This window comes from Trachinotus anak, unplaced genomic scaffold (assembly GCF_046630095.1).
Source record: "Trachinotus anak isolate AG129_WGS33_773 ecotype Australia unplaced genomic scaffold, CSIRO_AGI_Tana_v1 ptg000031l, whole genome shotgun sequence".
In the NCBI taxonomy this organism is placed as follows: domain Eukaryota; kingdom Metazoa; phylum Chordata; class Actinopteri; order Carangiformes; family Carangidae; genus Trachinotus; species Trachinotus anak.
Window position 1 is genome coordinate 7,777,698 of NW_027273882.1, and position 118,179 is coordinate 7,895,876.

Genomic DNA, 118,179 nt, shown 5'->3' on the forward strand with positions numbered 1-118,179 from the left:
TGAGTTAAATTCTGTCAATCAACAAATCAAAGAAATCAACTTCTCGTTTCAGCACCCGTCCTGATCAATGTGCATCACGGTCGATAGCTTCAGGACCAACTTTTCAAAACCACAGATTGGACAGTCCCATCCACTGCATGTTGGGACTGGTCAGCTGTGTGTCGTCAGGGTTTGAACCTGACTACAGCATAACCTGACCCTGAGCCTGTTTTATACAGAAGAGCATTGCACTCACCTGAAGGAAGAATTTGAGATGTTTCCTCCTAATGACATTTGTGTCTCATTATCTCATAATGTGTTTTGGTACAAATCAGTTCAGTCAGCTGTTGAGGCAAAAACATCAAACTAAGCACAGCAGTGTGGAGTGATACTTTCAGCTCATCTCTTCGCCCCAGCAAAGTCAGCTGATGCAGCCTTAAATGGCACGCACCATATCCAGCTGAATTCAAGCTAAGCTACGGTACAGTTTACAGATCGCAGGCTGGTACCAAACCTCATGCTACTTGTGCTGACTTGTGCTCTGAGAAAAGATGACCTCTACGGGTGGAGGCCAGCTGTAACGAGGCAGAAGTCTGAGGCCGTAAAAAGCCAGAGGGCAGGTAAACGCAGGCCTCACCTACGTCTCACGTCCACATGTGGGTCACATATCCTCAGCTCCACTCGCCGTGTCTCTTAACTGGACCGTTCCATCTGTCCATCATCTCAGGATCTTTGAAGTTATGTCGCTGCATCGTTAATGTTTACGCCTCCATCACTTTGATTGTCGCAGAGATTTATTGTGCTCCTGCACCAGTCAGCAGTATACCTGCTTTAGTGTCTGGATTTATGGGAAGCCTTCAAGTGCTGCTCATGCTCCTGCTTGTGTTTGGATGCTTTTCTTGTCACAGTCCATTTAGAGCAACTTTGCCAACCGAGGTTAACGTCCACAGAGTAAATCTTCCAAATTTATTGTTCGGTGCTGTTTTACCTTCTGCCATTAATCTGACAAAGGCAGGAAAAGCTGTGAGACTGTCACATCTGGTTCTCCACCTGGGGCTCGGGACCCCTCTGGGGAAATTACATGATATGTACAAAAATAATGATTTTTTTCTTTCACTGTCCATCAGTTCATCAAGCTTTGTGTCCTGTTTGTTGAAGGATATCAACGGATTTCAGCCGAATAGAGCTGAGGTGGTGCTGGTGAACAGCAGCCACCACATTCAAATGTAATATTCTGAGGTACCTCCAAAAAACAGTTTACCTTGAGCCTGAATTGGGACCCAGTCAATGGGTGCTTTCAATTTGGCTAACCGGACCCTCACATTAAAACAAACACACACGTCCAGCACAACCGCATCTGGAACAAAGCCAGAGCCCATCACAGTTTCAAAAATGGTTATTTGTCATTGTAAGATTTTTTGTTAATGATGTCCATGGCAAATTTCAGCCATTAGGTGATGGAAAGAAATTAAACAGACTAACAGACAGGATTGATGTTCTTTAAACTCATAAAGTTTTGACTAACGTGTTATCAAACAGTTGAACATTTCCACATCCAGCAGTTATTAACATTAACATTCATTTCGACTTGTGTCTCTCTGATGATTGTTAGTTCATATTCACTCTCCTTTTATCTCTGTTGTGGTCTCCTCCAGCTCCTGAGAACAACCTCTGGCTAACTGTCTCTCTGCTGCTGTCTGCCGGGGTTTATCAGAGCTTTGTTGCTAAAAAAAAACAAAACAGCTGCTTTGGCTAGAAGGAAGTTGATTAAGACTGAATGCAGTAAATGTGCTGTAAAACCAGCAGCATGAGCAAAATGAGGCTAAAAAGCTTCGTAGAGCTGCAGAGTTGGCGTTGATTCTCAGTGAGTTTAGCACTACAAGCAAAGTCTTTACATTTGGTTTAGTCAGTAATTTTATTTCATTATAACATCAAAAATATGCAGAGCTCTGTGTTTTTTAAGAGGCGACAACCTGGCTCCAGTTTTTAGGTAGTTGGGTCTCTGCTAACATAAACACCCAACTCTTTTAGTTTTGTTTTTTTCTGTCAAGCTCCAAACATAAAAATGAACATGTATGTTTCCCTCTGAATGTAAAGTTGTCAGTTTACAGAAATAAGATGCCATTAAAACTGTACATTTCATAGTCGCTCCAAAATAGTTGCGATGCCAGAAATCTAGTAGGTACATCCACATATTAATCTGAAAGTCCAGTTTAAGCTCAAACATGACAGTGGAGTCCAACAATCAAAACACATTTTTGAGAGGAAACATGTGACACTGTAAACGCAGCCACTGCTTTCACATCTAAAGCTGAACTGGGATCTGTGTCATTTTATTTACACGCTGAAGACGATGATGAGGAGAAGGAGCAGAGCAGGTGGTAAAATGGTCAGCAGGAAGTTTCGGCCGCTCTGTGACGCAGCGCTGTGTTCAAAGTGTGTGTCCATTCTGCACTCGCTGCAGTCTTCACCACAGAAGGAGCAGGTGGGCATGTCCCCCCTCCAGTCTGATTTATACGTCCTCACCGTCCTCCGTCCTGTAAGGTCAAGTGAAAGGTCAGAGGTCAAACATGAACACAGCTGAACATATGTTTCTTCGGTGTCTGTAATTCATTTGAAAGATCTTGAGATACGAGAAATATTTTACATAGTGGCTTCTGTACTTAAAAGTTGGAAATAAAGATTTTTGAGGCAAATTTACTATTTTGTGAATGATGATGATGATGATGATGATGATGATGATGATGATGATGATGATGAAGAATCAAACTGACTTGAATTGAGGTGTATAATTGGTCAGGAACAGGAAGCGCGAAGCATGAGTTACTTTTAGACACATAAAGCAACAAACTACAGTGAAAGTGAAAATATGAGGAATGAAACAAAGTTCTCAATAACTTCTTCTGTTCCTCTTAGACATGATCCTCCACCTGCCACTGGTAGTGTGTCTGACTTGTTTGACTCTGTCCAGGTGTCCATCCAATATATCACAACTTTTCACTGAATTCCAAGAAAATCAGACAAAGAAAATGCTAATTGACCTGCATTTCTATGCTAATATTAGGAGTTGGTTCAACGCGATGAACAAACAGTGGAGATAAGTCTCCTGTCGGTGCCATTAAAAAATATAATTACAACAGCATCAAACCTCAAACTGTGAAAATAATGAAGAAGAGGCTGATGAACATCTGGAGTTTCTGTTTCATTAAAGTGAAGAAGACTCCGGTCTCCTCAACGCTCCACACAGAAGTTATGGAAGTTTGAGTGATGTAAGGTTTAAATGCTCACCATGATTCAAGCCTGTTTCTATTACACTTTGTTACTTTTGGTTTTCACACCAGCACCTCAGCCAAGCCTAACAATAGTTTTACAACATTTTGAGAGTTTTTAAAAATTTTTATTTTTATTTTCTGCATTTCCACTCTGCACCTCCAGTATTCTTTCGGCATCCCACTGCCAACCATTAACTTTAGTCACTGGTCAGCTGAGCATTTACAACCTCTGGTAATAATTGGTGATAATAATTATCAGTCTGCAATCAAATGACCTGTTTTACTGTCTTAATATGATTAGTGCTGGCTGTTTGATAAGATAATGATCTCATAATTACAAGACAGAGGCTCCAGTTTGTTTCTTTGGTGAATGTAGTGTGATCCTGTGGCTGAACACTCATACCAGTACTAACATTGGGAGAAGCAACTACACAAAAAGCTGTGGACTTACTTGGTTCATAATAATCATAGATGAGAACAGTTGCCTCCTGGACTTTGGCGACTTTATACTCCATGACCAGAGGAATCAGTAGGCACAGCTCATCTGTCGTCACCTGGAAACACATTTACCTCTTAGATTCTGGTCTTTCACTTCAGACGGAGGAACACCAGTCAGACACACACATTGTGTCTGTGGTACAGTATGTTTCCGTGACACCTACAGAGTCCAGGTACAGGATGACTTTCCCCGGCTGCGTCTCCACTTTCTTCACGACGCCGTCGGTCTCGATGGCGTCCGGTGGCAGACTGAAGCCACTCAGCAGGCCGACCTCCAGGATGGCCATGCCGGTGGTGTTCAGACCCAGGCCCACTGTCAGGCTGCAGAGGGCGACGCGACAATGTGAAGACAGTAGAAAGTCACATCACTGAATAAATGAACTGGCCTTTATCTCTGTCTCACTGCAGGCTTTACAGACTAGAATATCAGGTTATCATTGTCTGAATATAAACTAATAATAATAATAATGATAATAATAAACTTTTTGTATAGCAGCTTTTATATATATTTTTTAAATGTACAATTACAAATTTGACCTGTGTTGCTCATATTTAGCAGCAGACTCATTTCACAGAGCAACGAGCAAATAAACAACAGTTTTGAAGTCAATTCTTTTATATCAGAAAATTGATTTAGCAACTTTTCAAAGGTGAATGGATATTTACATACTACTGTTTCCAGAAGTTTATTTTTAAATGTTTCATTTTGTTTCTATGCAACCCTTGTCTCAAACTGACATCTGGTATTTTATGATCTTATTGACTTACATCTTTACTGATTATGTTTTATTGTTTGTAAAAAGACAATAAAAGTTTGACAGATTTCACACACATGTTGTTGATTGTTAAGCTGCATCATACAGTCGGTATGTGAACAAACAGGAACAACTGTCAATTCAATTAAATTTTATTTATGCTGCGCCAAATCAGGACACACATTATCTCCAGGCACAGTGCGGAGCGAAGTGGGGACTGTTCAATATCACAGAGAGAAACCCAACAGTTGCCACCATCGGCAAGCACTTGGCAACAGAACCAGACTCGCGGTGGGCGGTCGTCTGCCTCCAGTGGTCGGGTTGAGAGGAGAGAAATTGGGTGAGAGAGGAGACAGAGGAGGGACGAGGATGGGGGGGGGGGACGACAGCTGCTTACCTGCTGCAGATATACAGATGTGCTGTGTTTATTTCTGAGTCAAACAGCTCAATGGAGAGATGAAACGCCTCGTGTTCGTCGACCTCTCGTCTCCTCCTCACCAGCTCCTCATTCCTGATGTTGTAAAACACGTTCAGCTGCGGGAGGAGGACGAGAGGGAGGAGAAGGATCAGGCACCGAGCAGCTCGGTTCCTTCAGGAGGTGCTGTTGTCACGGACTCAAGAGTTTTGAACAATTTCTACGACTCCATGTTTGGTGCAGTTTCAATAACACCTTCACACTGTTCTCAACAGGAAAAAAAAAACACCCAAACGAATCTGACAGATTTTTTTAAAGAAAAATGAAACCAGATTTTAGAAAAACATTGGTGAGTTGATTTGCATTGGAAACTCTTTTCTTTACTGGCTGGTTATTTCACTTGTGTTTTTTCTGAAGACTCCAACCAAGCAGGATCAGTAGCAAGTCCAGCATCAGACCCACAGACTTCATGTCAGTGGACACAGAAGCTGTTTTGAATTACTCAGCAAACTCGAGATGTGCAGGATGATTCAGACGTTTGGAACCACGATACATTTTTACACTGGTAGGAAATTCCTGCTGATCCACTGAGAAACAGCAGTTTCCATTATAGCAAACAGATTTCTGTCCTGGTACCTGAACCAGAGCGAGTCCACGACCCTCTGCGGTCACCTGGAGGCGCAGCTCCTCCTCTGGCTCCATCTGAAACAAAGAACAGCCTCCAAATTCTTGTGTCCAAACTCCACTTCAGTCAGTTCACCCAGAGCGTTAAACTCAGTTTTTAACAGCAGAATTTAAAACAGTCGTCTGATAAATGTAGATTTTAGATTCAGAAGTTTTCAGGTAAGAATCTGAACCTTAAGTGATGACCACGCATACTGACAGGTGTACGGTGGCTCACTGCCATCAGAGATGAGTGAATGTGTGAAAAGGGAGCAGCACTTTGTGTAAAAGAGCTGCTGTATATAAATGTAGTGCACTTATAATCCTGTGGCTACTTCTTTTTAAGGGGTCAGAAGCCAGGAGCTATAATCTACATCATCATGCTCCAAGAGGATGAACCCTGTAGATTTTAATGACCCCTCAGGAGAAACTTTATATTTTAGCTGCAGCGCTGCTCAGGCTCATTAACACCTGCCTCACCTCCGTCTGACCGGACTCTGCACTTAACCCCAAGAATCCAGAGATATGCTTTTAGGATCCGGATCATATCTGGAGTTGTTTTTTATATGAAATGTTATAATGCTGTGATCGGTGCATGTCCAGTCCAGATTTCATCATGGGTCAGAGTTTGAAATATCTCACACTGCCAGATAATTTTTCAGCTCGTGTTTAAATGATTTAAACTGTGTGATCTCTGGTGTCGGTGTACCTGCTGACTCTGCTGGAGCAGGTAGTTGCCCTGGTGGATGTGGAAGGAGGCGACGGGGGCTGAAGCGTCAGCGTTCACCCCGATGGTGAGATCGACGTCGTGAGAAACGCCAAGAGCCGCGAACGTGGACAAAGCCTGCAGAGCCACGACTGTGTCCTGAGAGACGAGAGTAAGGTTCAGCCCCACACATCTGTTGCAGGATATTTTGTTACAGTAAAGTCACTCGGACTCCTGCACATCAGCGTGTGTGACTGTAGCTGCATTTCTGACATTTCACATGTGTCTGTGCATCTGTGGAAGAATTGAGGAATTTCTGCCTTCCTGGGAAAACCTCTCCGTGTTGCATTCGTGATGCTGTATCTGGAGGCTCTGACACAATATTTAGATGTTTTTGTTTCTTTGTAGCATCTGTCATGCATGTTTGTGCATGAGTGAGCGTCCATGTGTGCTGAGGGATTCATTCTCCTTTAGTCACCACATGCCCAGACGGCCAGTCTCCCTCTGATGTGACACAAACCACAGTTTAAAGCTCAAATGACAAAGATGTCAATTTCTCTTTTTGCAGAAATCCAGATGTTTTAAATAAAGTTTGCTTGCACCTGCACATTTAAGACAGAGGCGATGTGAACAGGAAACACAGGAACTCACAGATGATGATGAGATGATTTTCTTGTCCATCAACTTGAGCTTAACACTCTTTAACCTTCTGGACTGAAATACTTTCAATCCACTAAACGCCACCAAATAACTGAAAACTGCTAAAGCTGATCAATGAGACCTTGTTGATTTATTTGCGTTACTGAACCTGAGTGCTTCCAAATCCTCCCCTGTGGTTCCGCTGCCGACTGAGCCACTTCATGAGGCTCAGACCGTCCGCGACGTGACCCAGTTTGTGCTGAGTGAGCAGAACGTAGGACACCATCTCCACATCTGCAGAGCGCGGCTGCCACGACGACGACAGGCCGGCGTCTGGGGAAGACCACATTGGCACGCCATCTAGATCACAGAGGACAGTCACACGAGATGCAGCCATTAGTAAAATCTGAGGTCGTTTAGTTAAACTCCAAATAAAAGACAAAGAGATCCAGAAACAAAGATGGAGCTTGAAGAAAGGGACAAGATTTTCCCACCAGAACGAACGAGGGTGTTGATTTTTTTTGTCAGAAAGTTTGATTGGTGGTTGATGTGTTTATTGCTGCATATTTAGTCATGAATATTGAATATCACTGAGATTACTCAGATTTCAAACAGTGTTTTTGTGAACTGAATAAACCAAACACAGCTACAAAGACAAATGTAAGAGTAAACATTTGGTGCGACCTGCTGTGTGTTTACCAAGAAAACCACAAATGGTTTGTTTCTACATTTTAAATGTGTGTGTGCAGAACAAACAAATGAGATACAAATTGTTCCTCAGAGAGCTTTAGAGGTGTTGGTGGGTGTAACTTTTGAGCCAGGCTAGCTGTTTCCCTCTGCTTCCAGTCTTTATGCTAAGCTAGGCTAACTGCTTCCTGCCTCCAGCTCGGTGCTTAATGCACAGATGTGATACTGATATTAACGCTCGCTCACAAAAACGTAAGTAAATTATGGTAATTACCAAAACGTAGAACTCCTTTAAATTTTGGAGTTAATCTCACCTCGTATCTCAGCTCGTCCAATCAGTTCGCTGAGAGCTGTGTTGGCGCTGGAGCTGCCGGACAGAGCCAGAGCGTAGATGAGCAGGCTGAGGCTGTAGTTACTGGGCACCCCCAGCGCCAGCCGAGTCTCCAGGAACAGCAGGGCCGCAGACACCTGGCTCCCATACTGAGCCTGACAGACAGAGAACAGGGCAGCAGTTCAGCTCAGTGGCGTTTATGAGTCTTGTTAGGAAGTCGTGTTTTTTTAAACACATCTGTAGCCACATTAGTTGGTCCAGTTTCACTGCTCATGAAGATTAAACAGGGATCTTTATTGATCCCTGTGGGGTAAACAGACATGAACCAGAGAGCTGTCTTATCATCAGCTTGTCAGTCTTCTGTCCAGCACCTGTACTGAAGGTGCTACACAAACAGTGATGACCCTCACCCTGATGTCACTGTCCTCCAGCAGGGCGATGAGGACGTAGGCTGTGAGGGAGACGGGGCCGTCCTGGCCTCCTTGGAGCTCGGTGTGGATGACCCGGCCTGGCTCCTCGAACCTCCCATCAGCCCCCTGCTGGAACGCCAACCAGGCCACCGCTTTGTGCAGCACGTTGGCGTCGATGCTGATGAAGGGCCGCGCCTGCAGGAAACACCTCAGCACGAAAGCAGTCAGCCTGTGGAGATGGAGTTTCTTTCATCAGAGTTTCTGAAAAGCTGGAACACATTTAAAGGTAAATGTGTGAACTACTTTATCACACACCAGGTACTTCCAGATGGGTCCTGGTCTCCGAACGCACTGAAGGAGCCGTCCACTCTCTGATAGGACAGCTCTCGCTCATAACCTGAGGACAAACAGCAGAGATGATACAGCGTTCACATTAATGTCTGGGATCATAAAACATTTTTTATTTGTATGTGTTAGGAAGTCAAATCAGTCAAAGGCAAAAAACTGTGTCAGTAAATCAAGCTGTGAAAAGAATTTTGTATGTTCCAGGGATGAACCAAACTTTGGTCCTGTAAACAGGTGAGTTCTATAAAATTCAGCCGTACAGTTGTCATGAAGGAGGAAATTATCTCTAGAGACCAGAACAGTTTCTGTACCAGGCTGTAAACATGTTTCTTTCTGCTGTAAAGTTGGACATTTGAACATGGGAGTCTCTGGGGACTGACTCACTGTTGGAGCCAGACTCCAGTGGTCGTTACAGGAACTGCAGCTTTTGGCTCTTAACATTTTCATATAAATACAATTAAAATGAAAATAACGTAATGATTTGTTCCCAGTTCCTTGATTCACTGATGACCTGGGCACCGCTCTCTGCCACAGTGTCTTTTTTTGATACAACCACCAGGGGGCAAGTTTGAGTTTGTAAATTTCTTACTTTGGCACCATCTGCTGGTACTAAGAACGACACCGTGTGAACAGCATGAGCCTTTTCCACAGCTGTTTGTGTCAAAAACCCTGAATCATAAACACACAGTTGTAGCTTCAGTGTAACTTTCAGAGGAGACAAATGTGACTGTATCGGGATATAAGAAATATTTTGACTATATATTACCAGTGATTCATGACAAGACATAATACATAATATTTACTATTTACTGTCAAATAGGTAGTGATAATTAATAAACCTTTTGATGTTATTACATTGTATATTATGGGTTTTTCTGTATCCAGTACCTTTCCCACTGAGGGTTGGTGGATGTGCATCTTCTCAGAGCTGGTTATGACTTATGAGCATGTTACTGTGACCTTTTCTACCTTTCATCATGTAGTCTGTGGCTCTGTCTGTGGCGTCCTGTCTCGTCTGTCCCGTGGCGCTCAGGTACTGGAGGACGTAGATGTTTGGCGCAAAGTTGATCATGTTCTGTTCGCCGCAGCCATGAGGCATCTGGATCAGAGAGTCCAGGCCGCTGATGGACGGGCCGAGGATGTCGCCTTCGTCACCGCGTAAACCAGACAAATTAGAACATGGTGAAAAACAGTGAGAAGAGCAATGTTGACAGTTTACTGAGCCAAACTATACCATCACATCATATCCTCAGGCTGAGAATAAAAAAAGATGTTTTACTGCCGCAGAAGATCAGTGATGCAAATATTATGTTGATCTGGGAGCAGAAGGATTCTCACTGGTTGTATTAAACCTCAGTGGACTGAGTTAACCAATCACAGATAATCTTTAAACTAAAATACTTGTGCATGTGGTGATCTTAAAGTGCCTCCAATTATTTATCTAATTATCAATGCACACTGAACCCTGTCTTACTGATGCACATTCAAGTCTTTATATATTCAAAGTGGCAGTGCATAATAAACGCTGGAGAGAGCAGAGCTTATTTCACATTAGTATTGTATTGTATTGTTGTATCATCTGATTGGATGTGTTTTGAAATGTCAGCTGCAAACTTTGTCGAACACTTTCAGAAAACTCAGGTTCACGGAGTGTGAAGTCATCTTTCCACTGATCCCACCAGCAACCAGCTGCTTCATCACAAGGCTCCTCCTCGTCACTGCCGATGTGACAATTAACCTTTAACATCACAAAATCTCTGAATCTGACTGTTGCCATAAATATCTTCCATGTTCGACGCAGGACAGTACAGGAAAGTATGACCTCAGCCTGCTGCTGCATGTTGTGTTGCACATGTGTTTTTGTGTAGAACGTCTGCACCTTGTTATATGGAAAAGTACCACTGCACAGCTAGCTGTTTGAACGTGTGTGTTTCATGTTTTCATCGCCCTAAAACATAAAGAAAGGCCCTCTGGTTATTATGATCCATGTTGTTTAGTACACGTGTGTCTGATGTTCCAAACCTGCTGGAGTCCATATGTGTGTCAAACTGTAGGTTTGTGTTGTTTGTCCAGATTCATGCCCATTAGAAGTTAAACATCAAAGTCATGTCAGGAGAGTGAATTATGTCTGTATCTATTAATTACACATGGTTTCATTTCATTTTTCATATTGTGGATTCATCCATCGGCTTCCTGCAGCTTATCCAGGTTCAGGTTATTGTCACAGCTGTGTACTACTGATAAAAATGTGATACATTAAAATGAATCCACAGCTACTTCTAGGTCTTAAAGTCCCAAATGGTTTTCATTGCTAATTTTCATATGTGTGACAGGTGTTAAATTGCATCAAGTGTGTTATTTTGTCTTGTTTTTTTAAGCTATTTACTCTACAGATTCCTGATGGTTTCTATGCAGATGATATATATATTTATTCACACATTTATTCATTTATTTGGTAGTCACTGTATCAGATTCATATGTCCACAGTTTAGGGCCAGTAGTTTTATGGCCCTGTGGAAAACTAAGCTGAACCTTGGATCATATGTTGTGTTTTTGGAAAAACTTTAAATCCTGTCATTAGCTTGTCATTGTTTTCTTTTGGAATCAGCCTGAGACCTCAGGTGGTCTGAGCCTGAATCTGTTTCAGCAGGTTTTGACTCAAGGTTCGTCCTCGGTGTGTTTACATACCGACAGCCGTCAATGAAGCTCGCTCGCTGCCCTCCACAACATCTGCAGGGAAGGTGAAGGTGACGTGTCTGGAAAGGCTCGGCTGCGATGCAGAAACCTCCAGCAGCAGCGAGGTGGAGAACGACTGCTCGAGTCCTTCAGCCTGCAGAATCCGCAGCCGTGAGAAATGGACACACAATGCACAAACAAACACGGTGAGTAATATTTCTGGGAAAAGCAGAGCTGTGACACAAGATCAAGACAGGTTTCAGTGGAACAGCAGATGAGGTTTGATTTCTTAAGAAGAGTTTTCTTTCTGTTTGTTTTGGAGCTGCAGCAGTTTGATGGACACTCTGATAAACACAATGCGACAGGTCTGACTCGCACTGGCAGTGATGTTTTGTTGAGCAAGACGCTGAACCTCTGATTCTAACTTCACAGGCTGTTTCACGTTCAGTTAAAAGCTAAATATTCTAACACAAATTCAGCAAAACTGTGCCTTAAAGAAAAATTCGGCATCTAGGGAAATCTTATTTGCTTTTTCTGCTGAGAGTTATGTGCCATAACTATTACTTGATAACTTTTCATTTAACACATCATGTTGTTTTAACAAGGTTTTCACATGGATAAAAAAAAAGAAAAGAAAAAAGGCACCACTTTGATTTTGGAGCTGCTGAAATGTGGATATTTGAATGATGACAAAACCAGGCTAGCTGTTTACCTCTGTTTCCAGTCTTTGTGCTAAGCTAAGCTAACCTGCTTCTAGCTACAGCTTCATATTTAGCACAAAGACATAGGAGTGGTATCAATCTTCTCATTTAACTCTCAGCAACAAAACAGAGACGTGTGTTTCCCAAATTGTTGAATGATTCCTACAACTGCATTATGATGTTATTAATCACACTTAGATACTGCTTATTAAAGTAAAGTATTACTATATTTCTATGTATTGTGTTATACCTACACATATAAACAATTGCTCTCATTTTTTACTGTGTGATTTTCTCACAGCACCTTGACGAGCACCGTCGTGCGGACCAGGTCAGACGCTGCAGACGACACAGCTTTCACAGAGATGGGGATCTCTCCGAGGACCAGCGGCCTGATGGGAATGAGGACGGACGTCCCGCTCTCGCGCCCCACAGACACCCGACGAACACTGGGCATGGAGAGCTCCTCATTGTCCGGGAAGACGAACTCAAAGGCGTCGCTCTCTGCTATAATCACCATGACCTGTCAACAAAGACCAGGAGAAGACACCCAGATCATGTTAAACCAGACACAAAGAGTGTGGGAGAAACAAAAGAAGCATGTTGTTGTAACCAAATATCAACTTAAAAAATCATTATGAGAACAACAGCTCTCTGAGGGTTTGATGTGATCTTTTATTAAGCTTTTATGTGTTGAAGGATTTAAAGATTAAAGAGAGCCTGGATCTGTCTGTATCATGTCCTCAGAGGAAGCAGCAGACGCCGTAAAACCACTGATGCTGTGTTAGATTTTAGCAACTTGACGCCGAAAACAACCCCACTAACCCCACTGAACCAGATTTATTTCACAAAAGTCACCTGTATTCAAACAACTACTGTGTTCCACTGTCGGTACACATTGACATATATCATACTGTTACAATAAACAGCAGATAAAACATGACTTTCATTCTGCCTCTTGTGTTCACAGTGACCTACATTAACATCACCAGCACAACAGCACAAGACCTGCAACAGCTCAACGATTCAAATTAAAGTGAAATCATGTGAGTAAACACAACTGAATTTGGCACGAGATAATCCAGTAAAGAGATTAGGATTGTTAATGATTTGATACAAGGAAATAGTTTAATGTCTTTTCATCAGATTCAGACAATATATAGAATGCAAATTAGTGTAGTGGAGAGACTTGGAAATCTGAATGAGGATGATTGGAGTAAAGAGATTTATCTGTCTCTATCTTGGTTACATGAAACACAGTTTTAAACAAATTCAATACCCAGGTATTTCCAAGGTGTCAAGTTTAATGCCACCTACTGTACAGGACACGTTGTTGGGAGGGTACCTCAATAGGGATCAATTCAGTTTTCAAAGGCTCATCCATTTTACTGAAATGGGTTGAGTCTGAGTGTAAACGTATTTAGGATTGTTCCTTTAGAGGAGTTGTCTACAGTCCTTTTATAAACCAGGTAACACAGGGGACTGGAAAAGCTTTGTTTGCAGGAACAACTAAATAAGATCAGTTGCTCAATAGAAAATCAAAGGAATAGTGTTTTCTCGTCTTGCACTGGCTTGACATTTGTCTTTGTTGCAGAGCATTGAACTGGCCCTGTGTTGTTGCTGGGGCTGTGCAGAAGTGGGAGGTGTTATTGTCAATGATTTTGTTTTGTCTTGTATGTATAATGTCTATATATTTGTTATGGAAATAATAAAATATAGTTCCACTAATTAAACTTACCAAACATTCAGTCAGGAGGACTGTCCAGACTCCATCTGGGGAATATTCCTCTATGACTCATGGCGTGACTACCCCCAATAGAAATGATGATGTCACAATGGAGTCCAGTCCCCAAAGACTCCTCACATGTATGTTCAACTCTTTCTACTCTCCTTTTATAGCCAGCCTCTATCCCTTCACCATCCGACATCTCTATCTCAATTGGGCCTCTGAGACATGGCAATGAAGAACTATGCGTGGGAATAATCTTCTCTCTTATTCCCTTAAACTAAAGCAGTGAAGCAGCTGCAGTGTGGGCGTTGATCCCTCAGTCCTTTAAATGAGGAGACAGACTCAAGAAACTACATCTGAGGGAAAATTTTGGATATCCACCTTAAAAACATCATTATAATCAGGGCTTAATGGGTCCACTGGTCCTTGGTTGAAAACTTTGTGTTTTGGGAGCTGTCTTTTTTAAATTCTACTTTTTTATAAAGGAGTTTGGTTTATATTGTCTAGGGCCATCCATATCACTTCTGTTTGCTTTTTGTATCCTTGCGTAGATATGATGTGGTCTATATACACCATCATCATCATATCACCACACTTATGAATCATCATCATCTTTCATCATCACTTATAGCTGTAGAGTCACACAACAGCAAATTAGGTCATTTTTCCAACTCTGATATGACCCATCGGAGTCTCTCCTTCGGTGGCAGGCATACCTGACCTTGGTTGTCGTGGTAACTATAATAACAGTCATGGCTTTGTTAAGTTCAGGAAAAGATGGTGGTTTGGGTTAAAATAAGTAATTCCTCAACATTAGATGATCTTTGTTGCCATGGTTACAATAACAATAATGAATGGGCAGGGATAATAGAAACAACAAGAACTGCGACTTTCACATGGGAATCAAACACCGCTGTCCTGCGTCATATTCCTGTGTTTTGTTGACCCATCCATCCACCCCAACCTCCTCCTGACGTGGACTTTGTCGTTCTATAAACTACGTCACCGCACTTTTCCCTTTGCTCCTGTCATCATTTCTACAACCACTAGATGTCGCCTAGCAACAAAAGAGCAGAGTATGAGGAGCAACAGACTGACCTCCAGGTCCTGTGGGAGGTAGTTGAACAGAATGATCTCCAGCAGCAGCTCCTCTCCTCGGATGATGAAGGCCGGCAGATTCAAGGACAGGAAGAAATCCTGGAATACTGTGAGCTGCAGGAACGTTACACAGAAGCTGCCTCAGGTGTAAACACTAACAAGGCTATATGAAACACTAATACCAACAGTACATTGAATGAAGTACTACCACCAATATAAGTCTTTCAAAGCCATAAAATCACTGAAGTCACTGAATTGAAATAAATACCTCTGCAGGCTTCTCTACAATGCCCAGACCCAGGTTCTCGGATATGACAAAGGCGGTGGCGGTCCAGGTTGTGATGCTGTCTGGTACAGTTACTGTTACCTCTGCTGTGTCTGAATTACTGCAATAAAGATAGTAAACAGGTTTTTTAAATAGAAACCAATGATTAAAAAACAAAGGATACAACATCTACTGTATATACCTCATATGAAATGTCAGTTAGGGTATTTGTTGTATTTATAATGTCAAAATGCCAACCATGAAGAAGCTCTGTAACTAAATTTCATGCCCACAAAGAGTACAGTTTTGTCTCTCACCCCCACTGAATAATTCCAGAGTTAGACACTGCTATTGTTCAAATTTGCCTGAAAGTCAAAATAAATCAATATAAATGTTATGAGTGGCAAAGAAACATCATTGTTTGCTTGTTAATCTTATTAATATAAACAGTGGTGTCATCTGCATACAGATGCATTTTGCAGTTCGTCTAATCCCATTTAATGAAAAAAGCGACCAATTCTAATTCAGCAACAGGCAGAACACTGTACTCTTTTATAGTTTCTGAAGCTTCACCTTGTATTGGTATCCACCCATATCCAGGTCTCTGGAAAGTTCCAGCGCTCTCGTGGCTCCTGTTGTTGCTGTATATGTGGAACGTCTGTCTGTTCCATGGCATATATTCCCTCCCCTGCTGTTAAGAAGATGAGCGTCTGTTATACTAGCTTTGTACTGTCACAATAGTCATTATATTTAAGTGAGTGTGAAGGGTAAGCTATTGAGTGATGTTGATTTTTAAAACTTACGAAATACAGGCTTCAGTATATGTTCCATCATGTGTAAACGGGCATCAGTCAGCGCCACAAGATCACATGTCTGTGCAAACACAAGGAAGACGTGGAACACATTTCACTCCAGATACAGCTTCTACAGCCACAGGCTGCATTTACATGAAAAAAGTTTTACACTCTGAGCTGAGGTATGCCATAAAGAAAAATGTGAAGTAAATAAATTAAGAGCACACTGAGCACTAGTTGGAAATTTCAAAATGTAAGAGTTCCAATAAGGGTACTGAAGTATCTCTACCAAATAGAAGCACTGGTATTGATATCAGTATTTATATAGTTTAGCTGGTCATCCTTATCTATTATTCTTTTTTTTAAATTAAAACTCTACAGCAAGATTATGTTCTGAAACTAACTAAAGCTCACCTGGAAGACAGAGTATGGATCTCCCATTGTCACCATGTCAGAGTAGGCGTCGGCCATGGAATCGCCATTCTCTTTAATCTCATCCAACACCTGTGAAAGCAACACCACCAACATCCTCAGAGCTGCTATTGTTACAACCTACAAAGACCAACAACACTACGCAGGACACAAAAAGAGCACTTATTGTTTGAAACCAGTTTGAACGAGCTGGGATGAAACAGTCTGTGGTGCTTTCGTTCACACAGAACCGATACCGGGGTGGGGGGCAGCAGATTGGGTTTCATAGGTGTACCTGCAGGGGATGTTATACCAGCAAAAATGTGGGTGTGAGGGTGATGAACATATAGCTGGAGAACTGCTGCTGTTGGAAAATATTTAAGTGGAGAAGACCCTGGTGAGTTATAGCAGCTTCTGGCAGTCACAGATCACAGCATGGACACTTGCATGGATGGACAAAGCATGTTATATGACCAACAAATGTCTTCACATTCTTGTAGGCTTGTAGATTTATCTCTTTGACTGAGGGTCAGATTGAGGACACAGTGAGCTGCTTAACTTTTAGTGTTTTTGAGAAAAAACACATCACAAAGTCAGTCATGAGGTTTATGAATCCTGTTACAAATAGCAGCCACAGGATCACTAATGATTAACATCATGGCATGCTAACACGCTACTATGTTATTTACTATGTTCATGATCTTAGTTTAGCAAGTTAGCATGCTAATATTTTCTAATTAGATAAAACACAAAGAACAGAAGAGGTCAGTGGTGATGTCATTAGTTTGGCAGGGACCTGGTCATAAACCAAAGTACTGGACAAAAAAATCTTTGACCTGATGATGATGTTGGATGGAAAGTAAAGGAGTCACCAGTTAATTAGTGCAATTCATCCAGAGGAGCATGTGGATGTCAACTTCATGATGGTGATTAAGGTAAAGTTAGCAAATTGCCAGTGATTAGCAGTCATTATATGGGAACCATGAACGTCTGTACTAAACGTTGTTCCAATCTATCCAGTACACATCAAGATATTTCACTGAATGAGTAGAAATTTTGACCAGTTGGTGGTAAGACTTAATATCTGCAGCCTATATTCACAACATATCTGTTCTCAACAGAAGGCTATGTATAATTACCCCAGCCTTTCCCCTCAAATTAACTGTAAGTGGTTATAAAGTTAGAAGATTCTTCTGACTGTATCAGCAGTCTCTTCCAAAACTTAATATGTGGCGCTAACGAAACTCTGATGCATCAAGTGGAAATATTGTTGACGTTTTCACCATAGTTGTGCTCACAAATAATCATCCTTGCAAACAGGGTTTTGGCTAAAATTTTAAACTCAGCTTTATGGTTTTGAATCATTTTTGGCTGTGCTCACTGAGTTTGTAATGATGCACTGGGTGTGTGTGTGTGTGTGCAAGGGTTGAAGAGTTCAGTTAAAGGCAGAAAAGGTTTCAGTCATGTTAAAAATATTTTTAACTATGACTATCTCTGTCAGTCAATAAACAGTATACAGACAGCAATTATAAACTAAACAATATGGATGCATTTCACCGTTTTAGGATAATTACATATGCATTCATACATACACTAAAGCTAGCTTTAGTCGATATGTGCAGAATCAGAATAAACTAACACAATAAAGCTGTGCCTCAGCAGAGAGTTCGCAGGTATTCTCACCCTCTCCTCGGTGATGTCGTTGTGTGATCCCATCCTCTGCGTCGCCTTGTCGACCACCAGGATCCCAATCAGAGAGCCAGGCTCTGCCACCGCGACCCTCAGCGTGACCTCTTCACCTGGCCTCTTCATAGTCTTGCTCCAGCTTAGAGAAACCTGCCAATCACAGTTCACTCAGCCATATACCATCATTATACATTCACACATCACACAAATTCATATATCAGTTTTTACACTGTTACACCAGGTAACATAGAGATCAGATCAGTTTTGGATTATGATATGATCAGACTTCAAGACTGTAAAACCCCATAACCATTTTATTTAGAGACTACGTAGGGGTTAACTTCAAAAGATGAGTCAAGTGTGTTCAAATGTATGTTCCAATTAATTTGTGAGCTGAGGACCTCTATGAAAACCACCTTAAAGTAAGTGTTCCCCTTCTGACTGTATAAGAGTTGTCATTAGCTGAGCTCAGTCTCTGCATGGCATCTTTTGTTACAGTTAGATGATGGTTTAAGTAATACATATCTATTTTTATTTCTGAAGGTGCGTAATATAGTCGAGGTGGTCCAATCCCTGCTCGGTCCATGTAGCTGATTGTTGTAATTGAAGAAAGTCAAACTTACCCACTAAATTCCCCCTTTTCCAAACATTGCAAAAGTTTCTCATTCACTCGGTCTCAGCAAATCAGCAAGGCTGCTCCTGTGATGCTAGTTAACATTAGCTAACTCTGCTTTTCTGTTCACTGTTTTCTCATCATACTCACAATAATCACACTCACAATACCAGGCCAACTAAAATATTACTTTATCTTAATTCACTGTGCAAAACCTTATTTTAAAAGCAGCTGACAGGATGGATTACCTTGTTTTGTAAAGTTTGGGTGATAGGCAGCTGGAGCACGTCATTGACGATCTCTCCATTAGAATTCACACAGTAGACAATGATGCAGGCCAGAGGAGCCCAGGAGATTTCTGGGACCAGCATTAGATCACCAGAGCTTTTCCCAGCAGAAACCACCTGACCTCTGCACTTCACCTTCACACACAGAAATAAATGTAAGGTATTATTTAAAGTGTATGGTTTAATATGTTAGAATATTTGAGGTCTAAAATGGTTTACAGTAAGGAACAAGTTGACAGATAGACTGTGACTTTCTAATGTTGTATGATAATACATTTTCTCGATGTGGCATTAATTATAAAAAATTATGTTGACAAAGTGTTGCGCAAGATGGTGAGAATATGCAGTGTAAAAACAAACACAAAAATTAGAAAAAAAGCAGAAAGCATTATGAGCAAAATGAAAGATTAAATAAAATGAAATAAAATAAAATAAAAAGTGAAAATAAGGCAATAATTTATAAAATAAAAAATATACAATTCTAGTCTAGATAATGTGATCAATTCATTTGTGTTCCATAGTTGCACTGTAATGTAAGTATATGGAAGCCCTGAAAAAAGGTATATGAAATAATTGAGGCATGCTCTTTGAGAATTATTAAGTTCCTTACTATGTAGTGAATCTCAGTTATTGGAAAATTCCCCTCAATGTGCAGCAGAAGTGGTGACCCAACCTGAAGAAGGAGAAGATGGTGATATTTTATCCCACTCAAGACAAAATATGTCTAACTTTTTAATTGTGTGTACCTCTGGAGTTTTGGTGGGTTTCTGAATCTGCAGGTAGGACTGACTGGGTGATGTGTAGCTTTTATAGAGCTGAAGAGTGCTTTGACTGTCCTCAAAAGAAGCCTGAAAACATAAAAAAACATACAAATATGTGAAAAGTTTATGTCCTGGTGCTAAATAATCTTACAGAAAATCATGGTCATGGACTTGGTGTAGTCTCAAAACTTTTTTAAAATTCCAATAGTTCAGTTTCAGGCCCTCTAATATCTTTTGTATATTGATCAAACACAAAACATTTACCATTAGATTGTCCTTTTGCCCCTATGTGCTGTAATATTGAGTATCTGTTGCTGTCTTGTCTGATCCAGTAGTTATGTTTTCCAAAATAAAAGCAGCTTTATAGTGCACATTTAGTTGACCTTAGAATGGGTTACAACAAACAAATCTTAAAATCTGTCAATGTGGCTTTTTGTTTCCCGTCTATGCAGATGATACACCACTTCACATTTCAGTTAAGCCCCTCAAGGTGAACATTGTGTTCATTAATTGTATAAAATTATCGCTGTTTTAATGTTAATAGTGCCCTATAGCACAAGACTATGACGCACTTAACGCCATTTTGTACTGATAGGAAAAAATACAGAAAATGTAAAACCAAATGTCAGTCAAACTGTGACATTGTAATGCTCCTGCCAATTTAAAATTTGAGACTGTTTGCCTCATACTTTGTACCAAATTACATAGTTCTTTATAGAAAGCATCACAGGAAATTAAAAAATGACAGACCTGTAACATAAACTCACCAGTGGTGAAAAAAATCACACATAATCTTGTAATTTTACGCTGCATGTCATTATTTTAAGGTTTTACAGTGTGAAGGTTCTGTTTTCTGTTTTGTTACTTACATCAATGGTGAGTGTTTCAGTTTCATTCATGACCTAGATGTGGAGGGGTATGACTCCATCTGCAGGGACAGGAAACGCCATTTCTTTAGGCGGGATCTCCTCTGGGTGAGGATCTGATATGTGTGATGTACGAGGTATAATTTCTTCCATCTCGTCCATTTTCCAACTCCACGGACTTTGGTTTCTCTGCATCACTGACACTTGAACAATCTTTTGCTGATCCTCCAATGACAGTGGTTGACCGTTGTATGTACATATTTTCAGCTACAAAATCAAGAAGTTATTAACTATTGGCAACATGCTATTTAAATTAGATGCTTTATTTAGAAACATAGAGCATTCTGTAAAGTCTATTGTGCATGCTGGTCCTGGTGATCTTAAATAGATTAACAATGAAGTCAAATACAGTTGAGGTGTAGCTATAAAAAGTTTTTCTTTCCTTACCCTGGCAGCAAAGTTTAATGAGGGCCTCAATATTTTGGGATAGCCATCAAAGGAAAGTTTATATTTGTGTTTTGCTAAAGACACCTTTGCCATACTGTTATATGTGAGACCTGAAAGATGAAAAGCATTTGCAATTATCAATAATACACAGCATCAGTAATATTTGATTAACATTCAAACCTGAAGACTAATTAACTGAAATCATGATGCAAAACATGACAGAAGAAAACACCCACACACCCACTACACTGCTAACTGCTAACTAACTAGCTAACTCTCAGCGCCGCTCAACAGCCTCACCTGTCTCTCTCTCTCTTTTTCTCTCCCACCACGCACACAACCTCTGTACTAATCTATTCCTGAAAGGAGCTGCTCTACTCCTTTAACAATATTCTGTCCCAAACTTCTCAAACATACTACAGATCTGACACGGAGATGATAAGTCAGTGTTACTTGTTTTGTTTTCTTGCTACTGCTGCCTCTTAACACTTGATGTGTGCAACAAAAAGTCCTGTAATTAACCAGTGTGTTTTCTGTTATAGAACATAAATATGGCCACCATATAAGAAACTGAAGTCATGCCCTCAGTATTTTTCTGAGGGCATGACTTCAGTTTCTTATATGGTGGCCACAGCTCTGGATAAAGCCATACTGTGAATTACTCTTACTGAGTCTTACCTGTTGTCTATAAATCAACTTTTAAAAATGACAATGTACAGGAAGTCATATAAATAGGTGTAGCCTGGAGGTGAAGTTGTGAGGTAAAAACTGATTAGTACCTGTGAGGTGTTCAGTCACATTAACCAGAATCGTCAGAAACTCGTCATTCATGTATTTGTCATACAAGACCATTTCTAGAGCTCTTTCATTCATTGTCTTGTACGTGGGAACATCAAATGTCAAGTCTCCGGTACCATCAATCTAAATCAAAAATAATATTGATGTAAATTAAAGATATTTTTCATTATTCATTATATTTTTTTACTTCAATGATTAATTGGTTAGTCAAGATAACGTGCAAAATTATGGATACATATTTGAAGTATGGTAGGTAACATAATGTAAATACAGTTATTATTAAATAAGGAAACTATGTGTATGTTGGGTTTATTCAGAGAGTCTTAAACTCAAGATTATATAGTCAGATAATAATCAATATATTCATCAATCTGCCTTCAAATCACACATGAAAATAGAATTACATACCCTTCTATCTTCACCATAAACCTCTACAATACCATGGAAGTGATGAAGGAATGTTATATTCATGCGTCCCTGGACAGGTTTCCCGTACAAGTACCTGATGATGAAAACACAATGATTTTTAATAATCATCAAGCCTCATTCACAAACAAGATTATATACAAACACGCAAATGAAAGTATCAACACTTCAGTGAATAAAAAAAAAAGGTCTCACTTTGCTGTGACGGAGCCCCGCAGGGTGTCCTTATGATAAATGACATCCGGAACATCTATCACAACCTCAAACTTTGGCAACACTGCAACAAGACACAAACATAGACTGATGATAAACATGTGGATATAAAGGTTCTGCAAACAAGATTAAATGAGATTTTAGACAATAATATAGCAGCAAACAGCTACTTTCTATGTGAACATATACTGGAGTAATGCTGTTCTGAGCATAGACCGATGTCACACTTCCTCTGTGTGTGTTGTGATTTGAGTTTCTCTGTTTTCGGTTTTGGTAACTGGTCTGACAAAGTGGGATGTTCATGATTTTGAGACCGTCTTGTTAAACTGTTGGCCACATTTAAACACACAGGCACTGCCCACATGCAAGTTGACACAGTGCAGTATGCAGTGTTCAGGTAAGAATGACCATCCTTCACTGAAGAAACCACTTTTTCATCTAAAGAGAGGTGAGAAAAGAGCTCAGGCCGACCAGCCATGGGGAGTACTGGTTTGAGTCTCAGTTGGGTGGTGGACTGTCAAAACATCCAGATTGTTTGTTTGTGCCACAGCAGATAAATCCAAGGCTCAATTCAGGCTTTCCCAGTCAGACTACTGTCAGAGAACGTTCGGCCAGTGGACTGTCAAAACCAGATTATTTAAGTTTTTGTTTGCTCCATCTGTGTCTTTACCGGCTCCATCAGCGTCATTTATGCGACCGTGGATAAAGTCCAAGGCCTAGCATTGCTGTGATATGGAGCATATCACCGCATTGATAGTGGATGTAGGGGTGGTTGAACAGGGGCCTGAGGTGTGGCTAACGAAGAACCTTTAACTTTTTATGCACTTAAAAGGTACTTAAAATGTTTAATCACTCAGCTTTCATGGTACAACAAAAAGACAACGTCCTCATTGGGCAGAGAAAATGTACAAACCATAATGAGCCACGTTGAAATGCTTCTCACTTGAAACATCCTGTAAAACAAACAGAAGATAAACCCTTTAGATTTAAGTAACAACGTGACCTTTGCTCTGGTGCCACCTGCAGGACAAACTGCCTTCCCTGGTTTTATCATGAGCATTAAGGCCCCATGGGGACACGAGTGTCTTGTTAAGGGATTATATGGAAATTTTTAGAAATCTAACATTTCATTTTGTGGAAAACTAATGCTCTCCCAAGCATTATTAATAATTGTTTGGGCTGCTCTTTTTGACTCAGACCCTCCCCCCTAATAACTCACAATAAGTCCTCCTAATTACAAAAGAAAATATGTGACTTGTAAATCCAGAACAATACCTAAAAGCATTTTCAGCAGGATGAAATCAATTGTCTATTCTTTCCAAAAACTACTAAATCACAGCTGCAAAATAAAATAAGGTTTGGTTAGGTTTAGGCACAAACACAATTGGGTTGATGTAAGGGCGCATTCATTGTCATTCTTACAATAACACGTAGTTAGGATCAGGGAACAATTGGAGTCTTGGTTTACAGAAAATAATATTGACAGTCACTAGGAAATTTGAGATGAACAGCATAAGGTCAGAATAAGTAGAGCAGATACTGACCTGAACAGGTGTTTACCTTTTAAAACTTACCGCCCCCTGTGGGAGGCTTTGGTCACAAGCAGGACCAAACACTTTGTGTGGTTTGGTCTGCACCTGACCCAGTCTTCCCAAAACTTTGACTAATTATACATTGTTTGAAAGCTCTAAGTCTCCTAATTCTATCTGAGCATTAAGATCCTCCATATCAAAATAACACAGCTGTTGTCTTGACCCGAATATGCTCAGACTTGTGGCTACAAAGTGCGTCCCACACTGAAGCTCCTATTACAGGTCTTAGATTCCCTTTTTGTATGTCATAAAAATAGGTGAGGCAAAAAAGAAAAGCTTTCTACTATGTTTGTGTCTTTTCTACTCATTCTAATCATATGGTTGTAAAATCTAAAGCGTTACATTTCAAAGGAGACCAGATTTATGACTTGATTCAAATGGGTTTAAGAACAATAACCTTTTATTTTGGGTACAAAAATGGGGGTGTCAGGTCGCAGGTTAATGTAACAGGTATTTGTCCATCTGTGGACTGAATAAAAACCTTCTAAATAAACAGCAATTGCTGCCAAGCACAGGCTCCTTGGGTCCTGATGGACTGGAGCAGCACAATGTTTTAGCCGACTTCCATGAAACTACTAAAATTAGTTTGTAAGAGAATCAGTCTAAAGTCTCAGATCAAGATACAGCCCACCAACTCACCACCCACTCTACTGGATTACAGTGTTGTACAGTGGGCTCCTCCTGCTCTACCCTTTAGTGTGTAATTTGCTTTTAAAGACACTGAAAATGTCTTAAAATCCTCACAAGTGAAAGAATCTGCCAATAAGGCAAGACAATCATAACATACTCTGCATATCTCCGTCCCCTTGAAAGAGTTCATACATGTTTCATCCAGATGGGTTCACATAGTCCTTGCAAAAACCTAGTAGATACACTTGTCACAGACTTACATTGAGCATAGTGACAATGGTCCATTGACCCAGAGGAGGGTTTTCAGACAGCTGAAACTCTTTGGACACAACCCCGAGGACGCTGTCCACAGACAGCCACTGCCTGAGCTGGTTTCCCCTCGGATCCTGGATCAGGGAGAACACAGACAGAGAAAACAGAAATGATTATCCACTAGGAGTATATCTGCAGATGAATCTATAATGACAATCAGTGTTTGCTGCAGCCTGAAAGAGGAAACTACAGCTGTGATTCTGATGGTGATGACTGAATGAACGATTGCAGTGATGGATTTGTCACTTTTTTTGACAGATTTTGTTTGTTGTGTCAATCGCACTGGACATCAAGTTGAATTTTGTGATGATTTATGTCATGAACACATGTAAACTCTGAAGTCAGACTCACTGTGATGATGATGTCCACTGGGCTGATGAAGGGCTTCCCGTTGTGGTGAATGGACACCGCTCTGATCTTCACCACCTGCCCCGGCAGATAGTTCAGTTTGTCTGTTTGAATGAAGGTGGAGAGGCCTTTGGGGTCAAAGTGCAGCTCTGTTGAGTTGGAGAAAACTTGGGTGCCACCCACGTGACCTTTGACCTCCAGGCTGTAGGGGTGCCAGTAGCTGGACTTGCTGTTGTGGATCTACAGGGACACAACAATGAGGATTTTAATCAGGAAATGAATTTGGTCTTTTCACTGACACGTAACACCCTTCAGAGATAAGAATCCTGCAAAAGCCAGAGGAAGAGAGTTGACTGAAGTATTTATTCTCCTAAAAATGCAAATCTGAGAGAATGAAAAACCCAACTGATCTGGTTGTTTGTGAAAGTGTGTTTTTGAAGCTGCTCCAATCTGGACCCAAAGCTTCTCAGGTGTCTGAAGGAGGGCAGACTGAGATCTGAGCTGTGGACCAGAAAAGAGGCTTCAGCCTCGGATCAGAATCAGAATCAGAATCAGAATCAGAATCAGTTTTATTGCCAAGTATGTTTTCACATACAAGGAATTTTTTCTGGTGATTGGTGCAATCTGCTCAACATCTGCCTGAATTTCACTTGTTTATGTCAGTTTGTGTTCAAAAGCATCAGTTCACACTTCAAAGAAAAGCCACTCCTCCCAGCTGTGAAAACACACAAGCCGTGATTGGTCTGGACTCATTTAGCAAGAAATTTGTCACCGAGAGAAGAAAATAGAACCAACAGTATCCAGAGACAGTTGGTGATCAGAGAAGGAAGCAGCGGCTCGGTGGTTCATATTTTTTTATTTCTATTCTTATTTTAACTTTATATTCTTGCAAGTTTTTATTATTTTACATATCTGTACTTATTTCTGTCCTGTGCTGCTACAAAACCTGAATTTCCCCCCTGGAACATAAATAAACACTGATCTTAGTTCCCCCAAAGACCAAAAAACCAAAAAATCAGATAGATAGATAGATTAAAGGTGACGTGTTATACTTACAGGTGGCAGAGTCAGCAGCTTGGTTGAGCCTTTAAACAGAGAAACAATTGACATCAGTGTTAAATCATTTGAGAGAATGTGAATCAGAAAAACATTTTTTTCTTCATGGGAAACAAATGATTCACCTCCTTCAACTGTAGCTGATTCTGAGGCCACCGTCTGGTTGCCATGAACAATGTGAGCAGAGACAACGACCGACGAGGAGGTGAGGATGGTGACCGACACCGATGGAGGGACTCCAGGACGGAGGAATCTGGGGGCCAGCAGCAGGTAGGAGGGCCGGGGGCCAGGGCTGTAAAACCAAATTATTCTGAGTTACAAGTCAAACACTGTGGAGAGGGAGGTCTCAGGGAGAATACATGTGATTAAAACATTTTCATGAAACAAAAAGCTGTGAAATAACTATTAAAACTCCACTCACTGTTTTTATTGTTTCATTACTTAATTGTTCTTATTACTGGAGTTCATTTTTAATTAATTATAGAGAATTTTCTTTCAAAATGTATTTTTTTATTTTATTACACTGTGGCATTTGCCCCAGTGACACTATTAGTTCATGTTACTTTTTATTTCATAATGTCAGTTTTCATGACAGTGAGATTTTCATTGACCCTGTAATTGTCCCACATCTCTGTGAAATTACCAATGATTTATGTTACATTTCAAAATAAACTATGTAATAATTAATTTGAAATTATAAAAAGTATTATTAAAAGTAATTATGAGATTAGCATAAAAAATATATCTGGCAAAGGTGTTACTGACATGATCTTTTAGTGCATATTTAACACCACAATCCTTCTTTTGTCAATATTGACCCGATCATTTGCTTAATTTCAATAATATCTGGGTGAAATCTGTATTTAATGTTATGTTAATGAGACATGCACCATTTAGACATAAGATACCTCCGCTTTGATATTAAAGACCCTGTAATTGGCCTGGTCCCCGGCTCCACCTGGACCTGCTCCTTTACCTGTGTGTGGCGTTCTGGGCGGCCGTGAGAACGATGAGGCTGAAGAATCCCCACACTTGGAGACACGCCATTTGCATGGATGAACCTCGCTCCTCGAAGTCTCGCTCTGTGCTGGAAGCAGGTGATGTCAGTGGCAACCTTCATACCGGCAAACAGAGGCCACACCTTCCCACCTGATGAACTGAACCAGTGTCAGTTTACCTGAATCCCCTCAGGAAGGCTTTGTTTAAATGCTGAGACTGGGTGTTTCCACACAGGGGATATTTACACTGATCCCACAGAGAAAATGTTCCAGTGATTTTATTTGTGATGAGTCCTAATAAAGACTTATGATGTCTGTATCTCCAGCAGGCACTGGATCAGTCAAACAGTCACAGGGATCTTCATCCTGCTGCCCAGCAGCTCCTACATGGAGCTGGAAAAAGATGAGAGAGTCTCATGAAAAGTAGATGGTCTCCCAAGAGACCCTGACACCTAAGGGCCCAAAGTCTCAGTCAGCTAGACTAAGTTTTCACTGGAACCCAGAGTCCCTACAAAACCTATTCACAGCAGGCATTGAGGTTGAAGGACGTTATTTTTTCAATGCTATAAGAACCACATATGAAATTTCAATCACCTCCACCTCCAGGCAGAAGTCCCAGAAAACCAATGTCTCAAGAACCAAACATTTGACAAATTAAACATTTGAGTCAGAGAATCACAAAAGTGATTACAGTTCATCCTGATGGGTCTTGAATGTGTGTAGCAAATGTCACATCAATCCATCCAACACTCGTGGTGTTGTGTTCAGTGAAAAGTCCGAGGATCGCCCAAACACCAGGACTCGTTATCTGGGAACCACAAATGTCTACAGAGAATTTCATGGCAACCATCTGATGTAGCTGTTGAGTCACTGAGTTGATAAGTTGCAAATCTGAAAGTTCACATGATCGTCCATTGAATAGGATGTGTCCTTTTTTTCTAGTGAATTAATTCTTTATTTAAGTGGTCACAACTAGCAGACATTAAACATACAAAACTAGAAGGGCACTCGAAGACCACAGACCTTTAGCAAGGCCACACACACCAGACCTCAGAGAAAAAAAAATCTAATTTACAGTAAAATATCTGCATGTTCTCCAAAATGAAATGGCTTCTTCTCTGGCCCATGAACCATCATTCCACCAAGTTCGGTGTAAATCGGTTCAGTGCCTTTGGCGTAATCCTGCTGAACGTACACGGGTGAAAACACAACCTCCTTAGTGGAGGCAACTAGAGGCTGCTTTTATTTACGGGACCATATGTCCAAAGGTTGGGAAACACTGCCATACAGAAACATAAGACGTTTTTTTTTAGCATCTTTCATCTCATTTACTGTAAATTATGTCAACTTTAAATGACGGTCTACCATTTTACAAAGCATGCCATCAATTTTTAGACTGAAACTCTATATTCAGTTGCAGCCTCTGGTTTCAGTTAATTTCATAAATAAATCACAGTGGTCATTTGTTTAAAAACTAAAAATATTTTAAACACAGTCGTCACTATGTGCAGAACTTACTCTGTTTTCCACCTGCTGCCGGGCTGTGAGTCACTCTCTGTGCTGGTGTTGTTCATTATTTCAACAGCAGATGGTCAAAGTCCTTTAATTATAAAATAAAGTCAAATTATAACAAAATGCACGTATGATATGATATAACAAATATTTAGTTCACTAGAAAAAAATAACTGTGCTTTGTAGAAAAGCAAAAAACACAGGCCATAAAAATATAAATATCCTGCACATCTCTGCACATGCAGCACGCCCCCCTCCCCCCCAGCAGGGGGCGCTGCTCTTTTTCTTTTTGCCTTTTAAACTAAGCCGAGGTCTCGTTGGTCCTGTGAGGTGAAAGGACACAGAGCAGCAGCCGAGATGACAACATTGCGACCGTTTACCTGCGACGATTTGTTTAAATTCAACAATATGTGAGTGGAGTCTGGTCAGTTCTCCGACTTAAGATGTATTGAGCGTAATTACCCAGATGTGTGGTGTTGTGTGGCAGGGGCGACCTCGCAGCCGGGGCTGCTGTGCGCAGCTGCGTTAGCAGGCTGGACCGTGTGACCACACACCGACTGCCGGGCTCGTTGTCTGCTGATGGAAAGACCCGCTGTGAAACTCCATACAAAAAACATGTGATTTAGCGATTTTGTATTATTGGCGAAAATAAACACCTTTAAGTACACGATTTAAAACGGATGTGAATCGCAGTGATTTATGTAAAAAAAATCGGCATAAATATAATCTGTCAAAAAGCTGTTGTTTCCGTTAAAGTTCGTCACTGTTGCCTCGCTAGTCGGCTAGCAGCGGGCTGGATCAGCTGTTTGTGGGTCATTTCATAGGAAATGAATGGGCTCTGGTCGGGCACAGATAACCCGAATTTACCGGTAATCCCTAACGAATGTAAATGAAGTTATGTCACCTATTTAAGATTCATCCTCATAGGTAGCATTAACATTAAACGAAAAAAAATACAATTATTGGATTGAGTTTGGTGTGTTTATCTATTATTACTATTATCGTACATGTCCAGACTAATGTTTGTCTCCTGTCTGTCCAACAGTAACCTGGATCCTCTGACAGAAACCGTATCCTTCCTCTTCACGTGAATGTCACCTGGACTCATTAACTTTGTTTGTCGGTACAAATGTGTGTTGTTGTCATGTTTAAATCAAACACACATTTCACACGGGTTATGATTATTTCAGATAATGACATGTGATCTGTCCTCTCACTTCCGGGAGAGTAGGTCCACTTCGCTGAAGCTAATCCAGTCTACACTAAAGTCCACCTTCATGCAGCTTGTCATGCTCAGTTTCTTTAACCTTTGACCCTCAGTATGGGATCCCGTTTTACCTCCAGTACCTGGCTCACTGGCCAGAGTACTTCATCGTTGCAGAGGCTCCTGGTGGTGAACTGATGGGCTACAGTGAGTCCCTCTGCTCCCTCAGGGTTTATACTCAATAAGATCAGTTTGTAAAAACACAGTTCCACTCTTTTTATAAAGTGTTTTAAAACCATGACTATCCCTGCTTTTTAAAAACAATATGGTTTAAACTACATGTAGTTTTTTGCATAAGTTTGAGTCAAATTTGTTAATTTTTGAAGTGAAAAGAAATAGATCCAAACCCTGCAGCAAACATATGGACACCATAAACAAGACCAAGACTACACATGATTTAACAATGAATTAGTATAGTAACAAGAATAAAATGGATCTAAACGGAGGAACAACGCAGCATTAACCTTGTATTTCTGACATTTCTCCGTCGATGTGGTGGCACTTTAACCATCTCAGTGAAAACACTCCGTCCTCCAGACAATCAGTTAAACACTTTTAAACATTTCATGTACATAAATACATCATTCCCAAAGACATTTAAACGTGTAATAATCAAATTAATAAGGCTGAATTCCATTTAGCTGCTTCAGTGTCAGAGTTTTAGTGTAGCACAGGTGTAATGGATAATACTAAGGATGGCTAATGGTGTTAGCAGGCTAACACCTGTGCCTTTTCTGCTATGACGAGTCAAACTAGCTGCTGTGAAAAAGGCCTCCTGTATTTTGTGTTTTACATTCAACAACCTGGCCCTTGAAATAGATTAATTGCTATTAAAATCTTGTAATAATTGCAGATTAAATGCTCCATTAACACTTATTAAAACTAACTGAACCCAGGATTTCAAATTAAAAGTATGCTGTGCTTCGTTAATGAATCGTGTATCACTGCTGTGGTAATAAAATAGACCCTCTGTAACTCTTGCTTGACGCGGATTGATTGTTGTCTTGCAGTCATGGGGAAGGCGGAGGGATCTGTGGCCCGTGAGGAGTGGCACGGCCACGTCACCGCTCTCTCCGTGGCTCCAGAGTTCAGAAGACTGGGACTGGCAGCTAAACTCATGGAGATGCTGGAGGAGATCTCAGAGAGGTTTGTGGATGAATATGTTTTATCATCAGCTCATATTGAGACAAGAAAGAAAAATCTCATGTAATTTTATTCCTAATGTCAGAATTTTCTCCTCTAGCTGTAATGAAGTTGTTTTTTATTTGACCTCTCACTTGCTTCTGCTGTTTGAATGTTAGTTGATCATGTCACATATGACCCTCACTCCCTTGTTCCCCTGGTGTCTCCTCGTCATGGAGGTTTTCCTGTGACTGTTAACGTGGTGTTGTCCTGCAGGAAAGGTGGCTTCTTTGTGGATCTCTTTGTGCGAGTCTCCAACCAGGTGGCAGTGAACATGTACAAACGTCTGGGCTACAGCGTCTACAGGACGGTGATAGAGTATTACTCAGCCAGCAACGGAGAGCCTGACGAAGACGCTTATGGTGAGATGAGTCATAAAATCTGATGTGTTCTAGTCGATTTGTGACTGTTGAGACAGCTTCAACATCCTGAGACTGAACCGCTGCAGCTTCAGTCTTCTGTTTTGAAGTCAGCTGCTGCTTGGACTCAGGACAACACATCACAGCTTTTGACTGTACAGTTGTATAATAAGGTTTTTTTGTCCTGTCTGCTCCGCTGCTGCTCATCTGTCTCCATCCCCAGTAAAAATGGATGTGAAAGGAATTTTATTAATTTATTGTTCTGTTGATTTACACCACTCTCCCACAATGCACTGCACAAAGCTCACAGCTGGAGAAAAAACTACCTGTGGATGGTGGTAAAACAGCTTCAGGAGCAGTATCAGTATTATCAGTATATTTGCTGTGTATTTATAAAGCTGTTTGGTTGTGACAGGACATAACCAGGACATTGTTTCTATTGCTGTGGAGTTCTGTTTTTTTTTTTTTTTTAATGTATAAAACTTTGAGCATCACAAACCAAATTCTGTTCACCTCCATCGTACTGTAGATGGAGGCGGATGATATTTTGGTTGGAGTTACCCTTTAATGACATTTTATTGTGTCGTAAACAAAGTCTCTGCGCTGCCTGTGTCCCTGTGATCCAACAGGTTGAATTTAGAGTGAAATCTGTTGTTTGGCTTTATCACACACAGCCTGTTGTTCACACAGAGCTGCAGAAGAAAAATGATGGATTTTATGTTTTCTTTTTGCAGATATGAGGAAAGCTCTGTCCAGAGACACAGAGAAGAAGTCCATCATCCCGCTGCCACATCCTGTCAGACCAGAGGACATTGAATAACAGTAGACGGTGGCTCTCTGACGCTCTGCTCACTGTACCCTGATGGTCAGATGTGGAATGTGTGTGATAATTACTGGACCTGCTCAGTCACTCTGTACATAATAAAACTGCCACAGACACTGTTTCCTCAGTGTTTAAAGCCTCACAGCCAGAGAGCCACTGCTTGTACAGATCTTCATTTTCTAAATCATTAATTCCCAGTTCAGCTTCATTTCGTGTAAATTCTAAATTTGCTTAAGAAACAACACAAAGAGCCGGTTTGAGTTGATGTGTATGTGTAATAGCACAGTTGCAAAGAAAACATGGTCATACAATAAAGCCTGATCGTGAGCCGGTTTTCTTGTTTTTCTTTAAAAAAAAATGAAAGAGTAGAAAAATTAATCCAGGACGTTCGGCCCCCTCGTGTCCCTGAGAGGAGAACCTAATCATCTTCATCTTCTTCACTGCGCCTGCTCTCTTTCTCCTTTTTCTCTCCACCATCATCATCATCCTCATTCTCACTCTCGCTGCTGCCGCTGCTGCTGCTGTTGTCGTCATCTCGGTCATCGTACGTTTTCTCCTGTTCTGTTTCAGTCTCAGTGTTTCTGTCAGAGTCGTTCTGGTTTTCAGGAGGAGCTGCAGGTTGGTCAGAGGACGACGGCTCCGTCTCTTCAGCCTCTGGACCTTTTTCTGGATCCTTCTGCGTGTCATCCGCCTGCTGCCTCTTCCACATCTTGGCCATAGCCAGCAGCTTGAGGTTGGGTTGGTTGGCGGCGTCCTCGGGGAAGATGTAGTCGTAGTACTCCTCCCAGCCTGCATCCGACTGTGGGAATCAGGGAGGGAGATCATGATTAACACCCACGACTGGCTGCAGCTGATCATTATTGTTATCCACTCATCTGTGGCTTTTCTTTATTAATTATTCAGTTTGTCTATAAACTGTAAAAACAGTCCAAAGATGTTTAGTTCACAGTGATATGATCGCAAAAACTGGAGCCAGAGAATTATTTAAATATTTTACTTTTTTTACTGAAAAATAACTTAAAATCAATTATAAAGCTTGTGCTGAGTTTAATATTAACTCAATTGGAAATTTGATGCAGTTTCTAAAATGAATTTTCCTCATTTGCATGACCATGAGTGCTGAATCATTTTCATTCATTCAATACAATTAATTTCTACAGAGTCATTGATTTGATAGAGGTCAGTTAAAGGCAGTACAGATTTGCTGATTGTCTTTTAGATTCAAGTTCAAATTTCCCCAGTTTCAAAGTTATTTTAATCAATAGACCTTAAACTTGTTAATTGATGATGAATTTGGATTAGAATATAACCTTCATGCAAACAGAAAATCCACTAAAAATGGTTTAAAGCATTTTGAAATCACGGTGTTAATTTAGCTTAAAAACAATCAACGATCTGTATTAAATCAGTGAAACTACAACTAATTGTTATAATTATCAGATATTTTTCAACTGAAAAGCAGAAAGTTTCTGGAAGCATGAGCCAGAGAATGTTTGACTTTTTTGCTTGATGAACAACAAATTATCAGAATTGCGGTTGATCAATAGTCTATATCAATAAAAAGATGAATTATATTAGCACTGATTGGACACAACTCGTTATGTATTCCATAGGTTTTATAACTACATCTTTTCAGAGCTGAATCTTGAAAGACTTGAGCTCAAACAAAAATAAGGAAAATAAAAATCCTTACTGCCACAGGTACAGAACCAGAACCACATGATGCTCTATTTACTATATTCAATATGACATCACACTGACACCGGTTTGCTGGGTGACGTGCAGTTCTTACCCCGTCCTCGGCCGTCAGCTTCCTCCTCTTCTTCACCTTCTCTGGCAGCAGCTTCCTGACTCTCTCCATGGTGCTGTCGGAGCCAAACTCCTTCTCAAAGTCCTTCCAGGATTCGAGCAGCATCAGCCGCTCCTCCTTCTCCTCGCAGCTCCTCATGCCCTTGTTGGCCTCCTCGTAGATCTGCCGGCACTTCTGCAGCCTGTCGGGGCTGTCGATCGACAGCTCGAACTTGGCGTAGCTGATCCAAACCTGCAGCAGAAGAAGAGGTCAGAGGTCAGGTGGTGTCAGGTTGGGGCTCCTCACGCTGGTTTAACCCTGGTGTAAATGTCATGATAATTCCTCGTGTTGAGCTGGACTGTAGTTCTCACCTTAACGTGCTGAGTGCGCTGCAGCAACCGTTTGTAAAGGTTCCGTGTGTTTCCATACTCCTCCTGCTCGATCTCGAAGTCGATGTAGGACTTCCACAGAACCTGAAACAGTGACAGACACAGAAGCTTTGAAATGAAAACAAATGAAAGAAAACTTTTAATGTTTGTAATGTTACCTTCTACCTTTGTGAGAGTGATCCTGCCAGTCTGGAAAAAGTTACGGACCCTCATCACTTAAATGTGCTTCAGTCATGAAGTGAAGACACAGAGGGTAAAACCTGTCAGATGTCTCATGTTTTAATGTTCTGATATGAAGCATCCAGACCCTCAAGTCATCACTTCCACTCAGTGTTCCCAGAATCAGAACCAGTCGAGGTGAAGCAGCTTCAAGTTTCTCTACTCACCTGTGAACAAGCTTCCTGAACACCTGAGATCCATGGACACTCTGGGCTATGAACTTCACCTTTTTTTAATTTTCAAAATTTTAAGAATTTCAAAATTTGAAAATGGTGCCCTCGGTTTTTTACCTGACTTTATGCAATCTTCATATGATTTCTTGAAATATTTATATTTATTCGTATTTGTTTTAAATGCTAATTTAACGTCATCTTAATGTTCCATCTCTGATGTATTTCCGCGCCTATGTGAAGCACTTTGAGCTACCTTGTGTCTGAATAGTGCCGCAGAAATAAACTTGACTTGAACTTGTCTATCTTCTACTTTACTCTGTGATTTTGTAAACATCCAAATGTCTTTGTATAAAATGAATCGGTCTGATTTCATGCCGACTGTTGCTGTGTCACCCTCTCGCTCTCTTGCCGTCCATCTTGAGTCTCAACATTAACATAAGAAACAATTCAACTTTTTCACACTTATAGTCACATGTTTCACCAGAGTAACTGTTTACCACCATGTTTTCTAAAGAACTGATTAAATGAACTGAAGTGTATCCATACCTCTGGCATGTCCAGTCGTGGTTGTCCGATGGCGAGCTCGAAGATGGCGCGGGCTCTTTCCATGTCTCCCAGAATCGTCTCCAGTTCTGCAAACTTGATCCAGGTGGTGCAGTTCTCCGGAGTGAACTCCAGGTATTTCTCATACAGCTTCCTGCAGCGGTCAAACTCTCGCAGCTGCAGCTCCAGCTCGATGTAGCCCTTCAGCAGTTTGTTCTTGGGGCATTTGCCGATCGCTGTGCCCTGAGGAGAGGAATCATGGTGAGCGCAAGTGGACCGAGTCCGTCCGGATATTATTTCCAACTTAATGATTTTTTTTATCCTGGTCTCTATGTTGATCTAAATGACAACAGTATCTTCTGTTGACTCTTACCATGACCTTCCTGGCTCCTTGCAGGTTCTTCTGTCGGATCTCAAACTGAGCGTAGAGCAGCCAAATCTTGGCAAATGTGAACTGAAACATAAACATGATATAAGATTAGAACAGTTGTAGCAACAGCATCAAACCTCTTGCTGTGATGTCAACTACATCCGCCTTCTGCTTTAGTATTATAACATATTAATTATAAGGCAGAGTAAAAATCTAAATTACCTTTTTATGAGGGATGAGATCCAGACAGGCCTGATACACCAGTCTCGTTCTCTCAGGATCCTGATGAAGAAAAATCAAAATATTTGTAATTATTCATACAACTCACATTAAACTGCTTTTATTTCCTGTTTTGTTAAGTTATATAAATGTTGGTAGTAACATCAGTGTCAGAATTCCTTCCTCCTCAGTGTCTTGAGTTGAAATGAAGGGTGATGATGATGATGATGAGTGTGTGAACCCACCTTGACCTCCAGCTCTTCGTACAGACCGTAGTTGATCCACAGGTAGATGTATCGTCTCCAGTGTCTCTTCTCCTGGATGGGGGGGATGTTGGCGATGGCTCTCTCGTACACCTCCCTCACTGTGTCGGGGTCGGCGTCACTCTCCACCAGGCGCAGGTAATCAAACCAAGCGTCGTAGTTGTGTGGGTTTGCCTGGATACAAACAGAAAAATGTCAGTCACAAGGACAGGAAGTCATTTTTAGTTTTAGCTGGAAACATAAAATATATTCAATATATAATTCTGATAAATATTAAATAAGGCTCTGTAATGTTTAGCAGCATTGCTTATCGTTCGGCTTTGATTGATTTATGGACACACTTTGTTGCTCTTACCTTGGTTATGGGACCTGGTTACGACTTATAGGTGATGTGAATATTATTGAATAACATTGTTTAAGCACAATGCTGCAAACAAGAATGTCAAAGCTGACGCATACAGAGTTCTGGTTAAATGTTTAACTAAATAAAGATAAATATATTTCATGAGTAAATCAGAGGTGAATAACAGTAAATAAAGAAATGTCTAATTTAAAGAGTGGATGTCTTTATTTTGAAAATAATAGCATTTTCTTTTGTTGCTTTCAAGGTCATCAAACTAATTAACTCTACTAACTGCTCCAAGTGGAGGTGGACTGAGAATGAACAGAAGAAAAGTAAAGTAACTTGTCCTGTGTGTTCTCTAAAGGAAACCAAGCCGTTTTCAAGTCTGGCCGGGAGCCGAACAAAATCTTGTTGAACTTAATAACTGTTAATACCTTGACTTCCTCCTCGTACTGGAACCTTCGTTTGCTGACGATAACGTCCTCGATTCCCCTCCGGTCTCCAAACTTCTTCTCGAACATGGTGTAGTTCTTGAAAAGCTCCTGCGCCTGGTGTTTCGGGATTCTGTCCAAGGCATACTTATAAATCACCCGCACGCGTTCAAACTGTAAGAAAAGGGACAATCAGTCAACAAGCTTTCTTCCTACAAAAGACAACTCACTTCAGTCTTAGGACAAGAACAACAATATGTTCAATGTCTTTTTTCATGCCAAGTTGAACAAACCTCTTTCTGTGTCTCTTCAAACCTGGCGAAGGCCACAAAGAGGTTTTCGTCCACATGTTCCTCTCCGAAGAACTCCACCGCCCTCTCGTACACCTTCCTGCTGTGAGCTATGTAACCGTGCTTCTCTTCAAAACGAGCATACTTGATCCAGTTCTTCACTTCGGGATGAACGATGACGAGTGCAGCAGAGTTAAGGAGTTTTCAGACGACAAACAAATATTCATCCCAGTCTTATGAAAACTAGCAGCAGTTCCCATGAGACAGAGGTGAATCCATTGTGTATTTCTACTCAGTCAAACTGAACCATTCTGATTTCTGTCTGCTCAGCAGTTTGTTTTACACACTGTGTACTCTTTGTTGAAATAAAAATTGGTGGAACTTATGGGACTAGGTAAAGTAACAGAATATCACTGATTCCTGATTTCTAAAAGGTTGTTTTGACATTTTAAATGTATTATCTTGTGAAATACATTTCAGTGAAAACATTGTTTTAATCTTTTTTTTAATCTTCATTTTTTGACTGACTTCACTACAGCCCTTGTTACTGCAGACTTCCTCTGCTGGCCTGTCTGCAAACATGCCGATAAAACTAAATCCTTGCCGTGAGATCCTGTATATTGGTAAAAGTTGCTCTTTTCAGAGGATGAACCCTCTGACCACAACACCAACAAAAGGATATATCGCTCATAAATGGTGCGAGCTTTGTCCACCTCCTTGTAGCGCAGCTCAAAGTTGATGTAGGAGTGCCAGGCCTGTTCGTCAGGTTCCCACTCCATCCAGCGCTCAAACACCTGCCTGCAGCCGGCGACGTTCCCCAGCATCTCCTCCATGTAGGTGTACTTGTACCTGTGGGAGGGACAAATAATCAGATATTAAAAAGCAGAAGGAACCAAAGATATTTGGACAACCATGTAAGTAGGCCACACACACACATACCAAAGATTCTCCATCTACTGTGTTATAGCCATATACATGTGTAAAGCTTTTCAAAGTTTCAAACAATCATTCTAATACATCCAAACATTCCTTCCTTCTGTATTTTCTAATGTAAGCAGCTGATCACCTGTTTCCTAGCAACACAATCCAATTAAAAAATAATCAACAGTTTGGTAATACTTTAATAAATGTACCAATAAAATATAAGTAATAGGGTTAGAGTAACATCAACTCAGTGCAGCACTCACAAACATAACTTTATCTTTATCCTACAGAAAGTCAGATATCTGCACTCTGAGAATGAAGCAATAGCCAGGAGGCAATTTTTTTTGCTATTCCTTTAACACATCGGAGAAATGTCGTCATCACTGAAACTGGTGACAAATAGTCTGTCAGCAGGTAATTAAATGTTATTTATACCAGAACTGATTGACTCGTGGGAGAATGGTGATGGCTCTGTCCCAGATGTTGCGGGCGTGGTTCACCTGGCGGCTCTTCATCTCCATCTCGGCGTACTTCAGCCAGAGGGTGATGTTGCGGTGATCGACATCCAGCGCTCGCTCGTAAATGGAGCGAGCCCTGAAACCAGAGGAACCAGTGATGAGGGGAAACAGCTCAGATACAGTAGGACTGATTCTGTTCAAGCAGAACCTCTGTGTAAATGATCCTACGTTTACCCAAATTATCTAAATGGATAGATCAGGTCAGAGTTCTTGATGTTTTATTTTTCATTTTGTTTCAGCATATGAAAGGGTAATCATAACGTAGAACACTGGTAGGAAAAAATGTCACTAGACCAAAACTGACAATGAAATAACTCTGATTTAGAGATGGTTCCTTGACAATATAATGATGTCCTGATATTTTATAAGGCAGTAAATACAAGCACGATACCTCTGGATCTCCTTCAGGCTTTCCTCCCATTGTGCGTATTTTATCCAGTTACTGATGACAGTGCGATTTTTTCTTATGTTGTCCTCAAACCCCTGAAAGACAAGATATACAAGAGTTTCACAAAAAGTTAGTCTGCCTCTGCTCCTCATGTTCGGCTTACTAGAGCTTAATGAAAGTGTTGAACAAGCTTAGGAAGAGCCAGAGGATCTCAAATGTCTGTGTTAAAGATTGTAGACTTGAAAAATGCAACAAATGCAGTAAACGATATATTGATACACCAGACATTTCACTGGTCATAAGCACTCACCTTCCTCTTCCTCAGTTTGTAATCGTTCAGCTCCTCCTCATCAGTGATCTTCTGTTTTGGTGGCGGCGGCAGAAGTTCAAGCTCCCTCTCTTTGGCCTCTCTCAGCAGCTGCTCAGCGGTGATCTGAACCTCTGCAGGAGCTTTATTCTTCACCTGAAACACAAGAAGTCATTTAACATTATGTTGCTCCAGCTCTAAGCGTGATGTCTTTATGTTCCTTCACATTTATGTTCTTAACACTAACTACCATCAAACCTTTGACACTTTCCAAAGTTAAAGTGCATTAATTTTGCTCTTGCCACGGCAAAATGTTATGCTTGTCCAGTTGTAATTTTGTAAAAACAGGTGGGGGGGGGGGGGGGGGGGGGGGGGGGCTATATATCTGTTTGGATGGCTATACAAGACTACAAGCTTCGAAGGAGAGATAGTTCACTTGACAATGAAGTGTAAAGTTGAACTTAATGTTATCTTTGTATTTTCCATGTACATCATTACACAAGTTTAGTAAGCACTATAACTGTGTTTGTATAGGGCTAAGTCAAGAGCACTGACTTCCAGTGAGTCCTCAGAGAAGGAAAAAAAATACCGATATATGGCTCGTTGCACAAAAACATAAATAAGTGGCGCAATAAAGTACAGACAAATAATAATAACGCGCAGGAAACCCAAATAAAGCGCTGCATGATCAGTTAGTAGACAGGAAAGTTGCTAAACTGTTATTGTGGCAAATGGGGTTTCGTCAGGCTAACGTTACCCCACCTGAACAAATACCTTACGGAATGTTCCCGGTCAACTTTACAAATGTGTCAGATTTTAACGTAAAAGCAAGCATGAGCGCTATCCCGAGAAGTTTGCTTCATTGAACTTTACCGCTGTCTGTTAGCATTAGCTTAGCCGAAGTCAACTCATGGCTCATCTCTCCTAATGTGTTTTGGGATTTTTACCTTCGCCACCTTCGGTATCCTCTGTTTGCCTGCCGCGGTGGACGCCATTTTTGCTGGCAGGTTTAACAAAAAAACAAAAATCAGATTACCAAAGCTGTGTAAAATGTTTGTACAACGACAATAACTGGGACAGGCGACGAGACGTTCCTGTCTCACTAAGCGCCGGCCGCCATTACGGTACCCAGAAGGCCTTGCGAGTTGCCGTTGACCTCCGGTGCAGCGTTCCGTTACTATGGTAACAGGGTTTGCTCCCGCTAGCAACCACCGCGATTAAACGTTACGGACAATTTCACCCACAAGCAGCAGAGAGTTAGCCTCTAAATACAACTTTGTAGTTTGTCAGATATAAACCTGCTTAAGGTAAGTAACAGCACTTCTGTGTGTTTCTGTTTAATTTTATTTTTTTGTTGTACTACATTAACGTCACTACAGACGATGAGGACCGTGACCTCAGACAGCGGTCGGGAGGAGGCTGCGGCCGTGAGAAGAAGTGAATCGGCGGATGCTCAGGGGATTGCCGGCCTCATCGGCCCAACAGCTCTGCCGGTGTTTGGAAAAGTGAATGTAATTCAGCTTCTGTAAGAAAAACATTTTCTTTGTTAGCATCCTAAAGTTCAGGCAGAAGTACACTAACTCGTTGACCTGAAAAAGTAACGCTTGGGCTTTGAGGCTCTCTATGAATTATTTTTGAAATTAATTTTGTCTATAAAATGCCATTTTAATATGTATTTAATAGTATTTAAAGCATTGGTTACTTAACTCGGACATATTTAACAATTTAACTGTACATAATGCCTTATTTTTGGGTCCAGCTACACACTTATAGTTGCATTCATTGTACTGGTTTATTGTCATATTATAAAAAGTTGCTCTCACCCATACACCATATTTTCTTATTGTTCATACTTTTGACATTTTCCAGTAAAATTCATTTGTATATATATATATATATATATATATATATATATATATATATATATATATCTACATACAATTTGGTACCATTTGCACTTTCTGGTTAGACTGTATATCCTTGTACTGGTACTTACTCAATGCAATGACAGTAAAGTTTAATTTAATTTAATTTGATTCCATGCAAATACTTATGCTGTATTAATTTAGTTTTAATGTCACATAAACATGATTTTTCTGCTCTTGTGTCTCCTCTGATCTCTTGGACCTCGCAGAGAGAAAGCCAACCTGGCTGTGACCCTGACCAATGAAAAGGATGACATCCTGGCCCACGCTTCTTTCTTCGATTACCCTGTTGGAGATTTGGTAGATCAGGCTCGCTGGGAATCTTTCCTGCAGAAACACTTCAGTCCTGAAAACTGCACAGTGTGTATCATTCACAATATCCTACAATACTGCAAAAAAACTGCAGACAGAGTTATTCTTAAGATCAATACTGTTTGTACATCTGTTTATGTATACTAATAGTTTTTAATTATATGGGATCACGTGGATCTTTGGGTGTATGTGAAGTGACACTTGCACTGGAGGAAAATTGGCTAATTCTTTCCTCCTCTGCAGCCTTTGAACACACTCTTCCTCCACCTTTTTGTGGCACAGCCGGATTTTGCTACAGCAAGTGTAAAGGAGATAATGAGGTATGAAAAGATAAGATCACTTGCTTTCAAATGCTGTCTTATTGTTGTATTCAAATCTGGAATTTTCATTTTCCAAATTTCCTTTGCTTCAGTTCTTGTGTCTCATCTGAAGAATAAGAAATACCTTTATATGTTTTTAGGGACTAAACAGTCAGTGTTATCTTTGTGTTTTAGTGGCGTATGCAAGTTTGTTTATTTAAATATAAATCTTATTATTCATTTATTCACTCATGTATTCATCTCTCAATTCATTCACTTTTGCTTCAAGGAGATTCACGTGTTGGCTGGTTGTGAAATATTTTGCATCACAGTGCTTCTCCTGACTTTTACCAGCAGAGGTCCTCATCGAGCTCTGATTTGAAAAGCTTTGAGTAATTAACCCTTTTTTGATGCAACAGCTTCACTGGTTCATAAAGCTTCACTTTTCCATCAGTCGTAAATAACTGGGCCCTTAAAATAGGGTCTAGGCAAAAATCTACTGCTAGCAACACTTGACCTTGACTAACTGACCTAATAAAAGGAGACAGGAGGGAGACATATATACTAACTGATCAGCCCATTAGAAACAAGGACTCCGCCCCCCCCCCTCAAACCTCCCTGTTGCCACAGCCTTTGGTCTGGTCCATTTTCTTGGGTCCCTGTATTTAAGTGGGCTCCACCCTCAGCCACCTCTTTTGGCCAAACCAGGAAGCAGGACTGACACTGCAGACACCGTAACCCAAAGACAAAGAGAAGTTATTTAATTCCACTTATCCAAACTGATAATGATACAACAATGTGAACGGAATGTCAGGCTCCTCATTTAGAATAATGCAATGTGGTGTTTGCTAAGGTGTTTGCTTGTTAGGAAACTAACAAAGACTGTGGTAATTATGTGGGAGAGTGCAAGAGAACCATGACACTATCAGGGTTCAACTCCTAAATGTCATGAATATTGAAAATAGTTGTGAGAATAAGGTGCTTTGGTTCGTAGCAACCACAGAGAATAGATACATACAGGTGTACGGAGTGTCTGCTAAATTATAATTTCCCTTGTTGTTGTACATTTTTTTCCAGGGCCGTCTTTAATGCCATCGCAGAGCTTGATCACATCTGCCTGCTCAGCCCAAACATCGATGATTTAGGTGAAGAGCTGCTTCATTGTTACTTTTAGGTTTCATTTCGTGAGACTCAGTCTTGTGACTTGTGTGTGTGTCTAGAGCCACCACTGGATGGTGTGTTCGAGCCGCTGCAGCGCCTGACTGACCCGGGGCCACAGTGCATAGCATTAATCTGCCACAGACAGCAGCACTGTCCAAGGCTGCACGTCCGCCCTGCCAGGTGATTCCTCATTATTCCTCCTCATTAACACAGCATCTGGCTACAAAACACACAAACCTGTGTCTAGTGCATATGTAGCTCAGTGAAAAGTAAAAGTGAGGACATGCATGTGTGCAGATGTGAACTGACTAGAATGCCCATATTCAAAAAACAAACATACACGTCGACAGTTTAAAGGTCCCATATTGTATAAAGTTAGATTTCCATGTCACAACAAAGTAGTCACTGTTCTCAGCTATGCCTCAAGCCACCAGGACTCACCATGCAACCTTGAAGGATTTGGTTTCTCTGAGTGTTTACCTGAAATCTGCTGTATTTTTACTGGATCACACAGAGAACAGTGACAAAAAGTGACTTTTTTTGCCGACCTGTTGTTACTAGAGCTCCAGAGAGAAGCCTGAGAAAGGGGATGTAAAACTACATTGAGATGGTTTTTGGTTCTTAAAACCACAAATATATCTTCTGATGGAGATCAACACTTTAACACTGGAAAAGAGTAAAATATAGGACCTTTAATATATTATAGTGAGTCTCTCAGCAGAATTTAATGGAGGTGAATCTTCCACTGGATGATGTGGATCTGTTTAGCTGTAACTAGGTAAAATCAGTAATTGATATTTTGGGGCACTTGGGGGCAGAAGAACTCATATTATTACTTATTGTAGTTGGCAAACAGTTGTCTATTCCCAGAAGACAGAGAAAGATTATAATCTGCCAGAGTCATGTCCTAACTGTGTCTTTCTGCTGTTTGCTGCAGGGTATTGCACAGTGCATTTATCAGAGCTGATATTGATTGGTGGAGCTTTAAGGTGTAGGGTGCTGCTCTTTCTGTGTATTACAGGGTTGAAGATCATGATGATATTATGAACATATTCGAACAGCAGACAAAACTGTTATCAGCCAATCAGCCGTACATTCTGGCAGAGGTCATTGAGGCTCAGACTGAAGAAAACCAGACTGCTGTCTGTGAGGTTTGTTCCAGCTTTAAGCCTTTTTATTTTTATTTTTTATTTTATTTTTTTTTACACACACACACACACACACACACACACACACACACACACACACACACAACTCCATCTATTTTTTAAATTTGAGGTTATTTTTTGATCGTAGCGTAATGGCATTGAAAAGAAATCCACAACAGCTGTTAAACTGAGAAACCATCCAACATCAGGTCCGCTCTGTGTGGTCTTATGTGACTTATGTGATTTGTTCCCAGTCATTTCTGATCCACTCTTCCAGTCTAAAAATGATGTAATCGCAGCTCTCTGCTTTGACTGATTGTCAGAAACCCTGCTGGGGTCTGTTCCCTCTGGACCTGGGAGACGACAGATCCCACCCCCCACCCCCCGCCAGTCGGGCTGACATGTGTTCATGGCAACATATGGCAGATACGAGCTGATACTTGGCCAAGACATGCTCTCACTGAACATATTGTGTCCAGACATCTGAAGCATTTTGGGCTTTTTGTCTGAATATGTTCAGCGCTCAGAGAACAAACAGTCCAACATTGCCCGAGAGGGTTGGTCTGTTCACTCTGCTCAATGCCATAAACTAGCTCTGTTACATACAATTCAGCACGAACAGGGTTATTTTCTTCCTCTGCTCTTCACTGTCTACTTGTGCGTCATGTGTCAAGAGTCTGATTTGAATCCAAACCTAAATTAATAGCTTTTTCTAAACCCATCTTGAGAAAACAACATGCACAGATGATGAAATGGTAGTATTTATGGATGATGATGATGTGGTAGCTGCTCTGAAGCTTCCAATCAGATCTTTCTCAGCAGGTGGAGTTTGCTAGTTGTCACAGAATTGCAGATGTTCAAATTTATATTTTCTTCTAAGGTCTTCTTCAAAACTTCTTGTCCATGTTGTGTTAAGATCCATCTGCTGTTTGCTCTTTCAGTAGCTCTTGCTGCTCATGCTAACTGCTGAGCTCTTCTCTCACTGGTTATAAAGCAGAAATGTAAAAGCTGATTACTGAGGCAACAGAAAATGAAAATGTAGTGTCAGTGGGCTGCTGGATTACAGATGTACAGTTTAATATGAGTGTGACTGTGTTTCACCCACAGATTGACGGTGCTGCTGTTGGCTTCATCAGTGTCACTTCTGATGTTGATTTGAAACAGCTGTGTGACAACTTTGAGCTCAGTGAATTCAATGGTTTGTACAAACCGCAGCAAACCAAACCTGATGCTGCTCTTACTGACACAAGAGACGATGAAGAGGAGCTGAGACAGACCCAAAGCTCCTCCTCACAACAGGTAACGGAGCTTCTCATGACACATGAGGTAGATACATTCAGTGGTTTGACCCGCTACAATTTACATCCTGATGAAGATCAATCACAACCATGACTTATGACAGTGGCTCCCAACCTGTGGGCTGGGTATGGTGTGTTTTCATGGTATGTTTGTTGTTACTGTTGCTGTCATCTTGGCAGGAGGAGACTCAGGCAACTGGAGCTGGAGGGTTTTCAGAGAAACCCAGCGCTTTCTCCATTCAGTTCTTCATCATTGACAAGAATTATGAAATGAGGTAATGTTCCTGACATTACACAATGAATAATTTATTATTCCCATGAAAACACCAAAACCAACAATGACTGTTTCCTACCAGCAGTCTGTGTATCACGGCTGATGTATCTGATTCCTCTGAGCTACAGAGCTCCACTGTTTCCAAACACTATTAAAAACACATCAATGAGTCTCACTGTTACACTGGGTCACATGTTCCTTCATCACCGTGAAAACACACACACACACACACACACACACACACACACACACACACACACACACACACACACACACACACACACACACACACACACACAGTCCTGCTGCCCCTGCTAGAGCACCAAATGTGGATTAATTCCCTGCTGAAAATAGTGCCGAATAAATGCACCATTTACTGTTTGTTTGCTAAAAATGGCAGTGACCAGCTGGAAACTACTGACACTTTGAAAAAGATGAAACATATTTATGAGCCATTTTTAAAGATTTACATCTTCAGTAGGAACTAATGGGCTAAGAGTCAGACTAACACGCTGTTGGTTTTTGGTACTGACACAGAACAGAAATTACTGCCCTGCTTTAGTCAAATGCTAAAATGTACATCCACTCTCTTTTTCCTCTTGTTTATTATTAAAATATGGAAATAAACGTGGTATCTGCTGGAGTCTGCCAGTGAAATTTCCATCTGTTAATGATAATTCTTTATTATTTTTTCACTTTCTTTTATTCATTTGTTCATTTTTAATCAAAATGGATGGAGGATATTTAGGAAATGAAATCTTCAAATTTAAACCAAATTTCAAATGTAACCATGCTCAGTAATTTTTTTTTCTTCACTTTAATTCAATTCAAGAAACTTTATTTGTCCCCAGGAGGCAATTTAAAGGGCATATAGAGTAGACATTAAAAACACAAAAATACACAAAAAACATACAAAAAAAACAAACAAAACAATCAAGAACAGTGGAAAAAAACCCCTGTAATATTAGAATTAGAACGACAGTAACATGGGAGAAAGACATTACCACCGCAAATAAATTATTGTACATGTAAACAACTGACATGAATGATTGTAACGTGTCTAAGCTGTGGAAAATAGACAGTAAAACTAAATACTGCAGTATTATTGTATTAAATAAATTGAGATACATCTGTAGAATAAATAAAAAAATAAGACTGTAAAATAAGACCGTAAAATAAAAACTTACTCCGGCAACTTCAGCAAAAAGGTTCTTTTACAAAGTTCATATTCTATGATTCACATTCACATTGAAAAACATTTTTTATTGCAAATATATTTCAAAAGTTATCAGTTTTTGTCAATTTGGTAAATTTTTGAGGCGGGTCTCCTGCAGCTCTGGTGGCAGCCGTCCAGCGTTACATCAGTCATATGCCGTGTTAAAGCAGGGAGAGTGACTGTTAGTTGGCTCCCGCTGGGCTCCTCTCGCCACCACCACACCTCCCAGCTGTTACTGAATATGGAGTCGATTCGCTTCCTGCCGAGAGTGAGCATGTTATTAATGAGAGCAGTGCTTAAAGCGACAGCGAGTCGAAGACGAGAAGTTGAGCTGGAAGCAGCGGGCAGATTGGTCGGCCAGTTGTTCCACCACAGTGATCACCAGCTTGGCTTTGATTCTGAAACTGGCACAGACACACATTCTCACTTCCCCGTCTTCTTCTTTTCTTCCAGATCAGTGGACTTCATTCCTTATGTATTCAAACTTTTCCCTGTGAGTATCATCTTGGCATGTTATGTTTAAGACACTGGCTGCTGTTCTCTACCACACAATAAGTTTTTGTTGATGTAAATAAGTGATAGATCACCATACCTCAGCAACAGATCACATAAATACTCCTGTGTCCCTGGAATTATGAGAAGTACAAGAATTCTAGAATTGTGAAAAAAAAAAAAAAAAAAAAAAAGATTCTTTTACTCATCATGAGGGACTTGGATTTCAAGGCCTTGAAAAGTTTAAGATTCCTGAGAATTCTTTAGAACTCGATTGTTTCATGACGTATTGAGTGTCTGCTTAGTGAAGTGTATATGTTGGTGTTTGTTGTCCTTGTGTCTGTCAGGATCTGGATTTCTGCATCATCACAGTACCGACTCTTTCCCCTGAGTTTCCGTTGCTGCAGAGCTTCCTCAGGGTGCCGGCCTGTGACACCAGCTCACCGCTTCACGAACTCTACATTTTCCACCGCAATGGGCTGAGGTGGGTCGACCCTGAAAAAACTTGCCCCTCACATGGTTGTTTCTTACAGGCAGCATCAGTGAATCACTGTCAGGTCACCGATGCTGTCGTTTGCAAAGAAAGGAGGTCCCTAAAGGTTTGTGACTCCTCCTGTACATGAACAGTACACTGACACTTAAAAAGCCACTGAGTTACAGTTCCTGCCCCCGAGGTCCTGCATTTATATGAAACTGACCGGTCATTCCTCAGCCATTCACCAGATCTCCTCAGTCTCTCCCTCCTTGTCTCAGTCATGTGACCTCCTTCATGGACCACAAAGTTTTACACAATGCAGAAACTCCCCAAAGAAGAATTAGAGGCTGCTAGAAACAGACACTCTGCTTGTTGATAATCTGGTTTATTTATCAGAATTATACTAATAATGATTTATTCCTGTTAAAACTCTGCGCTAGTAATCTTCACTTGGCATCTTTATAGGCCTGTGTTGTGTTCATGGTGTGGTTGTTCTCGCAGGCCTGTGGACGTGAGGCCGGCTCTGGCTGCAGACCAGCCTGCTGTCTCTGATCTGGTAAAGGGTCTGAGACTACGCAAGTCCCTGCTGCAGGACCTGGACTGCTTCTACAAGACCCGCAGTGGCCCAGTCAGTCTACACACTCATACCAACACATCTGGTCTTCACCTTCAGCCACTCTACAAGCTGTTTGTCCTTTCCCATGGTTATGAATGATGCTGATACAGCTCTGCTTTCCCATAGAGATTAATACTTGAAATAAAATTAAAAAAAGTGCAGTCTAATACAGCAATGCTACAATAAGTACCCTCTTCAAAAAGGTTTCAGTGTGTTAAGGATGTGCTGATTCAACTGTGATCATTGGAGGATGTATCCTGTGGCACTGTATTGCATAGTTATGTTGTCAGATGTCCCTATTATTTTGTCCACTGCTGTGTGAAGGTGGACTAAACAACAGATGCTGCTTTGTATAATACAATACAGTTCAACAGCAGCACAAACTCCAAAGTGAAGCAGCATAATGATGCAGAAATCAGTTACTGTATAATATAATAATAATAATAATAATAATGATAATAATGGTTTTAAGTAGAGTGGATTTAATGTTGGGGTATATGGTGTCCTGTCATCTTTCCAAATATAACTGTATTTATTCTTTTTTTTTCATACTACTTTAATGCTCATCTTTCTCTCACTACAGCTAAAACTCACCACTGCTAAAATATATAGAAATAAAATATGATTTATTAGATATTAACCAGTTTCCCCCTAAACACAAACTGACCTGTAACTCAGTCTGTGTCTAAAAAGAATTTAAACTGTCAGTAGAGAAAATATCCGGGTTGTAATTCTAATTATGGCCCTTTAACTTTAAAATTAAATGATGATTGTTTTGGACCATGGAGTGTGACTCGAGCTGGTATAATGATGATTGTCTTGGAATAAAGAGGAATATCACACTTTTGCCAGGGAACAGATTGGTGAGAATTCAGTTGAACGGATTTTCCTCTCTGACTGACACCCCAGCTGTCACTGCTGCAGCTCCAACACTGATAATTACTTCTCAAATGAGAATGCAGCCACTTCATGTGTATTCATGGCACTGGACTCAGCTTGTGCTTGAACTCAGAAGGTGCATACACATGCTCACATTCAGTTGAATGCACACATGTAAATTTCCATGTGTTTGTCTTGTTCTCCTATCTCTTCAGGACGGGGTGCCGCTGCAGGCCTTCGTGGCTCAGGTGGACAGTCAGGTTGTGGGGGTTCTGATCATCAGAGACGAGCAGGTAGGTTTCTAGCCGACGTCCTCAGATGAAGCTGAACACGTTGGATGAGGACTGATAGTAGGAAAATAACACTCAATTTCAGTTTCAGTTGGCTTCAAAGTTCAATGATATATATATTTCCCCTATTGTTTGACAACAACACGTTTATTCAGTATCTACTTTAGTGCTAAAAAGATTAGTTCAGTGGTCCCCAACCTTTTCCAGCTCATAATCTGTTTGAAAATCTTTACAGCTGACATTCGGCCCCATAACAAAATTAATTGAAATATTATTGAGAGTAATGTCCAAAGCTACAGTTTTTGTGATAAAATGTGTCACAACCCATAACTGAAGCATTATGGTTCTATATCTATATGTCCTGCTCTGTAAATCCTATTATCCACATGTAAAGGAACATGCTTGTTTGGTACGAGCCCCAGCTAAAACCACACAATCATAATTTGTATGTTTTTTTGTTTTTTTTCAGTGAAAATTAAATGCAGAAATTCACAATTGAAATTCAGCTTCATATCACAATATCTGCCAAAATAATCGCAACATGATTTTTTTGCATATCATTCAGCCCTAATTTGAAAGGCAGAAAACAGGGGAAGTGTATTGAAAGAATATTAAAATGTGTAAATATAAAATACATATATTTGTCATGGAAATGTTAATCCACATGAATCTGTCTGTCAGGACGTGGAGTACATCTGTGCCAACTACAACATCGAGAACTTCATTTACTTCAGCCATCACAGCTACGAGGAGCATGCTCAGATACGCCACTTCGTCCTCAAACCCTCCTTCCAGCACTTCACCAAACACTTGTTTAAGGAGGCCCTCCGGCTAGCTCACAGATCCTGCCTGCACCACAGAGTCTACCCCCCCTGTCACAGCCAGGAGGTGGGTGCACAGGGACCTTCAGGCCCTTACTGGCCCTTCATCACCGGGCCCCTTCCAGCCTCTGTGCATGTCTGCTCAGCTGCGCATTGTCATTAGTGTAATGATCCTCAGTTCATACACTGCAAAAAATATCCCTGATGAAAAGTTATTGAAATTAAAATCCTGTGACCAGATGATTTCACTTGTTGACAAGATTTTTTTTTACACAGGTGGCATGAATATAAAATAGGCAGGTAACTCCAGGGAACCAGAATTAGATTTTTATTTTTAATGTGTCATTTATAATTCTAAGTAATTCAGTGTCCACAGATGATGATGATGATGATGATGATGATGCCAAAGTAGCTAAACCAAGTATTTTGATAGTGAGATGAAGGTGATATAAAACTTTCAAGAAACCTCCACTTGTTTTGCTGCATCAATTTTCTGCTAATAAAAAAATCTTATTAAACTGCAAAGAAAAAACGTTAATTTTCCTTCCCATTATGTTTGTGATTTCCTGTGAATCCAGAATTTTATTTGTGCAGAAGTAATAACTCTAAGTTCCTGCGGATGAAACTGTTTAGATAAAACCAATAGATGGATTATTCCATGTTGAAAAATGTTGTAGCTTCCAGCAGGGCACTTTTTGCAGAGTGTGGCCCTCAGTGGGCTGCTGTCCCGGGGGTTAGGGCAGCAGGTGCTGACAGTGCTGCCAGCTCCACCTCTCCACACCATAATAAGACATTTCCTCAACGTGTAGAGGCCTCCACTTCCTCTGCTAATTACCTTCCACAAACAAGCACCAGACTGAGATGATGATTTGCAAATAGAATAATGGCAGAAGATAACCACAGAATTAGCTCTGCTCAGGGGGTGAATCTTTAGTTGACGTTTTCCAGTCATAATCAGCTCATATCAGCCGTGTAAACCTTGCATCACCTAACCTTTTCACCAGAGCTCATTATCACTTCACCTCCCGAGCCCCCCTAGCTGATGCTGTTTAACCTCAGAGGGGATTTTCTTCCTCTGAGCTCACTGACACTGCACTCTTCTTCTGCTCTCAGAATTCCTGCGTCCACCATCTGGATTTCATCCTCAACTGTGCAGTTCCTGTGCGCCCACGACGCCAGATCATCTACCCACTGGAGGAGCTTGGCACCAACGCACCGTCCAGGCGGATCACCGAGGACCAGGTGGGCCCAGCAGCAGCTGGCTGACAGGGAGCAGCCTGCCAGGGAATGCAGATTAGCTGACAGGGAACACAGCAGGGTGTTAATGTGACCACTAGGCGGAGCTGTAGCAAAAGGGAAAAGCTGGTACTGACAGAAAAATGGTTCACTTTAAGATACTCCAGCACAGAGGGATATGAAGCACAGTATGATGGAATGAACATGAGATTTTATCAATTACATTTTCACATAAAATTTATTCAAAGATTAAATATCCAAGTAGTTTTCTGGCTTCATCTGAGCAGCTTTTTTCCCACACATGTCATATAACATAATACATTTGAATTTTGTGTCTAACTGCAAATCCCTTTTCTCTTGAAATTCTTTCTTTATCCTGTAACTTCATCTTTTCCATCCAAGCCTTCTTTAAGACTCAATTGTGACCAAAAGTAATGAGTCAGCATTAAAATAGATAATACAGCAGCAATTGAGAACCAATGAAGTAAATCAAACAATAGGCATCCAAAAAATAAATTAGAATAATACATAAAGTACAAAACAGAAAAAACAAACCTAAATAACAGGATATAAGAAAAATGACATTATACAAATGATTGGCATACAGGTGTGATTATCCATCTATGTGGAAAATCACACAAGGCAAAACACATTATTGTTGACATATTCATATTTACAAAGTTCAGTATCATATCTTTATGATTTTTTTTTGTATTTCAGTTTGAAAGAAGAATAAAGTTGTGTTGGTTTGAACCATGTTTGGCTACACAACAAGTCATTTTAAATAGAAAAAAATGCTCATTTCCACTGTAAACTGCAGGATACATTTTACAACGTTTGGATTTTCTGAGCTTTAGAAACAGTTTTTATATATGTGAGTAACGGATGAGGTAAAAGCACTTAAAAGATTTGAAGTTGAAGCTGAAGCACTGAAAGAAGGTGAAATGTCAAGTATATTCATTAAAGTATATTCACTGAAAGAAACTGAGATGACAGTTGAAGCAGAAGTGTCTGCTGAAAGGAAAGTGCAGAAAGGACTTGCTGTGCTACTTGAGCTGTAAGTGAAGAAAGGAGTTTGTGATGGTTCAAGTGCTGAAGTGTGAATTTTTACTGATTCAGGTCTGGTTTGTGGTTTCTTTCTCTCAGAGTATCCCTGACTTCTTCGCCCTCCTTTTTAACTACAAGATAATACACACATAATTACAATCAGTTTTTCACTGTACAGAAACTATAGGTCTCCTACACGAACAAACAATATCTGAAAGTGTTCAAAACAACATTTAAAGATGCACAAAATATTTGAAGATCTGCTCTAAATCTCTGACATGTCATACTCTGATACATAATTCCCATAGTGTATGAAGTGAGACTTTCATGTGTTTTTTGATTATAGAGCAGGTCTAGGTTCTATATTAATACTGTCAGCAAATCAAAGAGCTCAGCCCAGTTCTAAGTTTTTACCTGAAATCTGCTATATTTTTATTCAATCACTCAGAAAACAGTCAGCCAATCAGAAGAGAGGCTCAGAGTGAAGCCTGAGAGAGGAGATGTAAAAGTACATGGTTCTGAATACTACAAATATATCTTACATTTATCAACACTTCAAATAAAACACTGTAAAAGTGTAAAATAAGGGACCTTTAAAGCAACAGGTGAATAATGACAGCCTCAGCTGTAAATTGTACCATTAGCTGTAAATTGTCTTCCGGGCTGATCTTAATGTGGCTGTGATTTATTTTAATGTCCTGTACTTCAAATATTTACCACATGTAGGGCAGCGCTCTTTAGACCCAAGGTGTCACTGTGTAAACTCATGTTCATTTCACTCCATCAACCACCCCCACCCTCTTGCTTCGGTAACACGGCAGTCATGATTTCCAGTCTACAGTGCAGATAAGAGTGTTGCCTCCGAGCTTTGTCTCTGCCCCCTGATGTCAGCCTTGGGAAGATTAATCTAATTTAAAGCACCTGTTCCCTCTCTGTCAATACAGGATCATATTAAACAGAGCCGCGGTCATTGTGTGTGTAGGAAAGGTGAGGCATCTCCAGCGTGATAAGGGCTGCTGCACCTGCTCCTCTGTACATGCAGATCAGACAGGAGCTTTGTTCTCCTGATGACCTCATCCAGTTAATTCCTGCAGTATTCAGATGGATGCATGTAGCCATATAATAGGCTTAGATGCAATAGAAATACTGGCTATAAAGTCATAATCATTCGTGTCATAAATGTAAATATACAGCATCTGCATGACACAAACACTGAAAAGCCGACTTTATCTAATCCATTTATAAATAATAATTTGATAACTTGTATCGGAAATAATGACCAGCAACATTTTCATATGTCTCAGTCTCTGCTGCTGTCTGACTGCTGTTTCTCAGAGCCTCTCTTCTGATTGACTGACTGTTTTCTGGGTGATTAAGTGAAAATAGCAGATTTCAGGTCTCAAAACCTGCAAGGCTGGACAGTGGGTCCTGCTTTGTTGTGACATCACAAAGTTCCAGAAGTCCTGACGGCTGGTTTTAAGGCTCAGTTTCTGGATACAGGCTGTGTGCATTTCTCTGTGGACTGAGGCTTTGATACTGTCACAGTATTAATATAGAACCTAGACCTGCTTTATAATCACAAACACATGGACAGTGCACACTGCCTTTATACTATATGGGACCTTTAAGTTTTTGTGTTCACAGGCTTGAACTTTCCACTTTTCTGACACAGCTGTTGTTCTTTTTTACTGATGAATCAATCAGGAGTGTTTTTATATCCACAAAATGAACAGGATGTTTATCACCACAACCCTGTGCTCCCAAAATGCCTCCATCATGCACACTTACATTTATCATACAATATGGCTGCTTTATTTTCCTGCCATAGTCAAACACTGAGCCTCTGTATGTGACAGATGTTGGGCGTGCAGGCCCTCATGGAAATTATTAGAATATTACACAAAGGTTAATTCCACCCTCGGGTTTCCCCTTTTTTTTTTTTTTGCTCGATGCTGTTTTGATCCAGCAAGGTGCATTGTGGGGCCAATCTGCCTAATTATAGATGATGAAGGAGCCATTAGCTGCCTCAGATCACTGGGCGGGGACCAGGCATGCTTGGCGGTGGAGGAATTGGTTAAATGAGAACGCTGTGTTCTCGTAAATCCTGTGGGATTCTTTTGTAATTGTTGTGGAAAAGTGTTCCTTAACTGTCAGGTCACATGTCTGACCCCTGTGTTTCCATCTGATTACAATGTGAAGCTGCAGTTATTGTAGTGGTCATATTTTTCTAGCTGTGTTTGAATGTAATGCAAACTTTTGGTTCATACACAAACAGGGGTTTCAGTAGGATGGTAGAGCACCTAGCACAGAAATGGGAAAAAATACATTTCAAAAATTAATAATAAAATTAATAATAAAATAACAGCACCTGAACAATCAGCACAACTACCCAGGTATCATTACTATAGTACTATATTATTATAGTACTAAAGTAATAATCATTGCCATTAATAAAGAAAATAATTTCTAGACGGCAGGTTTGAGACACCAAATATTGCAGTCATTGATCTGGTTTCAAAGGCTGTCCAGAATTGGAGGGTTTTGATTGATTCCAAATCGACACTGCTCACAGCTGGAGCTTTACATCAAGTAACAAGAAACCCAACTGATAAAGATCCTTAAAGATTTACTTCACCACCTGATGCTCTGAGCCTCTCTTATGATTGGCTGATTGTTTTCTGAGTGATCCAATGAAAATATAGCAGATTTCAGGTAAACACTCAGAGAAACCAAATCCTGCAAGGTTGGATGGTGGGTCCAAGTGGGCGGGGCTTTGGGCGTGGCTGAGAGCGGTGACTGCTTTGTTGTGACATCACAAAGTTCCAGAAGTCTTGATGGCTGGTTTTAAGGCTCAGTTTCTGAATACAGGCTGTGTGCATTTCTCTGTGGACTGAGGCTTTGATACTTTCACAGTATTAATATAGAACCTAGACCTGCTTTATAATCACAAACACATGGACATCTACCTTTAGAGTATATGCTGTATACACAGTCGGACAGACTTCAAGTTTTTAATGCATATACCAAACAAATCAGTCGGCTAATGGGAAGCAGAGGTGTACACAGATGAAAATAATCAACTGAACTTAGTGTCATTTCTGCCAGGGTAAAAAAATGGGATTCATTTGGGTTTACTTGGGATTGAAAATAATTTTGGGAGGAACACTAGTGGCCAAGGGATTAAGGTGATTACTGTGTCGTTTCCTATCACCTCTGTACTGTCCGTCTAATAAAGGAACTCAAATGGCCAACAATTTTTGGTGGAATCAAATACAAAATTTAATTTAGACCAAAATCTTGAAAAATAAAATTAGAGAACCCTTCCCTCCAGTCACTTAAGTGGCTCATCTGAATTAAGTGTTGATAGTTTCTTTTAAGCCTCAAAATGTATCTACCTCTCTAAAGAGCAATGGTCTTTTGAAAAACCTGAATTTGCCAACCACCTGTAAAAGGATGGTTGTTGGATTTCAGTAATTTTCACTTGGCACAGATTTTCAAAATGTAAGATTTGGCACAAACCTGGTTTAAATGTTAGACTATAAAGGTTTTTGGCTGAGAGGTTGGTCTCTTCAGCACTAAGTGCCTTGATGAAAGCTGGTTCCTGCTTCATCCCATAAAATTCAAATGGGGAAAAATTAGACACATCATTATGTAATGCTTTTAGTGGGTTAACAATTACGGGTACATGCATTCGGTGATTATTTCATTCTCAGAAAATGGCACCAGAGATTCTGGGAATGAGGGTCGTCCTCCAGATTGAAGTAAAAACCAGTGAATCTCACTGTCTCCTCTCTTTCTGTCTCAGGCACCGTTTGCTCTCAGCCTCATCAGCAGAAAGTTAACCATGGAGCCAAAGGTCACTATTAATGCCAGGATTGTGGTGGTGGGGGCGTCGGACACAGGTTTATCGTTCCTTGAGGTGCTTTCTTTCTGGTGAGTTTGAGCTAACTCTGTGTCATTTTTCTCCCAGATGTGCAGTAGATTGTGTATGTACTGACTGATAATGTCAGTGTTTCCTCTGCTGGGTTTAACACAGCCACATTAACCTGTTAGGGAGCCCTGAGGCAAAAATTTGTTGTCAGGACCCATTAACCCCCTCCCCCCTCCACACACACACACACACACACACACACACACACACACACACACACACACACACACACACACACACACACACACCTCACCATCTGTGCACTGTGTATGTAGCCTGTCGTCGCCAAGTTCCCATCTAGGACAGTGCACAAAGCAGACTACACACAGCAGCTTGATTATTTGCTCAGAAACCAACCAGTACTTCTATGCTGGAATTAAATGACCTGGTCCCAAGGTTTTCACTTATTTGTTGTGATTTGATTAAAGCCTGAGGCCGATAATACTCCTGTCTGCCTTCTTGTCCAGTAATCCAATGAGAAGGACAAAACAATGAATTAATCCAAGTAACAAGTATTGTGTGTATCAAAAGCCTGATCCTGCTTAGATGTTGTCCCTAAGTTCCATTGTTGTAGTTTATTTTGACTCAAATCCCCATACACCCCCCTGCTGCCCCAAATATTCACCAGTGCACCAAATATGGATTAATCCGCTGGTGAAAATAGTCCCCAACGAATGCACCATTTCTTCCTGTTTTAATAATGTTCGCTGACATCTACAGTGACCAACTGTTTTGGGAAATCACTGAGCTGTTTTGAAAGATCTGAAAGATGTGAAAGAATTTTGAAAGATCTTCAGCAGGAAGCAATGCACTTGAGTGACGGAGTAGGGAAGTCTTATTAGCTGCGTTTCTATTGCAGTTTTGAGTCAGTCACATAGAGTCAGTATTTTAGAAAAGCATCTGTTCTTCCATTGAGTGATGTTTTGCGTACAAAGCTGGGTTTACTCCTCTCCCAATATTATTCCGATTAAACATGCTGACGGAAGTGTTTCCATTTCAATTTTGTGAAATATTACTTAAACCAGCACATGCAAGCGTATACATTTTTTTCTTTGGTGTGTTTCCGTTACTGGCTTTAAGTTTGCAATTCAATTTGCACATGAAGCAAGCAAGCGGCTATTGAGAGGTGGACTAACATATTGTTGGTTTTGGCCTTTTCATGTGATTGTTGACAATAAGGAATCACAGTAACCAAAACAGGGGCAGACACCAAACCAAAATCTGTCAGTAACTGTCGTATGTCTAACATGTAGCAGAGGGACCCTCACCTTAATCTCCAACAGCCAGTGAACACAAACGAGTCAGTTCACACTACATGTGGTTAAAAACACAAAAGAGTTTCCCGTAAAACGCACAATAGACGTCTGGCAGCTGTTATAATGAAAAGTATTCACATGATCATGTATATCCCTGATTCTGATGCATCTGTAGAGAAATGTTCCACAGTGTCCCCAGAAACCCTGAACCCAAGGAGAGTAGTCCCACACTCAGGCTTCTCTTTCATTTCTTTATCGGCTTTTATTCCAGGAATCCAATCTCTGGAAATGTCACTTGACTCCGGGTCGGACATCTTACATGTTTGCCTTCGTCCTCGCTTTGTGAGATTAACTGCTGCAGCAAATAATAAGGAGTACAGGGCTGCTGATTCAGAGCCCGGCGATAGCTGCCAGGCAACCAGGGTTGTTGTTTTGTTTGAGTGAGATCTCACAGCTCGCAGAGCTGCTGAAGCTGGCATGGCACCGGTGCCGGGGTGGGTGCACACAGCTGTCTGAGGCCTGGCATTCAGGAGGGCCAGCGCTGGCCCCCCTTTAATTAGCCACTCCACTGTTTCCCCCTGTCAGGGATCTGCTGCAGCGATCTGTGTTTGCTGTCACTAATGAGTTGACTAATGAGACAGTTAGTGTCCGCTGAACGAATGGTGAGGCGGCGACACATTGAGAGGGTGAATGATGGGTCAGTTTCGGCCTGCTGGGGCCCCCCTTATCAGCCCTGCCCAAACGTCCAACCCCTCCCCCATACCTCCTCCACCCCAACACAGCTTTCCATGTGCTCATTGAATCCAGCCCAGCAGCACCAGCACCCCCCCCCAACTCCATTACTGAATGGGACGGGGTCAGACAGATAAAGAGCTCTGCGGCGGCTCGGCCCTCCGCTAGCCGCGGTCAGGCTGCAGGGTCACCGTGGCCGTCTGTCACCGGCTGATAACAGAGCAAATCCAGAGCTGCTGATTCAGTCACATCCAGACACCAATAATTGGCCTTAATGCCTCAGTGCTGCACCATAAATCCACCTTCTGGCACAGATTAACAAGGAAAGTTTGACTGCAGTCATTGTCTGCTGTTTGTTGTGTTCATTATTATTATCATTATTATTATTATTATTATTATTATTTGCATGTTCACATCAAAATCAAGGATCAAACCCTCATGACACGAAGATGAAGAATCACAACTACAGATTCTTATTTACAACTCATGGCCACATGAAAATCTCAAAAAATTTTGTGTCCCACATCCGACCCTGTAACAAAAGGAGGCCAAATAATGCTTTCTCAGAGCACGTCTTAGTTTTATATTAACGAATGAACATTCAGGACTGAACTGAAAGTACGGGAAGCTCAATTTTTCTTTTTTGTTTGACGAGGAGAGATCACTTGTCGATTCACCTGTTTCCTGACTCTTTCCTCATTCTTCCTGTTGCTAACCAGCTATCCACTTTGATTCTCCACTGTTTTAGATGTAATCATTAATGTAATCTTTTAGCACACCTTCAGACTGAGATAGCAAACAAGTATATGATGTGTGTGTGTGTGTGTGTGTGTGTGCGTGCGCGTGCGCGCGTGCGTGCGTGCGTGCTTGTGTATATGTATATGTATGTGTGTGTGTGTGTGTGTGTATATATATTTATATATATATATATATATATATATATATTCAGATTGGGAATCACTGCTATGCTGTGATATTGATATATATCATACACTACATTTTCTCTATTTACTGTGAAACCATTTATAAGTGAAATAAGCAAATGGAAGTGTTCAGTTTTGATGAATCCAGTGAATATATACCAGACTAGTCAAATTTACAGAACTGGTTATAATAAAACCACAAATGTTCAGTCATCCAAATCTCTGCAAGTTGACAAATTTCTATATCATGGCACAAAAAAATCATACAGTCATATTGTTCAGTCATTACTAGTTTATGTCCTCCTACGTATCCAGTCTGTTCACCAGCATTTTGGTGTGTGGTGCTGTAGATCTGGTGCTGGTGGGCGTTAATTTAGCAGGAAGCTCAGATAAGAACAGTTCAGGAGGTGATCAGAGGCGTCGGTGTGATAATGCTGGACACTGCAAGGTACACACTCTGCTATTCACCAAATGCAGGAGCTGGAGCTGCTCTTATCAGCTGTGTAATGTCCTGAAGGCCACCACAATGGAGGTCATTTGCATCACAACAGATGGGTTTTTTTATTGTGGGCAGTAAAAACACACCAGAGGTAGGAAGGCATTTCAGGATTTTTCATACTCAACAAGGAGTCCACAAATGCTCCAGTGGGCTGGAGAATTTCCCCGAGAAGATTTAAAACAATCAGCATCTGAGGTTTTGTATTTACTTTATGTTTAAAATGGACAGATGACTTTATTTATCCTACAGGCAAATTGTAGATGCAGGGGTGGACTCAAACAATAATTCAGGCCAGGAATGTGACACCATCCCAGGCCACTGCACAAACCATCTGACCGCTGATGTTGTAGGCTAACCTGTAGTTAAATTACAAAATACAAGTTTATGACTGAGCCACAAATCTGAAACTAAATATGATTAATTATAAATATATTTTTTTAACCATTCTCACAAGTGCATGTACATGTGAACTATCTAGTCATAGCAGAAATCCCATGTAGGTCATAATGTCTCTTTCTCTTACTTGCTCCAAATGAGGGTAAACAAAACTAACGTGACTCTTCATTTTCACGTCACCTTTTTTTTTTTTTTTTTTGGAGCAATGCTTTATTTCAAGCTATTGAGCTTTTATTCTGAAAAGGTCTGGCAGAACGTTCCAAAGGTTCTGTTGCTTGACAGACCTCTGACATAGCAGACATACAGTGTGTGATATGAGAAAAATGACAGCAGTTCAGTAAATCAGTCAAACGTACAACATGTGACTGTGAGCCACAGCGCCACATGTCAACACTAACAAACCAAATTCCAGGTACATTTTTATCAATCAGTGTCTTAAATTAGCCTTTGATTGTGTTCTGGCCGCCATCTAATGGACTAGAAAAAAATTGGCCCGAGGCCAAACAGTGTGTGCAGCACCACAAAGACCTGAGAAGAGGTCTAATTATCCAGAATAGTGAAATCTCTTGTGTGGGTGTACCACAGGTGCTTTTCTCCCCAGAAACCTTGTTCTGTTATCTACTTTACACATGATGTGTAATACTCTGTAATACTCCACCTGGGCTACTACTCACTACTGCCAGAAACAAACATCCTGCACAGCTAACGCTGATTGAATGAAAAAAATCTGTCAAGGATCCTTGTAAATCTCAGGTTTTGATTCAGATAAAATACTTTGTTCTGACCATATGAAGAGACCACTTCTTGTATAAGAGCCAGCCCTTGATCCTGCTGAACTCCTCACTCCTCAGTGCTAATGATATTAGCACCTGCAGCAACAGCTAATGTTTGTAAGAAGTGCAAGAGCAAACCATCTTTGCAGACGCACCAGAGTTTATGTATGATACAAACTGCTCTGGCAAATAAAGCAAAGTTAAGAGTTGTATTTATTCTTCATTTTCCTCTTGACCTAGGTTGACATTGGTCAGGTTTTCTAAAAGTTGTTTGTTGTAGTCATTGCAGAAATTAAAGTTGTCCTTCCCTCCCTCTCACACTATATCCGGTAAATATTCACCGTGTTCCGTGAAAAGTGCTCATGTTTTTTCTGTGTTGTTTGTTCCCTCGTAGTCCTCACCTGAGGTTCAACAACCTGACCCTCATCTCAACACATGGTTTCCCCGGCGACTACAACCACAAGGACATCGGATTCCTGTCCACAAGGTGAGTGAGTGTAACAATGTAATAACAGACGTGAAAATGAAAAATCATTTGTAGGCATCTATCACCAGGTATGTTTACATGGAGTCTAATATTCTGATTATGAAGGTTTAAAAGCCCAAACAGAATAGTAATGCTCCATATAAACACTCATCCCCTCTGTCTTGATGTTTTCTGTGGGTATGTCCGTTTCTCCACTTCCCAAACATGTAATGTAACATCTAATTAGCAGTAAACACAAAGTCAGTAATCTAAGTTTCTCAGTCTTACTGTGCTTTCTGTTTCCTGCAGTCATGCATACAGCAGCAGAGATCTGGCCCATCTCCCTCTTCACTCCTGCATCAGTGTGGTGACTGGGAAGATGGTGGGCATCAGCAGGAAGTCCAAATACGTGCAGGTGTCTGGTGGAAAGAAGGTGCCCTACGACCACCTCGTCCTCTGTACAGGCCTGCAATACCGGGTGAGACAAGCTGGCATACCGCTCACACAGCACGTGTGATTTGTATACATTTATCAAAACACAAAATTTAATGTTACAGTCATGTGTGCGCTACAGTCCTGGCTAAAAATCATGATTGTGAAGTACCCTGCAGTACTCCAAATACGAAAATGTGTCCCACTCAGTAAACAAGGTAAATCGTCACAGCCCTAAAGTTAAATCGACTCCAGACACACTGGATATGAAAGCACATGGTGAACACCTCCCTCTGCATTACATTACATACATATAAACCAACATCAGTGAAAACAGCACCTGACAAGTCAGTGAGCCAATCAGAAGAGAGGCTCTGAGTCTGTAACTAGTGTATTTGTCATGTGATGCTGTAGGTGCCCCGTCCCTCTGGTGTGGATCTGAGCCAGCCGGTCACTAACAGCCAGCTGCAGCCTCAGTCCGCTCACCGCAGGTACACTGGGCCCGTCCCCTCCAACCTCTTCACCCTCAACGACCTCTATGACTGCATGGCTGCTCACCGCTGGCTCTGCGCCAACTTTCTGGAGCTGGAGGGTGAGTGAACACCTCCTACACACACACACGCACAGAATCTAAAATTAATCTGCAGTAGTATGTCATTACTCAGCCAGTCAGTGCTGAAGTGCCCTGGTATAATTAGCAGCTAATTAGCTGCAGAGAAATCTTTCATCTCTGTGAATCAGGTTGGCCTCTTCCATCCACTTTCCATTATCATATCACTTTCTGAGAGCCAGGCTTTTCAGAGCAGGAAAAAACACACAGTGTCATTAAGCAAAATTAATCTGCTCTCTGAAGGAATTGTGCAGTGATCTAGAATGAGGCTTTTATACATACTAATTAGTTGATCCCAGTCATAAAGGAACACCATTAATAAATGCAAATTGCAATGGCAGACTCCAGCAGATACCATGTTTATTTCCATATTTTAATAAGAACAACAAGGGGAAATAGAAAGTGGATGTAAATTTTAGCATTAGCCTAAAGCAGAGCCCAGTTATTTTTCTTATTGACAACGCAACCAAGAATGTGTTGGTCCGTCTCTCAGGACTTACTGATGGCTCTCAGCTCCAAGCTGTTAGTTTCTAATGAAAATGTAACTCTTTAAAAATGTCTCACAAATATGTTTTTTAAAGTCTAAGTAATTTACCCAAAGAGCTGGTCACTGTAGTTTTTATCAAACAAACAGGAGTAAACAAAGCCTTTGCAAAAAAACAGGAAATAAAAACTACCAGTGATGGCAAATGGACATAAAAATAGTTTGATTAAAAAAACTGTCTTCCTCAGGAGGCTGATAAAGCTTTAACATTTCATAACCTTAAAGCACTGTGTTTGACTTCCCCTCTGTGGAATTACAAAAGCACGTTTTCTTGGGTAGCTCTAGTTGTAGTAAAAGGAATAAAGAGAAGTGAGCAGTGGGATATAGATTTATTGATCACAGGGGAGAAGCTCTGTGTTCAGGTGGCCTTGATGGTTCAGCAGCAGAGCTCCTCTTGTTCAGCACCATGGACAGAGACGGTGAGCAGCAGCTACTCTGTTACTGACATAACATCAGACTGGCTCTCACTCTACAGTCATTTTAGTTCTTCAGGCTTTTTTGCTCGGTTCTCACAGACTCTGCTGAGACTTATCGGCATTTCTTTCAGCTCTCCTTTGATCATCACCATGTTTTTAATTTGCTTCTCTTGATGTTTATTGCTTATTTCTTCCCTTTTTTGTTTAAAAACACAACATAAAAATGCACCAGAGTTATTGTAAATGTCACTCTGTTTCCCTGTGTGGTATAATAGTATAGTATAATTTGATTTAAAAGATTATAGTGAAAAAAGGAAATGGGGAAATGTTGCAGCACCTTTGCCTCATTCTTAAAGCTCCTTTATTTAACTGTTCTCCTGTGTTTTATCTGAAGTGTTGATCTCCATCAGAAGATATATTTGTGGTTTTAAGAACCAAAAACCATCTCAGTGTAGTTTTACATCTGGAGCTGTAGTAACAACAGGTCAGTCAGCCAATCCAAAGAGAGGATCTGAGCCTCTCTTCTGATTGGCTGACTGTTTTCTGAGTGATCCAATGAAAATATAGCAGATTTCAGGTAAACACTCAGAGAAACCAAATCCTGCAAGGTTGGATGGTGGGTCCAGGTGGGCAGGGCTTGGGGCGTGGCTGAAGGCGGTGACTGCTTTGTTGTGACATCACAAAGTTCCAGGAGTCCTGACGGCTGGTTTTAAGGCCCAGTTTCTGAATACAGGCTGTGTGCGTTTTTCTGTGGACTGAGACTTTGATACTTTCACAGTATTAATATAGAACCTAGACCTGCTTTATAATCACAAACACATGGACATCTACCTTTAGACTGGATGGGACCTTAAAGGCACATAAAAACATTATATCAAATTCAATACCAACTAAAAAAGTACATAGTGCACCATGACTTCATGCACATATTAAATCTGAGTTTATGTTGTCTTTGTCTCACAGACCTCAGGAATGACAGGCCCGATGCTTCAGGCTTTCTGCTTTTAAATTGAATAAAACCAGTGAAAGATGAGGAGCACATACACTCAGTCTTTATATAGGAGCTTGTATGTTCTGTAAAATTATGATTTCTGTCCATGCATTAAACACATGGCTCATGATTCAGGAAGTGGAGGGCCTCTTTCAAAACATGTAGCTTTTCCTGTCCTCTTCCAAGGCTTCACTCCATTGTTGACTGGAAAATATTGGATTGAAAAAAAGGCAAATTACATGTATGATCCCTCTGTCGTGAAAATACAAAGCTCCTTTGCAAAATAGTGTCTAGTTTTATAGTTTATTTTTAGAAATCAATTCTTCATGGTCACTCCTCCGTTTCTCTAATTTTGTATTTTGTATTTTGTATTTTTTGAAAATCATCATTTTGTAAGAGAAACGTCTGTCGTCCCTACAATCATGAGTAACCACCAGAGAACTGAAACTGAGAAATGAGCCCAAATTGAGCACCAGTGTTATTACTGCAGTGTGTAGATGTCTTCTATAAGAGTCTAAAACATGGTCATGGTTTCTCAACATCTGTCATTCATAAGCAGAATCAGCAGCTGCTCCTGTTTGAACTAGCCCATACTTGTATAATAAAATATCATTAGAAAATGAGTGTTGATCTGTCAGTTGTAGATATTATATGGAACTTATTGAGGAAACGATTTTAGCCAGTTAGTGACATGGTGACCATCGTGGCACTGTCAGTCTGTTAGCCCAGACTGAAACATCTCAGTATCTATTGGATGGATGACCATGCAATTTTTTAATCTTACTGATTAGGGTTGTGTATTGTAATTGGTTCAATTCCAATTCACAAGGTCCTGATTTGATATCTATTCAGTTAGAGATATTTCAGTTATAAACCAGTTAAATTGTAAACTGGCACATTGTTAAAAATATTCATGTTTACATTACATATGGACCCCAAAGCAGTTGTGTTAATTCACTTTATATTTAACATGACCAGCAGTAGCCACACATTTCAAGAAATAATAGGTAGAAAAGTAGTGTTTGTTGCTAATGTTCCCCAGTGCACCGGCTTCAGTGTGTATGAACAGGTACACACAGCTGGTTCTTCTATTGGTCCAGCTCTTTGCTGTCTCATAGATCTGCCTTTGGACTTGCACCATCACGTGACCAGATCTCGTGTGAAGGCTGGTGAGACCAACGGGGTTACAGCTTCATACATCCAGGGGAGACTATAAATGACACATTAAAAGATCAATCACGGGATTTTATGAATCGATATCAGGTTATTCAAATGAAGATTTATTTGAATCTTTTTTTTTTTTTTTTAACCCTACCCTGATTAGTTCTCTCAGCTTAGTCTTTGCTGCTGTTCAGGTCCTTTGGGTGCTCATCCTTTTGGAAACGTTAGAGATATTTAAAAACACCATGACAACACTTTGCCACCTGTTTCTCTCTCGCCGTCCACCAGACAATGCCATTGTGTATGGAAACAACATTGATGTCTACACCACCGTGGAGACTTTGCTTGGCCTTGGCATCCACGGGTCTCGTATCCATCTAGTCCTCCCACCTCCTGAACTCGGCCACTCCTGCTTCAGTGACCCTGCTGTGGAGAAAGCCGTGGCAACGGCCATGGAGAAGGCTGAGGTCCAGGTCCATCGTAACTGCCTGCTGGCCCAGATGAACAACGGCGAGCACCCTGACCCTCTCACTTCAGTGTCGTTCACCACTGACGCAGAGCCTCTCCATCTGCAGTGTGGTGTAGGTCTTCTCACACTGTTTACCCAACCAGTTATGAGTTTCTACAAGAGAAAATATTCTCCAAACAATGGCGGGTGAGCCGCCAAGGGGTCCGGTTGAGCTGAAAAAGCTCGACAAGCTGAATTCACCAGCATGTGGCAGTTGGTTGGATGTTAATTTCCCTCCTGGAAGCAGGCTGTGTTTGTCAAGCACAAAATGATTTTGGTGTGTTTCCCATTTTCATTGTTTCAGACAGTGGAGGATTCTGCTGTCTGGTTGTGTTTGTCTGTTTTTTCATTTTCCTCTAGAATAGAATCACACTGTAGAGGAGACCCTGTTGTCCCTGTATTCTCTGTGTTTATAATGAGACAGTGCAGCCTCCAAATATTCAAAAATTAGACTTTGCAAATGTTGTTTGAAGAAGGAAATGAATTCATCACATTTGTTAGGCCTCAGTGATGCACACAGTGTGTTTTTGGTGAGAAAAAAACTTTATTCCAACTTCATTAGTCTGATCACAGAGTTTCTCTTTGCTCTCTCGTCAAGGTTTGCTGTTGATTCTCATCTTTCCTCTGGTTTTTCAAAACAAACACCAGCAAAACAGTTGAAAAACTCTCAACTCAATGGTCACTTACTTGTTTTGGAGTTTTCAACTGTATGAAGCGGTCCTCATGATTATGAGCACCTCTTGTACTTCTCGATTTTAAGTTCAATCCTGGAAGGTTTGAGCATGTGTGCTTTTGTGACAAGTGACCAAACTACATCTGCTGACTGAGATACGAGTGAAAGCTCCAGAAAAAGCAGGTAAGTGGACCTTGAGTTGTGTGATTTCTCAGCTGCTGCGTCCGAGGTCAAGAATGTGCTGTCAGCCTCAAACCAGCAGTTTCATTTCTAATGGACCAATCCATCAAAAGAGGGTCACAAACAACAAACAGGTACTTCAGAACGCTGAATCCATCCTGCCAGATTGTTCCCAATCTCCTCATCAACAGTTTCAGTGTCTGCCATCTGGTTCCCTCCTCACACTCCTTTCAAACAGATTCAAACACTGTTTTACACCCTCTGCCACCTCCCTCCTAAATTCTACAAGGAAAAGGTAGATGTTTGTTGTCTACTAACCTACTGTTTCTGTTCTTTTTTATTAACTTATTTTATGTATTAACTTATTAACTGATCAGTGCATTTACTGTATCCCATTGCTGCATACACGGTTGCCCCACTGGAATGTCAAACAACTCCGTTAACAAACAGATTCTATCATACGAGAATGAAAATGACTGTTGAGCGGAACAAGCTGTAACCTTGACATTTTTATCATTCACTCTTCACTGATCTTCACTGAATTTGATCATGAAGTCACCAGAAAATTAACCAGTTTCTTCCTCTTTCAGGTTTTCATCAACCTGTCAAATAAAGGTGTCGACTATGACGCCTTCAGGAGCGTCAACAACTGCTTCCTGGTCTTCGACAGCAGACTTGTCATAGACGCCACTTTCCAGACCAGCGACTCAGCTATTTGCGGTGCTGGACCGCTCACCAAATTCTCCCGCTGCTACCACACAGACGAGTGGTCACACGCCAACTTCAACTCCAAGGAAGTGGGCCAGGACCTGGCCGCTGTGATGCTGCGCCTCTTTGACCCAACACTGGAGCCCGCCGACGAGCCTCCATCTGAAATGGATCGTCTCGTACCGCTGTACAAACAGGCCAAGATTCAAGGTCTGATTTCTGAATAGAAACTTAAAGTGTTTGAGTGTCTCTAATCCAAACATCCAGTCTGGTTTCCTCGACTGGACTCCAGGTTTGATGTTTGATGTTTCCTCCTCTAACCATCTTGATACTTTCTGCTCTTTCACCTGTCAACCTGAAGCCAGCAGGTGGTGGGCAGGGGGGGGGGTTAAAATATGTCTGGAGAGGAACTTTAATGATGTCCTCAATGTTCCTCATCATAGAAACACACAGAGGATGCTCCTGGATAATGGAATTACATTACACTGTAGGTTTAAGTTACAGTAAGGTAATAATGATTAATAATTATCAGTAATAATGAATCATAAATTAATAATAATCAGTATTTCAGCAGTTTTTTTTTTTGTTATCAGTTTCCTACAGCTCCAAATATTTCAATACCTATGAGCCTCATCTGCCATTGCTGCAGAGAAGAAATTAATTGTTTGTTTTTTATATATTAAAGGACGAGTTCTGTTCATTTTTCAAACGATTTCAAATGATTCAACCAGATCGATCCCGGTTCATGTCCATCCAGGACTTGAAGTGGTCCAACTGTGAGTCACATAACATTGTATGAATGGAGCTTGTCCCACTTCTTCTCTATTAGCTGTCCCGCTCTTTTATTCAATTCAATATTAAGAAGGTTTATCATAAATACAAAATTCCTTCACATTCAGCCGCAGATGTCATATTTCGACATGTTTTCAGGGTTTGTCAGCTTACCTCACTACCCTCCTCTGTCCTTCCTCCTGTCGGTCTGTGTTTTTGTCGGCTTTTATCTGAGAGAATGCGTGATGCCAGTATTTTTTCATTATGCTTTTGTGAAACATTTTCCAATCTTTCACCCACCCATCCACTGCCGATGTTATTGTGGCGGACACTCAAACCACAGCACGGTGTAACAATGCTGCATTGTGCTGCCGTGTATTCAGGGTAACCAAGGCCACTCCACACGTTATATAAACACAACAGCCACTCTGCTTCGCCCTTCTCTCACAGATGAAACACACATGAACTTTTCAGAGGGATTTTAGTGTTCAGGGAGAGCAGAGATCCCGTATCACTGCATGAGTTCATTGCCTCAGCTCTGTTTTCCTCTGTGGGTGGATGCTCACAGTGAAATGTATGTTATAATTTGCCTGCTGTTGTCCCAGTTTGGTGCAAGTGAGTGTTTCAGCACTGAAACTCATCTAACTTTAATATTTCCTTCTGCTAAAAGCACCTTCTCCTATCGTTGACCCCATAACTGCTCTTTTCACTGCCATATTTTCTGAATTACAGATTTTCTTTCATTATTGTTGAGTAGGGCTGCAACTAACAGTTTTCTGGTTATTAATTTTGTCTTAACAGAATAATGAAAAATGCATGTTGCAGCTTCCCAGAGTGAAACATGATGTCTTCAGATTCTTGTTTTGTCTGACAATCTAAAGAGATTTCATTTATTTACAAGTATAGAAAACTGAGAAAGCAGGAAACCCTCACATTTCAGAAGCTGGAACCACAGAGTTCTGGACATTTTTGTTTCATAAATAATCCATTGATAATTATTGGTGATAAATTCTGTGTTTATCAACTGATCAGTTAATGAAACAACCAAAAAACTGCTTCACTATTTTTGAGTTATCTTTTATAAATATTTAAGCAGCTCTAACATCGTATTCCCTCACTGATCCTGTTACATGAATTATATAAACCATATCACGCCTGAACCTTTCATGTGTTTCCTTCTCTCCTCAGGTGGGAAGCTGCCTGGGGGATATAACTACCTGCATGTTACTAAACCGTCTGCTACCAAACTGACAGGTCCTCCTGTTAAACATGTAAGTTTTTCTGTCCATCATAGAGTCAGTGCTTGTTTTTCTCTGGTTTACTCATCTGCTCAAAACAGCACTGATTGTTTATTTCTCTTGTTTTGTTTCCATTATCATTATTTTTCTCTCTGTAAGGTATATTCACAATGTGACACGAGTCTGAACAGGTCTTTTCTCCTGAACGGATCCAAATGTAGAAAACAAAAAACAGCAGGACTGTAAACCTGATGAGCTCACAGAGACTTACACAAGGGAAACAAAAGAGCCTTTACCAAATGGCCACCTCACAGTTGTGTACCTCCGCCAACCAGTCCAGCCACAGCCAATTAACTTAAAAATTCTTTAAGTCAATTTTTGGTGTGTTTTTATGTCTTTATTAGATAGAACAGTGAGGAGATACAGGAAGAGCAGGGATATTGGGGAACAGAGGAGTGACATGCAGCAAAGAGTCGACCGGCTGAGAGTGAAACTGGGAACTCGCTGCTCAGGATATTTTGCAAAACCATGTTTTGTAAGGTCACAGTGACCTTTGACATTTGACCACCAAAATCTAATCAGTTCCTCCTTCAGTCCAAGACTGTGTCCGAAATCCCTCATTAGTACAACCAGTGGTACCTAACCAAGCAATATATACCATCATGCATTGCACTCATGTTGAAAGAAAGAAAAATGGCACAGAGAAAATAACCTGAGTGGTCTCCCTGAGTGTTTTTCATTTTGCTGATGAGCTCACTCTATAGTCCTCTACACACTCCTCCCTACAGAGTGAGTAGGGAGGAGTGAATGAGTGAGTGACTGTGGACACGACCCAAGTGAACGCATTTACAAGAGGAGGACATACAGACAGACGGACAACATGAAAACTTGATGCCTCTGGCTGCCACTGCTGCCGGCACAGAGGCATAAAAAGAGCCAAGACTTTAATTGGATTTTTATATATCTGCTCTCCATCTGCACAGCATCAAGAAATCATAACAAATATCACTTTGGACAAGAAAGTTACTTGAATTCCAGTGTCATTGTTAGACACAGACTCAGGACCACATACATGAAACTGCTTATTAACTGAACATCATTGCTGCTGACACTGTGAAAATAATGTGAAATATCAGATTTGAGCCACTTTTACCTGCATTTTACCTGCATTGTGAACTCAGCCAGACACTCCCACCAGGACTGGGAGGAAACAGAAATCCTCAGTGCTCCTGTAAATAGGAAAGAAAATTCCAGTCCTCAAGCTGATGTTTTCTTGTCCAAACATGTAGGTGTTTGTTTTTTTTGGCTGGACCACAACAGCAGGGAATGACTGACTGACTGACTGAATTTTTCCACCACTTGTCAGGCGAGTGCCTCGTCACTGAGTTGAGTTTCATTGAGTTGACCTCCCCCTAACAGGAGGGTCTACAGTCTGCAGTGTTGCCAACTTAGCACATTGTTGGTACATTTAGAGTTTTTTTTGCAAACAAACTGGGTCTGAACTTGGTCCACGACTGGACCATGTATGGACGCCGACCGGGGTGTGAGGGCTACACCTCGTTACAGTCTACTGAGCCGTGCTGGTTTCGAGGCTGCTCAGGAACTGCAGGGAAGTGGAGGAGCTTCAGTACACTGAGCCTCCATTACAGTAAATAAACTACTGTGATTACATGTATCATTATTACTGAAGGAGGCAGAGGAAGAACTGAACATAAGACACCCCGTAGCAGGAGAGAGGGAGGGAGAGAGAGAAGTCATCAGTTACGAGGCTTCGCACTAAAAGCTGTGACCAGTTCTACGCATCAAACAGAGGGAGTCAGACATAAAGACCTGCCTCTAATAAAACTCTGTTACCATCTGGATCTGAGGTAAATAAAGTCTAAACCGTTGTGGATCCCGGAGGCTGTGCTCAGTGTGAGAGACAAAGTTAGAAAGATAGTCAATATTGGGGAGCCCCAGTGGCTCACCTGGTGGAGCACCTGCCTTTTGGGCTTAGTTGTTGCCATGGCGGCCCGGGTTCGGGTCCAGCCTGTGGCCTTTTGCTGCTTGTCATCCACTCTCCCCCCCAGTTTTCCTGTCTCTCTCACTCTGACTGTAATAAAGACAAAAGCCTGAAAAGATAGAAGAAAGGTTGTCTTTCTTTTCTAATGTTCTCTCTGAGGGATCATTTTCTAAGTAAATGTAGACCCAGCTGAAATCACAGCTCCATCTTTGTCTTTAATTTATCTGTTTGGTGATTTTGTCAGATGGTGTCACGGTTATAAAATCAGGATTTGAACATGAGCGTTCCAGCCATGTACTAGGTTTTGACTTAGTCTTGTCGTCATCAGACTCAGACTCAGTCCCGTTACTGCCACTGCTGGTGATGTGCAGGCACTGATCACTCATTAAGCGGGGTAAGTTTCATTCTCATGAAACTTTTACATAGGTCACCAGAGCAACACACAGGAAGTGACACATTCATACACTGCTTTGAAAATCTGCCCCAACATCCTAGTCTGGTTTCCAGACCCACAGCTCTGATTTGATCAGCCATCCAAAGAGGCCTGGCTTTGTTCTCACTGACAGCTGAGACTGACGCAGCGGTTCAGGCCGTTGTAAGTCGACTCACTGAAATAAAAGCTCTTACAATGGCCATATTTCTTGAATCAACATGGCAAACATTAAGTTAACTGCTGGTAACTGCTACTGCTATCTGCTCATGTTTCCACTGAAAAGGATTTTGGCAGGATGGATGTGTTGCTCACGAGGGCAGAATAAGCCCCTCTTCCCAAACACAAATCAGCTAATATGAACAGAAGGCTGAATGATGGGACTTTAGTCTGATTAAGCTGCAGTGTCTCTCAGCAACTCTCCTAAATCACCAGATTCTCACGAACTCGTGTTTTCATCTGTGAAAAGCTACAGGACAGAGGGATTGTGACCGGACGAGTGGAGACGGGGAACTACTTCTGTTTGCATCTCGACTGCTACGAGCTGGTGGAGACGCTCACCTGCCTCTCTTTGCAGCCCCTCCCCGTCTCCAATTACCTGACTCTGTATGGGAAACACCAGCAGCTGCTGGGCCAGCTGTTGACCCGCTACCACCAGGCCCTGATCCACGACCTGTACAGGTACAGGTGGCTACTGTCTGTTTACAAATCACACACACACAAATTTTGAGGGAAGAAAATCTTCACCTTGTCAAAGTGAACGATGGCAAAAGAACAAGGTAAAGAGTTTTTGGAGAGCCCAGGGAGCAGGGTTCGATGTAAACAGTAGTGAGGATATTATCTGTGTCCCAATTCAGAGGCTGCATCCTTCAGAGGATGTGATCCACGAAGGTGTGGCCCTTCATAGCTGTCGTAGACTGCGAAGGCTGAACTGAAATGAGACGGTCTAGCCTACGGAGGGTTTTAGCTTTGTGTCACCATTTGTGCCCGCCCTTTCATCACAAAGCACGTCTCCTGTCGCCTAGAAACCTAAACTTTTTTCTCAATAACCTGAGGTTTTAAGGCCCTTGGTTTGGACAGTTGTACCTCAGTTGAACTGAGCTGAAGCCCATTACTTACATTAAAAAGTGTGATCCCAGGCTGACTAGAATCCTGATCAGAGTCAATTTGCTATTTGACAGAACAAAAAACACAAAAGACAATCAGACAGATTTGAAACAAAACAGCAGTGCGTCAGTGTTGTCTGAACCATTTTATTTGGATGTCAAACTCCTCAGAGCACCTGAACCAGAGATGTTGGCTATAAACCCACATTGCACCGTAACAATGTAAAACGGTGGGAAGTAAAGTCGGTCAAAGTTGAACCTGGGTGCTGGGCTGTAAACTGATGGATGTCCACCTTTTGTTTTCTCTTCTGAAGAAGTTTTTCTAACATGGAGGTTTGTTTGCAAACTGTTATCATTAGGAATCACAGACCAATAAAAAAACACCTGAATTTGTCTTCTAATTATTTTGGCTGCACTTTCATTTCTTCTGTATCAGTGGTTTATTCTAGGAAACAATAAATCTCTAACTGAAGTAAAACCAGGTCATAAATATGAATCGGATTTCCTCAACAGAGAAAACTTATGCATTATGAATCACAAAGTTAGAAAAGAGATTTTTCTTTATTATTATCTTTTGCTGATGTCTTGTGTTATCTTCAGTAACTCAGGAGGTAAACAAACACGAAACACTTCCTGTACAATAGACCTGCTGAAATAAGCAGTTTGGGAAGCACATGATGTCTGTTTTTAGTTTGTTGTCGACAAAGATGCTTCATCAAATTGGTATTTTCTGCACTGTTATTGTGTTTCATGTGTGGTATAATTAGATAAGGCAGTTTATGTCACTGATTGTACAAGAATACATGTTGCTGTTTTTCAGCGGTGTCTGATTTGGTGAATGTTCTGGCCAGTGGTGAATTTTTTTAAATTAGCTGTTTTCATAACCAAGTTCTGAGTGAAAAACGAGCCACTTTCACAGTTTCTTAATCCCAGAGAGAAAGTGTGTTCAGAAAGGCGCAGGTAGTAAAAAAACCTCTCGTCACGCGTCCGCTGACTGATGACCCTCCACGTCCAGATGACCCAGAAGAAGAGTGAACAGCAGAGAGAGATTTAGGCCTGCACTGTCTTTTGTCCTCCTGCCGTCTGTGTGTTTGCTGGTGTGACTTTGCAGTGTGTTGGAGTGTGTGTGTGTTTGTCAAACAGCGGGTGACCTGCTTCTGAGGTTTCAACACAAATGAGCCCCAGACATGGACGTCTATTGTCCCCCCGCCTCCTAATCTGTTTATGCAGCTCCCCAATCTGTCTTTGTGGCCGGTGGAGGACGAGACAAAGCCGGAGCCTCCCCGCTGCAGAGGCCAATTCCTCGCTACGCCACTCACTCAGCTGACTCGTAAAGTCATTGTGGAGGCTGACGGAGCATCATGAGCCGTTAAAATAATTGATTGACCGTGTGGCGGCTGGGGGTTATTCAACCAGCACAGTTAGTGTGGCCTCTGGGCGTGTGTGTGTGGGTGAGTGTGTGTTTGGTTGCTTCAAGGGTTCACTGATTCTGAGCTGTTATTTAAAGGGTCAGTTCATCCAGATTATTAGGATTTCCTCTTGGGGCGTCTGACCATGCAGGTAGCCATCAGATCTGTTACTGTGACCCAGACTGTGACGTAAAAACTCTGCATTCAAGATGTTACTGAAGTAAACCTATGAAAAGTAAAAGAAAAATGGGACGTGACAGATGATGGATGGATGATCCTGGATGTAATGTTCATAGATTGGCATATCAGTGCTTCAGCAGCATTTTACTGTTGTAACCACTAGAGGTGGAGCTTCTTTTAACTACTTTCTATACAGTTGAGATACAGTGGGGCCCCTCCTAATCTCTGAGGGGTCGTGAGATGATTAATGTCAGAGGAAAGAAGAAAAAACTAAGTCCAGCTGCACAGATTTGTATTCATGTAGTTGGCTTTTATTGTGAAATACTGGATAATTTTGGCCTCAAAAAACTTGTTGAGCTGAAACAATTTTTATTTATTTTCATGTGAAATCATAATCTGTAAAGCAGTGGCCCTCCAATGGAAACATTTGCTTTTCTTTTTACTGTGTGTATCAAAACTTTTCACATAATTGTTCACAAATCTGCTGTAGGTAATGTAACGTAAACACAGGTCTCCTGTAAATCCCTGATTGTAATCAATGATTTAAATCATAAGGGCCGGTCCTAACTGTGAATGAGTAGGACATACAGCTGTAAAATAAATGTGGCACAGCAGAAATATGACCTATCTCACAAACTGCAGTTACCTTCAACCACAGCTGATCAGTGTGTTCAGATCATCGGCATGTGTGTTGATGTGTTTAACAGATTGTGTGTTGTTCTCCTGCAGCTTCTTCAGACAGAGCTCCTGTTTGGCCATTTATCATGACCGGTTCTCTGACTTTGAGCAGGAGCTTCAGCAGATCACATCGACCACATTCAAGGTCTGTGTTTTCATTTTAACCCAAAAATCAACTGCTCTTTCTTTTTCTTTCTTACTTTCTTTCTTTCTCTGTGTTCAAATCCAATTTGGCAGCACTTTCTTGATTTATGAGCAGGTAGAAACAGAATTTCAACAGAGCATACAAGAATAACAACTTAGAACTCGTAAAAACACACATTAATACCAAACGGTGCAGAGACGTCTGTTGTGTTTGATTCTGTCTCTGCAGGACGATGAGTGGAGGCAGCAGGCGATGAAGGACGGACAGGACAGGATTGAAGACGCTGAGAGTCGAGCTGCGGTGAGGAGCAGCGCTGTGAAGTATCTGAGCTACAACAGAAACCTGCTGCCCATGTTCGCCTGCCCAGGACAGCTGTGACCTGACAACAGACACCAGCGAGTTAACAGAGTGTTTTAAACCAGGTTGGATGTTTAAACTGCAAAGTAAACTGTTGGACTGACACAAGTTATGTTTACATCCATCAAAACAAACTGTGAATCCTTCAGGTCTGACAGACTCGGTGTAGAGCTGATTTCTGGTCATTTGACTTCTTCTTCTTTGCCTTTGTTGGCACACTGCCATCAGCTGGATTGTGCATCTCTTCACCTGCATGTTGTATGTTAACAGTATCAACGAAACAGGGAGCCTCTCTTATGATTGGCTGACTGTTTTCTGAGTGATCCAATAAAAATATCGCAGATTTTCAGTTAAACCATGAATGTCTGCACCAATCTTCACTGTAACCTGTTTGGTAATTGATATATTTCAGCCTCTCCTCTGATTGGCTGACTGTTTTCTGAGTGATCCAATAAAACTATAGCAGATTTCAGGTAAACAGTCAGAGAAACCAAATCCTGCAAGGTTGGATGGTGGGTCCAATTGGGCGGGGCTTGGGGCGTGGCTAAGGGTGGTGACTGCTTTGTTGTGACATCACAAAGTTCCAGAAGTCCTGACGGCTGGTTTTAAGGCTCAGTGTCTGAATACAGGCTGTGTGCATTTCTCTGTGGACTGAGGCTTTGATACTTTCACAGTATTAATATAGAACCTAGACCTGCTTTATAATCACAAACACATGGACATCTGCCTTTAGACTGGATGGACTTAATTTAACTGAAAAAGTCCCTTTTTAATTAGAAAAGTCAATTTATTTGATCATATTGGCATCAAATTTTAGGGACTTTTGAGTAACTCAGAAGACATTACTTTGATGTTAACATGAGTTTAGATAGAAAACTTAAAAGTGTCTAAATATTTATGACACAATTATATCAAATTAAGAAGCTTCCATCTAGTAAAATTCTGTGATTTAATAAATTCTTGAGATTTGTCCTTTAATTCGCTTTAATTTCCAGGACTTCAGCCCCTCCCATTTGCAGGTCACGCTGTCTCAGTTTGTACAGATGTTTATACAACATCTTACTCATTTAAACATCAAATTCATTTAATCTCTAATCATTGAAAAGCTGTTAATTTGATGCTAATCAGAGTGTGGAAATTTACATTAATATTTTAATACAAGTGAACAAATGAGGATTTCTGATGCAGTTTGACATTCATGTTTTTATTTCCACCAACAACGGTATCTCCTCCACAATGTGCCAACTGTAACTGAGGATGACCTCTCCCCTCAGTGACTCTGCAGCGGCGTGACCAATCACACGGCCCGTAGAGCTGCAGGAGATGAAAGTGGATGTGTGGCTTTTTAGAGGAGGAGGAGGAGGGTGTCACTCTACAGCTGTATGCTAATGAGGCTGAACTGAAGTCTGTCAGGAAAATAACCGCACACACACAACCAACATATGTCCTGCAAACAACCCACAGGCTGAGAAAACACACACACACACACACACACACACACACACACACACACACACTCACTGCTGGTGTGGAGATAGAAAGTCAGAGATTTCTGGCTTCGTGATGAGTCGTGTTTATAGATCTGTCCCAAAAATCTTCATCTACAAGAACTTTTTAAATATTCTGTAATATCTCTGTGATTCTTACCAAGTGTCCATTTCTGTAACAGTAACACTCTATATAGTCATCTACTGATACTTTAATTTCCTATAACCTCGCTACTATGTTTTTATACTGTTATTGCTGCTTTGTACATCGTCCTCGGTACTGAAGAGATTGTTTTTATGATTTTATTCATATTATATTTTTCGCACAAGGACTTTATTCCCCCAGGGACATTGTGGTGTTTACGTTTGGACCTGCATTATATTTCATATTCTAAAGCTTCAGTTTTCAGATGTCGGTTTATAGAGCTGTCATGATATTTACTTTAATCCCCTGAGCTACTGCAGTATTTATATTCTGCACACAGGGACTCATATTCCTAAATGGACATTTTCAGTGCTTAGTTTTGAGTGAATAGTCACAGTGCGTATTACATGTTGTAGCTGCAATAATGTGTGATATTCTCCAGCCAAATTTCTTGGCATTCAAACAGTTATCATTAGCATATAATATATATTGTATTCAAACCAGTTATGAAATGTGAAACAAAACTCGTACACTGCAGAGACACATCTTATGTAAAGTATTTTTGTCTGTTTTGAGTCCTAAAAGTTGTGTTTTCTTGATATTTGAAAGAATCACATTGTTTCAGGGATTTTCTACAAACCAGCGTCTGTATCTGGAAGAACAGAGCAGAATGAGGAAGGCTGTTGCAGAATAAATCGTAAAAAAAATGTGAGAAATTTTGAATTTGAAAAGTTGATTTATGCAGGAGAAATGTAGAGATTCTCTCATCAAACAGTTTCATGTGTTTAGAGAAAAGACTTTCAGGACTCAGTCATGGACAAAAAGAGAGAAGAGTGTTTAGTTCAGGTTTTTGTCATCCCTCACGGTGGACTGAGGAGGTCAGATCCGACGTGTAGGAATTGGGTTTGATGAAGATGATTTTTCTTCATCCCGTGGCTTTAACCTCGGTTTTGCCCCATTTGGACAAAAAGAGCGCGCTGATTACGCACAGCACGCGCCGATGGTATCCAGGGGCCAGATTGCCTCCGGCCCCCCCCACCCCCCAACCACCACCACCACCACCACCACTACTACTACTGCTACTGCTACTGCTTCTCTTTCAACTGTGCAATTTCCTTTTCAATCACGGCGGGTCTACAGCTTGCACAAGCGCTGCCATTGTGATGCAAAGCAGGAAACCCTCCTCTCGCTATTAATTATGTATGCGTGAAGTGACGGGTTCATGTGTCCGGAGTGACCCTGCAGGCTGCAGGCCGCAGGCCGCAGGCCGCACTGGCTCCATCGTTTGCTTGTTTTCCGTTTGGTTGTTTGTCTCATCGTGACCGAGTTTCACCCGGTCGACCAGCGCGTAAAACCTCTGCGCCTTTAGTTTTCCTGGAAAATCTGTGGATGTTTTAAATTCTGCAAAACCTCGAAACAGTTCAATAAAGAGAAGTCCAGCGTTTCTAATTCAAAATCACAAACTCAGCTGCTTCAGCTTCAGTTTGCAATGTTGCATTTTCCACTTTTCCTTATTTCTCCCGTCAGCTCGTCCTGACGCCGTCACGTTGGACGGATGTCTCCTTCAGAGCCCCCCCCCCCCCACATAAAGCCGAGGCACGTGTAGATTTCTATACAAACTCATCAGACCGTAAAAGCAGGAGGCTCCCGGCGTGTGCCCGTGCCGGGGGGGGGGGGGGGGGGGGGGATATGAGGAGGAGAGAGAGAGTGTGTGTGTGTGTGTGTGTGTGGGGGGGGGGGTTACAATAGAACCCTCAGGTACATCTGCTTTGCAATCTGCAAATCCTCCCTCCACCACCCCCGCCTCTCCTCCACCAGCCTCTCCATCCTCCCACACCCACTCCCCAAATCCACAGGGGACCTCGGCTCCTTCTGATTGGTCGGGGATGAGGCAACAAGGGGGCACGGGAACAATGTCATCATGTCGCCTTAAAAAGAGTGCAGCTATGTTGTGGTGAAAGCACCTCGGGAGGAGAACACGGGATCAATAGCAGGAGGAAACAAACACAATAAGGACGCGTCAGATGTTCGTGTCTGCGAGCGGCTGAAAGTGGATTTCTTCTCCCCGCAGCAGCGTCCAAAGTGCCTTCAGCTCTCCGTCCAGCGCCAACATGCCGAGAGGATTTTTGGTGAAAAGGAACAAGAAAACCAATCCGGTCTCCTACCGGGTTCGGTCTGATGAGGAGGAAGCGGAGCAGACGCCGGCTGACGCCCCGCCGCTGCCGCCGCGCTCTTCCGCGTCTCTCGCCTCCGACCCGTTGCGCGCACAGACGCCGACGCCCAGCTGCGGGGCGGCGGCAACAGCCCCGGAGCAGGACGCTAAGCCGGTTCAATTCGGAAACCCGGAGGCGGTGTACCAGGCGCTCTACAGCCCCACCCGCCCTGTGAGCCAGGACCACGACCGCTCCTACTTCGAGAGGCGCTTAAACCTCGGATCGCCGGTTTCCGCGGAGTCTTTCCCCACACCAGCAGCGCTCACCGCCTTGGACCACCTCTTCGCCCCGGTGGACCTGAAAATCGGTTCCAGCAACAGCAGCCGCACCGACACCAGCGCTTCATCCACCGGGACGCACACCACCGCCGGGACCAAGCGGCCGTCCGGCGACACCGAGCGCAAAGGCAAACCGCCGTCCAAGAAAACCAAAGCTATCCGGAAACTGCACTTTGAGGATGATGTCACCACGAGTCCGGTCCTCGGGCTCAAGATCAAAGAGGCGCCGGTGGACCAGAAGCCCCCCAAACCCCAGCCGCCCCGAGGAGACAACAACCCGCTGGGCGAGTTTGTCTGCCAGCTGTGCCGGGAGGCGTACGCAGACCCGTTCGCTCTGGCTCAGCACAAGTGCTCCAGGATAGTCCGGGTTGAGTACAGGTGTCCTGAGTGTGACAAGGTGTTCAGCTGCCCGGCCAACCTCGCCTCGCACCGGCGGTGGCACAAACCGAAGCCACCGAGCGGAGCCTCCGGGGCGCAAAATTTGGAGAGCGACAAGGTGGCCGCGTCCGGTAAAACCGCGCCGGAAGAAGCGAAGGATTCTAGTGACAGGGACACACCCAGCCCCGGGCCATCCGAGTCCGGCTCAGAGGAAGGGCTGTATGATTGTAATCACTGTGGGAAAAAGTTTAAGCGCCAAGCGTACCTGCGAAAACACCTGGCGTCACAGCACGGCTCCCCGAAGCCGGCGGAGGAGGAGGACGCGCCGGCCTGCGAGCAGAGCGCGGCCCCGCTCAACCTGAGCTCCCCCACCTGCCACCTGTGTCCGGTCTGCGGGGAGAACTTTACCAGCAGAGGCAGCCAGGAGCGGCACATCCGCCTGCTGCACTCCTCACAGGTGTACTCCTGCAAATACTGCCCCGCCATCTTCTACAGCTCCCCGGGACTCACCAGACACATCAACAAATGCCACCCGTCCGAGAACCGGCAGGTGATCCTGCTGCAGATGCCGCTGCGCCCCGCCTGCTGATCCGGGACTTTAGGCCAACCTTCACACCGTCAGAGAACAAGACAACGTCCAGCCTTGTTTCTGAGGATCTGAGGGTTACACTGCGAAAAATACCACCTTCCAAAACATTATGTTAAGTCTGGCTCCAAATTATTATTATTATTTTTATCCTGTTTTAAATCAAGTGCAAAATCTTTGGCGCTGCGGTGAGAAAAAGTAACTGTGGTTGACCTCAGTGCTGATGAATTGTTGGGTTAAAAATCACTAGATCTGTTGTTAGAATTTAAACACACTGAGGTTTCATTTCACTCAACACTACTGGAGCCTTTCTCTGAATTTGCCTTATTTTGAGATGTTAATATAAGAAAAAGCACAAATCATAGAAGAATCAAGTGGAATTGTGATATATTCTCTCACAATCTGAGCTTTACCTTACTGAGGTAAAACGAGAAATAAAAGGCTGTTTTTTGCAGTGTAACTCAAGAAAATGTCACAAAATGTAATGATGAGGACTCACATTTTTAAAGGTCAGAGGTCAGCCGCTCACCTGCAGCAGGCAGGAATTCAGTGCCTTGCTCAAGAACACTTCAGCAGGTTCTGGGTGTGTGTTTGAACCCCCGGCCTATAATCCCACCCCCCTTTTAAAGGATCTTTGACATCATGTTTCAAACACTTAAAAAGCGTTAGACTGTTCATTTATTTTTCTAGCATCTCTGCACAAGTGCTATTAGCTTCTAGACCTAAGAGAGGGGACGACCTGTAGCCGATAAAAACCAGAATTCAGGCCTGAACAGACCTTATCTCATCACTCTGATTAGCTTTAACATAGCTTGTGGATCCGTGGATCAGTAGCTGTTGCCTGAAAACAAAAGAGTAAAACTAGTGTAGCCGTTAATGCCTTTGGATTAGAAACTCCTGCTGTAAAACTGCCTTAAACTCAACTGATTGTTTTTTGATCACTTATTTATCACTGGCTGGGTATGATATGGTTATTTTCTACAAAGCCTTCTGTATTACCACTATACAGTATATCTGACTCATTTTTGTCTATTTATTTATGTATTTATTAAATTATTTGTGTAAATTATTGCTCTGTGTTGTCGAACCTGTGATCCGTTGCTGTGTTTTTTCACGACGTAGCCAAATTGTTTTATTTTCTTTAACTTATATTAAACAGTGTGAGGACGGTGTGTTCAAGTGACATTATAGCAATCAACAAGTTTTATCAGCCGCTCTTGAATAATAACTGAATGCAATCATGATTTTATTTATATTTTGTGTTCCCTTTGGTTCCTTTGTTACCCTTAGCTCTTATACTGCTTTGGATGTTTCTGCAGTATTTTGCTAAATGTCCAAAAAAAAATAAAAACCAAACTGAGAAACAAGTTTGTTTTTCCATCTTCTGTCTCCTTAAATGTTTTAACAAGCAGACAACACAAACACCTAAAAATGTATTTACAGCTGTGGTTAAACAGCTGGATTTACATTTCAGTGATGGTTTTGTGAAAGGAAAACTGACTTTTCCGTTTAAAAAGCCACCAGGGCCGTAACTGAAAATAGAGAAACATTGAGGGCGACAATGTTTCTATATTTCAAATAAATAAATTGAATCTCCCTTCATGATGGTTGATATGCTGATTGAAGACTATTAAACACCTTAACTTGATCTTGAATGAATTATATTGAAACCTGAGAATAAGTCTTTAAAATCCAACATGTATGACACGTGTTCCCAGTGCTGGAATTTAACATTAGTACTTTTACTCAAGTACAAATTTCAGGTATTTGTACTCTTCTGCATTACTTCACCGCAGCTCAGAGGGAAACATTGTTCTTGGTTAATCTGGTTTATTTACTACGACTTCTGCTGAAGTAAAGGATCTGAACACTGCTGCATGTTGAATCCTCAGGGTCATTAAATCCTCCAAACTCTCACAGATATCACAGAGAACACGACACCCGTGCCCTGAACGGCAGCAGCATGTGGAGGTATTCACACTGACAACGTCACATCCAGATGTCTCTGGTATAAAACTCCAGCAGAGGTTCTATTTTTCCTGATCCTAAGAATCCTAATGATTATTTGTTCTGTCGCATTGACTCTTCCTTATCAACTTGTATCTTGCGCTACAACAATTGTTGGTTTTGTAAAGATGAAAACACAATAAAAAGCATTTCATGAGTAAAGCAGAAGCTGTTGTTATTTTATATCATGAAATCAAAAACCAGAAAATTCAACCAATAATTAATTCACTAATTCTGTTTGGAAATGGAAAAGTCTTTGTTTAATTACTAATCACTGAATTTGGAAATTACATTGAGTCTGTTATTAATATTAATTAGACATCTGAGTAGGATAACTAGGCCTTCTGCAGTTAAATGCTTCATCTATATTTAATATCATTTTTTAAATTCCTCTCACTGTATTCCTCGATTTCTACGCCTGGTTCAGAACGTCCTTTCACCTCAGTGCAGTAATTTAATCAGAGTGTGTCTTCTGAGTTTGACTGCTACTCCCTGTAAGAGTGAGCGGTATGTGTACTGTGAATGGCAGAGGTCAGAGGTCAGCAGCAGGTCAACACACAAAACATTTCTGCATCTGAAAGACATTCCTGTAGTTCCCCTCCTCCTCTCTGATATGTGGCTGCTGGCTCTTGCAGATGGGCTCGTGCAGCTTCACTGTGTCTCCAAACTCTCAAAGTTCATACGTGTTTGTCCGACCACGTCAGAAATCAAGTGTTTGAGCTGTTCTGTCGGGCGTGGATGGATGGATCCTGCAGCGTGCATGATCCAAGCTGAACTAAGTGAAATATTTGAATCAGTTTCTCCCTCGTGTGATAGATGTGAAATGATGTGACCCTTCAGCTGTGAAGTGCTGAAACCACGCTACTGTAAAAGAAGGGGATGTTTCATCTACTGAGTGTGTGACAGCAATTCACACTCACCCAGGAAAATAATGCACTTTCATTTTGAGAATTATTGAGAATCACCCAGAAAACTTGACAATAACATTAACCATGTCATTTAATTCACTTCTGTTTGACTTTGTTTCCAGCTGTATTCTCATCCCACTAATCTGTCACCAGAGGAAGGACCAAAGGAGCTATTTGTAAGTTTTGCTATTGCCACATAGCCAACATTAGTTTACTAACCGGTCTCTCCAAGAGCTTCAGCCACGGTTGTGTTTACAATACCAGATGTTGTAACACGTCCTCTGAAGGCAGCCTGGACGCTGACTCGGTATCGGAAAATGACAAGATGGTCCGACTGGGCTGGTGCTAGCTGGTTAGCATGTTAGCTTCATTAGAAGAAAAGAAGTATTGAAACAAAAGCAAAACAAGAATGTTTCCTGTCACCCCTGGAGACAGGTCTGGGTCAGCAGAAGAATAAAGTTTGGTGCTGAACTCGCAACGTTTCTTCTAGACTGGAAAGTAAACAGCTGTTAATGCTAACATTAGCAACGTAGCAATAGCAAAACAGCCAGGAAGAAACAGCTGTGAATGCATAGTCTGGAGCAAGAAGTGGCTCCGATCTCACATTTCCATCATGTTTTCTTACATTTTGCTGCTGTTTTCCTACCTGCAGTGGTTGTAATGGCAGCCAGCTGCAGAATTAGAGTCACTGTCGATCAACACGAACCAACGAACCCATTTTCACACTGGAACAGCAGTGGATGGAAGCACACGCTCATTTGCATTTCCTTTTGCTAATTGTCTGGAATTTCTGTTAAAATTTGCACGTTTGATTGTCATGGAATTATAAATGTTCAGTTTTCCATTTTTTCAGACCACTTTTTAAAAGTTTTAATATTTAACATATTTAATTCCATGACTGTGCAAATAACACCGAACTCTGAAACGCAAATCAGTTGTTGATTTATACTAAAAACAATTTATGAGGTAATTAAATTTGCATTTACATGATTATTAAATAATAATTCCATTTTATCATTCCATGTAGAATAAATTAACCTTTTAATGGATTCACAATAAGGATTGATGACTTCTTTAAAAAGGCTTTTGAATTATTAAATGTCTTTTTACTTTTATTTATTCTGTTTAGTAATGTGTCTTCCTATCATATCTCGGATCTGAGTATTTACTAATCTCCAGCTGCAACATTTGTTGTTTTCTCTTGTAATTTACAACACTGAAAATGAAGACTGGTCCCTTTTTGTCAATGGTTTTTAAAACTGAATAATTCAAATGCAGTTTTTTACTAAATAATTCATAAGTTGGTTAAAAATTAATCACATGATCCTCATCAGCAGATGTCATGAACGTGCAGATGTTTTTTTTATTTGTCAGCCACAGTTGAACTCTGGTGTCCATGTGAGACCTGATTGGTTCATCTGTATATAATCTATTATAGACCTTAACTGAAACTATTCAAATTTTCAAACACTCCTGGTTATTCTGTCTTATGAATCTGATGAAGACGTTAGAAAGTCGCAGATGTTACTGTCTGTTAGTCCTTAGCTTTAATAATTAAACTGGAAGTTGATTTTTGGCCTTGGAAACAACAGTTCACCAAGCTCCATTCAGGAGCCATTCAGGAGCTTTCTATCATATCCAACAGTCTTCTGTGTTCATCTGTGTGTGAACAGAAACATGTTTTAATCACTAATGAAACTCAGTCATTTACTAAAACTGAATCTAAGAAAGTTTCTTTTTTGTTTTGATGGTAAATTGTTGAGAAATTGTCATCTCACCCTAAACCCTCCATCACACACGCGGCCACTTTCTCCCTGTCTGTAGCTTTAACCACACACTCACACATTCACACACGCACACACAAAGGCAGGCCATCAGTCTGTGTCTCCCTCCCTGTGTGGCTCTGACAGGTGTAGGCCAGCTGGGGAGCAGACTGCAGATAAGCGCTACAGATAACACACACACACACGCACACACACACTCTCCATAAGAAAGACGTGGAGGGCAGTGAGGAGAAAGCAGCAGCTGTCAGATCTGCAGAAATGGAACCTGAACATGTTTCACAGTGAATGAGCAGTTTTCACAGGTTGGTTCTGTCACTTTCACACGTGTGCACAGTTTCTCAACAACACTTTGATCCAGACCGAAGCTTCTCAACAACTACTCGACGGATTGACATGAAATCTAGTGCAGACATTCATGGTCCCCAGAGGATGTATCCTACCAAATGTCCACTGGGGATTTACCTCCTCTTTACACTTGCAGCTGGATTCACTCAGTAAAGGACGACTGAGCCGTGTCCTGTCGTGATCTTTGCTCTGAGTTTGATTTTGTTGTTGAGGCCGTGTCCAGCTTCACTGCAGACACCACACTGCTCTTTAATGAGTTTAAAGGTTTATTGTTGTTGTTTATCCAACATATATCAGGTCTTTATCCAGAACATTACTGCTGGGTGTTTAGTTTGTACTTTATATTGTATATAATGTGGATTTTTTTAATGCGCTAACGTTATAGAAAGCTTGATAACCAATAGAATCATAACTTCTTTGCTAAATGATATAAATTTCTATTAATGAAGAAAATAATACTTATATTCCTTGTTTTTTTATTGAAGAGCTTCTAATGTCATTGTGTCCTCATTGGATGGATGATCATTAGAGGTGGTTCACATCTCCCTGGAAGGAAGACATGAAAAATGGCTTCACAGGTTCAATCAACAAGAAAAACAGACATTAACTCATGTAAAACTGTCACAGATGATTCCTTTAACCACGCCTGCTCCGGTCTCCGATGCTCTGCTGGCAGTCAGTGTTAATGTGTTTGCTTCTTTCTGCTGCTGTTGTTTCTTCTTCACGTCAGACGACTTGTTATCAGACATGAAAGCGACACGATGTGATTCAATTTGTCTGGTTTAATCAGACGTCCACTGCTCTCTAATGCTGTTAGGCCAGCACAGGGAGTAATGGTACACCCTGTGTGTGTGTGTGTGTGTGTGTGTGTGTGTACCTGCAGAGTGCGCACATACTCATGAAGGATAAACAACATTCATCCACCCCACCAACAAACCATCAATTCATTTTTTCACCCATTCATCCAACCAACCACATCTGTTCATTCCAATATTCATCTATCGGATCCTCAGTCATCACCCATTCATCCTTGCTAACATTCATCCAGACGTGTGTGTTGTATATTTCTCTCCTCTCTATTTATACGTCTTCTCTTAAAACCTTAAAAAAGAAACAAATGGTTCAAGTTGAAATCTGTTCAATAATCTGTAGTTGTTTCAAAATCATCAATAGAAAAATAAATGCTTCTTTACTCTGAGATGAGTCGTGGTGAGTGACATCACAGCGGCTCCTCTTGCATCACCTTGTATCTTTCCACCTCCTCCTCTGCTCCCCCCTCGCTCTCCTCTCAGCTGCTGCCTCCCTGCACGCATCTCCTCTTATCTCCAACACACTCAAACAAAGAGGAAACAAAAAAACAGAAAGAAATAAAAAGCAGGAGCAGACAGAGTAAACACGGCCTCGCTGCGTAGGCCGAGGTAAGTCAAACAAAGCTCGGGGGCATTTTCCAGGCCGGCAGGTGTTGGTGTCAGAGGCAGGCGAGCGTGGCATCGAGAGTCAACAAGTGGAGAGAGACAGGCAGCGAGAGGCTGACACACTTAGAACACAGGAACACAGGAACACCTTAGAACACAGGAACACTGTGTTTTAAGGGAGGATTAAACTGAAGCTGCTGCTGCCTGGAGAGTGTTTGCTACTGTCTTCTGTTCACTCAACACCAGGCTGCTAAAGTTAAAAGTGGTAAATCCTCATCACATCACTCTCCATCTTCACCGCTGTCATGTGTCTGCAGGTCGTGTCGTCTCAGTCACAGCGGAGTGGGCGGGACGTTCTGCTACTCGGGTGATTTCCATTCAGCTGATTCAGCTTCCTCAAGTCCGCAAGATCCACAATTATCGGATCCATAAACGCATCATGAAGGAAATGCTGACGGAGGAGGACTGAGGTGACGATGACCCCTGGACAAGACAACGTGTGTTGGCTGGTCAGCTGATGGGAACGGCAGGAAACAGTAGTGATGAAGAAAACTGAAGCACTTTAATCATTGGAAACGATTGTGTTGATGATGATTAGTAATTTGTAAGTATTTGATGAAGTCGTAATAGCATCTCGTTTCAGTCTAGGACGATCTACGTGGTCTATAACAGCTACGAAGGGCCACAGCTATAAAGTTTGACAACATAGCATCACATCTTAGCATGCTAACAGTTGCTAATGAAAATAAAACACACCAGCCTGAGCATAAGCGAGCTAAACACCTGCTTGGAGCCCCTGTGGCCCCCAGAGGGCCCTGAGAGCACTGAAAATTTCTGTAAAAAAAGAAACCTTAACCTCAACCTGCTGGCAGCAGCAGGTGAAAAGGATTTATCCTCTGAACGTCTGAACAAGACTTGATGACAATCCATCCAACAGTTGCTCAGATATTTCAGTGATGATTTAGTGCTGCTGTAAATCCAGAATAATATTAATAATATTACTGCAGTTCATATAGACATTTAACATCATGTAAGAAATTCAATCATGTATGTGACATAATAAAGCTCCCACTTCATGTGGCCTCAACACCAGGACCAAGGTTGGAGGAAATGGATGAAAATCTTCCTGCAGAAACGGCTGCAGGTCATGTTGGTCTGATTCTCACGGTGTCAGCACGTCCAGCCTGTTTGGACCTGTGACGTCATTTCCAAGGTCAGGGTCTGCAGATGACGACTGATCGGTTTTTCAGACCAGGATCCAGCTGGCTGTGATACCCATCTCCCCTCTGATTAGCAGAGCTCAAGTAAAACCTTAATCGCCTTGTTGACTTGAAAGGCTCTCAAAGTGGGAAAGCTAATTAACTCTACCCCGCAGCACACAGGCAGAGAGGAATTTTAACCTCTTGGGCTTTTTTATTATCCTTATTATCTGCAGCAGTTGTACAAAAATAAATAAGAAATAAATATTTAAGAATTACAGAAATGTGTGAGTATAAAATGTTACTGGGGGTAAAGAACTTTGGTACAATAACTCAATTCCTTTGTCAAATCTCCATTCAGCAGCTTCAGCACATGGACATAACATTTAGAGGGAGTCAAGTTGCCGGCCTGAGCTTTTCCTCTTTAAATAAAATATCATATTTCCATGACTGAACACTCCACAACTGTACGATGGCAGCAAGGCGAATTTTAAATACACAGAAATAAACGACCTACATATAATAACTAACAGGTGTTAACAGGCAGTGCACAGTAACATAAGCTGTGTCATTTATTTGTCCAGTCCTCATCTCTGCTTTTTGATTTGCACATAGAGCTGGAAACAGAAACTCGCTAAACCACCCACTGTAACATACCTCTCCACCTGTACAATAATATAGTTTTATAGGCTTATACAATATTTATTATACAGTATTTACTCCAGCACTGTTTGCACCAGCACCGGCCTTTGCACTATTGTTTCCCTGTTTACAGAACCAGCTGCAGCTTTATCTATAATAATTTCCATTTGGTTTTATTCACACGACCAGTGGCTGTAGAAAATAGACACCTTCACTTTTTCACACTTTAATTTTACATTAAAATTTACAATTTTGCTTGTCAATCTACACTCATTAATCTATAATGTGTTTTTTTTTTAAATTATTATTAATTTTTTTATTCCCAGTGTTCAGGTGCTTCCTGTTTGTTTTAATTAACCTTGTGATACTTAATCACTTAATCACCTGCTTAATGCACAATTGGACATCGTGAAGTTAAAAAGCTGGTTTTTGAGACGATTCAACAAAGCAACATTTCGCAAAATTCAAAGGGAAACACTTTTTTTTTTTTGTGAGTCGTAGCTCAGGCCCCGGAGAGCCAGCTCCAACTGAGAGGCAGACTGATGGAAATCCTTCGTCACATTTCACTGGAACATATATCACGCAACAAAAAAAACTGTGTTTTGTCGAGTTTTCTTAAAAACAGCTTCATTGTTGCACAAAACTGCAGTTGAAACCAACCCCCACCAACCTTGAGTACTTGACAATCCTTGATACTTGGTTTACAGTTCGGACAGTATTCAGCCTGCAGTACATGAGGCAGTACAGTGAGTACACGCAAACAAAACCTCCCTCAGCTCCTCTGTCAATTATCTGAAGCTTTTCTTTTTGGCATCTTGTCTTTTTATTGTCTGTGCAAACCTGAAACTATTTACTCAATATATCAGTTATGGCTGACTGTAGAAAGTCATTACTACTGAGTGTGTACTGGCAGGGTGGAAACACCAGGGATGTGTGCACGCTGTCACACAAATACACAAGCCTGTGGTGGAAACAGCTTTTTGCATCTGCTGTGGCTGAAAGCACACGTCTGTTCTGTAATTCCTAAAAATCTGCAGAACATCAGTGTGTTCTGTAAGCTTTTGTTCAGAGGCTTGAGGTAATGGGTGGGGCAGGGGGATGGTGTGTGTGTGTGTGTGTGTGTGTGTGTGTGTGTGTGTGTTTGGAGGTGAAGGGGGGCAGCTGATTTGAGGGCCCTGGCAAACACAAAGGGGCCAGGACCTCCTCCACACATGCCCAACACAATGCCCCGGCCCTAATGCTTGTAAATCTATTCACACATCCAGAGGCCAAAGATAATAACAAGCTGTTCAGAATGAATTTCTAATGAGCACACTGAAGCCTCTCGCCATTGGAAACCTGCTTCTGGTTCTGCAGAAATCCTGCTCCACAGTCGGCCGTGAAACAAACGCGCCTGTTTGGCATCGATGCAGAGATGTGTACGTTCTCTGATAAACCAGCGGCGCTGGTTAAACAACAGGAGAGCAGGAGGCCGTCACACTGAGGCAGACACCCCCAGACCATCGCCTGAGCAGCGATCACACAGATTGAACATTTTTTTAAATACAGTTATTCATGACTGCAAGAGATTTGGAGTCTTAAATACCTGAATAGCTGTGGATGCTGTGCACTGTTGAAGTGTCAAAGCTGAATCACTCAGGTTTAAATATTAATTTAAAATCTTGTGTATGTCTAAATAAAATTGTGTCAGAATTTCTGTCAGATCAACAACCGAGTGCAACACAATAAATGTCTTTCAGGAGATCCATTATCCCCATGTTTAAACAATATCACGTTTATCACTTTTTAAATATAACCTGACCCTTAGCAAGTAGCTGGTGAACACAGTGGAGCCTTTAGCAGCTAAAGAGCTACACATTTCCCTGAGGAGTCGGTGGAGACCAAACTCAGAGCTAAAAGAGAGGGAGAGTTGATTTTTGCTTCATCAGACACAAGAATGATTGTAAATGATGATAGATCTGGTCCCAGCGTCCTCCCCCATGGACTCAGAGTTTGAGGCCCCTTCCTGGTAAGTTCATGAGGGCGACCACTCTCAAATGTCCTGTTGAATTAAGGCACAAAACGCAGCATATAGCGCAGCCAATCAAATGATCAATAATCAGCTGTTTCCATCATGGTCTGGCTTCATCTCCACACAGCAGCAGGAGACAGTAAAGTTAGTTACCTTGATGAGAAGCTGGAGCTGTGGAGTCGGCTGCCTGAGTCTGTCACAGACAAAAAGAAACCCCCGAAATGACCACGCGCTCGTGCAGAGACGTAACCGTGGTAACAAATACTCTGAGTCCACCTGATGAGTGTAGGTCCAGTGGTCACTGTGTTTTAGCTGGGTAACTTCAGGGTGTGTGTTTTGTACTTCCTGTGACCCTCACACGAGACGCTCGGGCTGTGTGAAGGTGTTTTTAGTGTCAGAGCGACTCGGTGCTGCAGCTGAAGAAAGGTCATCGGAGGTCACAGCCGCTCCCCTCCTCACTGCTGCAGGAGGCAGGGGCATAATTATGTAAATGAGCCTGGATCCGCCTCTGCTGCTGCCGGTCTGCTGGACACACACCAGATTCATTTTACTGTACTGATAAATGGCATCTGCAGAGATATCCAAGCTGACAACAACAGTTAATCTGTAATAACACCCATAATGATAATTATTAAAATACAATATAGTCAAACAGAGTAATCTAGCTTAATTAATACTAGCACTACTGATACTGCTAGAGTTTATATGAGGCAGTAGACAAGAGGCAGTGTGACATGATATCAAGAAAACAGACAAAACATGAAAAAAAAAGAGTAAAAAGGTCCCAAAAGACAATTAAATATAATTACAACATTTTGACATAAAGGCTTCATAAGGTAATTATACTAAATGTTAATAATGTTTTTGGAGCATCTATTCAGTATGTTGGTGACTTTTCCTCTTGATTCTGAGTAGACGATGATTGATCATGAATCATCGATGAAATTACAAAATATGTAATTTTTTTAGATGCGAGAGAAAAGAAGGATTTGATTTTATGACAGACTTTATTCTGTGATTTAAGGAGGTTCGATCTAGCGTCGTGTCCAGTGGAGTCACGTCTCACTGCATCATGAACAGCAGAGATGGTGATCAATTAAATAAAAGAACAATTAAGCTGCAAAAGACTCAAAGACTAGAAAATAACAGGGACAAAAGTTGGTAATAAAAATCCTGTCTGACGTGGAACAGTGAGGATTTGTTGATCTGCTCGTTTCCATGACGATGCTGCAGTGACCTTCTCAACACGACTTAACTTTAATCACTGGTCAACACAGTTAAACACTCGCTCTGACACAGCAGAGTGTGTGTGTGTGTGTGTGTGTGTGTGTGTGTGTGTGTGTGTGTGTGTGTTCAAACCCCTCCACTTGTCAGTCCTAACCTCCTGATGACTGCAGCTAATGAAAAGCCTGCAGAGAGGGAAGAGGTGTGTGTGTGTGTGTGTGTGTGTTTGGGGGGGGGGGGTTGCTGCCTATTCTTGTCACTGAGGGGGGCGGGGCTGGGGGACCGGTTGCCAGGGCCAACGGTGACTCCCGGGCCCCTGGCTGACAGTGGCAGGCTGTCTGGCCAAGTGGCCGTCTGGCAGGCCGGTCCGACCCTCCTCAGTGAGCTGGCACGCGCCGGCGCAGCAGCCCGGCCGAGGCATGACGAATCACTGAAAGAAACCTCCGCAAGGCCGCGCACAGGAACACCTGAGCCACAGAGCGGAGGGAGGGGTCAGCGGTGAGGGAGGGTCCAACAGTCTGATGACACAGACACTGGTGAAGTGTCTACATTTACACTGAAAATGCAAATGTCCCGTGTTACCCGCCACAGGGGTTTTATTTTCCTACTTCCTGTCATCGTTTCTATTGATTGTAACTTCTGAGAACACGTCAACATTAGTTTAAAGAATATCAGACAGGTTGAAATCAGACCTGGTTTATTCAGATTGTCCAAACTTGTTGTTCAATAAATTAAGTGTGGAGCAGAAGTACAAAGTAGCATAAAATGGAAAGTAAAGTACAGATACCTCAAAACTGTACTTCAGCACAGTACTTACTTAATTACTGTACTCCACTGCTCAAACAATATTTATTAATAATTAGCTTTAAGTGCTCATGGATTTTTACATTGTTCGATCACTGCTAACCAATGAAAGGGTTATCAGCTATCAGCTAGCTAACATTACTTAGCTAAACTGTAACTTAAAGCTAAAGTTAGAAACTAGCTAACATTAGCATTCATCTGTACATATTATCTAAACTCTGAAGGTAAAACAGTGAAGTGTATTAAAGAAGCTGGATAGTTAGCTACAGCTACTTACATTTACCTGCAGCGTCGGCGTGACGTACGGGAGCCGAGCCTCGAGGACGGAGCCACTGATGGAATGAATCATTTAACTAAAGTCAAGGTAAAGAAATGGTACAGTCCACTTTAAGGAGTCTGAAATCGTAGTACAACTAGTCTTATTTATTATATAAGTGTTTCAACCTCCTGATATATTTCAGCAAAATATCGCAGGAAAACTGTGTATACACAACTATCTGACTTCTGTTACCATGTGTCCAGATGACAGCTTTTACTCTGGGGAGTGTATCTGTCCACTTGGTCTCACCCTGCTAAACAAGAGAGGACACAGCTCAGGTGTCTCCTGAGCTGTGTCCTCTCGGCCTTTACCTTGGCCTCATCTCTCAGCCTGGAGTTTGCCACTTGCTCCACACACCTCATGAGTGCTGGATTATCTGATGTTTAAAGTTCAGCTCAGTGTTTTTTCACTGAATAAATATCCCATGTGATGTCGAGCTTGTTAACTGAACAGAGTCCTGACAGATCATCACCAGTTCAGTTGTAATAGCAAACAAAACCTCAAAACCTTTTCTGCAGTAAACAGGAGCATCACAATAATTTATGAGTTATGTAAAAAGCCTAAATGAGAACTTCACTAAATGCCATTTTCATTAAACCGACACCCACTCCTGTGAGATTGCTTTTATGTTGTGAGTCATCCTAAAAAAAGCTCAATTTTCTGTATTGAACCAGCTGTATATGTATAACAGCAAAACTTCAATTAGCAAAACGATTTTCCCAAATGCCTGCATGTAGTAACTGCTTTAATTCATTTTGAACTGAAGCCAGGTCCTTGATCTCCATAGGAACGGAGCTTTTCAGATTCGCCACTGATTGACAAGCAGCCTGTCAGCTGCATGAACTCATGACGAGACACGAGCATCTGTGTGGATCTCAAAGAGCGGCGGATGAACAGGTACAGAGATGACCTTGTTCATGTTTTATATTTGAGGCGCCCACGTTGGTATAAAACATCCCACTCCCCCTCTGCTGCTCTTCATCGCCCTGCTGAAGAGACCTTCAGCAAGACGCTGAACCTCCACCTGCTCAGAAGGCTGTCCGTGACCTCTGACCCCTCTGTGAGATTAGAGGAGACATGTTTATTTCAGAAGGAGGGGGGAGATTCATGGCTTCTACAAGAGTAACAGTCACATTGAAAACTGCCATGTGATTTTAAAAGCACATGCTTTCTATAGATGTTTGTTCACACACATTTTATTACATGTAAATTTAAAGCTCCACACAGTCTAAAGGTAGATGTCCATGTGTTTGTGATTATAAAGCAGGTCTAGGTTCTATATTAATACTGTGAAAGTATCAAAGCCTCAGTCCACAGAGAAATGCACACAGCCTGTATTCAGACACTGAGCCTTAAAACCAGCCCTCAGGACTTCTGGAACTTTGTGATGTCACAACAAAGCAGTCCCAAACCCCGCCCACCTGGACCCACCATCCAACATTGCAGGATTTGGTTTCTCTGACTGTTTATCTGGAATCTGCTATAATTAATAAATAATTTAATTAGATCACTCAACAAAACAGTCAGCCAATCAGAAGAGAGGCTTTTTAAAATGAAAACAATCCAGATGAGCGTTTTAGCTCCGTATCAGAGATCAAGAATCAGCCAGTGTACAGGAACAGGAAGCTGATTGTCTACTCTGCAGTTGATCAGTTGCAGAAAATACTATGAACGAGGAACAACAAACAGTTATAGTGTTCAAATACAGAATTTAACTGCACGACAGCAAAGACAACAAGGTCAGTAAGATTTAAATTCACTATCCGTGTTGCCCTCACCACGGGTAGTCGAGGCTGATAAGAGCCAATCAGGGAGCGACCGTGTGTCTGTCATCGTTTCCAAAGGTCTCTGTTTCTGTCCGTCCAGACTACAACACATCCTCAGAGTTTTTAGACTATAATGGGTCCAGCAGGATTTTCACGAATCTCTGTTGTAAGGGCTTGAAAACTACAGAGTCATGTTGACGTTGGGTGTAAACGTAGCAAAAGTGATGCATTTAAAACTAAAATGTACCAGTGTTGATGTAGCTGTAGGAGTTGGTTCGTCAAAATAAACAGCTGATTCTCCAGTCGGACGCCTTTCAACCACTGCAGAAGAAGAGGATGCAGTGAGATGTAAAATGATGTAGAAAACCTAAAAGGAAATATGACATTTCTGTTAAGTCTCATGTTAATGTGAGGAAGGTTCCAGCTTCCTCACTGATCTGACGTCTTTGTCTTTTCACTGGAAGCTTTGTGAGGTTTACGTCACAGGCTTCATTTACATCAGAATTTACTCACTATCTGTTTCCATTGCAGTGTGTCACATTTTGTGTTAAACCTATTTTTCCAAGTGCAAAAACATTTTGAGATATTTCTTTTTGTTTCCACTCAGGTTTTTATGTGCAAAAAAAAAAAAAAAAAAAGTGTGCAGAAGAAACACACTTTGTGATTCTGGCACCACAAGTCCCCTTCACGTTTCACAGTCACTTGATTCAATATTAATAACTCATAAATTGAATCATATCTTAAACACTTCATGAATGATTTTTTTTTTCTAAAAAGTATAATGGTGGAGCCAGACTGTTCAAATGGATCACTCCTGTCACGCCCGAACAATGACAGGCATCAGTAATTGAAACATTACGGCACCCCAGTGTTGTAGCTCGAGGGCCTGGGCTCTTTGGAGACAGTGTGTGTGTGTGTGTGTGTGGGGTTGGGGAGTTGAAGAGGGTGCAGTGCAGACCTGAATCAATAAGGGTCAGAGAAAAAAGGTCGTCTGAAGTCCCCATAAACTGACAGAGGTTTCAAAAGGTTTGGACTGTGGCAGCTGAGGCCTTTTACAGAGGAGCTGCTGCCGGATTAACCCCCTCCAACCCCACAGTTGGACAACTTGTTTCATTGCCTAATGGAGCTGCAGGCGAGGGGATTATTGCAATGGCAGACCATGACGAGAAGTCTCTCACCTCAAAGATCGTGTAAGAACACAAAGTGGTCCTGGCCTTTGACAGGTCATTATCTTGCAGTGTTGGAGGGAATCATTTGACAGAGGGAGAAGCACTTCTATTCGCTTTAACCTTGAATTATCCTGAATCCCTCCAGCGTATCTTTAACTGTAAACATGAGTAAAAAGAAGTGATCTCCACCAAAGAGAAGATTCCACCGGGGGCGTTTTTAAGTGTTTGTGAGGAGGGTCAAGCACGCTTGTGAAAACTGCCTCTGCTTTAAGGCGCAGATATGTCCTTGAATTCAAGAAATGAGACATTCCTCTGATGGGTAAAGTACCGGGTGACTCACACTCAACTGCCTCTTCTGTGATAGTTGCTTAATTAGTCCCCATCAACAGCACTGACCTTCCTGTAACATGCTTGAGAGGCCTGCGGTCATGCCGACCCTCCCTCAGAGAGGTAATTGGCTTGTAAATATGAAGGCATTCACAGGGGGCTCAGTGTGGTGCAGTTATCAAGGCACAGCCACAAGCTGTGTCCCAATTCAGGGGCCGCCTCCATCGGGGGGTGCATCTGAAAACCGATTGCATCACAGTGGCGGGACTCAACCGTCCCATTTCGAAGGCTCCTTCAAATGCAGCTTTCTTTTAGTGAGCAACAAAGGATCAAACAGGTGGCTCCTTCGTGGCCCAACCTAACAGTACTACTGGTAAAACAAGGGGCCTTAAAACCTCAAGTTTTTGTGTTGTCAAGGTTGCTAGGCAACAGCAGCTGCACATTGCGATGCAACGGTAAGTACGGGAACAGCTGGTGAAGCAAAGCAACAATCCTCCATAGGTCAGAACGTCTCATTTCAGTTCTGCCTTCATGGTCTGTGACGGCTGAAGGATGTGGCCCCTGAACTGACACAGCTACAGACGGGCCGAGCTCCCGCGCTCCTGCCTGAATCAGTACACCTGGACTTCAGTGATGACGTCAGGAGAGGAAAACCTGTACGTTAAAAGTGGAGTAGGCAAAATTCAGTGGCTATCTCCTCATGATCCCCACACAGCCTGGACTCTGTAAATGGGAAACCGACAGAATGGCTCCGACCTCAACTGTCTGACCAGGATTTGTCCTGTATACAGTATATTTACAGTATATTTTTCAGGTAGCTAAAACCTGGTCCGTCTGTTTTTCACTCTGGGATCTAGAGAAACTGAGGCGCTGGAAGTTACAAGCATCCGTCTTGTCCCAGATGGCTCAGTGCTGAGATACAGCGTAATCTAATTTCCATCTCCATTACCCAAATAAGTGAGCAGATTAAATTTTCATCTGCATCTAGGGTTTAGGAAATTAAGATGGTGCTGTAACAGAGATGAGGCCTGATTACTGTTAATGTGATTGTCAGTGCAACGTTTCTCATGGATGATATTCAGTGACGGTGAAAATTAAGAATTTTTTTTAACACCCACAAAGTGCTTCATTATTCATATTCTGGAGGAAAACTGAAATGAGTCAAAAGATGAAGCTATCTTTGAAAGCTGCAAGTGAGAGAATACGATTGGATTTTGGGTGGGGTTTGTAGTATAAGCTCCTCAGGTGAGACTTAATGTCAGAGTATAAATTCAGATTTTGTCTTTTTCACCACAGTAGTCAGCTGGTCGCCACACAACACCATCTCTCAAACAGAGGAACACTTTGCACAGCTATTAAGTGAGGCAGGTGTGTGGGAGCAGGGTGAAAGAAGGGACGAACCTGCACTGATGTATTAGAACAAATGTGTTCTAATACATCCACACACACTCATTCAATACTTTCATCCTCAGAAGTCACAAAGTGTTGAACCACGAGTGCATCCAAGCCAGGTGCATCACTTGTGTGTCTTGTAGAAACATTTCTGTTGTGTTATATTTGCAGCACATTTGTGTATGTGTATTCTTGAGTTGCAGTGTGTTGAGCTCTCAGGGCCACCGTACATTAAGCACATTTAATGCATTTGTCTTGAGTTAGCCTCTGAACTAGATGCCCAGCTGATACTAACGGGAGCAAATTTTTGCCACTTATTAAACCAACATATCGCACCCAAATCTCGGCTCTATGCTCAACCTCTTTGACCATTTTTGGATTAGCTGGCAGTTAGAGGTGGAGTCTAGTGCTGCCAAGATGGCGACGGTGGAGGAGCTCACTCTGAGCTTCAAAACCTCTCCTCAGAAACCTGTGGGTAACGTCATGGAGGCTGCGTCCATCTTTATTTACAGTCTCTGGTATTTATTCCACTAAATATGTTGTGACATTAAAATAAAAACTAATCCAGACATATTTGTTGTTTTGTTCTTGTTGTTCTGAAGCTGTTTCTAACGTGTTGTGAGTGAGCTGTTGTCTCCGGGAGAATACAACTACCAACCAAAACACAGTGGAGACGATGCAAAACTTAACACAAACGTCACTTCATTGACATTAAAACCGCCGGCCACAAGAGGGTGGTGTAAAATGACCAGTATGAATGGCTGGATTGTACCTGAACTCCAGAGGTGTGTGTGTGTGTGTGTGTGTGTGTGTGAGAGACCCCGTCCTTTCTGCTGAGGCACGCCAACACCCGAGCGTCTAGTTAACTGCTGTGGCGGGAGCAGCAGGAGCAGCAGGAGCAGTGTGTGTGCCGAGGCGGCAGGAGGACGCTGAGGCGGCTGACGAGACCCTCCCCGCTGTATTAACAAACCACATAACAGCACACAGCAGCACCTCTGACTTCTGAGAAAGCTTTTGGTGTGATCATTAGAGAGCAGAGAGGAGAGAAAGGCATCTCCCCGAGGTTCGGCACAATGGAAGGAGTGTCTGCTCCAGCAGGCAGCTAATGAAGGCTGAGAGGACCTGTGGCGGCTCGGTAATTGAACCTCGGGGACATTCTCTCACTCTACATCAGCATTCTGCTCTCCTGAAGTTGCACTCAGTTTCATCCTGCTGCTGGGGGACTGTTTAATGTGTGGGACAAAGGGTTTGTGTTGTTCTGTGTGAAGGGGACGGTTGAACGTGAAGTGAGTTCAGGTCAGTGTTCGTGAGTCAGTTCACCGTCACTGTTCTACACTTCTAAACTCATGAATGAAGCAAATGAAAAGATGGAGATGCAGATGATGTTGAGATGGAAAGTGTTAGAGATGTGATGGGCCCACAGACTGATGGTGGAACCAAATGAATGCATTTCAGCTACTGGGTCTTGTCTTCTTCCTGCCACTGGCTGTGCCATGGGCGTCAGACATATCAGAACAGTTAGCGTAGTTAGCATCTTTTATTTGTTCATGTTGTTCAGTAGCCTGTAACTGGCAGTGGCTGACACAGTGTTAGTGGTTGTGCTAATGCAAGCTCTCGCTCTCTGACTCTGACTGACAAGGTGTTGGGTTTATTTAGCCCCGCCCCCTGTCCACCAACGTTGACAGGATTGGATCCTCATCCTCTTCCTCTTTGTTCCGGTTGTGAACTTTGAACAACGTGTGAGATATTTCCTGATTTCTGAATCTTACAAGGACAAAATTGTGGAGACCTGTAAACATGAAACGTGACTGAACGTGGATCTGGTGGAGATGTTGATCAGCCTCAGTGCCCTCACCTCCTGGCACCGTTTGAGACAGAAACAGACAAGCTGGGGGACGTCCACCGTTCTGTCCCACAGATGGCCCAGCCCCGCTCTCCCTCTGTCCGCTGGCTCGGCCATCTCTCTGCTGGATGCCACGTCTGAGCCAAATCATCTCCAAAAAAAAAAAAAAAAACTCGCCTCCAGTCAGTCAGTGGCTGCTGCTGGCACCAGCAGCAAAGCTCTCTCCTCACTCATCTCATCTGACTGCTCCTGTAAATAAATAACAACAACAAAATAGCAACAAGAGGGTGACACCCGGCAGAACCCGGTCGGCCATATGGGACCTGCTAGTTGTCAGCGTTTGGCAAGGCGCGGGGGTCACAGATGGCTGCACCACCCCCCCACACCGGCCCACATTTTTCTGGGCTGCTGTGCTTTTAGGTCGTCCCCAACCACTAAACCGCCCTTTTTAAACTAATTTTTTGATTGTTGACACAGGCTCAGATGGGTAACACACAATGGCAAATAATTAACCAAAGGGGGCTGAATTAAAGGGGGACTTATTATGAGACGGGTGGTGGATGACTCACTTTGCATTAGGCTTTGAAGACGGTCCCTGGCGACCGGCGTTGGGCACTCTGGCATTAAAAGCCGGTGCATCTTGGCACCTTGCTCAATAGAAAAGCAGGCGGTTGATCTGTGCTGCATTAGCGCTGAGCCTTTGTTCTCCCGAAGGGCTGTCAAATGGAGAGACGGCTGCCTGAGACATTTTATAGATACATTCCCCTCACAGGCAGCTGAGCACCGGCAGGATGAAGCGGGCTCACACAGTATTAAAGCTGCAAGTATCCATTCGTGCGCCTGTAAACATGCACGGATGTGACTGACGGAGGGCTCAGCGGCTGCATGTGAGGATCTGAAGTTCAATTTCATTCTAGTCATCATGCTCCGTGTTATTCCTTTGTTTCTCCCTCCTCTCTCTGGTTTTTCCCGCTCTCTCTGATTAAATGCTTTCATGTGTGTCGCACGAGGATGCGGCAGGCAGGGAAATTAATTCCTTATTACACTTCTTTGGAGAGCGCTTAAAACTTCAGCCGGTTGGAGTTTGACTTTCTCTGACAGAGAGCTGCTCTGAAAAGCAGCTGCATTAAAACTCAAAAGTAAATTTCAAACTGAATTTCAGAGTGAAAAGCAGCTTTGTGAGTTGCTTCTGCTCCATCAAGGTTCATTGGATGTTTTCAAACTTACTTTCACTGTACATTTAGGGCATGTGTAGTAATACGGTGCAGAAATGTTCATGATTGACTTGAATATTCGTGAAGTGGAAGAAAAAGTATTAATGTTCAATTTTCCTCTGGTAAATCTACGGAGCTCTGCTCTTTTAGATCCACATTTACACCTGGGGTTGATCTGTTTATCTGAAAAAATGCATATTAAAGGTCCATCCAGCCTAAAGGAAGATGTCCATGTGTTTGTGACCAGCGGCAGAGCAGACATAAAAATATAATTATCTACTGTCTGTTTTCAGTCTGTTGGTCCTTCGTCTGTTTGTCTCAGAAACACAGATACTATTTATAAAACACTTATGAACTGCACTACAAAATCATACAAATTTAAATTTAAAGCTCCACCCAGTCTAAAGGTAGATGTCCATGTGTTTGTGATTATAAAGCAGGTCTAGGTTCTATATTAATACTGTGAAAGTATCAAAGCCTCAGTCCACAGAGAAATGCACACAGCCTGTATTCAGAAACTGAGCCTTAAAACCAGCCGTCAGGACTTCTGGAACTTTGTGATGTCACAACAAAGCAGTCGCTGCTCTCAGCCACGTCCCAAGCCCCGCCCACCTGGACCCACCATCCAACCTTGCAGGATTTGGTTTCTCTGACTGTTTACCTGAAATCTGCTATAGTTTTATTGGATCACTCAGAAAACAGTCAGCCAATCAGAGGAGAGGCTGAAATATATCAATTATCAAACAGGTTACAGTGAAGATTGGTGCAGACATTCATGGTTCCCAGAGCAAAACATGTTTTTGGCCATAACTCACAAATTCATTCACTCATTATGACACAATTTAACTCAAGTGTCTACAAGGATAAAATTAAGTAATGACATTTTATATCCAAAAGATCAAAGGTCAACTTCACTGTGACATCATAATGTTCTGCATAATGTTTTCTGCAGCTTGGCTGGATGTTGGAGGGATGCAGTCATGAGGTGTGAATTCAAACTGTCTGAACCTTTTCTAGAGTAAGTGATTAATCGATAAGAACGTTTGTTGCATCGTTTCAGAAAGTACAAACACACGATAAAAAGCTGCTCATCCACAAAGAGAAGTGCGTTTAAAACAAAACCTTTCCTGCAACTGTTGACTTTCATTGTTTTGTGTAATGATGCAGAAACCGTTCTCGCACTCTTTCACTTTCACAGCTGAAACGTTCATGTTCATTGTGTTGTTCTGTTGTCTGTAAGTACAATAATCCTGCTGCTGCCTCAGTCCCAGTCGGGCTCCTGCTGCCTGCCAGCTCCTCCCGGCCCCCGGGCCCAGGAGGAGATCAGGCGGTCAGGCCCTGTGGACGGTTACCTGGCAGCCGCTGCAGTGGGGAGGCTGAGGGTCCCTGAACGCAGCAGAACTCGGCCTCCTCCCGCTGATCCCCCTCACTGCATCAGCTCCATCTGTGGCCACTGTCACACTGAGGGAGATTATGTTACATCTACAGCCTGTCTGAGAACTCACACTTTGTTTTAGACACAAACAAACATGAGTCTGTGCTGCTGTGTTCAATAAAAGTACAAACGTGATCACTTGAGTACTGAGAGTTCAATGGAAAGACATCTGTAATAGTTGCACCTCTGGCAAGGATTTTTATTCTTATTGGTGAATATAGTTTATTAAAATAGTCCTAGAGAACTCACATGTTCCAACACTGATGCAGCTCTGTGCAGATGATGCACAGATGATGCACAGAGCTGTAAATAAAAATGGGTGGAGCCTCTGCGACATCACCCACAGGTTTCTGAAGCTCAGAGTGAGCTGCTCCACCGTCGCCATCTTTGCAATGCCTGACTCCACCCCTAACTCCCAGCTAATCCAAAAATGGTCAAAGAGGTGGGGCGTGTGTGGAGCCGAGACTTCGGTGCATGTCGCTTTATCATACGCTCACCCGTCTGTCACTCAGAGCGGCCACGCCCTCAATTCTACATCACTTTAGTCCTTAGTATTCATACAATTTCGTAACATAGTTCGATGGGCGTGTTTACAACTACTGCACGAACTATATTGAAAACATGTTTTTCTAATAAGTATGTATATTCTAATGCAGATGTGGCCCCAGATGTAGGTTCTTTATTGTTAGAAAAATAATTGAAGGGACTTCTGAGCAGATGTGAATGATTTCTTGTTTTGCACTTGTGCACTTTCCATCAGTGGCTCAGGCCACGGCTGCTTCCCAGGCTTCAGGAGTCCGACTCGCTGCAGGTTCATGTTCAGACCTTATTATCATCCAGCATGAGATGCATCCAAACCCCGAACACGGTGGCTGTTCACCTCAGAAAGCCTCCTCCAGCCACGTAACCAAACAAAAATAGCACTCCTGGCTTCCTACAACTGAAGGAGTGTGTGTGTGTGTGTGTGTGTGTGTGTGCAGTGGGGGTTATAAAGGGGGGGGTGTAGTGAAAGAAAATGGACTTCTGTGTGCTTGCTAGCAGCAACAGCTTTTTTTAATCCTAGCCCCAAGCCATACTGTGCACTGAAGCAAGCTATTACATGGCACCAATTAAGAGGCTGGAGCGCAGCACCTGGTCCTCCCAGTCCTCCCAGTCCGCTGGCCTTCAGTGGCAGCTGACTATACAGTTCCCCCTGCCAGGTGGTTCCACTTCAATCACATTAGCTAGTCACTGTAGGGTTAATAAAGAGCCCGCTCACCCTCCCTCCACCCTCTCCGCTTCTTTTCTGAAGCAAATCTAAAGATGGAGCATTTTAAAACTCGTTAAAATTAAGATCCCTCCGCCGGCGCTGGATAATTAAAGCGGTGGCAGGACAAGCTCCTTGGAATCCAGGGCTAATGTTTCAGGAAGGGGGGAGGGAGCAGGAGGTGGTGGGGGTCCCTATCCGCTTAGTAGTCCATTTGTACAAAGAGCAGAGGATCATAATAGACCTTTTCATGGATAGACAAAACAGATGGAGGCCAATTGAAATGAGACGGGCAGGGAGACTGTATATATCTGCCCGGATACTGGCGATGTGGAGGGATTCACAAAAACAAGTGGCGAGCCAGCAGCGGCGAGGGACGGCGGCTCCGCTCGGCCTTTGTCTGTCCCCCGCCGCTCAAAGTGTTATCACACTAAAAACAGCTTGAAAACCAAAACCTGTAAATAAAGGAGCCGCGGCCGAATGTGTCAGGCTCACAATCAATAGTCATTTGTGAGCACATGAAGCAGATGTATGCAGTGACATTTAAAGCTGCTTTCAGCAGGATGTTAATGGTGCGTTTCTCAACTTTACCTCCTGTTGCTTTGTTGTTGTTGTCGATTCTCTTAGTTTTGGAAAAAGTTTTATGCTTTTTACTTTTATTCTTTTATTTTTCTGAAAAAACGTCTTTTATTTGTTCCCAAAAAAACGTTTTTTGAAGGTTTGAGGCAACACTTTTGTTTTACATAGAAAGATTTTGTCACATGTGTTTGATTTAAAAACCACAAACATGTTTTATTTTGAACTTTACTAAAGGAAACTTAATACGGTGGCCCTCAGAGCTCAAAACACTGCAACTTATGAAAAAACATGCACATTGACGAAACACAAACAAATTCAGAAAATTTCGTCATCAATTTACAACACGTTAGCTGCAAATACCCACAACACAATCAAAATGTTTCCAGGGGAGGTAAAAAAGTGAGGAACCAGCTGGGACGCACTTGTATGGATGTTATAATAGATATTTTCAGAATTTGTTTGTTTTGTCTTTTTACTTGAGCTCTCAGGGCCACCGTAGATTAATGCTGTGACTTCAAAGTAAAGATGGAGGAGGATGAGTTTTTGGCTTTGAGTCCTTTAGCATCCAGTTTTCTCCTTTTTTCTCCCTTTGGAAAAAACAGCGTAGTGAGACAGTGTCATATATTTTCTGTCTCAGCTTCCAGCTCTTTATTGAAGCTGTACAATGTTCACTGAGTAAAATATTCAAACCCAAGACTTTACGTCTTTTATTGCTTCAACATCCAATCAGACAGAAATATTCTTCTTTTCTTCTGCATCTTTTTTTTTTTTTTTTACAGATTTCACCAACATTCAGCCTGACATGTTCAGTGTCTCTGAAAACCCAAATAGAGTTTGAACAATTTCAAGAGTTGAAGATAAACAACACAATAAAATCTCTATTTTTTAATTTATTTTTTTGATTGTGAGTTGCAGGAAACAGAGAACATGTAAATAAATTGAGATAATAACACATTTCCTGTTCTGGTTAAATGTATATGTTATGTATTAGATCAGTTGATCATTGGAGTCATAATAGCAGTCATCCAGGTTAAAATGCTAATCTGAAGTTAAAGTCCTGTGTTATCCACAGTTTAAAGGACTAGTGACAAGAAAAATAACTGTGTTTAAATAAAGATTTATAAAACCATCCATTAATATCTGCTGTCCGTCATTGTTTGTTTTCATCAGCAGAATAACAGAATGAAACCCCTGATGCTACATGTACTTTCTCTGGATGTAACTCGACTGTATTTCATGTCTGCCTTCCTCAGAAGCATCACAAGACACATCAAAGCCCCGAGGCTGAGCTGGAGATGGAAGGAGAGAGGAGGGGGTGGGGGGGGGTGGGGGGGGTGAGGGAAGGAGGGAGGGAGGGAGCTCAGGATGCCCACACTTTAATCTTCTTTATCCGCTGATGTGAGGACAGACCGTCCCAAATTCCATTTATACGAGAAATACTGATGCAAAAAGGTCTTTATACCAGAGTGAGCAAATTGGGATGCAAATGCGCAGCCTTTGAACTGTGTAAAGTGGCATAATGGGATGATCCATAAATTATTAATCAGTGTTGGTTTAGAGCTGAACCCAGAGGACGGCTGACATCACCGCTGCACAAGAAACCCAACGAAGACATGCTGATTTCTTCTTCCTCCGGTGTTGACTGAGAAACACATTAATACAAAGAGGAAAGTTTCAGAAAATTAACAGGCTTTAAAAACTGTAAAATAAATAAATAAAAATATGTAAAACTTTAGATGAGTTTTAACAAAGTTTGATATGTTTTAAGGCATATTTTCCTACATTTAATTTATTTTTTAAACAATTTTCTGATAAATGAATGAAAAATGCTGTGTAAATATTTGTTTTACTAAATACCTCACCTCAGTTAAGACATGAAAACAATAAAATCTTAAAGGTCCATATTTTACTCTTCTTCTGTGTTTTATTTGAAGTGTTGCTATCAATACGAAGATATATTTGTGGTATTTGTGGTGTAGTTTTACATCTCCTCTCTCAGGCTTCTCTCTGGAGCTCTAGTAACAACAGGTCAGTGACTTCTTCTGGGTAATCAGATATAAATAAAACAGATTTCAGGTAAACACTCAGAGAAACCAAATCCTGCAAGGTTGGATGGTGGGTCCAGGTGGGCGGGGCTTGGGGGGTGGCTGAGGGTGGTGACTGCTTTGTTGTGACATCACAAAGTTCCAGAAGTCCTGACGGCTGGTTTTAAGGCTCAGTGTCTGAATACAGGCTGTGTGCATTTCTCTGTGGACTGAGGCTTTGATACTTTCACAGTATTAATATAGAACCTAGACCTGCTTTATAATCACAAACACATGGACATCTGCCTTTAGACTGGATGGAGCTTTGATAATATCAATAATGTCTCATCTTTGACAGATTTCTAGCTTTGCATTTCTAGGAGAATATTATAATTTATCAACTGTTAATCAAAAGTTAAAGCAGCCATAGTCAGTGTTTTTAGCAGTATTATATAATAGTATATAACAGGTATTATGAAAGGGTGAATGGTCATAATGATGCACCTGCAGAGAATTATCACCTGACCTGTTTTAGCATCTTTCAGCTCCTTGTTTTGTTTGACCCTCAACTTCACTGATTAGTTTCACTCTCACTTCTCTCACCAGTGTCGCTGTGGGACAAAAAAAGCTGTAAAAAGTCTCTGTCCACTTCCAGCAGAGACACAGTCAGAGAGCAGCTGGTGAACATAGTGGAGCATTTAGCAGCTAAAGAGCCTGATATTTCCCTCAGGAGCTGGTGGAGCGCAAACACTGAGCTAAAAGAGCAGGAACACAAACACAACTCCAACTGAATGACAATGTTGCTGGAAATAGTGTTGTGTTCACAGCACCGGTGCAGTGCTGTGGTGTTGCCCCTGAGAGGCCAAACACCAGTAACACCATTACAGGAGAGGTCATGTCAGGGTCAGAGCAGCTGGAAGCCAGTAAATATTGAAGATGTGAAGATCAGTGAAAGAAACATTTCAACATTTTTAACAAGTTCTGTCTTCTCTTATCAGCTGCAGATGTTTGTGGGTAAATCACACTGAAACTGTCCAACTTCCTCCAGTCTACAGTTAGATTTAAACTGAAAGCCTGTCTGTCTGCTCTGAAATAAATGTACATAAGTGAAAAGGAATAAAAATGACATGTTTTAAAAACCACCTCTCACCTGTCTTCAGAATCAAATCAAGATGAAATTACTCGTTAAAACAGATTTTTTCAGCTTGTTTGTCACACCGAGCACAAAGAAACGTCCCCAGGTCGCACTAATCTTCCTCTACCTGCCCTCGGGCCCCGCGGGGCCTCTCACATTGTTTGGGAAGCTGGATTAGCGTCGCTCTGAGTGACTCGGCATTATTGTATTGCGTTGTGGAACTCCAACGCCGACTTTCCATGGGGATCCACGCCACATGCTGTCCAGGCCAGTGCGTTAGCTAGCAGGCAGCAGAGCCGGTGTGGAGGCTGATAGGTTGGCAGGCTGCTGGGCCCCAGAGCCAGAGCACACTGTAAAAAATACCCCAGTCTCACAATCAGGTTTTTATTACAATGAGATAAGATACAAATATTTGTAGTTTTCATAGATAATAATCAGAGATTCTGCAAAATGAATGAATAAATGTGTTTTCAATATGGACACATTACATCCAGAGGGGGGAATTTTCTCCTTTTAATAATGTATTATTGTCATGTTTTCCATGGAGCCCCGTGGGGATGCAACCCTCACCCTGTCTCCAATCACATTTATATATTTATACATGGTTTTCTAAATGTGTTTTGTAGAAACATTTGGTTTTGGATTTAATTGTGTTCAGCTGAATTTTTTTTCAGCGTTACGTTGCAAAAAAACAATCAAATCAGGTGCTGAGTCCAAATAAATGTGGTGAACGCTGTAAAATGCTCTGTTTGTGTAATTGTGTACAGTGTTTGGCTCTGGAAAAGTAAAGACTTCCTGTCTGATGCTTCAGGTCAGCGTTGACCTTCTCAATATTCAGCACAGAACATGATCTTTCCAGCTTCTGTTGAACTTCTGTGAGTTGCTGTATAACCATGACATCATGTTTAAGTTCCCAGGAGCAGGTCACCATAGAGAGCAAACACTTTGTCGATGCTTGTGCGACTCTGCAAACACATTTGTTAACAACATTTCCATAGTTTCTGTCCACACGTGTGTTCAGCTGCACATAAACACACCTGTGGACGTCTGTAGGTTTTGTCCTGTCATGTTTCCACTGTAGTGTCGGTGTATTCACTCCACAGTGGGAGCTCTGATGCCATTTCCCATCTTTTACGACTATAACAACACATAATATCAGCTGTGACGCAGGCGCAGGCATGTCTGGACTCAGGTTTATTATCACATTTATACCACAGCAGGAAAAAGTCTCAAATGTCAAATGATCACCAAACTTCTTTAAGTGTTTTTTAACAGTTGAACCCAAGTTTAGGTTGGTTTCACCATCTAAATAATATTCTTTTAACTCAAGAAAACATGTTGTGAAGCTGTATTTGTGACTGGTCTCACTCCTCTCAGCTCTGTGACTGAAGACGTGGCTTTCATCCACATTTTTTACAGCGTGTGTGAGGTGGCCAGACTCGGAGCAGCTGGTCAGTTAGCAGGCCACATCAGCGTCAGGCCGCCTCACTGATAATGGGATTAGCTTAAGCCAGGCAGCAGGGAAAGCAGAGAAGGGAGGGCTGGGGGGTGCTGGAGATGAGTGGGCAATCGGGAGGGGGGTAATCGCCACTGTAAGCACACAATACAAGCCTCACTTAAACCCCAGAACCATGAAAGCCATAACTGCACGCTGCAGGGTGTGGATACTGCAGGTATGTCAGTCAGACTCTGGTTCTTCAGATCAGCGTTCAGCAGGTGAGTGACAGGGAGTCGGTCATGGTGGAATCAGCAGAGCCAGGATGAGACTGTTCACTAGTCAGACGATCAGCGGCAGAGCAGACATAAAAATATAATTATCTACTGTCTGTTTTCAGTCTGTTGGTCCTTTGTCTGTTTGTCTCAGAAACACAGATGCTATTTATAAAACACTTATGAACTGCACTACAAAATCATACAAATTTAAATTTAAAGCTCCATCCAGTCTAAAGGTAGACGTCCATGTGTTTGTGATTATAAAGCAGGTCTAGGTTCTATATTAATACTGTGAAAGTATCAAAGCCTCAGTCCACAGAGAAATGCACACAGCCTGTATTCAGAAACTGAGCCTTAAAACCAGCCGTCAGGACTTCTGGAACTTTGTGATGTCACAACAAAGCAGTCACTGCCCTCAGCCCCACCCACCTGGACCCACCATCCAACCTTGCAGGATTTGGTTTCTCTGAGCTTTTACTTGAAATCTGCTGTATTTTTATCAGCACTTCACATAAAACACGGCTGGTTTTAAGGCTCAGTTTCTGAATACAGGCTGTGTGCATTTCTCTGTGGACTGAGGCTTTGATACTTTCACAGTATTAATATAGAACCTAGACCTGCTTTATAATCACAAACACATGGACATCTACCTTTAGACTATACGGACATTTAAACCTTGTTTTTCTCTCTCTGTCGGTACAGGCCTGCATGAACTGACATAAGTGTGGGGGTCGACCTTTGAAATAGGTAAAAATTCTTACTATAAAAACCATAGGTATTAATAATAAGAATGGTTACTATGATCGCACTAATCCATTTCTAGATGCCCATGCTATCAAATTTAATGATTTACAATATTATAAAATAATGCAAATAATGTTTAGAGCTAAATAAAAGTCACTCCCTGACTGTGTGCAAAAGTTTTTTCAATACAGGAGAGTAAATATGATCCAAAAGTTGTTTTCTAAATTCACTGCACAAAAAGCTGAAGACGGGATTAAAAGAGATGTATTTCTGTTGTTGGGGTTAAATTATGGAACAATTCTCATTTATTCCTAAAAATGTTTCAGAGCTATTTCTTAAGGCCTCAAGTGGGAACAAATTTCTTTCCTTTTTTGTGAGCAGCTTAAATTGATAAAATGTGGCCAGGCATAAATAAGCATTTTCCTTCAGCCTGAGTCTGTTCAGTCATTTCTGAACACAAAGACCACTGACTGGTTTTTTTTGTCCATAATGTTTATACTTACTCTACTATGTGTGATGACTGACTAAAAAATACTTCAAATACTTCAACTTCTGGGAGGGATATTTTTTGCAGTGCACACCCTCCACCCCCAGCTCACCTGCGGTGGAGGCGGTTGAACCACACTGGGCTCTAATAGGCTCGCAGCAGCTCTATTATCATAGCCAGTCTCACTAGATTGAGGCTTCATCTTGTGCTGCGCCGACCGCAGGCTTTAATGGCTGAAGTCTTTGCTGAGGGGAGCCGCTAATAACAGCATCAATACGAACAGCAATTTTTGGTGTGATGAGAAAGCCCTGAAGTCGACATATTACTTCCTCTAAACCAGCAGCAGCGGCAGAAGTACTACCACATAATTTCACCCTAAAAGCCCCCAGCACTCCTACTGAGGGCTGGAGAGGATTGCAGGGGGATTGATCTGTGAGAGTAGATGGATGTGTGAAAGCCTACAGAGCTGCCTATTGATTTCGGACGGCGTGCAGGAGGAATCCATGATATTTATATATATATATAAAGGTCACTGCTCCTTAATCCTGGTCTTTAATCAGAACACAGATCCGTCCAGCAGCCTCTGGCCTCTTCAAAAGAATCTGAAGCCAACTGAAATTTCAAAATACGGGATGTTTCAAAAGCGTGTGAGAGCAATAGATTCCCAAGGATCCGTCCTGGTGACAGGTGATGTGGGAGAAATTGCTGCACTCATGAAAAGACAAGAAAGTTGGTATCAAGTGGCAGAGACAGAAAACCTCCTGAACAGGTGAAAAGTTTCACCTTCTAGCTTTTTAACCCACAGAGACATCCTGGCGCTGGATTCAAAGCTTTGACGAAAAGCGTCTAAAAGCTGCTCTCTGTTGTTACCGCTGCCTGTTGGTGAAACACTGACTTTAGCCTCCAACTGCCCCCTCTTTCTGAAACGTACACACACTCCAGTCCTCATTTTCTAAAATTACCCAAAATGCCATAATTTTCCTCAAAATGTTCTCAGTGTCCAAAAATATCCTTGTTCCCAGCCCAAAAAAATCATTTCATTTTCTGTAACTGTCGTCATCAACTGTTTTTAAAAATCTCTTTACTGTTCACAAATATCACAAAAAAAATGTTATGTCTCCAATAATAACATCACTGTCCAAAATGTCTCCACTTTTTATAACATTTCCTCACTTTCCCACACTGTCTGAAAAATCCACATCTCTAAAAAATGTCCTGAATCTCAGAATTTCTCACTTTCCTAAAATATTCTCATTGTCCAAAATACCTTTACTTTCTAAAATAAAATAAAAAAACATTCCAAAATGTTTTCACTTTAAACTTTGACTGTAGCAGCAGTGGTGTACCTACCTTTGTTGCCATGGTTACTATAATAACAGTCATGGCTTTGTTAGGTTCAGGAAAAGATGGTGATTTGGGTTAAAATAAGTCCTTCCTCAACATCAGACGATCTTTGTTGTCATGGTTACAATAATAACAATGAACGGTCATGGATAATAGAAACAACATAAGCTGCTCCTGTCACATGGGAATCGAACACCGCTCTCCTGGGTCATATTCATCCATCCACCCCAACCTCCTCCTGACGTGGACTTTGTCGCTCTATAAACTACGTCACCGCACTTTTCCCTTTGCTCCTGTCGTCATCACTACGACCACTAGATGTCGCCTAGCAACAGAACCTAACGATGGGTCATAGTGACCTGCTGACAGACGACCTCTGACCTCGTTTGTTACAGGACAGTCTTTACAAAACTGTCTGAAAGATAGAAATCACCAACACACACAGTGACTCAAATGTGTCCACAGATGCTATACATACATCTACAACGCACACACACACACACACACACACACACACACACACACACACACACACACACACACACACACACACATTTCCCATGAGGCACCTGACACATGCAGCTGCCTGTAGCTCTGACATGTTCATACATGTCATTCCAACATGCTGCCGAGTGGCATCCAGGACAAAACACACACACACACACACACACACACACACACACACACACACACACACACAGGAACCTTCTCTGCTGACGCTGATCTCAGTGACTTCAGTGTGTCGTCTGTTGTGTGCTGTCGCCTCATGTTTAACGCTGTTGGCTGCTGGACGGCGACCTCTCTGACTCTGTGGTGACGAGGCAGCGCAGCAGCGTTTGATGATGTGATGTTGACCGTGAAATAAACAAACTGTTGATTCTAATGAGATCATTCGGATCTAATTCCTGGTCGTGATGAAAAGTTAACGACGGAGGACGAGCTGTGCCAGAACGAGCTGAATTAACCAGAAGCAGCAGGAGGACAAATTCTGGCCGAAAGCACTAATGAGCTTGTTGAATAAACTCCAACCTAATTAAGGACTTTGTGAGTGTGTGTGTGTGTGTGTGTGTGTGTGTGTGTGTCTTTGGCATGTTTTTGGTTTATTTTGGAGTTAAGCAGTCACATGATTTGCACATGATCAGATTCATTATTATATTTTTCTCTATGATAGAACTCTGAGGTGCCACATGGGCGTCGCTGGGTGTACAGAGGGCGTGGTCACATCCAGTGACTCGATGCACAAACACGCTGCAGTCCTCCGAGCACCTGCCTTTGTCCACACGACACGGTCACACCCACAAAAATGACGGCTGGTCGTCGAGGAAGCTTCCAGAGACAATAACCTGCTGCCGCCACAGGGGGACAGTGAAAGATGAACGCAGACGGGCCTCTGATGCTTTACGAGACAGAAAACTGTTCTGAGATCAGATGTAAGGAGAGATATCACTTCCACTGTGTGAGGAAGGAAATGAACTGAAGGATGCACACTCACATTTTGGTGAGTAACACTGGAAACACGACTTTATGACTTTGATTAATAGGTTGTGTCTTGTTTGTTTCATCATTTGCACAAACAGACGTAAACCAAGACTCAGCTGCAGCCTGATCCGGCTTCGTGCTCGGTGAAGCTAACGTTTCCCAGGATGTGGTGGGTGGTTTCTGACAGACTCCAGGTGAAGGTGACAGTCAACTGAGGTTGAAGATGAATAACGACCACCTTCATCGCTGAAGGGTTTTTGTTAGTTCCCGTCTGTGTCCAGTTGTTTACCTAATCTGACCTGAGACCAGCTGAGCTCGGCGCATTACTGTCCAAACCAGAAGAGGAGCGCAGCCGGGCCGCGGTCGAGGGGGCGACCCCTCTGGAAATGACTGAGTCAGCCGAGCTCACCTGCAGCAGGTGAGACCTGCACCTTCACTCGAGCAGAAACCAACATTTAGATGATGCAGTAGCAGCAGATGAGCAGTAGAAGTACAACAGCAGAAAGCAGAAGGCTTATTAGTACAAGTATAAGCTGTAGTGGTACTAATGGTAATAGAATTTTTTGTATTATTAACTTTACAATTACTGCAATACTTCACTCAAGATCCTCCTGGAGCTTTAAGCAGCATCTCATGGTCTTCATCAGTGAGTGGAGTTTGCTCACTTAACTGGTAACAAGCTTTAGGTCGGAACGATGAGGCGCTTAAACGGCGTTCAGAAGAACTTTGTTTCCTTATTGGCAGCAAACACGTTTCCTGACCTTTCAACACTTTTCTGCTGCTCTCCTCAGCTTAGACACTTTTACTGACTTCTGTTTACTGCAGCTGTAACAGCCTGTGGTACCTTCTGACTCTCAGACATAAGACAGATCTACTTCCCATCTCCACCCGATGACCACATCCCACACCAGGTTACCCACAAGGCCCCTGGCCTTAGAGCTGGTCCGGTATCACTGCTGCAGAGCTGCAGCAGATCACAGTCCTGTTATGCAGATGATGTTATAATGAACAGAGCCGTCCCCCCATTAACAGGCTGGACTGAAGGGGCTGCAGCAGGGGCTTCTGGGAGTCTGACAGCTTTTAGTAGGGGTGGGGGTGCCGTGGCAGCAGGGGCTGCTGGGAGCTGCTGGTGCCGTGGAACGATGCCTGAGCTGCCAGCAGCACTCCTCCACTTCTACCACATCGGACACAAGCTGACCCCCCCACCCAACACACACACACACACACACACACACACACACACACACACGCTCGGCCAGCCGTGCCTTTGTCTGGCATGTCCACATGCATCTGTTATGCATGGCAGCGTTGGCACTGACAGTCTGCTATTGTTGCACCAACCCCCCCACCCTCGGTTCACCCCCCTTCAGCAGTAGACACAGCCACAGTTTTGGGTAATTGCTGGTCCTAATTAGTTCACACACACAAGCACACACACACACACACACACACACACACACACACACACACACATAAACACACACATATTTGCCAAAAATACTGATTAAATACTTGAATCCTGTTAAAGAGAAGCTTCACTGAAACAATGAGTTTTATAAACGTCACTGTTCTTTTCTAAAGTGATGCAGACACATAAGTAACGTCTTCATGTGGGGATGATGAGAACCGGACACGCTCTAAACCTGCTGCTATGAAGTGATTTTAGGGGATTATGGAGGTAAACTAACTAATTAATTATGAAAATCAAAACACTCAGTCTTCAAGGAAAACAGATGTAATTATAAATGTATAAACTGTGGTGAAATTACTTGACTCATCAGTAAATTTAAATTAAATTTATTAACTTGCAAATTCTGTCACTTTGAAGTGACATGTTTGACACTGCTGTGAAAAATCACCTACTGCAGCTTTAACGTCGTGTAATGTATTGTGGCTTTAATTAAAACCGTCAGATAGAAGCAAGTTTCACCTCCGATCACAGCGTCCCTGCATGCTGTGACAGGTGGGCGGGTCAGAAATGGGCTCTGCTGCAACCGTAACCACAGTGATGTCACTGAGTACATTTCTTCGTTATATTGGTTCAAGCCACATTCCTGCCAAGGGTGTCACGCCATCTCACTGACCTACAAGTCATTTAGTCATTTAGTCATTTTAGCAGACGCTTTTATCCGAAGCGACTTACAGAAGGTGCCGCTCGGAGTAGGATTCGAACCGGGTGCTCTACCCACTGAGCTAAACACCGCCCCGGTGGCAGTAATGGGCCAAAAACCCCAGAAGAAGAAGAGCGTGAGCGAGTGAACATGAGTATCAACACTGCAGGTTTTTCAGGCTTCCCGGTGGCGCTGAGCTGCTGCAGCTCGCACCTGCATGTGTTCACACCTGCTGCACCGCTGCTGCTGCAGCTCTGTCTGTCTACACAGAGTTTGCAGGATACTTCAATGTTGGATTTCTTTCTATTGTAAATTAATTTCTGATTTATTTTTGACAGTGACTCTAAAACACCACTGTCTCCACATGCAGCTGCTAAAATGATTAAGAAATATATTCATATTTTTTCATGTCTGTGTCCTCGACCTAGAAAATGTAGTGGGAGGTGTCAGTTTTGTGTAGTGTTGCTGGTGATGCTTTTCTATCAGTGGCATCAACATCACTTTCCAGTGACCTGAGCTTCCTCTCCAAGTCTGACCCACCTCAGGGACATGAGATGTGGAAAAAGAAAAAAGCTGTGGGTGAACTTGAATTTATAATATTTTGTCACAGATATGTTTCACAAAGTTACACATCAACCTTCATGCTCAGGTATGTTTTACTTTTACCAGAGAAGAGACTTCGAGCTCGAGGATGAAGGTGTTGTGCTGGGTGAAGTTTCCCACACAGTGAATGAGGCAGTGGGCAGTGAGGTTTGTGTCTGGTTTACTTCTCCTCCTCTAATTCTAACACAGTTGTATAATAAATGTTGTTACCAGGCTTAATGTGCTTCAAAATTCTTCTTTTGTATTAAACAGAATTGGTTTGATGTCCTGAGCTGAACTGAGCCGAGCTCCTCCTCAGTGCCGTCCTGTTGCTTTAAGCTGCAGGCTGTTGTCATGGACGCTGTAACCTGATAGTAATCAGGGCTTCGCAGGGGGAATACATGCGAGCGCCTCTACTCGAAATAATCGCCGGAGCGTGGCCTCGTTGGCTCCCAGGAGCCCCGACACTGCCTCAACCCTGATTTAATCTGCTCATTATTACACGGAAAAATACTGACAAAATACATCAGCAGGTCTGGGATTTATCTGTGTGGCTCGATGATTTGCATTCTGTCTCTAAAACCCCCCTCTGAAAAATACACGGTTCACGTATTAGCTAATAAAAAAACACACAAAAAACAACTTTTTTTTTGTTGAATGAAAGTAAAAAAGGCTTTTTTATTATTGAATATTTATGGTAAAGGAGTTCTGCAACTTTCTCATTTTTCTTCACACTATAGTGGTGAAAAGTTTCTAAATTTTTCTTAAAGGTCTCATATTGTAGCCTGTAAAGGTAGATGTCCATGTGTTTGTGATTATAAAGCAGGTCTAGGTTCTATATTAATACTGTGAAAGTCTCAAAGCCTCAGTCCACAGAGAAATGCACACAGCCTGTATTCAGACACTGAGCCTTAAAACCAGCCGTCAGGACTTCTGGAACTTTGTGATGTCACAACAAAGCAGTCACTGCTCTCAGCCACGCCCCAAGCCCCGCCCACCTGGACCCACCATCCAACCTTGCAGGATTTGGTTTCTCTGAGTTTTTACCTGAAATCTGCTATATTTTATTGGATCACTCAGAAAACAGCCAATCTGAGGAGAGGATCAGATTCATTCTGTTCATTTAT

At 41.9% G+C, this 118,179-nt stretch overlaps 5 protein-coding genes across 8 annotated transcripts; 3 read left to right on the forward strand and 2 right to left on the reverse strand.

The window, feature by feature from the left end:
* Positions 1 to 1,464: 1,464 nt before the first annotated feature.
* On the reverse strand, positions 1,465 to 27,510 carry cd109 (CD109 molecule). Its single transcript, XM_071467975.1, is given in 33 exon segments — positions 1,465 to 2,516; positions 3,703 to 3,805; positions 3,914 to 4,070; positions 4,902 to 5,038; positions 5,556 to 5,621; positions 6,292 to 6,447; positions 7,097 to 7,287; positions 7,929 to 8,100; positions 8,356 to 8,584; positions 8,671 to 8,752; positions 9,670 to 9,846; positions 11,389 to 11,530; positions 12,382 to 12,600; positions 14,905 to 15,018; positions 15,173 to 15,290; positions 15,743 to 15,860; positions 15,973 to 16,042; positions 16,378 to 16,467; positions 18,058 to 18,210; positions 18,922 to 19,095; positions 19,571 to 19,633; positions 19,707 to 19,808; positions 20,591 to 20,854; positions 21,035 to 21,144; positions 21,814 to 21,955; positions 22,241 to 22,334; positions 22,454 to 22,535; positions 23,385 to 23,424; positions 24,954 to 25,079; positions 25,357 to 25,593; positions 26,410 to 26,438; positions 26,535 to 26,701; positions 27,386 to 27,510. Coding segments are annotated over 33 exon segments (4,401 nt in total). The 5' UTR covers positions 27,463 to 27,510; the 3' UTR covers positions 1,465 to 2,316.
* A 1,685-nt stretch (positions 27,511 to 29,195) lies between these two features.
* Positions 29,196 to 32,874, forward strand: naa20 (N-alpha-acetyltransferase 20, NatB catalytic subunit). The gene is made up of 6 exons (XM_071467553.1): positions 29,196 to 29,329; positions 29,965 to 29,989; positions 30,240 to 30,330; positions 31,194 to 31,329; positions 31,582 to 31,727; positions 32,459 to 32,874. Exons 1-6 carry the CDS (start codon positions 29,277 to 29,279, stop codon positions 32,542 to 32,544), a joined length of 537 nt encoding a protein of 178 aa, XP_071323654.1. The 5' UTR covers positions 29,196 to 29,276; the 3' UTR covers positions 32,545 to 32,874.
* crnkl1 (crooked neck pre-mRNA splicing factor 1) lies at positions 32,803 to 40,845 on the reverse strand. The gene is made up of 14 exons (XM_071467552.1): positions 40,661 to 40,845; positions 39,717 to 39,869; positions 39,410 to 39,501; positions 38,936 to 39,094; positions 38,259 to 38,425; positions 37,580 to 37,758; positions 37,290 to 37,460; positions 36,495 to 36,686; positions 36,253 to 36,312; positions 36,034 to 36,114; positions 35,664 to 35,903; positions 34,708 to 34,809; positions 34,340 to 34,588; positions 32,803 to 33,346 (listed from the first exon to the last, which is right to left on the reverse strand). Exons 1-14 carry the CDS (start codon positions 40,706 to 40,708, stop codon positions 32,966 to 32,968), a joined length of 2,274 nt encoding a protein of 757 aa, XP_071323653.1. The 5' UTR covers positions 40,709 to 40,845; the 3' UTR covers positions 32,803 to 32,965.
* Positions 40,846 to 40,858: 13 nt separating this feature from the next.
* cfap61 (cilia and flagella associated protein 61) lies at positions 40,859 to 77,067 on the forward strand. Of its 4 annotated transcripts, none has more exons than XM_071467548.1 (25): positions 40,859 to 41,020; positions 41,093 to 41,238; positions 41,848 to 41,998; positions 42,194 to 42,270; positions 43,327 to 43,394; positions 43,470 to 43,590; positions 44,432 to 44,561; positions 45,666 to 45,884; positions 46,037 to 46,131; positions 47,800 to 47,839; positions 48,186 to 48,322; positions 48,815 to 48,941; positions 50,024 to 50,101; positions 50,780 to 50,986; positions 52,033 to 52,161; positions 57,008 to 57,135; positions 62,107 to 62,199; positions 62,488 to 62,656; positions 63,025 to 63,202; positions 66,621 to 66,913; positions 68,284 to 68,611; positions 70,361 to 70,443; positions 73,312 to 73,523; positions 76,267 to 76,360; positions 76,589 to 77,067. In XM_071467548.1, the coding sequence occupies exons 2-25, from the start codon at positions 41,096 to 41,098 to the stop codon at positions 76,736 to 76,738; spliced, it is 3,450 nt and encodes a 1,149-aa protein (XP_071323649.1). In that variant the 5' UTR covers positions 40,859 to 41,020; positions 41,093 to 41,095; the 3' UTR covers positions 76,739 to 77,067. The 4 variants fall into 4 exon arrangements, with proteins under 4 accessions (XP_071323649.1, XP_071323650.1, XP_071323651.1 ...); XM_071467549.1 differs by having other exon boundaries at positions 45,666 to 45,857; XM_071467550.1 differs by lacking the exons at positions 76,267 to 76,360; positions 76,589 to 77,067 and adding an exon at positions 72,741 to 72,806 and having other exon boundaries at positions 73,312 to 73,451.
* A 3,239-nt stretch (positions 77,068 to 80,306) lies between these two features.
* insm1a (insulinoma-associated 1a) lies at positions 80,307 to 83,171 on the forward strand. The gene has a single exon (XM_071467967.1). It carries the CDS (start codon positions 80,461 to 80,463, stop codon positions 81,805 to 81,807), a length of 1,347 nt encoding a protein of 448 aa, XP_071324068.1. The 5' UTR covers positions 80,307 to 80,460; the 3' UTR covers positions 81,808 to 83,171.
* The last annotated feature ends 35,008 nt before the right edge of the window (positions 83,172 to 118,179 follow it).

What these genes read in the sequence shown, in the direction of transcription:
- naa20 (XM_071467553.1), top strand. Translation starts at nt 29,277, where the DNA reads ATGACAACATTGCGACCGTTTACCTGCGACGATTTGTTTAAATTCAAC. An exon ending in TGGATCCTCTGACAGAAACC is followed by an intron (nt 29,990 to 30,239) that starts GTATCCTTCCTC and finishes TTTGACCCTCAG; the next exon opens with TATGGGATCCCGTTTTACCT. An exon ending in TGGTGAACTGATGGGCTACA is followed by an intron (nt 30,331 to 31,193) that starts GTGAGTCCCTCT and finishes GTTGTCTTGCAG; the next exon opens with TCATGGGGAAGGCGGAGGGA.
- crnkl1 (XM_071467552.1), bottom strand. Translation starts at nt 40,708, where the DNA reads ATGGCGTCCACCGCGGCAGGCAAACAGAGGATACCGAAGGTGGCGAAG. An exon ending in TCGCACCATTTATGAGCGAT is followed by an intron (nt 37,759 to 38,258) that starts ATATCCTTTTGT and finishes ACTCTGCTGCAC; the next exon opens with TCGTCATCGTTCATCCCGAA. An exon ending in ACGAAGAGCTGGAGGTCAAG is followed by an intron (nt 36,313 to 36,494) that starts GTGGGTTCACAC and finishes TTTCTTCATCAG; the next exon opens with GATCCTGAGAGAACGAGACT.
- cfap61 (XM_071467548.1), top strand. Translation starts at nt 41,096, where the DNA reads ATGAGGACCGTGACCTCAGACAGCGGTCGGGAGGAGGCTGCGGCCGTG. An exon ending in TCAGTCCTGAAAACTGCACA is followed by an intron (nt 41,999 to 42,193) that starts GTGTGTATCATT and finishes CCTCCTCTGCAG; the next exon opens with CCTTTGAACACACTCTTCCT. An exon ending in GTACAGGCCTGCAATACCGG is followed by an intron (nt 62,657 to 63,024) that starts GTGAGACAAGCT and finishes GTGATGCTGTAG; the next exon opens with GTGCCCCGTCCCTCTGGTGT.
- insm1a (XM_071467967.1), top strand. Translation starts at nt 80,461, where the DNA reads ATGCCGAGAGGATTTTTGGTGAAAAGGAACAAGAAAACCAATCCGGTC.